Genomic DNA, 144,179 nt, shown 5'->3' on the forward strand with positions numbered 1-144,179 from the left:
TTTAAGTTAATTAGACTTACTGTAGTAAGGAAGAATGCCACATTAATGGAATTTTAATATTGGCATGAAAGGTAGAAATTAGGAGAGAATATTTCTACAATCTTAAGACCTAAGCAGGATGACTTTAAAAGGATCTTGCAAAGTGGAAAACTGGTTAGGTATATGAAGAGTTTATAGATTAGGTTTTGTCTTGGTGGTCAGAGTGAGGCAAAAATTTTAAAATGAGTGTTTAAGATGTTAGTTTTTATTTTTGTTTTTGTTTTGAGACAGAGTTTCCCTCTGTAACTCAGACTAGAATGCAGTGGCATGATCTTGGCTCACTGCAAACTCCACCTCCTAAGTTCAAGGGATTCTCCTGCCTCAGTCCCCCAGTAGCTGGGATTACAGGCACGTACCACTACGCCCAGCTAATTTTTTAAATTTATTTTTAGTAGAGACAGGGTTTCACCACATTGGTCAGGCTGGTCTCCAACTCCTAACCTCACCTGATCTGCCTGCCTTGACTTCCCAAAACGCTGGGATATCGGGAGTGAGCCACCGTGCCCATTCAAGGTGTTAGTTTTTGTAAGTTTCTATTTTAATTTTTTTTTATAGGCTTTTCTTCCAGGAACAAATATTTCCTGAAACAAGTTGCTAAGTGATTTTTACACTGTTTTGATATTGATTAGCTCAGAAACAGGAAAGCATGTTTGTTTCTCTCTTCAGAATTGAATATTTGACAATATATTGAAAAGTTTTTAGTGAAAAATTTGAGATAGGATTATGAAGTAATACAAATATGATTTTTGTTTACTGATTGTATCTTTGACATGTAGAAGATATTTTGTATTCTCACCTAAAAGAAATATTTAATAATAAAAATATTTTGAAAACCTTGGTATAAACACCAAAATAAAGTAATGCTTGAAAACATTATTTTTATTATAATTTGACCAATGTATTTACACTTTGTGCTTTAAGTTTTTTAAGCCAAATTTAAAATAGAATTGGTATATGCTTTTTTTTTAAGGTAGAAGGGAAAATTAATCTTTTAGAACCAAAACAAAAGGTAAAATATTTGTTTGCATATAAATCTATGTATGTATTTATCAATAAATGTAACTTTTTTAGATCTCTACCTTTCCCCAATTCCCAAATCCTTTATTCTAGCACCTAACTAACTTCCTTAGCAGAGAAAAATGGGTAAAAATATGTGGGGTAGGAGTTTGGGTAGCAAATGGAAAAACACAAAACAAGAGGCTAACACAAGGTTTTTTCTTTACCATATTTTACTGATGTTCAATTAGAAAACTAGCATTCACAAACAGAGCGGGTTATGTGGGTAAGATTCTCTTTAGTAGAAATTGCAGAAAAAATGGCAAGAGTTTGATAGTACATTATTAATGCTTTCAGTGTCACCAGAGTATTCCTTTTTTGTTTCTTTCATTATTATTTTTTTTTAACCTGAGACAGGGTCTCGCTTTGTTGCCCAGGCTAGAGTGCAATGGCGCGATCTCAGCTCGCTGCAACCTCTCTCCCCAGGGCTCAAGAAATTCTCCTGCCTCAGCCTCCCGGGTAGCTGGGATTACAGGTGCCTACTGCCATGCTCAGCTAATTTTCTGTATTTTTTAGTAGAGATGGGGTTTCACCATGTTGGCCAGGCTGGTCTCAAACTCCTGACCTCAAATATCCACCCTCTTCGGCCTTCTAAAATGCTGGGATTACAGGCGTGAGACACCACTCCCAGCCCAGAGTATTCTTCAAGTTATGGTGTAGTACTTTCTAATTCAAAAATGAAAAGGAAAAGTTATGCTGTTTATTGTTAACCAAAAATGAAAATAAAATAGTATTCCATTGTTTCCTGAAGTTTTGCTTTTTTGAAAAAATAATGTTAAGTTTGGCTTAAAGAATATTGAAACCCGTTAGAAAAAAGTAACTAAGAAAATAACATTTTAGGTGTTTGCTAACAGTCAGAAGACTGCAATTTGAATTATAAAGTGAGCACGAATTTTAAATAATAAAAATCCATGGACATTATATCTTATTATAACATTTCCTTTTAAAATAGGCGACTTGGAGAAGAGTACTCGGAGGGAATAAACATCTTTCTAGAATCAAAGAAATAATTTGAGTTTAACTCAGAAGAATATAATATAGGGATCCTGGCTCACAGGACAAAAAGTAAATAAGCACTACCACAGAGCAGTACAAATACTACCACCAACAATATATACATCACCATTTAGAAACTCTGGATTGAGCTATGGGAAAATTGTAGATCAACAGGTTATGTAATAAACAGGAAACAAAATAACACACCTGAATGACTCAAAGTAAAGCAAACAAACGTTTTCCCATTTTATTTATGGAAATGCCAGATAAAAATATGTATGTAAAATATGTAATTATTTGGGTCTGCTAATCTAAACATTATGATGCGGAAAGTACTTTATTATTTTTTATTCATCTGAACATTTTTATAGTCTCTAAAACTTCTTCTTTTCTACTCAGATCACCACCAATTTCTTGTCATGTTTCATGTTCTAAATTAAAATTTCCAGTTAATCCCCATTATCCTCTCTCTCTAAGCAAGCTTACAGCCAAGGCTAGTGTGATGATGTGATATTTTTGCAAATTCAATTTCATTTTGTTGGAAATATCTTGGAAAAAGGGTAGTATATTTCACAGTGCAAAATGAGCCAGGTTCTCCTGGTAATTTATATATAGTTCCAAAACTAAAGATATCAAACATGTCTTTTTTGTTTCAAAGACTAATCCAATATCCTCATTTTCCCCTATATTTTCATATTACTCCTAGCTTATATTCTCACAGTTAATTACAGACTGTCTAATATTTTCCCTACTTGTTCAAACTATGTAAATGTCCACCCTCCAACTAGTGTGAATCTTTGAAGCACATACTGTTGAATCCTTAATAATTATTGAGGTCATTGCTGGGAACTACATTGTAATGTAAGTTTTTCTATCCTTTTTTAATCTGAGAACTATGTATTCTTTGTGTACATTATTTAGAACATATGTATAGTTACCTAGTTGGATATTAATAACTTGAACCCTTAAATATTTTCACAATTCTATCTTATTTCATAAATAAGATATAATGTCTTAATCAAGTTTACCTATGAAAAATGTATTGATTCACTATGTACTGATTGACTATGTACACTATTGATTCACTATGTGTTGAGTTGTTTAATGGCATTGATAAGATCAATCAGTATTTTTCTCATCTAAAGTTTAATTACACATATTGTTACTTTGCGGAAATTTAAGACATTTATAGCCTTCATTTACTTCTTTCTTATACCCTCACTCCCACTAAAGGCCTTCATTACTTTAAGTAGGAAAACAATGTATTGCTTTAGCGTTATGATACTATGTGTAAATCATTCCAACTTGCATTCTCCCTCTTGCATTTTACTTTGTATATTAGAGTGAAGGTACCATGGCATATTTCCATTACATGAGAAAGATTTTAGCATAAACTGTGTTCCCAGCTCTGTGTTAGATACCAAATTCCTACACTAGTAAAGTTATGCTGTTGAATTAAACTATCATTAAAGCCTTACCTAATCTAAGTTTTCAATTTTTTCTTAACATCTTTTCTTAATACATGCTCTTGAATAAGCTTTTGTTGTTTGAAATGTTGTTATCCAAAACAAGGCAATCTTTAAATGACACAATATCTTCAAATCTGTGTCCCACATCAGGAGAAACAAGATTCAGAAAACAGTACCATTAAAGCAATATTTCCATGAGAACATTTATCATTCTTCTTTGCTGATTAATAATCATTCCAAATAATATCCTAGTGCCTTGCTTTTTTATGCCTCACATTCTCACTCTCTCAATATTTTTGGATTTATTTCATTGCTGTTACCTGCAATATAATTAAATTTATCTAGATCAAAATACATCTTGCTACATCTGGATGTATCCTTCTACTATCACTACCACCATTTAACTTATAGAGAAATAAAACTAAAAAACAAAATCTCATGCCAAGAGAGAAAATCCTATACAAAGGTTGAATAGAAAGAAAATAGTGTTATGTTGAGTAAACATTAAATTAGAATGTGATAACAATCTAGTACGAGATTTCAAAATAAAAAAAAATCATATTTTTATACAGACAAGTAGATACAACCTATTATATGCATGTTCTGAAGATAAACAAAAACTAGCTCTCAAGTAAGAGTATGATGGTGCCATCTGCCACATACAGTTCATCATAGATTCACATGGTATTTTGGGTGGCCATCTGTGTTAATCAACTTTATCTGAAGAAAAATAAACTTTTCATTTTTTATATTTATGAGGTGGCTTTGCAACTCAGAGAGAAGCACCCACTGAGGCTAAGCTCCTGCCTTTTGATGGAAAGTGAGAGACAGAGGAACTGTCTGTCTTGATGATTAATTTCAAAGAGACAGTTTCAATGTCCTTGAGGAAGATATTTTACAGGCTTAATTCTGGCAAGAGGCATAATGACCTTTTAAAAAATTCACACATTTTTCAAGAAGACAGAGACACAGCTTCCAATGATAAGTTTTCTAAGGCAAATGCTCTAAGAAAAGGAAGGGAGAAGTCTTTTCAATTATTTTCAGTAGGAGTAATCCAACCTCTTATTTTTATATTTACTTGTCTTTTACCATGTTAAAGTTCTCCAGTATAACAAAACCATTCATTAGGTTCTGTTTCTTTTTTTTCCCAAAAATCATAACCCTTATATATGCGGTGTGTGTATATGTAGTGTATATATATGTGTAATAAGGAATTGGCTCACACGATGTAGGCTGAAAATCATCACCAGATCTGTGTTCAAAAATATCCAGAGGAACTGATGGTGTCTTCAACTTACTCTGAAAGCCTTGGAACCAGGAACATACTGTGGCTTTAGTTCCAGAAAAAGTCTGTTTAACCAAGGTGTAAGTTCCAGTCTGAAAGCCAGCAAGTTCCAGACCCAAGAAGAGCTTATGCTTCTACTTGAGTCCAAAGCCAAGAAAAGAGAAATGTTCCACTTCGAAGCAGTCAGGCAGGAAGAGTTTCTTCTTACTAGAGGGAGGGTCAATTTTTTTTTTTTAAACTCAAGCTTTAAACCGATTGGAAGACGGCTCCCCACAATCTGAAAAAGCAATCTGCTTTACTGGGTCTACCAATTTAAAGGTTAATCTCATCAAAAAACACCTTCACAGACACATGCAGAATAACGTTAATCAAATACATGGGTCAGTCAAGTTGACACATAAAATTAACCATCAAAAGTAACAAGTCAAGTACCAAGTAACTTTTTTCTAATAACTTAAGAAATCCTCAGGGATTCTAGTTTTCTTATTAGTGTGGCGTGTAAGGTATCATTTGAAAAGAGTGAGTAATATCTGGAATAACCACTCCAAGAAGCACAATACTCAGCACTAGTAATGTCCTACTGTTATCCAAATGAACCTTTTTGCTTAGTACATCAATTAAAATTAACCTTTTCCCCCAAATCTCACACTCCTAATTTTTACCAGAAAAATTGTAGGATTCTACTACTTATTTTCCCATACAATTCAAACTACATCATTTTGACTTAGCTCCTGATATGGTTTTACTGTCTGTCACATTTTCAAGCTTCCCTCTGAACAACTAAAGGAATGTCTTATTGGTAAATCAGGAAGCAAAAATTTTAATTTCATCCTGATTTTGTTGACTTTTTTTTCTGATTTCATCCCATATTCTCTGCTTCAGTTAACCTGCTGTACCTTTTATTGCCCACATAATGTGCACTTTTCCTGTCTCTTCTATTTTTCTTAAGCCCTTACCACAATAGGAAATGCTCTGACCTCTCTAAGTTTCCTTTATGTCTTATTTATTCTTTAATGGTTATCCCTACAACTGTAATCGCCTAAAATCTTAACATGATCTGTCACCTGGAAGTGTATTTTTAATCTCATGAATATCATAAATACTTCCTTTGTAGTGCTTATATTTCACTGTATCATACTTGTATTCACACTTTCTTTCTCCAAAATACTGTATATTCATAGAGAGCAAATGATTGTTTTCTATTCCTTACAGTCTCTAACAGTGTATTTTATGTGTAAAATAAATGAATTGATATATTGATTGCTACATATAGAATACTTTAATATAACTTCTTTCTAGCCTTGTAAAAGCTGTGTATGCAGGAATTTCTCAGAGAAAATTTACACAATGAAGAAAAATAATTTGTTTTAGTTAAGCTCAGAGATAGCAACTTTGACTTAGGTCTTTTAAAAAATAATTATAGAGGAAAAAATGAGTACAAGTTTTACTATCTTTACTAAAGTGTTTAAAAACAAGTGAATTTTATTAATATGTAAAAATTCATTTTAGTAGTAAAGTCTCAGAGCTTGTGTGTGTGTGTTCAACATGAAGTAATTGTTTCATGGCCAGGGCCTGAAAAATAGTTGAAATATATTTCTATTTAGATACAATTAGAAAATAGATATAATTAAAAATTGTAATATTATCATGATCAATGTCATAAATAAAGCACAAGAACCAGATGAGGATTTAGGCGTATGAACAACAAATATAATTTTTTTTAAAAAGTCCTAATTTTCTATCTGTATTTTTTCTATAATAATTTCCAAAGAAATCTTTAATAGCAGCATTCCAGTATTTCTGTGAAAAAAAGCATTATTTTTGTATGCATAAATGTTTGAAAAAAATGTATTGCATTTTGATGTTGCAATTTTGAATGCAGTTTAATTCAAATTTTGTATTGTAATGGTTATTAAGTTTAAAATTCTACAGTAACAATTTTTTTCCTGAGATTAATAAAAGGATTTAAAAAGCTATATGATGTGGTAAGTCACTGTTCACCACCTTGCCACTATAGGGTTGCTCCTTAAAATATACTCTCCAGTGATTTGTACAGTGTAGTTTGAAATGGCTCATTTGATGGGTTATACATTTTTCTCCAGGGTAACCATTGTGTAATGTGATTCTCCATTGTTCTATTGCCAACAAGATTTTATTGAGTTGTTGCTTCTCATTTTTTGTTGTTGTTATATCACAATTCAATTATTTTTCAATGTGTGTAATTTGTTAAATATATATTTCATATTATTTGTCTCTTATTAATACTATATTAAAATTTTGTATAATGTTTTATATTTTAATATGTATTTTATACATTAACTCCATTAGCTGTAAATAAAGGAGTTAAAATAGAGTCATTGATTGAACACTTACTCTAGGTCAGGCACTATTGAAAGTACTTCACAGGTATTAATTCATTAAGTTTTAAAACTTTGTGGGGCTGGGCATGGTGGCTCACGCCTGTAATCCCAGCACTTTGGGAGGCCTGGGAGGGAGGGTTATGAGGTCAGGAGTTCGAGATCAGCCTGGCCAATATGGTGAAACCCCGTCTCTACTAAAAATACAAAAATTAGCTGGGCATGGTGGTGCGTGTCTCTAGTCCCAGCTACTCAGGAGGGTGAGGCAGAAGAATCACTTGAACCTGGGAGGCAGAGGTTGCAGTGGGGGGAGATCGTGCCACTGACTCCAACCTGGGTGACATAGTGAGACTCCATCTCAAAATAAATAAATACATACATAAATAACAACAAAACAAACAAACAAACAAAAAACTTTGTGTGGTAATTACTACAGTCGCGCAACACTTAATGAGAATATGTTCTGAGAAATGCATCAAAGGCAATTTCGTAATTGTGAAAACTTAACGGAGTATACTTACACTACCTAAATGGCATAGCTTACTAGGCATCTATGCTATATAGTATAGCCTATTGCTTATAGGCTACAAACTTGTACAGCACGTTACTAAACTAGATACTGTAGGCAATTGTAACACAATGGTAAGTGTATGTGTATCTAAACGTACAAAAGGCATAGCAGAAATACAGCATTATAATCTTACGGTACCATTATCTGTGATTTGTCATTGATCAAAATGTCTGTATATGGCACATTTCTACCAGCCTTCTTTGTGATGAGTTGATAATGGTAGCACATTGGCTAATATATTTGAGGAATTATCCACTCAGATTTCTCTTTTTATTTTATAACTCTCAGAAAGGTCTCTTATGAATATTCTTCATCATGTTTTCCTAAATGTAATTGTGTGACAATTGTCCACCAAACTATATGAGTATCTCTTAGCAAATGGAATCATTTATATCAACTCAGTGAACTATTTCCTTTGGAAAATAAACTTTTCTGTGTGTCTGATGTCTAGTGATGAATAGTAAGAATGTGTTATTTAATTGGAAAGACTCAAATTACCAAGTCCGCATAAAGCTTTTGTAATATTTTTGAATGTAAACCATAGCTATGCCTAGTTTTTTGGTTTAGTCTACAAACACACATATCCAGACTCCTCAGTGAATTTCAGCTGCAACTCTGTCATAATAGTTTTACTGCATGAAGGAAGGAAAAAAGATAGGGTAAAACAATATTTGTGGAAAAGAGTTAGCAGCCTTTTTCAGTCTACAAACGCAATGAAAATTTACTGAATGCACACATTTTTTAAAATACAGAAATTTTCATTGTGACAGTCAAAATTGAATGAAAGTAATCATCCAAATTACTCATTAAGAATAACAACTCACTTTCTATTATGAAAAAGAAAAGACTAAAAACACCTTCAATATCTTAATTCAATTTAGATAATATAAGTTCTAAGTTACTTGTAAATTTAATCTGAAGAAACAATTTAAATGCATAGTGGCATTCATAGAATCTTAATGCTGTGCTTACGTTTCTCTGAAATGTTACCAAGTTACTAATTTTAGAGAATAAATTTACCTCTGATCTAGGATAAGATACTAAATTGATCATGGCCTCTCTTCCACTAAGAAGAAAAAAATATAGGAAGTAGGCTGCTAATTGCGCACTATTGTATTCTAGTCATTATTTCCTAACTTCAAAGACAGGACTCTAAGAGTCTTTTCAGTAGTGAACTCACATTCCAATTGATAAGAAATGGCATCATAATTACTTCAAGCTCTAGATCGATCTGTTGATTCTTGATGGAGCATGAACATCTGACATATTGATTTTTCTCATTTAAGTCATTTTCTTAGCTTCTTTGAGTCCCTTCAGTAGATTCAGTCTTGACTAAATATAATAATATGTAGCTGATCTTTCTAATGTTTTCTCATATGTTCTATATTGTCTAGTAGACTTCTCACAGTTGGCAAATAGTATCAGAATGTCCACAAAGAAACAGGATAGTGTGTGATATATATGATTGTGGATACTATGGAATCGGAAGTGTGCTTTCTGAGGAAGTCTTTCAGGAAGTGGGTTATTAGACAGTGATGAGGGTAAGTATTTTAGTAAGGTTGGTAAGAAATATAGAGACAGCTGGTAACTAAGGAAAATAACTGTACTAAGGAAAATCACTATCAATTTAACAAGTTTGCTGAACAATTTTACTTGACTAAGTTTGTTTGGAGATTGTGCTAATTGCATAGACTTCAATTTCAAGCAAAAACAATTGAAAAATTATTTACACTGTTCTCTTTTTGGGGGCATTCTACCATTTTTATATAGATTCTATTTCTGCATTTTATGCTTTAAGAATACTGCATGTCTTCAGGAGTTTGACTCTCCTGAAATATTTTAAAGGATGATGCCATTTGCCTAGCTACCACATAAAATATTGTGGTAGACAGTGAGCCAGTGAGCTCTGGATCCATTTCTATGTACTCAGATACTCATTCCAGAAGTGATCACTGGGGATAACTTGAGGCAATTATGTAACCTCTCTGTGACTCAACACTATATTTGTAAATGGAAATTATAATTATATATATTAAAGATTGCTGTAAAGTTTAAATGTAATAATGATTACAATGTACTTAACTTAGAACTGTGCGTGACACTTAATAAATGATCTAGATAAGTTCACTATCACTATGAGATCCTTGAACTGAAGTGTAAAAAGGTAATCAGTTAGATTTTTACTAAATTTGACAAACTGATTGTTTCTATTTTCTTAGCAGTCAAGTTGTTCATTAGTCTCATAAAATGCCTCGGAAAATATCTGAGCTTCCTTACACTGGATACTTTTGAACAGAGGCTATTTGGTCAATTTTCAGGAATGTTATAGAAGATATTTGGAAATTGAAGTTAATAATACTCCAAGTGCTTTCTAAGTTTATTAGTCAGAGTCCTTTTAAGTGACAGAGTAAAATAGAGAAATCACTCAGATAAAACAAATAAACAAAATAACATTCTTAGAAAGATACATATATCCAAATGAGAGGTAAACAATTCCAGAGAAGGGCATTCAGAGTCAGAAACACAGCTAAGTTTCAGACAAAACATTGTCATAATTCCGTCCCTCAGCATCTTCTCTATTCTTCTCTGTAAATGTAAACATTGTTCCTATCGGATATCTTGGAACATTAAGACTTCCCAAGTTTCATGTTCTTTAATATTTACAAAAATAGAAGGGCTAATTGATATTTTCCTCCAGTTCGTAACCTAGTTTCTAGAAAGAGTGATATGCACTTATTACATCTCTTATCTCCTTTTCTTCCTTTTCCCATTGTTCTTCAGTAACCATTTTCTCCACTTGGAAGAACTTTTCCAAAAATTATCTGACTGCCAAATGCAATTGATCCCTATCCAGTCTGTATCTAATTTAAAACATTTGACTTTTGAAAGACCTATAACATTATTCAATAACTTTTTCTTTATTTAATCAAAAGACTCTTTTTTTCTTATTCTCTATCCGTTAATCGTCAGAAACAGTTTTAATGTTAACTTTCGCTAGTGATCTCACAGAAGCCTCATTACTTCTCACATCACTGTCAGTGATTTTTTAGGCAAATGGTGCCTACCATTTGCCTAAAAAGGAAACTTGAGAAACTTCATATATGCATCTCACCATTTAACCTTTAAGAATTATTCGGAAACATACTATTTTAATTAACTTGTAAATATTTATTTGAAAGCATCAGTTCCCAACTGTCATTCATTCATCCTGTCAGTCAATTTATATTTATTGTTCTCCTATAATGCTATAGACATTGAACAAAGATTTTGGGACTGGAATAAGTATATACATATGGCATAAGAAGGAATTATAATTTAAACATATAATTACAAAATATTTACTTGCTAACTATAATAATGCTATGAAGGGCCTGGGATATATACTCTGATGCTTAAAGGGCATGAAAAGGCAATCACAGCTCATTAGATGCCCAGGAAGAGCATATGTTCACTAGGTAGAAGAATGAGGAGGCATGAATTGGCCTCTGTGAGTATAGTCACAGATCCTCGTCACCGTTCATTTTACTTATGTTTTGAGAGTGTCAGGGGAAACAAGAAGATTTGATCATTGGATCAAATCTTTAATATTTTTTGATAGATTCTAATCTCCTGAATTTTTTATAAAAAACAGTTAATGTTCTTAGCAATATCTTCTTAACCACTCTGCTCACTCATCCTTTCTAATATTATTAAACTTGTCATACTTCTTTGACAATGTCATACTAGTGAAGGCCTTCATAATTTGTTTTGCCTTCATAAAGTGTTTTCCCTCATAATATCTACCTGAAAAATGCTCACTCATTTCTCTAGTATTAAATCGAAAGAAGCCTCAGTTTTGCATTTTTTTTCACTAACCATATAGCAGACTATTATTTTCCACTGTGGTTTTCAAAATTTTATATATTTCTCTATTATGAAAATGATTTTATAAAAACTAATGAACTACTTTTCTGCTGTTTCTTATAAGCTTTACGAGAAACTTGTTGTATTTTTTAAATAGTTATACCTTAGCACATCATATGGTATCTTAGAAACTCATTCAAATATATTCTAAATTAATTAATTGGAACTCATATCAAATATAATTTTATTTAAATATTAAAATAATTATTTTCTTATTTGATTACAATATTTCGACATCCCTAAAACTTGTAAAGGTTGTCATTTAATGTTATAAGTAGAAATATTATTTTTCCACATTTGAATTTTCTTGTAAATTTTATTTATTTCTCTTTTTATTCAGCTTACTTTTTAGACATTCATTTTGTTGTGTTAAACCATTCCATCCAAAATCTAACATAATAAAAATACATGCATGAGTTAAGCAGAACATGTAAGCCAATTTAAAGTGAGTAATTTGTTTATGTATTAATGTTATTTGTAGACATTCTTTATCTTCTCTAGTAAAAGAATCACTCCCTCCTGCCCAAGAGGGGATAGTACATCCTATATTCCTAATGAGTGTCTAACATTTTACAATTTCGAGCCAAATAACTAGGTGATATAATTGTGTCATAGTAAAAATAATGAAGCTGGATTAAATATATCTCCTAGTTGGACTCTTTTATCCTTTTTCTTTGCTTTCAATTCCCAATAGCTAACCTTATTTTAAGGAGTTTTGCTCTTTAATGATATCTGTTCATGAAACTTAACTGTTAGGGCTTAGACTTCTACTGTAAGTTTCAGAGCTATATTGCAGCTTGGGGAATAGTGAGATATAGAAAATAATGAGACAAATTAATTTTCTGTTCCCAGAGGTCCTATATTCCTCATAGCTATCACTCAGTAGACAACCTCTTTTCTGAAAGATTGATATAAAAATAATTTATGTCAGGCTAAGAGGCAGAGCAAATCTATCTGCCTGGAAAAGCACGTAAATGCCTTTAAGAAAATAGTAGCTTGTGGAGACAGTGCTTCTTGGTAATTAGGGGTGTTTATTATCCTTGTCAGGCTTTAACAATCAATTCTGGATTTATATAATGAAAAGGATCTCAACATTTAATGTATAACCACACCATCCAAGTCCCTGTGTAATGTAGCTTCATATAATTCAAGGGTGTTCTGCTAGTAAGCTGTAAGATTTTTTCAGTTTAAAATGCTGCAGCCATAATTAGGAAATATTGAAAATGAACATCTTCCTAAGCCCAATGAAATAATGGAATTCTAGACCTTGAAGAGCTGAAGTGAGGTCATGTAATTCATTCCCTTGGTCTTAAGTAATAATCACACAAGAACAAAATACAATATTATTTTATAAATATTACATACAACATATTTTATATTTTATAGTGTAACTACAAGTGAAGAGATGCATAAAAACCTCGTTCTAGTGTAGTTTATGTCTATGATTTTGAAGAATATCACTAACAGGAATGTCACAAAAAGAAAGGTATCAACATTAAATGATTCCAAATGGAATAAAGATAAATTAACAACAAGGCCTCGTTGTGAGTTACCTGAATTCATTTCTTTTTTTTTTTTCAATTTGAAGTAACTCTTCAACTAAGACTACTGGCATAGTTGCCTATATAAAAATCTTTGTGCCAAAATGTTTGGAGTATTGTATGCTAACATATTGTAAGTAACGGTATTGACTTATTTTCACACATGGAGCCAGAGGGCTGTTCACTCATCCTGTGATATTGGACATATTTTCTGTAAATATCCAGACTGTAGGAGTTAAAGATGAAGATATTTACAGACTACCTCCATATTAAAGCTCTATTTAAAACGTTCTTGAGCAGGCATGGTGGCTCATGCTTGTAATCCCAGCACTTTGGGAGGCTGAGGCAGGTGAATCACCTGAGGTCAGGAGTTTGAAACCAGACTGACCAACATGGTGAAACCCCGTCTTTATTAAAAATACAAAATTAGCTGGGTGTGGTGACACGTGCATGTAATCCCAGCTATTGGGAGGCCAAGGCAGGAGAACTGCTTGAACATGGGAGGCGGAGGTTGCAGTGAGCCGAGTTACTACCGTTGCACTCCAGCCTAGGCAAGAAGAGTGAAACTCCATCTCAAAAGAAAAAAAAAAAGTTATTTTTATGGTCTCATGTTGATAAATTTATGTTTAAGCTAGATCTAATAGTCACAAAATACTATCTTAGGTTCTAATCATAACACTGTATGAATATTAATTTTATTATTTCAGCATATTTGAAAGATGATGTAATGCTGTTGTGATGATTATCTAGTTCTTAATCTATTACCAGATTAACAGCATGTTCTTAACTAGCATAATTGAGTCACGTGAACTCTGTTTCTATATCTAAGTTTTCCAGTTTAGTTGAAGAGAAATACAAAAACAACAACTACTACAACCATCATGTAACAAAGCCTTCATGGTGTTTGGGAAGGAGTTGTGACATGGGACTTAAAAACTAAATTTTTACGTCTACTTCTACCACTGTAATCATCCAAATTATTTGCCCAACTTAACATCCCTGAGACATAATTTAATGCCTAAGATTGTAGGCAATTTTTACTAAATATCTTTAGATTGTTTCAGATTTAAGTTCTAATGAAATAACAAATCAACTGAAAATTTTTGTGTACATGATTAAATGTTAATTTAAATTGGTTAGAATTTAACCAGTGTTGCTTGTAATGGTGACAACATATGAATTTATGTCCAGCTTTTGGTTAACTTCCTGCTATAAATGTTATTTCTACAATAAACAGTTTTACCAATATTCTCTATGAGTTATTTTACACAAATTGGAAAAAGTGAAAGTCTTTCTTACCACTTTTAAATATTGAGAAGTCAGTACATTATTAGTTTCACATATATATTCTTTAATAAAACTATGGTCATCAAAACTTAAAAGTACAGTAACATTTTCCCACATCGTCACATTTCTTAAAACACCAATATATAAGGGAGGGAATAGTTTACATCCATATACACATGCATACTGTATCAGTAAAACCTATTAAGCAAAATCCCATAGTTTAAAAAAAAATTGATTTGGAAATAATTTCTAAAGTTGTTAATTATTGTAGAGTGACTACAAAATAAGACAAGGAATTATCGTAATAGAGAATGATTGCCCTTTAAGTATGACTGAGGGGTTAAATATTTAAAAGCTGACTTAACATATTGCTACTACACTAAAGAGATACATACACAAACAAGATCTTCCAAAAAGGAATTTAGTGAAGTTTAAGCAAAATAAAAAGTTGACATATACTAATGACCCTAAAAGTAGATATAACTTAATTTGTGACCCCTGAGTATCTCAGATGTGTGATCATTCTAGTCAATATTCTTTCACACATAGAACAAGTTGACATGAATATCAGAACTTACATTTTTCTATGTAATACTTTTTAAATTAATACCAGAGATTTTTGACAATAGATAATTTCATATTGAAGCAAGAAAAAAAATCAATATGAATTATAAAAACTCTCCTGCTCCCAAAGAATATGATAATTTCAAAGGTCAGGAGTAAGACTAAGAAGACGATCGAGAAAACTTTTAAGGAATATTTTGGTAAAAAGTGACAATTTGAAAATTAATAATGGAATAATGATTGTATTTAGTTGGATCAATGTCAATCACAAAAATCGTGTATCTATAATATTATGTTAGGTGGGAAAATATAAAATATAAACAAAGTACATTGGCTCAAAAAATAGCATGACTATAACATAATACATAATGAGAATTGTTATATAAATGTATAACTTTTTGGATATAAACAGGCCTTTATGATATAAATTTGTATTGTTTATATATCTATATATCTAGGTCTATATGTATTCTAATATATCAAGTAAATGACAACTGAAATTATTATGAGATAGGACTATTTACCAATAAGGACAGTTTAAATTAGAAGGACAGACTGTACCAAGTGTTGGGAAGAATCTGGAATTATTAACAGCTCTTATACAGTATCAGGAGGAATGTAAACAGTTGCAATCACTTTGAAACACTATTTGATATGATCCACTGAAGGTAAACATAAGTTTAGCCTATAACAGAGCAATTTTATTCCCTACATATATATTTAACAGAAATGTGTATATATGAGTCAATACACAAGAATATGAATAGCGACATTTTAAAAATACTAAACTGGAATCAACACAAATGTCCATCAATCATACAATGAATGCATTAATTGTATTATATTCATACAATTGAGTATTGTACACAATGAAAAAACATATACCATTACTACAATGCAACATGAAAGAATCCCATTAACATCACTTAGGCAAAAGTGGTTATAAAAACTGTTGCAAAGATGTTGGTGTGCAATGGTGTGATCTCTGCTCACAGCAACCTCCGCCTCCTGGGCTCAAGCAATTTTCCTGCCTAAGCTTCCAGAGTTCCTGGGATTACAGGCGCCCACAACCACTCCTGGTTAATTTTGTATTTTTAGTAGAGACGGGGTTTCACCATGTTGGCTATGCTGGGGTTTTGAACTCCTAACCTCATCTTATGTGCCCGCCTTGGCCTCCCAAAGTGTTGGAATTACAAGTCACTGCTCCAGACCTATAACTTTACTTTTTAAAAATTAAAAAATATTTGGTGTGGGATATTAAGACAGTGATTACTTTGGGCTGAAAGAAGTACAGTAACTCAGATGAGAACTAGGGAGCACTTCTGGGGTAAGGGTGTGTTCTGGTTTTTTGTAGGTTGATTTTTTTTTTTAATTTGAGTAAAGGGTTACATTGGTATTCTCATATAAATACTGTGGAAATGTATTGAGCTATTATTTCATGCTTTGTATATGAAATACATATGAAAAGTGTGTGTCATATTTCAATATAACAGTTAAAAAATAGAAGTATTGCAATGATTCATCTTAAAGGCAGTGATATTTCAAAGGGTGATTATGGAATTTTAAAAGTATATCTTTAAAAAATTCAAATTTTTGGTACCTGGATTATGTTTCCTCAGTTACCACTAAATGGTATTATTTTTCTTTTGTATCTAGTAACATAACTATTACCTTGAGTAATTTGTTAAAATAAGTATTATTATTATACAAGGAATATGTTAGAAAAATATAGATAAAATGAGATACTGAATCTATGGTATAGATATTTAAGGATTGATTTATATAGTAATTCATTTTTAATATTTTTTATATGACATTAGTATTTTTTGTTTATGGTTTTTGAAATACTTGGGAATATAATGATTACAAAAATTTGTATTGATATTTATAATATCTAAGCAAATACAGTAAACTTTGCAATCACTGGTTAAAAAGTCTTTTATAGAAAGTCTTAAAGCCTTTTAACATCAGATATATTTAATATGTAAGAAGTCTATATTTTAAAAATATTGTCTGTGCATTTATTTTAAAATACAGGTAATATTCAATAACTTAATATAATGGTATATTATAAAGTATTGTTTTCAACTTTTTCCAAATGATTGTGTTAAAAAAGGGTGCAACATTACAGAGGTGGAAATATCAGAAGGGGAGGCAAGGGAACACAATGTTAGGTATTCTTGGTTTCTTTTTTATATAAAATATGCTTTAGTTAACCCAAGAGCAACATGTTCAAGAATCTCATTGTTCATTATTTTAACTTTCCTCACTGATGCTTTGTAAGGGGCTAAGTGCTAAAACTAGAATAAATTTTAACAGAAAAATAAGGATACCATTAAATGTCACTTCCAATCTCAGATTAAAGTGCTGCAAATGAGAAGCTTAGGAAAAACGAAGGCATTATATAATCGGGGTTAAATAGAGCCAAGGTCATATATAACAAGAATTTCAATTAGTGTCTATTTAAACAATGCCAAAAGGAAGCAGTTTGACAATGACTACAGGTTATTTCCTAACACATGTTAAGAAATGCTATTTTCAGATATAAGTGACATAGAAAAGATGTACCAGGGAAAACTTACATTTTTCCTATTAAGTTTTGACCACAAAGGAAAACACTTAATTTTAAAAAAATGATATACAAAAATTCAAAAATATTGATTTAAATAAGATGCTATTTAGTTTAAAACCATTGTAAAAATAAATCCTCATAGTATTGTTTGGAAGCCGAAGACAAAGTATAAATTTTAAAAATGAGGAATTTTATGCAAATAAAATAATTGTTAGGGACAAAATTAAGTTCTATTGTCTCTGAATCTGAGAGAGTGGGTTGATCAGGAATGACGTGTCAGAGCAAGGGAAGTAGGTAGTTGGCAGTGAGCATGTGCTGAGCTAGCCAAGTGCTGAAAGTGCTGAAAATGAAATTAATGAACTTCTAGTAGATACTGAGTAGTTCTCCTAATGCTAAGCAGTTGTCCTCATCTTAAATTCCTACTCAATAAAGATTTTTATTTCACACTGTTGAAGATTCTTCTCTATACGAATACTATTTAGGCTCAAACTTAAATAAAGTTTGAATTATTTATTTGCAAGATATATTTTATCATAATTATAATGCTATCCAATTTTATATGAAAATTAATGTAATATGTTTTTATAAATTGCATCTTTTTTTGAAGATGGTATTATGTAAGCATAAACTTTAGAAAATAATAAGCGTGGATCCATTTATAATTAGGAGAGATAGAAGATAATGCAAGTTCATCTGGATACATGTGGTAATAAAACACTGCTGATCTGAATGAACGCTTACATCTTCCAGTGAAGGGCACTAGTCTCAATAAGAGTGCTTTAAATTATTCCAGATTGACTTAAAACTGTAGATTAGAAAAGATGAATTGGCATTCAATTTAAAGATTTTACAGCCTGATTACATTTTGAAATCCATAGAAATTAATTTCGTGTGCCAATAGATTTATGTGAAACTTATTTTTGATGTGTAATAGAGACTATAGAAAGATTCTGTTCAGGCTGTTTTTTCCTTTTCCCTCATGACGGGGGAAAAACACCTATATATACTAGGAAAAAAATGCAACTTCTTTGGAGATAGACCTTTAATTTGTATTCTTATATTTTCATTGGCTTCCATAGTTAAAACAATACTTAACATTCAGTAGAATGAGAAATACAAATGCAATACCATTAGAAAACTTTGTTGCTTTTCTGAGCAATGAGTCTGTGTGTTGGTCATCTTCTTCCTCCCACTCTACTGCATCCTCTGGTCCAATTTCGCTACCCCATCTTTCAGATATAGGTTGCCTGGCCTTCTAACTTTCAGATGGATTTGGACAATAGACAGCCCTAAAAATTAAATGAAGTGAGATAAATAAAATTGACATATTTATTTCTGAGGTCTCCATCTGAAAAGCCACTGTAGTATTGTGCTTAATTAGGCTCAGACCAGTGTTTAATTAGACATATTTCTTCTAGGGTGACCTTTGACATTTCTGTCTTCCCTAGTTTCAAATAACTGTTTTCTCTACTTGCTTTTTCAGACACAGATATTGCTACTGCATTCTGCTGGTAGTTACCATAACTGTTATCTCATGTGGCTTCCTAATACTATGTATTTTATTAAATTTCATTTATTGATATTCCTAAAATTATACAATAGGAGTGTGCCATCTGTTTTTTGTTAGGATTCTCATTGATACAGCCAGTTGCCATTATTCTTTGAAGTAACATAAAATTTCTCTGTGAAGGGAAATCCACTTGCTAACAGTGAAGAAAGGTAGTTGTTAATCATTTCTTAAGGTCTGGATAAATTGTATAGATACCATGTCAGTATAATTTGTATTCAATTTGTAAAGGTCTCATTGACCTTATAATTCCAAATGATGCCAAATACAAATAGTTTTCTTTATTCATTTTTCCAAGTCCCATTTACTGTATTTGAATACAGGCAGGACACCTTATAATACCTCACAAGCCCAATATGAACTCACTGTACTGCTAATGGACATAGGTCCATTCAAACCCACAACATTTCCTGGGACACAAGCTATCAAAAGAAATGTACCTTCTACGAAAATTTTTAAAGACTTTATTCACTATACTAACTAATTCTTAATGTATTGACTTGTGAGATTATCACCTAATCACTTAAGAAAATAAGTATGAAGGCCAGGCACGGTGACTCACACAAGTAATCCCAGCACTTTGGGAGGCCAAGGCGGGTGGATTACCTGAGGTCGGGAGTTTGAGACTAGACTGGCTAATATGGTGAAATCTCATCGCTATTAAAAATACGAAAGTTAGCCTGGTGTGGTGGAGGGCACCTGTAATCCCAGCTACTTGGGAGACTGAGGCAGGAGAATCGCTTGAACCTGGGAGGTGGAGGTTGCAGTGAGCCAAGATCCTGCCACTGCAGCACTCCAGTTTGGGTGACAAAGCAAAACTCCCTTTGAAAAACTAACAAAGAAAAAAAAAAAATAAGTATGAGGAGAAATTAATAATGTATATTTTATAAAAGACAAATAGCAGTTTATGGAAGAATTAAATAAAAACATTTGAATCTAAAATGATGCATTTGAGAAGTTTACTATTTTAAGCATACATAATATTTTGGTTTTAAAATGTTAGTTTTCTTGCAAAAAAACCTCCAATATGCTTAGAGAAAAACTCTGGTTTAAATCTTTGAGTTATAGTGAAATAAGGAATATTATTAATCCTTAGTTTAGGCATCTGTATCTACTTATCTGCTTAATGTTCTTTGTTTACATGCTATCTCAAAAGGAATTACCATACACCTGCTCAGTCCTACCATAGACCAGCATTTATTTTTGCTTTTTTCCACATGTAATCAATGTACAAGATAGATACAGCTAGATGCCATGACAGATTAACTTTGAAATAGTGTTGCTTTACACAGTAGAAATTTATTCTCACTCAAATAAATCCAAGCGGCAGCAGTAAGTGGAATGTGGCAGTGGGAGCCTTGCTTTTCATAAAGCTGGAACAGCCATATAGTGATGTTGGTTATATATAGTGGTGGGCATTATTTCTATTCACACTCCACTGGCTTGAACTCATTAACGCAGGCACTCTATAACAACAAGGAAAACTACAAAAATGTACTTGAACTCCCTGCCTAGAAAGCATAGGAAATAGTTTTAAAGAAAAGCTTTCCAATCTCTGACAAAATCAGTCATAGTTCAAACAGACTTTTATTATCTCTAGTTAACATTTAAATCTCCTAAATGTTCTCCCAGGTTTTAGCCTGCAGACAATGCCCTTTGCAATTCATATTTAAAAGTGCCATATTTAAAGAAGATAAATCATAACCCTCTTTCCTAAATCATATAAAGATTTACCTTCCTCCACTGAACATAGTAAAAACTCCTTATGATGATATTTAAATAAGACTTTACACTGAACAAAAATGCCTGTGTATCTACATGTCAGAAACTATTAAACAATAGAGTAGAGATCCACAAAGGAAAACTAAGCTTAAACCTGGGATAAGCAAATGATAGCCTATTGCATGGTTTTAAAATAATGACTAGGATTTCCCAGGAAGAGGAGAAAGGAAAGAATATTCCTAGTAGAGGGAAAACACACACACACACACACACACACACACACACTAAACGTGGATAAAGTAAGGAAAAGCATTGCCCACCAGATGAAATTGTGGTGGTAGTGATAATGTTTTAATATCATTTCCAAGGTTCTATAAATAGTGATTAAGTTATGCCATCAATTTTTAATCTGGCACATTAACTGCACTGAATTTTTTTTTTTTTTTTTTTTTTTTTTTTTTTTTTTGAGACTGTGTCTTGCTCTGTAGCCCAGGCTGGAGTGCAGTGGCGCGATCTCTGCTCACTGCAAGCTCTGCCTCTCCCGGGTTCTCGCCATTCTCCTGCCTCAGCCTCCCGAGTAAGAAGCTGGGACTACAGGCCCCTGCCACCACGCCCGGCTAATTTTTTGTATTCTTAGTAGACATGGGATTTCACCGTGTTAGCCAGGATGATCTCGATCTCCTGATCTCGTGATCCGCCCGCCTCGGCCTTCCAAACTGCTGGCGTTAGCCACCGCGCCAGGTCCTGCATTCATTTTTAAAATATTTTATTACATTGAGATATAAATTCATACCCATTACGATGGCTATTAACAATGAACCGGAAATAGCAAGAGTTGATGAGGATGTGGAAAAATTGAAACACTTGTGTATTGCTGGTGGGAATGGAAAATGTTGCATCTGCTATGGTAAATGGAATGGTGGGTCTTCAACAAAAGTAAACACAAGATGATCATATTATCTAGCAATTCCCCTTCTGGGTATGTGCTTAACAAAATTGAAAGCAGAAACTCTAGCAATTCCACTTCTGGGTATATGCTTAACAAAATTGAAAGCAGAAACTCAAGCAGATATTTGTAACTCATTTTCATAGCAGCATTATTGATAGTAGCCAAAACTGTAGAAGCAACACAAGTGTCCATCAATGGATGAATGTTTCAACAAAATGTGGTATATACACAGCACGAAATATTATTCTGTCTTTGAAAGGAAATAAATTCTGTCACATACTGCAAGGAGAGATGAGTCTTAAGGAAATGCTAGGTGAGACAAGTCAATCACGAAAGGACAAATACTGTATGATTTCAATTGTATATGGTATTTAGTAAAATTAATAGCCAAAAAAGCAGAATGGTAATTGCTAATGCGGGGTAAAAAAGGAAATGGAGAATTACTGTTTAACAGGTATAGAACTGAAGTTGGAGAAGACGAAAAGTTCTGGAGATGGACGGTGGTGATGGTTGCATAGCAATGTGAACGTACTTAATGCCATAGAACTGTGCACTTTAAAATGCTTAAAATAGGAAATTTTGTGATGTATATTTTACTACAATAAAAATATTTTGCTTTCAATGTGTATATTGAGGTTTACTTTACCTTAAATGTGTCAATAATACTGTTCCTGTCACTATAAAAGTAAAATTTTCATTCCTTTAAATTTGGAAAATATATATGTTGGAGAATATTTTAATTAATTCCACTTGAATGATGATTGTGAAAATGTATGACATTGTATATTTGACATTCACAGCAATAGAGAAATAACCTTTCTCAAGTCTGCATTGTGGTGTCCAAAAGGAGAGTGATTTTTGTATCCTCATGAAATAGGAGTTAATAAATTATCACAAATAAAATACAAATAAATATTAATAATATATTTGTAATTTGGGAGATCAATATATTTCAGTATATTCTGTATGCCTTTTGCTTCAAGGAGCTCCTAAAACTGATCTTCAGAAGATGCACTCTACAAATTTTTTTTATTAAAATTGTATTCATCATTTGTGCTCTCAGATCTAGAAATAGAATTCCGAGCATGCTATTCTTGCAGACTTCCACGATGTGCTACCCATTTTATTCTGCACCTACTGAAGGAAAGCCTAAAAAAATGGAAATAAGTTTTTCAGAATCTTATTTCATTTGGTGATTTAAACACATATAAGTTTTGAACCTGTTATTTCTGCTCATTTCTCCCACATAAGAATTTTTAGAGCAGTTAAATTTCCAAAGATCTCTCAGACTTGTTGCAATGATACAGAAACAGTAACAAAAATATGTTTAATTTTAATCTCTATTGTTTTTCAGTAAATAGCTGAGTTGCTCCTTAGTGAAAATTGGCACTTTTCTTGTCCCCAAAGAGAAGGCAAATTATTAAAAGACTATAAACAGAGACCATCTCTTTCTTAATATATAATTCATAACTCCAATATACCATCATCACTTTCAGATATTTCAGTTAGAATCTTCATTGCTTAATGTCTATCAGCATTTTGCCATTTTTATTATTTTTACCATGAAAACATTTTTATGGGTTATAAATAAAAATTGTCTTTTTTCTGATTTAATCTTTTTCATCTGTCTAAATTACTCTTCTCAGAGTGGAATATTTCCATCAATAAGGGAGAAAAACTATGCTTTATAGTAATATATAATTATGCTTTATAGTTATATAATACATAATGTACATATCTATCAACTCTCACATATGGCCATACAGTTGTTGCTTTATATGATCCAAGTATATAGTCAATATATCAATTTTCTCAACTCATTATTCCCATCTTTAGATTACTAGTACTTACAAAATATACCTATCTTGGCAAAAGAAGGTATTTGATTATTTCTAGTATTTACAACCTTTTTTTCATAAATATATTTAATTTAAAAAAAAAGTATAATTGAACAGTCTGGCCATTTTAAAAGAATGATTAAGAAAAGACAAGATCCAAATGGTAGGATAGAAAGTATAATTATAGCAACCCTCAATTATAGCAGAGTTGATTTGCAAAGTAAAGAAAAATGTGTGTGTGTGTGTGTGTGTGTGTGTGTGAGAGAGAGAGAGAGAGAGAGAGAGAGAGAGAGAGAGAGAGAGAGAAACAGAGGGAGACCTGGGGAGACAGAACAGGGCGTGGACAGTGAGGAAAGGTGTGTGGAGAACTGTAGTCTCTCTGTAGATTAATACTGGACAGGATTTGGGAGGTTTAACTTGAAAAGATCTGGTGGAGGTGGAAGTGCTATTGGCTGGAAAGAGCCAAGGGCTAAGGGACATTTGAGGAATCTAGAGGAACCTTCACAAGATATTATAAAAATACAAGTATATCAGATTAACTTCTGTTATTTTTGCTGGGGCTATGTACAAACTCTAAGAGATATATATACATCTAAAATTTGAATTTCAGTTCATGTATTTGATCAATTCAAGGAATGTTACCATGGGGATGGAGAGGCACTTTTAAAGTGAAAGTAAAACAGTATTTTTAACTGCAGTCTGTTTTTTTCCCATGTTCCTCCCACATGTGTACTTATGTTCTGTCATTTGTTCCAGACCAATTTCATGTCACAATCCCACTTGGGTTTAAGGTGTAGCTGAGTCTTAATTACAATTTAGTTCCTATCAAAATAGCATATGATGAAACTTAAATATCGACCATGATATTTGCATTTTTTTATAGGAGACTCAACTCTAGTAAGATGGATGTTTCTCATCAGGTATCTCATTGGTTTAGTGCGCCCATTAAGAAGTCCCTTCACTGTTGTCAATTGCAGATATCTATTCTCTTTTAATTTCATTTATTATTATGTAAATTATAATTGTTCATTTAAAAAATAGAACACAAGTAGAAACAAAATGAATTTAAAATATTAACCACATCTTACTACCAAGAAAAAAAATCTATCAATTTCAAGACTTTTTACATGTCTATGTTTGAGTGTCTTGTGCTATAAATGCATGGACAAAATAAAGCCATAATATGTATACTATTTTATACATAATTTTTTAATTAAATGATAGTATATCATGTCTGCCCTTTAGCCTTTATGTAAACACATTTACCTTTATAATATATTTTGATATTGAGATGGCATATAACATCTTGGGTTCACCAAACTTTTCTAAATCAATGTTATTGTTGAGCATTATTTTGTAAATATTGTATTTTTATAAGAAATAACATGATTATTATTTCCTACAAAAATAAAAGTTTTAACTACTCCAGAGACTTAAGATATATATATATCTTAAGAAATATATGTATATATCTTTATTTCCTAAGAAAAAAATTGTAGATGAATTTCTGAGGCAAAAGTTATGTATCACTTAATGCATTTTATTCATGTTCTCAAAGTTTTCATTAGCAAACATAGACACATTTACAAATCCCACAAGCAGTGTTTGAAGGTAACTGTTCTTTCCACTTGGTTGTCATCTTTGAATAAATACCTTTTTAACTTCTTGAGCTACAACAGATACCATGGAAGGTGTGAATAATTTAGGCAAGTCCTGCTTCACGCTTGTTGGCTTAAATAATTGTGTTAACACTCCAGCTTTGCTTGTATTAGAGAAATAATGCAAGGTTTTTTATTGGTTAATATTTTATAAGGCTGAGTGAGATTATCCCAAAATATGCAAAAGCATTTCTTAAAAAATACAAGGTCTTCGGGATGTTGTATTTAGCTATCTTGGTGGATGGTATTGATATACTCTATGTCAGAGGGCGGTACAGTAGTTACTGTATTATACATCTATGGAACAAAATGTGATATGCTAGAAAAGAACACTCTAATTTCCCAGAGTATTTAATGCAAAATAATTATTTCTATTCATTAATTCAAATTAATTTCTCTATGTTAATGTTTTCTCTAGTAGCTATTTTTAACTTTCAAAGAAATTGTAAATTCATGATGGCACAGCTCATTTTTCTTGCTTGCTTTTGAATAACTTATTGTTTACAATCATCTTATAAAATAGAGCATTTGATTCATTTTAAAATTTGGAAAGCTAGATGGAAAGTTTCTAAATGCTTAAATTATTTCATATGATAAGAACTAGTCTTAGAAAAGAGGTTACTTCCTCAAAACTACAAAATTGATCATATTTCACACACATAAATAATGTATAGATCTTTGAGCTAGTTGTTTGTTATAATTGCTTGGAAAATGCAAAAATGAAATGGTCAATTTAAGGAGATATCATAAAATATATGAGCAAAACCATAGAAGATTAAAAATTCATAATAGGACATATTGTGGTCCACTCATGCTCATGCAGACATTCACCCAACTATTGTTCTCATGTCTGTCACATAGGACTGTGATGCTCATCATGGCACTGTTTTCCATGAATAGGGGCATGATGGGAGGCAAGGATGGTGAACTAATTACAGGCATAGTCTGTCCTTTGAGTAATGACCCTATCTCTAGCCTCTAGGGTCTGTCACTACTTGTGGCACTGTGTCTTAGTCTTGACAGGCCAAACAGCTTTTACTCAAAAAGACCTGCACCATCTCTCATTTTTAGAATGCTGGCACCTAAAATTTATCAATTTCTGTCATCTCTGACGTATCCACAGGAATGGTACCATTTTTAAAATTCTATTTAATGATGTTAATGTTGAATGTGAAATAACAGCAATTAAAGCAAAGGGGGAAGCTATATGATTATTTTTAATTAAAATTAGACTGTTTTGTAACTTTATTTTTACTCATATAATAATTTATTCAACATTTGTTCATTTCAGGGAGATACACAGGAAATAACCTGGCAGTAAAGACGCCTGCATTTCTTATTTATTCATCAGTTCACACTGTTACACATGTCCCTCCAGAGCTCTCAATCATAACTGATCAACACTTGACAATGTAATATTACCTGTCATTTGAAATGAACATTCCTAAGGAGCTTTCCTTTTTCTTTGTTACTATACTGAAATAAAACTTTCACTTGAGAAACAGAACTGCATTCCTGTGTTATGACGTATTGGCAATGAGACTCTGTGGGTCATACAAAGAAGGATTCTATAATGTGAAACAGATCATGTTTCATGTGATCCCCCATATATTAAATGATCAATAATCTATACAATGTCAAATGTCTTGAATACATAACATTCTGTAAAAATTCAAATGAAATGTCTAACTTAGGTTTAGTATGAAATATAAGAAACAAATATATCTTAAACTGTCTGCATTGGCCAGACGCAGTGACTCATGCCTGTTATCCCAGCACTTTGTGAGGCCAAGGCAGGTGGATTATGAGTTCGGGAGTTCGAGACCATCCTGGCCAACATTGTGAAACCCCGTCTCTACTAAAAATACAAAAATTAACTGGATGTGGTAGTGCATGCCTGTAATCCCAGCTACTTAGGAGGCTGAGGCAGGAGAATCACTTGAACCAGGGAGTCGGAGGTTGCAGTGAACTGAGATTGCGCCACAGCACTCCAGCCTGGCGACAGAGCAAGACTCTGTCTCAATAAATAAATAAATAAATAAATAAATAAAACTGTCTGCATTAAACAACTTATTTTTCAACTATATAAATTATTAAACTCTGAGTATTCCTTTAGGACACTATCTTTTGGCCTTTTGTAGTCTCCACAGTACCAAACTGAGACTCTTCTAACATGAACACATTTTTTCACCAACACTACTAGTCCTGTTTCCCTGCAGATCTTCTTCACCCTCATAAGGATTCAAGAGCCAATTTCTGGAGCCAAGTGACAGGACAGCTAAAGAGGACTAAGGAAATATTAAATTGCAAGATTTTTTGTTTCTCATTGGCTAGATTGTATGTATTCTGATCTAGAGATGAATTTACAGATTAGTCACTACATTTGGAGACAAAATCACTGGGCATAAATACTTAATGATTTGCCAAGAAATAACTATAAATTACTTTTGCAATATAAAACATTTAGGTCAAGCTTGGATAATGAAACTTTTATCTCAAATTCTGATCTTTGTCCCATCAACTGATAACTTCCATGTTCCATGTTCTAAGCATAAACGAGAAATACTAAAAAGCATTTTCTTAGTAACTCATCAAAATCTTTTCTATGTGATCAAATTAATTACAATTTCAACATGTGTTCTTGTAATCTTGTAATCTTCAATAATCCTGCAGGGCTATGTCCAATAAAAGGGTTAGAGAGTATAGTCCAATAGATTTTATAAAGCATCTGATAAAATATCTCAAAATATATAGGTAACAATATTACTAAATGGGGCAAATCCAGTATTTTATGCTATCGATGTACTCACATACATATAAGTATTTGTTATTCTTTGCTCTGCATGTTATAAATGCATTAGTATAGAGTTTTAACTGCTCCAGAGACTTGAAAATTGGCAGAGGTTGCTGCAATAAAGTTAGTCTTAAAATAACTGAAACTTCACAGCTGCCAAAAATATACTGTTGTAAAACTATAATCAGGACTTAGAAGAGACTTACTGTCAGATTGAAATTATTTGTAAAAGAGATATTGATGAGTCCATAAATCTAAGTGAGCATTTCCAAAACTTGAATGAATTGTGCATTAAAAAATTATAGTGTGGTGATTTGAAGATCTTATTCTGTTTTAAGAGTTGTTATGTAATTTTAAAGCAAGTAACAATTTGGAAGTATAATATGGATCAAGGTAATGTCAGGACATATTTTTCTGAGAAAGAGAAGTAATTTAATATTTTGGTGTTATTTCCCCAAGTTGTATTTAAACTGTATGTACTAAAAGAGTGCTATCTTAATCCAATAGCACTTGTCTGTTTCTAATACATATTTTTTTCTCTCTGATCAATTTTCCAGTCTGTGCTATTTTCTTCATTTTTCCATTCTCTAGTTCTAACAAGAGACAAATAAAGGAATTACTAATTTTATTTCACAGAGATAATTCAGCTGTTGAAATAATGATAATATTTATGTCACTTGGAAAACAAAACGCAGTATAGAAAAATGGTCTAGTAAAAGGTTTAACAGATAAACTGGCTGATTGTATTATCATGAGCATTTAGGGCTGACAGAAAACAGGAGAGTAGATGAATCTAACATTTGCTGTTTAGTAATTGTATGGATACATAACCCAATACAAACATGAAGGAAAACAATCTAAGAAACTTAACAACAGAGTATACAACTATCACAGTTAAGTCTCTCCTTTCGAAAATAAATGTAACTCATCTAAATGGAAGGTTGGGCACATTAAAAACACATACACCAATTTCAGTAAAACTTTGAGAACAAAAAATAACTAAATTAGGACACTAAATAATATACAAAATATTAATATCTAAATAGAGATGCTTCCCAACTTATGATGGGATCATGACTCAATAAATCCACTGTGAATAGAAAATATAATAAATCAAAAATGCATTTAATGTACCTAACCTGTGGAACATCATAACCTAGTCTGCCTTAAATGTGCACAGAACATTTACATTAGCCTATAGGTGGGCAATATAATCTAACACAAAGTCTATTTTATAATATGGTGTTGAATATCAAGTAATTTATTGAATACTGTCTATTATGTCAAAATTGTGATTATTTTGTACCAGGTAAGGGCAAAAGAATTGTTTGTTGAACCATCTAAGCTGGGCATCTGTATTTCAATCTAACTGAACTGTAACATTTTGCTCTTACTCTTGAGAAATCTTTTCTTCATTCAACAGACATTCTAGACTGGCTATATTGAACAGTAATAGGAAATTTTAGGAATGCAAGCTGAAACCATTTATCTTGATTACTAGAAAGCCTAACAGAAGTAATTGGCCCATACATATTTTGTCATATAATTCCTGATCATTTCCAAATAAGTTATCATACTCTACAAAATGTTAAGAAAGAGGAATAAATCAAAATATTTTATTTTCTAACCATTAATATTTAAAGAAGCACAAAAAAGATAACGGAACACAATGTTGCTTTTTTTAAAATAAATCACAATCAAACAACAAAACCATTGTATTATAAATCTATCTTTAGAAAGGATAATCTGGTTAGGGAGTAAAATTATTAACAAATGTAAATTTGGCAGTTAGTTGTCCATGGAAAGTTTTCATAGAGAATTGTAGAATAATAAATTATGTAAATATTGGGGAGATATATTCTCCTAGTTTATAATTTTTTTGGTTTCCTACATCACAAAAGTATTTTTATCTACTGTATTTTATCAAATTAGAAATAATGCAGGTTAATCACAATAATTACAATAAATCTTAGAGAATTATCTTTAACCCAGAACCAGCTAAGAATTTTTGGTGAATTATGCACCTTAATTGACTTGTGAAATACAAAAATTCTGGGAAAGATCTTTGTCATCTTTATAAAAGAAGAAAAATAGAAAAAGAAAAAATAGATTGACAGGCATTGTCCTTTATTATATTAATAGAATGAAGAATATGGAGAAATGGCAAAGAGAAGGTCTAAAATATGATTCAACAAAATCTCATGTCTGCATGTCTGTTTTGGGAAGAGGAATGTGAATAAAGATAATTTTCAGAATGAGCAGCCAGAAATGTAGTAAAATCCTGTGGAGTCTAGTCTCAGAAAGCAAAGGAAACCCAAGTCTTTCAAGATTGAGACTGTAAACAATGCCAAGTACGGAAGATAACCTCTGTAACATATTGACGATATTGATGAAATCTGTTTTATGAAATGTTGTGAGTGGGAACGAGCTTGCAGTCACATAAAAAAAAGAGTGAGAAATGGGATTCCGTCAGGGAATGATTCAGCGTCATTAGGACACAGTAGTAATGAACGTGGACTACTCGTTCCAAAACTTTTGCTATAAAGAGAAGAGTTAAGATAACAGTAAATTCAGGGGAATACGAAGTTTTAAAAATGTTTTCTTATTTTTGTTTTTGTGGCTGATGTTTGTACAATTAGAGAGATATGAAAAAAAAGGTTGAAGTTCGAATGGAAATTTTCAGAAAGAGGAGAATCAAAAAGCATAGTCCATGGAAATAAGTCTTTGGTAGAATTGCAAAAAGCTGTAGTAGGAAACCAAGGAGATAAATTTATACAAGCGAGTTACAGTAATTTCAGTGTGATTGAAATGAGGAAGAAAATGGTATTTTTGGACGCAGCTAAATTTTTTTTTTTTTTTTTTTTTTTTTTTTTGAGATGGAGTCTCGCTCTGTCGCCCAGGCTGGAGTGCTGTGGCCGGATCTTGGCTCGCTGCAAGATCCGCCTCCCGGGTTGATGCCAATCTCCTGCCTCAGCCTCCGGAGTAGCTGGGACTACAGGTGCCCGCCACCATGCCCGGTTACTTTTTTGTTGCTGTTGTTTGTTTGTTTGTTTTTTGGTATTTTTAGTAGAGACGGGGTTTCACTGTGTTAGCCAGGATGGTCTCGATCGCCTGACCTGGTGATCCGCCTGCCTAGGCCTCCCGAAGTTCTGGGATTACAGGCGTGAGCCACCACCCCCGGCCCAGCAGCTGAATTTGTATGTTTACTCAGAAAAGTAGACAAATTTCATCTGTAAAGAGAGGAGTGGGTTGTCAGGTGAAGAGTTTAGGGCAATAAAATAAAGATGGCATGAAATTGTTAATGTGATGAATGTGGTAGAAACCTAACTAAGGAACCTAAGTCTCATAGGGAGAAATTTGTGAATGAAAGAATAATACTGAAATGAAATTGATTCCTGTAGTCTCTCTCTTCCAACAATTAAATCACAAAATGATGCTGCTTTCTGAATTATTTGTGGTTCTACTACTTTCTGAATTATTTGTGGTTCTACTAAATGTTCAGCCCTTATGAAATCAAAGAATATAATTACATTTTATATTGATGGTGTATCTCAGACCCTCAGCACAATGCTGGCACTTGGTGATTAATATATTCCTTTTAAATTAAAAATAAATGCATTTATGTACACTATAGATCTCAATTAGTTTGACAAACAATTGCAAATGACTGAGACATTTGTCGTAGTAGGAAACAGCGGCCAGAGAATGGAGAGGTTAAATCTGAAATTTCAGATGTAGTTCTTTTCTGGATTGATAACAAAGTCTAAAGAATGGTCTTGTCAGTAAATGGCTTATGTGAAGTAAAAGGGAAAGTTGTTTTAAGTTATGGTGGAAAGGAACTTGCAAGTTTTATAGGCAGCAAGTTTCTACTATGAATATATAATTTTACAAACAAAAAAAAGTAGTTGGGAATACATGTGACTTACATAATATAGAGGGAGTTCCTTGGCTTATGTAATAAAAGAAAACATGGCATTTTTTTTTCATTTGTAATTTTTTTTTTTTTTTACAAAAGTTAAAATCTATACTGATTTGAAAGATAAGAAAAAAACATAAAGGGTGTTATGGAGCCCTGAGGTGATTCTGTTGCCAGAGCAATAGAGAAGGAAAAGAAAGAATAAAAAAGACCAAACAATAAGACATAAAACAGTAAGGGATTGAAAAAAAATTAATCATATATTTGAAAGACTGCAGAGCTCATCAAACTAAAGTAAAATGTCAAATATGAGAAAGGTATTTTGTGGAATAAATCACAAAGAAAGGGACTTTGGGGAATTTTAAAAATAATATTAGCTATTCTTTGTGTACCTGAAACACATCTGATACCATGCTAAGAAATTTACATTTATTAAATAATGCAATGCTTCCACAAATCCTCAGAACTAGATATTACTTCTTAATACTTTACAGATGAGGTGACTCAGGTTTGGAGTAGGTAGATGATTCTGCCAAAATGTTACAATAAACATGTGGAAACACTGGGAATTCAAATTTGCTTGGCTCACTTTAAAATATATATCCTTAGCATTATCCCCTGTAACTTGTCTATGATTACAATGCTATGTATGCTCTTATTACTTAGGCTACAATACAGGACTAAATAGGTAGTCAGATATTTGGCAAAGGAGCCATAAATTGTAACCTCTATAGTAAAATAAAGGAGAAGTTAACAAGGAAATTTGTTATTGAGGATGAAGAGTTGAAGACTAATAGCAAATGAGCAAGAACAAAAGAAATGGTATTTTACATAAAACGAAACTGACAAATATCCAGTGTTCAAATTAAAAATCTAACAGATGTGGTTATATTATTTTCAATTCCCGAGGAAGCAGATTCTGAGACAAAAATATGACTCCAAATAATTTACTTTGGGGATTTTCCCATGAAATACCCACAGAGGAGTGCAGAAGTGAAAACGAAAATAAAGGAATATAATAGAAAATATGTTATCAAGCAACTTATTATGAGCAAGTAGGACTCAATGCTTCTGAAGAATTCTGAAAAAACTTGTACAATCTGCACCTTAAGTTTGTTCTCTAATGGGTTAGGGAGCTGAAACATGTATAACCACTTTCACCAGTCATCGGTTTAAAGCGATTTCAAAGGGGTGTTAATTCCCTGGTACTTCTGGCCTGCCATGCATGCATGCTGAGTGAGCTCTGTCAGCCAGATTAAGTGGATGCTGACCTTGCTATTTGGCTAAGTATGTCTGAAATAATAAACACTAAAGGGATATGACTAGAGCATCAACAGTGTCTGCTACAGTGCTATTGAACTCAGAAGTATTAAAACATCAAAAAATGAACTTCATATATGGTTCAAGAAAATCTAAAGATTAGTTCTCATATTTGAAAATTGTATTATAATATTCCATGCACTCACTGAGTGAGGGAGAATGAAACATAGTGTAACACCACTACACTTAAAAGCAACACTTAGTAGTGAATTTATATAATAAGATGTGTCTATTACAGAACATATTTACTTACCAAAATAAATTACACTGGAAACACTGCCTACTTTTGAAATTTCTTTTTTACAACTAACAGGCACAATTCTTTACCATTTTAAAGTTGTCCTTGCTAGATCTAGATAAGTAAGCCAATACAAAGTACACATATGCAGAATTTGCGGTAACTTGTGATAAAACACATATGCTGTATAGTTTGTTGGGATTTTAAAAAATGTAAACCAATACCAGTGACAGAATGAGGTGACATATGCTAAACATTGAAGAAATATTGAAACAAAAGCATCTTTCTTAGCCGCAGAAATTGACTCACACTTTGCCAAAACTTAATATTAATTTTTGAATCTTTAATTACAGAAAGGGGAATCAATTTCTCAGAACTAATGTTGAGCTTCAGTAATACATCCAAATAATGCTCAATAACATATAGTTTCCTCAATAATAATGTCAAGTACTGAAATTGAGTGGATATACCCATTTATCATAAGAGAGACTTTGATGAAAGTTAAGGGCATAACTAAATTGCAACTCAGTGAAGAAGCTAATTGGTAAAGGCTGTCCCTAAGTATGTCATTGGTTTGTCTGTGTGTGTGGAGGTGAACACTGAAAAACTGGAAGCAATAAATGGTTACATACAATAAATAAATATATGGTAGCACAAATATATAAAAGTTCTTCCTGTCTGTCTTACTGATAATGACATAGGGTACTGAAATGGCATACGTTCTGATAGTCTAACATTATTCTTTGCATCTCTCAACCTGAAATTCATCATTTCAGCTGTACAATTTTCCACAGTTTGAGGAATCTCATGTTTGTTCATACTTTAAAGTCTTCATATTTGCTTTCCTTTTGTCTGGTATACAATTTTATTCTCTTCTATCTACAATGTCAAATGTCTCCTTAAACTTATCTCTTCCAATAAGGAAATAATGTTAGGCATTTTTAGAAGTTGTTTTACTAACTCAGTGCTCACTTTGATAATATTTTGACATGCTGTACACAATAATTTTTTAGCATTTCTCTACAACAGGATGATTTTTAAATAATGCCTGTAAAATGCTGCTTAATTCCAACCAATATGTGAATTCAACACATTGTATCTTGCAATACAAAAGTTAAAATACTAAGCACTATAATATTTTTTGCTTATTGTATTCTGACATACCCTCAGACAAAATTTTAAGTGTATGTTAAAGTATTAACTGTATGTGTGATGTTGTATAGCAGATCTCTAGAACTTATTTATCTTGAATAATTGAAGCTTTGTAACCATCAAATGACAATTCCCCATTTCCCCCTCCCACACCCTGCCCTAGGTTCTATGTTTGACTATTTTTGATACCTCATATAAGTGGTAATACATAATATTTGTCCTTCTCTGATTGGCTTATATCACTTAGCATAATGCATGTTGTTGCATATTACAAGATTTTCTTTTTCTAAAAAAGACTGAATAATATTCCATTGTATGTTTATACTAGTACACTTTATTCATTCAACTGGTGAACATTTACATTGTTTTTACATTTTATCTGGTATGAATAATGCTGCAATGAACAATAAAGTGCAAATACCTCTATGAGATTTTGATTTCAATACTTTTAGATAATATCAAGAAATGTTATAATAGTTCATTTTCTTATTTTTTTAGAACCTTCATACTCTTTTGCATAACGTATGATACACGTTACATTCAAACCAACATGTAAACAGGGGCCATTTTCTCTACATCCTCGCCAATACCTTTTACCTTTTGTTTCGTTGGTAATGCCTATCCTAACAAAAGATAATGTCTCATTGTGATTGTGATTTGTATTTACCCAGTGTTTAGTGATGTCAGGCATTTTTTAATATACCTGTTAGACACTTGTATATTTTCTCTGGAGAAATATCTGCTCAGGTATTTTGCCCAATTTTTAGCTGGATTAATAGATTTTTATAGGTTATCCAATTTGTTAAATTGTTCATTGTAGTTTCTTGCGATCCTTTTTATTTCTGAGGCATCAGTTGTAACATCTCCTTTCATTGCTTAATGTATTTATTTGAATCTTCTCTTTTTCTTAACCCAGGTTTATCAACTTTATTTATCTTTTCAAAACATTAACTTAATTTCATTCATTTTTCTATTTTTTAATTTCACATTTAATTCATTTCAGCTTTAATCTTTATTTCCTTCTTTGATAACTTTTGACTTAGACCTCTCTTCCTTTTCTAGTTCTTCGATGATTAAAGTTAGATTATTTGAGATCGTTATCTTTTTTAAGTAGGGATTTATTGCTGAAACTTTCCTGGTTAGCGCTGCTTTTGCTGCACCCCATTGGTTTTGATATACTGTGCTTACATTTTCACCTGTCTCAAGGTATTTTCTAATTTCCTTTTTTATTTTTTCATTGACCCATTCCATGTGGTCAGAAAATATAACTTGTTACAATTTCAATCATCTTAAATTTGTTAATACTTGTTTTGTGGCCTAACATAGGCTCTATTCTGGATAACGTTCCACGTGCATTTGAGAAAGATATACATTCTGTTGCTGTGAGTTGGAAAATTCTGTATATGGCAGTTAGTTCTATTTGATCTATTGCCTTTTTCAAGTTTGCTGTTTCCTTATTTCTGGCTTAGATTTCCTATAATTATTAAAAATAGGTTATTGAAGTCTTTTACTTATTTTGACATCTAATTCTTCATTCAGTTCTATTAATGTTTGCTTTGTATATTTAGATGTTCTAATGTTGGTTTCCAATATATTTATATCTTCATATATCTTCCTGAGTTAACCTTTTCATCATAAAATATAATAACCTTATTTATTTTTGAGATAATTTTGACTTTCTCTATTTTTTTCTGAAAATAAGCATAGCCACTCCTCCTGTCTTTCATAAAATATCTTTTTCAACCCTATGCTTTCAGACTATGTATGTTCTTAAATCTATAATGTGTCTAATGTGAACAGCATATAGTTTAATCTTTGGTCTTTTGTTGTTTGGTTTTATCCATTCAGTCACTCTGTGTGTATTGATGGGGGAGTTTAACCCATTTACATTCAAAGTAAATATCAATTTAAGAGAACTTACTATTACCACTTTATAATTATTTTCTGTCTTTTGTGTAGTTCTTTTGTCCCGCTTTTACTGTCTTGCTGTCTTCTTTCGTTTTTGCTGATTTTGATTGTATTGATAAGCTTGTATTGTTTTCTCTTTTCTTTTGTATTTTCTATAGTTACTTTCTTTGTGGTTACCATGGGGCTAACAAAATTTTCTTATAGTTACGATTATCTGTTTTAAACCAATAACTATTCAACCTCACTTGCATACAAAAATTATATTTATACATCCCTCAACACTCCACCTGCCTCGGCCTCCCAAAGTGCTGGGGAGGACAGATATGAGCCACTGCACCCAGCCAGATTTGATCATTTCCAATGACTTATCTGTAAGTTTGCTGATCTTTTTTCTGCTAGATCTAGTCTGCTGTTGAATTCCTCCACTGAAAATATGATTTCAGTTATTATTTTCCTTATCTCCAAAATTTTTGTTTGGTACATTTGATTTTTTTTATTTCTGCTAAAATTTTCACTTCCTTCATGTATTGTATTTCTGACACCTTTGAGCATCCTTATGACAGTTATTTTAAATGTCATGTCTTATAAATTACATATCTCCATTTCATTAAGACTGTTTTCTGGAGATTTATTTTGTTCCTTTGTTTGGAATATGTTTCCCTGTTTCTTTATTTTTCTTGATATCTTATGTTGGAAAAAAAATAGCTGAGAAAATAACACTATTTTCTCAGTGTTCATAGAGAAAGCAACCCATTGTAGAGGAAAAATCATTCACAAATTACTTAGCCAGAGATTTTGGTAGTGTCTTAAGCTTTTATGTGAGTGCAACCTGCCTTCTTTTGTTCTAATGGCCCTCCATTTCTAGAATCTGACTGTTCCTGTTAGTGCTCTGAGACAGTGAAACCAAAGCCAATCTTTTGGGAAGCCTCCAGAAAAGCTGAATTGTTAGACTCTGTCCAATACTTTCCCTCCTCAGAGAAAACCTGATATATTTTGTTCTCTCCTGTTCACTCTGTGCTAAACCCATGAGAGGGACTATGGAAACTTGTTGCTTACTAGAAGAAATTACCATCTTTATTTTCACTGATCCTCTGGTGTCTAGAGTATTCCAGGCCCCAGCATTCTGAAGCAGTCAACACAGAAGCCATTCCTTTGGACAGCACCCAAAATACTTGGAACATTAGATGCACAGTCCAACTCTTTCCCTCTTCAGAGAGAAGCTGGGAGGTGATTTTTGTTTTCTACCTACTCTGTGCTAAGTCTAAGGAGAGAAGTACGGTAATTGTTAGCCCAAACCACTGTCTTTGTTATTACAGGCCTGTAGGTGACTAGAGTATGTCAGTATGTCAGTTCCCATCAGTACTACATTACAGAAGTCAGTCTTCTCGGCACCCTTGGAAAAGTTGGGACACTGATCTTTTGGGTGGTCAGCTCTTTCCCTTCCCAGGAAGAAACTGGGAGCTTTATTCTCCTGATTATATGATGCTGTGCTGGCAGTAAGAATTATGCCTAGGTGTCTTTTATTTATCTATTGGCTTAAATGTGGCTTGGTATCTTCACTCAGGATCAAGGAGCCTTCCCAATAGTTTCTGTATTAATTACAAATAGAATTTTTCTGTGTATTATTGTTGAATCAGTGTGTTAATGAATGGAATGAGGGTCCAGGGCTTCCTATTGCCCCATCTTATTGACATCATACCCTATATTATAATTTAAATCCTGTGGAATCTCCAGTCCCTATGTTAGATATTATATGGAAGATTCTAAATAATCCCTTCTAATTAATTTTGTTTTTCTTCAAAATAAATATTAGTGTTTCAGACAACAAAAAAAAAAACATAAATTTTCCCACTGCATAACTTCTTTCTATATTAAAATGCCAGTGAAAGCACTGAAATAATTGATTACCAAGTGATTAGAATAACATAAATTATTGGACTCATGTATTATAAATGACAATTCAATGAGATTAATCTTACTACAAGGTCAAATGTACATATGATTTTTAAAAATGTCACTCTCATTTTCTCCTTTTTTTGCTTTTAAATAATATTTAATTTAGTTTGTGCTATTGGAGAAAAAATTATTTTAACATTTAATTCAACAAATGGCAGGCCAAACTAGTTGGTGTATGAGAGATTTTGACAAAACAATAAATTCTTTAACAGAGTTTGTGTCCTTTGTAGGGACATGGATGCAGCTGGAAACCATCATTCTCAGCAAACTATCGCAAGAACAGAAAATCAAACATCACATGTTCTCACTCATAGGTGGGAACTGAACAATGAGATCACTTGGACTCAGGAAGGGGAACATCACACATCGGGGCCTATTATGGGGAGGGGGGAGGGGGGAAGGATTGCATTGGGAGTTATACCTGATGTAAAGGACGAGTTGATGGATGCTGACGAGTTGATGGGTGCAGCACACCAACATGGCACAAGTATACATATGTAACAAACCCGCACGTTATGCACATGTACCCTAGAACTTAAAGTATAATAATAATAATAAATAAATAAATAAATAAATAAAAGACTAAAAGCAAAAAAAAAAAAAAAAAAAAAAAAAAAGAGAGAGAAAACTATACCTGCACTCTTATCTGTTTGTTTGAGATACAGCAGGGAGGCTGACCAGAAAACTAAGTAAAGTTGCTATATTAACTTTATACTCTTGGTTAATCAATCTATTAAATTTTGTGGCAAGTAATATTTACTATTGCATAACTTGTAAAACTTTGTAGAAGATTGTTGTAGAGTTTACTTTATATTTCTTTAAAAGCTTAAAGAAACTCATATGAAATATTTTTAGATATTTCTTTTAAAAAATTAACTACATCTACCAATAAAGGGAAGTCAGGTGTACTAACCTTTAGTTGCTGAAACCATCTTAAGTGACCCAGAACTTTACAAGACTTCTATAAGTATGGCTGACTTCTTGCCCACTTTTTTACTTAATAGCTTTGCTCTTACGAATCTCATGCAAAATTCATTGGATATTAAGGCAGAATGGATCATGTCAGCCTACTGTGCTGAAGCAGGAAGGATAGTGAGAATGGGCCTTTTGCTTAATGCTTATGACACATTGCAAGTAACACCTAGAAACTTAGAGCTGGGAGAGAGAAAAAGTAAACTTGCTGGGCTTTGCAAATGAGCAATATTTCTCAAGATGTCATAATTCATATACCTAAATACTGATATTATTTAGTCCACTTTGTTGTATAGTACTGAGGCAGAGCCAGTTCACAGGAAAACACTTAGCCTCAGATTGGTACAGGTATAATATAAGATACACACCACTTACCTGGAAAAGTGATATAATTAAATTTAGAGGCTTAAGGGACACTTCTCCCTAAATGCCACCAGACATTCAGTTAAATTTAAATTTTCTCTATTGCAGACTACCAAATATTTGCTGTTAGATACTAAGCAAATAATAAAGTGAGATGCCTACAGAAGAATAATAAAAGTGAGTTTGTTATATACTGGCTTATCCAGAGAATTCCTTTTAAACATTTTCATACAACTATCTACATGATAAAAAATATGCATTCCAGCTGAAATTCTTTTAGCACATGGCAATAGTGGAATGAGAAAAAAATAATAATCTCAACTTTTTGAAATCACACTCCATAAATAAGTCTCAAAATAACATAATAAGTGGTTTTAACACAGATATATTTATTTAAAAGATTGAGATATGCTTTTGAAAAATTTAAAATATAGAAACAGCTGCTTTAAATTTCTCTATTGAAAGTAATTCCATTTATGTAAAAAGAAACATGAAATGTACATGCTGAAGAATTACAATTACTTTTTACTATGTTCTGGGTATTATTGTTAATAAAAGTGACACAGATGTATTATTTTGAGTCTATACATATTGTTGGAGGGGAAAACACAGTGCTATGGTGCTACGAGGAGTTGTACGCTCCTATTTCTAAGTATTTTAAAGGATGTCAGTGCTTTTCTTAGGTTGGGATTACTTTTCTTTAAATTAGACCAACCTGCTATATCATATTGTCACTTAATAACTCTTCTCATTACATGCATCCAGGGTATATTTTTGTAGAATATGTCAATAGAAATTGAATGTATTTAAAGGCATTTAAAAATTATGAAATACTATTCTATTTTACCAACAGATTTCTTTGTTCATCCATATTAAGAAATTAAGCTTCAAATCAGAAAGAAATGGGTTCAAATCCTAGTTCTCTTCTTGCTGTGCAGCACCTCATGACATCTTTTAACCTTCTGTATTTTCTTTACTTTTTCTCTACTCTTTCTTTTTATGCTACAGATATAACTATATAGATAGAGGATAGATACAGAATATACATAGTGCATATACATTATTCTATGGAATTTACGTTAAGATTACATCAGTAAAATGAATAGCCATTAGTAAATATGTCTACTCTCAACAGTTCCAATATTACTTCTATGGAAAATTTATGAAACTGTTCATCTCATCTAACCCTAAAATAAATATTTCCAATTCTTTAATTTGTAGTCCATAATTTAACTTCCCCTGCTGGTCATCCCAGCTAGAATTATTTAAACAGTTATTTTAATAAAACTATCATATTAGCCATTGTCCTTTTCACTGTCTTGTAAATCTGCAATTTTAGCATATTTAGTACCCTACATAGAATATTTATAACTATTTATTTATATTCTATAAACTTAATGCAATTTTTCACTTGCTTGTTATTATTTTATTTTTTGTAATACTTTAAGTTCTGGGATACATGTACAGAACATGCAGGTTTGCTACATAGGCATACATGTGCCATGGTGGTTTGCTGCACCCATCAACTCATCAGCTACATTAGGTATTTCTCCTAATACTATCCTCCCCCTACCCCTCACAACCTGACAGGCCCTAGTGTGTGATGTTCCCCTCCCTGTGCCCATATATTCTTATTGTTCAACTCCCAATTATGAGTGAGAACATGCGGTGTTAGTTTGCTGAGAATGATGGTTTCCAGCTTCATCCATGTACCTGCAAGGGACATGAACTCATTCTTTTTTATGGCTGTATAGTATTCCATGTTTATAGTAGAATGATTTATAATCTTTGGGGGTATATACCCACTAATGGGATTGTTAGGTCAAATGTTATTTCTATTTATAGATCCTGGAGGAATTGCCATACTGTCTTCCAAAATGGTTGATCTAAATTACACTCCCACCAACAGTGTAAAAGTGTTGCTATTTCTCCACATCTTCTCCAGCATCTGTTGTTTCCTGACTTTTTAATGATTGCCATTTTAACTGGCATGAGATGCTATCACACTGTGGTTTTGATTTGCATTTCTCTAGTGACCAGTGATGATGAGCTTTTTTTCATGTTTGTTGGCCACATAAATGTCTTATTTTGAAAAGTGTCTGTTCATATCCTTTGCCCACTTTTTGATGGGGTTGCTTGTTTTTCTTTTCTAAATTTGTTTAAGTTCCTTGTAGATTCTGGATATTAGCCCTTTGTCAGATGGATAGATTGGAAAAATTTTCTCCCCTTCTGTAGGATTCCTGTTCACTCTGCTGATAGTTTCTTTTGCTGTGCAGAAGGCTTTAGTTTAATTAGATCGCATTTGTCAATTTTGGCTTTTGTTCCCATTGCTTTTGGTGTTTTAGTCATGAAGTCTTTACCCATGCCTATGTCCTGAATGGTATTGCCTAGGTTTTCTTCTAGGGGTTTTATGGTTTTAGGTCTTATGTTTAAATCTTTAATCCATCTTGAGTTAAGTTTTGTATGCAGTGTAAGGAAGGGGTCCAGTTTCCGTTTTCTGCATGTGGCTTGCCAGTTTTCCCAATACCATTTATTAAATAGGGAAACCTTTCTCCATTGCTTGTTTGTGTCAGGTTTTTCAAAGATCAGATGGTTGTAGATTTGTGGTGCTATTTCTGAGGCCTCTCTTCTGTTTCATTGGTCTAGCTATCTGTTTTGGTACCAGTACCATGCTGTTTTGGTTATCGTAGCCTTGTTCTTCTCTAAACTGGTTATTTTAACCAGCACTTTGGGAGGCAGAGGTAGGTGGACCACGAGGTCAGGAGTTCAAGACCAGCCTAGCCAACATGGTGGAACCCCATCTCTACTAAAAATACAAAAATTAGCTGGGTGTGGTGACACGTGCCTGTAATCCCAGCTACTCCGGAGGCTGAGACAGTAGAATCGCTTGAACCTGGGAGGTGGACGTAGCAGTGAGTTGAGATCACTCCACTGCACTCCAGCCTGGGTGACACAGCAAGATTCTATCTCAAAAAAAGAAAAAAAAAAAAAAAAAAAAGAAAAGAAAAAAGAAAAAGGAAAAAAAGGTTCTTATCTTCCTTGTATTGGGTTAGAACATGCTCCTTTAGCTCGGAGGAGTTTATTACCCACCTTCCTGAAGCCTACTTCTATAAATTTGTGAAACTCATTCTCTGTCCAATTTTGTTCCCTTGCTGGCAAGGAGTTGTGATCCTTTGGAGGAGAAGAAGCATTCTGGTTTTTGGAATTTTCAGCCTTTTTGCGCTGGTTTTTCCTCATCTTCTTGGATTTACCTAACTTTGGTCTTTGCTGTTGGTGACATTTGGATGGAGTTTTTGCATTGTTGTCCTTTTTGTTGATGTTGATGCTTTAACTTTCTGTTTGTTAGTTTTCCTTCTAACAGGCCCCTTTTCTGCCGGTCTGCTGGAGTTTGCTGGGAGTCCACTCCAGACCCTGTTTGCCCGGGTATCACCAGCGGAGGCTGCAGAACAACAAAGATTGCTGCCTGCTCCTTCTTCCAGAAACTTTGTCCCAGAGGGGCACCCATCAGATGCCAGCTGGAGCTCTCCTGTATGAGGTGTCCGTTGACCCCTGCTGGGAGGTGTCTCCCCATCAAGAAGCACAGGGGTCAGGGACCCACTTGAGGGGGCAGTCTGTCCCTTAGCAGAGCTCGAGTGCTATGCTGGGAGAGCTGCTGCTCTCTTCAGAGCTTGCAGGCAGGAACATTTAAATCTGCTGAAGCTGCACCCATAACCACCCCTTCCTCCAGGTGCTCCATCCCAGGGAGATGGGAGTTTTATCTATAAGCCCCTGACTCAGGCTGCTGCCTTTCTTTTAGAGATGGCCTGCCCAGAGACGAGAAATCTAGAGAGGCAATCTGGCTACAGTGGCTTTGTGGTGCTGTGGTGGGTTCCACCCAGTCCGAACTTCCCAGTGGCTTTGTTTACACCGGAAGGGGAAAACTGCCTACTCAAGCCTCAGTAATGGGTGGATGCCTCTCCCCCCACCAGGCTCGAGCATCCCAGATAGACTTCAGACTGCTGCACTGGCTGGCAGTGAGAATGTCAAGCCAGTGGATCTTAGCTTGCAGGGTTGCGTGTTAGTGGGATCTGCTCAGCAAGACTACTTGGCTCCCTGGCTTCAGCCCCCTTTCCAGCAGAGTGAATAGTTCTGTCTTGCTGATGTTCCAGGCACCACTGGGGCATTAAAAAACTCCTGCAGCTAGTTCGGTGTCTTCCCAAATGGCTGCCCAGTTTTGTGCTTGAAACCCAGGGCCCTAGTGGTATAGGCACCAGAGGGAATCTCCTATTCTGTGGGTTGCAAAGACCATGGGAAAAGCATAGTGTCTGGGCCAGTTAGCACAATCCCTCAGGGTAGAGTCCCTCATGACTTCCCTTGGGTCGGGGAGGGAGTTCCCTGACCCCTTGTGCTTTCTGGGTGAGGCAACACCCCACCCTGCTTCTGCTTACCCTCAGTGGGCTGCACACACTGTCTCACCAGTCCCAATTAGATGAACTGTGTACCTCAATTGGAAATGCAGAAATCATCTGACTTCTGCATTGGTCTCGCTGGGAGCTACAGACTGGAGCTGTTCCTATTCAGCCATCTTGCCTGGGGTTGAGCACTTCTTATTATTTTTAAACTTCTGTGGGTTAAATATCAGCTACACCATTTCTTAGTATCATTGTCAAGAATAAAATTGTTCTGAACTTTAATCTACCCACTTATGAAACAATAATATAGCTACTTAAAAAATTGTTTGGATTTAGTAAAATTATACATTAAATCCGTAGGAGGAGAATACCTGGTACTTAGTAAGCCCTCAAAAATCAATATTATTTTTATTATTTTAAACCTGATTGAAAAGTTTATAAAATATAGTTTTACAAAATTCATGGTATAATGTTTAAGTTATTATCGTTATTATATTCATTTAAAAAGTAAGCTATTTAACTTACTTCTGAGGAAATAAATTAGTCATTTTATAAGTGTGTGGTTTCTAATTTTTGTCCAAGAATTAACTTTGAAAACAAGAAATAAATAATTTATAATTATTATTTCTCACAGAAAAGCTGATATTTTTATCAATGGCATGGATTAAAATTGAGATGATGACTTAATAATTAAATCTTGAATCTTTGCTCACTAATCCATATTTAAGCTCTTAATATAAGACTCTTTTTACCCTCATATGAACACAAATTTATGATATTTATCAAGAATTCATCCTTATTTTGCAATTTTTATTGCTGGATGTTTCAAGCATTATCACTGTTTTTATACCAATTCTCAGATTTTTGAATTCCCAACGTCAGAGGAAGGCTTTTTTCCCTATAAGATATAATGGTTTCCTTAAATCCATACTTTATCTCTCACAATGACATTCATTTTGAAATGTGTATTCTCAATCTTCAAACTACTTTCTCTATACCCACAATTTTTCAGCTTTCCAAAATATTTCTCTCAAGATTATGTTACCCTCCAGAATATAATGCTAGATATTTTCTCTGAACAATGAAAAATTTCTGAAAAAATAGTTTTCACTCACCCTCTAAACCTTCTTTTATTCATACAATTTTTAATTATTTTTAATCATTATTTTCTTTTTTCCATTAAAATAAGTCTCAATTTATCAGTGACTCTCTAATCAATAAATCTTACAATATTATTATCATTATTCTTTAATTTTCCCAATTATTTTACTCTATATGTTCTTTTCCTATGTATTTTTGTTTTGCTTTTACTTTTGGTTACACTTTAGTCTTTGTGGTTCATCTTTCATCTCTGATTACACCTTCTATAATTATTTTACTGCATGCACTTCTATATGTCTATATACGTTTGTATATGTCAGTTTAAAAAGATAGCAGCTATTAAATCCTTCCTCTCCCCAAACTTCAAGTGTTGCCTCTCCAAAGAAAATTCAAAACCTTTTTTTCACACGTGCATTATTCATAATTCCTTGATGGAAATAGCAACCAGTGGTTAAGTTACCCTCCTTTCATCTACCTACCCAAAAAAACTCTGTTACATACCTTTAAAGGTATTTGTTTTTATTTGGTTTAATTTTTTATCTATGTATATATGTTTTAAATTTTTAAGGATTATTCAGGTCTCATTTTGAATAGCAAAAATAGTGAAAAGAGATTGCACAAAGGCAGTGAAAATGAAAGTGAAAGAAGGAATCACTTTCAAGACAGCTTTATAAAGAAGTGCTTAAAACATCTAAATGATGATTTTTTCACCTTTTCTCTCTCACATTTTCTCTCCATAATTTTCTCTCCTTTCTCCTGTCACTCTTATTTTCAGTGGTACCTAGATTATCCTATTTTGGAGTTTAAACCTATGGAGTGAATAGTAGTAAAGACTTTGTTTTGTTGTCATTTTCAATAAAATAGGATGAGCTTCATTGGCATGCAAATTATGCAGTAACACGACATGTTGTCCTCTGAAGTGCTTCATGGTTTTCTGCACTTGACCTTGTAAATTATGTATCCCGTCTTGCCTGTAATAGTGTGCTGGAATGTATAGTGCCTATGACAGACTGCCTTTCCAAACAGCCACCACTCTAGATAATGTTTTCAATCACTTCCACCTCAATTATATTAGAAGGCTTTTTGGTAGTTTTTCTACTTGCACTTTTACCATTCTTTATAATGCTGTTAATCTACAGTTAAATCCAACTTCAATATAACATTAACTGTGAATTCATTATCCTGGCATTTCAAACATTAAATAGTATTACCCAATCCAGTTGTCTTCCACTGCTAATACACAGTAGGTATACACCTCAGAAAAGCATAACTACGTTTTCCTTGAACATGTTTCCATGCTGCATTACTTCAGGTCTTCCTAGAAGCAGACACCAAGACTGGATGAGACATACAAAATATTTAATGGGAGAATTGCTTTTGAGAGAAAAGTCAGGAGCAACTGGAAAAGGTGAGGAAAAATCATCATATCTTTTTGCACATATGAATATTTAATCATACTTCTCTATTAGGTTCTATCATTGTTATTACTTTCTCTGGTCTTCCTCAAATATCAATTGGCTATGAATTATTTCCCTTTGAAAGGCCATAATAACTCTCCTTTTCTAACTATACACACATACAAACACACACATACACTCCTCACATAGAATATGACACATTATATTTCAGAATGTAGGAAACGGATTAATTTTTATTGACTCTCAAGAGATGTAAGAAAGAGGAAAGTAGCCCTGGTGTCTGGCCTGGTAAGAATAAACTAGGCCACTGAGTAGCCATGATTGTTCAAGACAGAAACAAAGCCACTTTATTATCATGTAACCTAGCTAGCCTTTTACAAACTTTTTTTTCTAAACGGTAGTTGATTATGTTAACTATGTGTACAGTTGACTCGATTTGTAATGTGAGGATAATGAAAGTATCACCATATAGGTTTCTGTAGGGACTAAATGAGTTACCTACATATTAATTACCCAAAACATTGCCTGGCAGATGGCAAATGCTCAATAATGGTAAAGTAATGCTGTTGTTGTTATTGTTTTCCCAGTTTTCAAACAGGAGGTTTAGTTTCCACTGTTTTGAAATGCTTAGAAATACTCATTTGATATAATATCAAGGCAAGCACAAAACTTAGTTTGTACATGACATGACTAGAGACAGCTCATGTAGCACATTCTTTATAATTATATTAATGAGTAATATTTATTTATTTACTTATTTATTTATTGAGATGGAGTTTCATTCTTGAGACAGAGTTTTGTTCTTGTCACCCAGGCTGGAGCGCAATGGCACAGTCTCAGCTCACTGCAGCCTCTGCCTCCCAGGTTCAAGTGATTTTCCTGCTTCAGCCTCCCCAGTAGCTGGGATTACAGGTGCCTGCCACTGCGTCCATCTAATTTTTTGTATTTTTAGTAGAGACAGGTTTTCACCATGTTGACCAAGGTAGTCTTGAACTCCTGGCCTCAGGTGATCCACCTGCCTTAACCTCCCAAAGTGCTAGGATTATAGGTGTGAGTCACCGCACCTGACCAAGAGTAATATTTATAATAATAGTTCACAACCCTATCAGACTAAAAGCCTCCTTTAAAAAAAATTTTCTAATGTCATTTTTGCTATTGTGAAATGAATTTCAAACATAAAATAGCATACTTGTATATGTAACAAAACATTAATGCATCACGATAGTTATACAAAAAGTGAAAGGTAGTTTTATTTCATTAATATAATAACAATATGTAACTTATTATAAATGCAATGCAAAATAATGTGCAAATGGTCAGGTTTAACCTTACAGGAAAACACTGAATTATTCAGGCACTTGTACCTCTGCATAAAAGCAGCATAAATGCAACAGCTACCAATGTGTTGTATGGGGATATTACATACCGCAAATGTCAGTGCCTTTGGTGAAATAGTTTTTAAAATACTGAACAATGCTTTAAAATTTTCAAAAAATGTAGAGTATATTCTTTATTTGGTAAACATGGTAATTTAACTATGAAAAAAATAAAGACAATTTTGAAACTGAAAAAACTTGCTTTGGTGTTAGCAGTATTAGACACTATGCTCAGAAAATTATTGTCATGTTGTCATGTTCATTAATGTATGGTGAGACACTTCGAAGTAGTGTGAAATGTCAGAAAATTCTTCACAGAGAACAACCATCCTCAGCATGGTAGAATGCTTAGTATCTGAATACACCCATTACATCAGTATCATGCCCATCATTTCCAAAATGCCCCATATGTAGGGACTGTCCCATGCAAACTTATTTAGAGGTTGGATAAAAGGATAAAGAAAGTCAAATCCAAAATAAATCATGCCTACCAGGAAAGTTGGATTGCTATAAACTGAGGAATTAGTCGTTCACAAATTAAAATTCAAATATTAAACAATCGAGTTTGTACAGATGTCAAATAGAAACTAGAAAGTACTTATTTTGGAAAAATGTTATATGCTAAAAAGTTAATAATCAGATATGGAAAATGTTGGCCCTCATAATGCTGAATAATTGATATAGTGGTGGACTGGTTCCAGAAATAGTGGAACAAAGGGCCAAAGTTATTTAAGGCAATTAACAATGTCTGAATTGCATGTGTCCATGGCATATATTTTTAATCTTTTGTTGAGAAAAACAGTTTGATAAAAATACCACCAGTTTAATGCAACAATATATTTTTTCATAAAGAGTAAATTTGATTATAATTTATACTACTGTCTTACAGATTTATTTATCTAATTATAAAAAATGTATTGAGTTTTCACAAGCACAAAATTAAATAGATTTTAGAAATAGAAATTAACATTTATTTAATATTTATTTGTATAATTATTCATATATATTTTACAAAATAAAATAAGAGGGAAAGTTTAGGTTTCATATTTACAGATGTGTCTTAGATCACATTTTTTTCAAGCTTAATTTAAATTTGAATTTAAGCTTAATTTTAAATTTGCATCAATGTTTTATTTTGCTTCAACTTTAAAATTTTGGAAACTAGATTACAATACTCCCAAGACTCTTTGCTAAAGAGTTCCCAATGAAATATATTTAAATTTTAATTAAAATGAATTATTACATTTTCACGCTTTATTTTGAGGAAACAGGGTAGAAATTGTTTTGTTGTTAACTACTATAGAGTCTTATCTATAGAAATTGTTTACTAAAATGATGAGTGGCATCCATTTCACAAATGGTTTTTAAACTATATAATATACAAAACATATCTAAAGTATTTTTGTAGATAAAACTTTGGTGTGTTTAAAGTTTCTAGAAAACAACTTCTAATATCAAATACACATAGATTATTAACATGTTTGAAGGTAATTTAAATGTCCAAAATTTAGAAGGCGGCCTTGGTCAGGCACTCTGACTCATGCCTATAATCCCAGCACTTTGGGAGGCCAAGGAGGGTGAATCACCTGAGGTCAGGAGTTCAAGACCAGCTTGGCCAAAATGGTGAAACTCCATCTCTACTAAAAATACAAAAATTAGCCATGTGTGGTGGCACACACCTGTAATCCTAGCTACTCAGTAGGTTGAGGCAAGAGAATTACTTGAACTCAGGAGGCAGAGGTTGTGGTGAGTCAAGATCGTGCCATTGCACTCCAGCCTGGGTGACAGAGTGAGACTCCATCTCAAAAAAATAAAAAAGAAAGCGGTCTAACTTAAACTATTATTGTATAGTACAGAAAATTATTAGTAACTAAGATTTTATTGAGGATAAAAACACAAATCAACTATTACCTCAAAGCCTATTACCCACTTTGTGGGTCAACTACAGTAGAAATTTAATTTAGTGCTGTTTTTTCTCTTCTAAAACAAGTTTTGATCAATCATGGTTTTAGAAAATAAATATTATTATATTTTAAAAAATAACACATATTTAGGAAAGTAACTGCAGCTAAAATATTTACGTAACTCAGTATTATTAACATATCTTAATAAAGAGTTTCCCAAAGGGAATTCAGGCAGTAATAGAATCAGTTTTTATATGAGATTTAAGTGAGTCATAAAATCTAATAAATCTGAATTATGAAAAACTGTTCAGAGTGTCTAGTCAGTTTTATACTATTATGCACTGCCACTCAGAGATAGTATATTAAGTAATGTCATAATTTACTGAAACCAGTGGAATACATTTAGAATTGATTCCATGGTTGTATAATAATTTATGGTACCTGAATGTGTGATTTAACTTTTTATTGCATGGATATTGGTTTTTCCAAATAATCAGGAACATTCTGATTGACACTTTGAAGATACATTTTTCTCTTAAAGATTTTTGGTACCAAATAATTGCTCTTAGGTTTCAGTTGTTGTTGATTTTGTTTTAAACCCAAGGTGTTGTTTTTAGAGAATTAGATAAGGTTGTTTTTAGAGAATTAGATAAGAATGGATGGAGGCTTCCTAGTGAGTGATAAAACAACTGGGGGTTTGATCATTTTCCTAGGGATACTGGAAATAAAAACTGATTAAAATATAGACCAGCTGCCATTTACAAAAGCAATGAGTTCTTGGGGTTAGGTGCCATTTACAAAACCAATGAGTTATTGGGGTTAGGTGGAACATCATTCACCCTTTCATTGTAAATTAACACAAGAGAAAATGAATAGTAGTAGAATTTCTGAATGTTAATGTAGAAATACGTTTAATTGCAGCCTCACTAGGTTTTAAGAGCAAAGAATGTCTAAATGGCAAGAATGGCTCATGTTGAAATTTTTGGAGAGTTCACATATAAAAGAAGATTATAAATTATAATCATCTTAAAATTCCAAGAAAATTCTGGAAGAATATAGACTGTGAAAAAGCACCTCTTCACCCAGCCTGTCACAACTACCTCCAACACCAACATGAACCACTTGGGACACAGAGGTTTGTTCCACCAATACTAATGCTATCACCTATGACACAACTACTTTGCAAAGACTGGAGAATTCACCTGCTTTCCCAGATCACTTCTGCCATTCCCAGCACCTGAGTAAGTCATCTGGAGGCCCAAGAATTGGCCTGCCTGAACTTCCTGACATCAGTGCAAGTGTATGCTGCCCTGGCACACTTGACCCACTACTGCTACCTTTGGGACTAGAAGACTGGCACACATGACATCCCAGTCTTCAGTAAAATTTCACCACAACCTCTACTAACAACCATACACTTACCCACTGAGGAAATTATAAATGTCACTGACACTATTTATAGCAGAAGAAATCATCTAGAGACTACAATACTGCATGTACCCAGAATCAAGCCAAAGTGTCCCACCCAACCAATACCGTAGACACATTGTCACAAAAAAGTCATCTCCCATAAAAGGAAATTCAAAAACCTTATTGGAATTAGTGGATGAGGCCACTGTTACAACTATGTGTAGATATCAGAGTAAGAAGACTAGAAACATAAAAAAAGCAAGAAAATATAACACCTCCAAGGAATACAATAATTCTCCAGCAACAGTTTTGAATAGAAAAGAAATTTCCCTAAACCCCCAAAAAGAATGCAAAATTTGACACTGAAGCTCAATGAGATATGAGAACACTAAAAAACAGTACAAAGAAATCAGAACAGCAATTCAGGATATAAATGAGAAATTCACCAGAGATAGATATCATAAAAAGAACCTAATCGAAATTTTGAAACTGAATAATTCATTGAAGTAAATAAAAAATAAATTAGAAAGCTTTAAAAACAGACTAAATCAAGAAGAAAAATGAATCTCAGAATTGTAAAATAGCTGTTTTGAAATAATCCTATCACATAAAAATGATAATTAAAAAAAAGAATGAGCAAAGCTTTCATGATATATTGAATACCATAAAGGAAACAAATATCCAAAGTTTTGGTGTCTCAAAAGGTAAACAGAAACAAAAAAAAAATTAGAACACTTATTTAATCAAATAATATATAAAAACTCCCCAAGTCTAGCAAAATATTTAGATATCCAAATACAGGAATCTCAGAGATACCCAAATAGATACAATTCAAAAAGGTCTTCTAAGTAGCATATTATAGTCAAACTGTCAAAAGTTAAAAACAAAACAAAAATAAAAACAGCACGAAAAAAAGCATCTAGTCACTTACAAAGGAATCTTCACCAGAATAACAGCACATTTCTCAGGAAAAAAATCTTACAGGCAAGGAGATAATTGGATAATATATCTAAAGTGCCAAAAATTAAGAACTGTCAGCCAAGGATACTATACCTGCCAAAGTTAGCCTTCATAAACGAAGGAGAAATAAAATCCTAGACTAGCAAAAGCTGACAGAATTTATCATTACTAGACTGTTCCTACAGGAAATGTTTAAAAGACTTCTATACCCAGAAGTGTAAGAATGACCTCCACCACCATGAAAACACATGAAAACATAAAACCCATTGGTAGACCAAACGCAGAAACAAAAAAGAGAAAAGATTCAAATATTACCGTGAGAGAAAACCACCAAACCACAATAATACATAATAAAAGAGGGAAAAACATAAAGAATATTAAAAAAAAAAAAACAGAAAACAATACAATAAGGGAAATGAGCTCTCACAATGAATAATAAATGGCTCTCACAATGAATAATAATCTTTATTTAAATGGATTAAGTTTTCCACCAAAAGACATAGATTTGCTGAAGATAAACAAATAACAACAAATGATCCAAGTCTATACTGCCTACAAAAATTAGTCTAACCTGTAAAGACACGTATAGGCTGAAAGGAAAGGGATTCAAACAGAAATCAAAGGTGAGCAGGTGTAGCAATACTTAGATAAAACATACTTTAAATCAAAAATAGTAAAAAGACACAAAGAAGATTATTGTATAATGATAAAGGGATCAATTCAGTAAGAGAATATAATAACTTGAAATATGCATGCATCCAACACTGGAGTATCAATATATAAAACACAAATGTTATTATATCTAATGGGAGAGATAGACTCTAATACAATAATCACTGGAGACTTCAACACCCAACTCTCAGCATTAGACAGATCATCTAGAAAGAAAACGAATAAAGAAACATTGAATTTAAATTGCACATTAGATTAAATGGACCTAAAAAACATTTACAGATCATTTTATCCAACAGCTATAGAATGCATATTCTTCTCATCAGCACATGAAACATTCACCAGGATAGACCATGCATTAGGACACAAAACAACAAATCCAACAAATTTGAAAAAAATAGATATCATTAACTTCTCAGACCACAGGGAATAAAATGCAAAATCAATAACAAAAGAAACTTTGAAAAATGTGCAAATACATGGAAATTAAACAACATAGCTTTAAATGACCATTGTGTCAAAGACGAAATTAAGGACAAAATCAAAAGTTTCTGGAAAGGACTAAATATAGAAATGACACACCAAAATGCATGGTATATGGTAAAAAGCAATGCTAAAAGGCAAGAATATTACAATAAACTCTTACATCAAAAAGGTAGAAGATAGACTTTAAATAACCAACCTAACTAAGCACTTGTAGGAACTAGAAAAAGTAAGAACAAATCAAACCCAAAATTAGGACAGAAATAATAAAGATTACAACAGAACTAAATGAAATCAAGACCAATAAAACAATTCAAAGGATCAACAAAATAAAAAGGTGATTTTTTTATAAAGATAAACAAAATTGATAAAGTGACACTACAAACAATTGAAAAGACATCCTATGTTCATGGATCAAAAGAATTAAAATTATTATATTGCCAAATCAATTTATAGATTCAATGCAGTCCCCACCAAAATACCAATGAGATTTTCACAGAATTTTTTTTTTTAAATCCTAAAATGTGTACGAAACTAAAAAACAGCCTAAAGGACCAAAGCAATTCAGAACAAAAAGAATAGAGCTGGAGGCATCACATTACCTACCTTCAAAATGCATTATAAAGCTGTCGTAACTAAAATAGAATAGTATTTGTGTAAAAACAGACATATAGACCAAAGGAACAGAATAGAGAGCCCACTTATGTAATAAATCCACACACTTAACAGCCAACTGATTTTTGACAAAGTCTTCAAGAACATACCTCAGGGAAAGAACATCTTGTTCAATAAATGGTGCTGAGAAAATTGAATATCCATATGCAGAAGAAAGAAATTGGGCTCCTATCTCTCTGAATACAAAAATCAACTCAAGATCAATTAAAAACTTAAATATAACACCTAAAACTATAAAACTACTAGAAGAAAACATAGTAAAACACTTTAGGACATTGGTTTATACATTGACTAAAACATAAAAAGCACAGGTAACAAAAATAAAAATAGACAAATGGGACTATATTAAAAGTTTTCTGCATAACAAAGAAAAAAATTGACAGAGTGAGGAGATAACCTTTCAAATGGGAGAAAAATATCTGTAAAGCATTCATCTGACAAAAGGCTAATATCCGGGATATACAAGAAACACAAACACCTCAAGAGTTAAACAAACATTCAAAAAAAAAAAAAAAAAACAAAAACAAAACAAAACAAAACAGATTATCCCCTTAAAAACTGGGAGAAGGATATGAATAGATAATTCTTAATCATAAGGGAGATGCAAATTAGAACCACAATAGAATATAATCTCCTCCTACTTAGAATAGCCATTATTAAAAAGACAAAAGATAACAGATGCTGGCAAGGATGCAAAGAACAAAAGAACTTTTACAGACTGTTGGTGGAAATGTAAATTACTACAGCCTTTAAAAAACAGTACAGAGATTTTCAAAAACTAAAATTAGAACTACCAAATTATCCAGCAGTCCTTCTTTCAGCTATTTATCCAAAAGAAAATAAACTAGCATGTCAAAGGGATACCTGTTCTCATGTGTTTATTGTAGCACTATTCACATGAGCAACGATATGAAATCAACCTAAGTGTCCATCCATGGAAAAAGGAATAAAGAAAATATGGTACATATGCACAATGAAATGGGATACTATTCTGCCATAAAAAAGAATGAAATCCTACCACTTACAACAACATGGATGAAGCTCAAAGTCATTATATTAAATGAAATAAGACAGGCACAGACAGGCAAATATTAAATATTCTCACTCATATGTGGAAAGTAAACAACTTGATCTCATGGAGGTAGAGTGGAGAAAGGTAGACACCAGAAGCTGGGAAACTATGTTTGAGCAGGAGAAGGGGATTGAAGAAAGGTTGGTTAATGGGTAGAAGCATAAAGTTAGATAGAACGTGTAAGTTCTAATATTCGACAGCAAAGTAGGGTGACTATAGTTAACAATAGTGTATTAAATACTTCAAAGTAGGTAACAGCTAGGACTTGAAATTTTCACAACACACAGAAATTATAAATACTCAAGGTGATGGATACCCTCAATACCCTGAGTTGGTCATAACACATTCTGTGCATGTAACAAAATAGCACAAGTATCTCATAAATACGTAAAATATTTTGGATCAATAAAAAAGGTCCTCTTTATCTTGAACTGTTTTCATTAATCCTTTACATAATGCATAATCACTTACCATCTCCAACAGACATGGAAACCCATTTTTAATTCCTGTGTCTCACCCAGCCTTTACAGTAACATTTATTCTTCTTTCAGCCTGAGGCTGTTTCAGTGTGTGACGAGGAATTTGGCTGGTTTTAGCCCTGGTTCCTGAGAGATAATGTTAAATATTTGGAATTTGTCCAGTAATAGGCGTGTATTTGTTATTCATGGTGAGTCTCTCATACCACACCTGACAGTTTATGCTAAGAGGTGACTCAAGTTGGGCCCCTAGTTTATGCTAATGATATAACTAAACATGGGGATGGCCACAACAGAAAGACTAACCATATGATTAGAGAATTTGGGCTTCAAGCCTTGTGATATTAACCTGACCTCTATGGAGAAAAGGGAGGATTGAGATTCAGTTTGACCACATCTATTAATTTAGTCAATTATACTTATCTGATGAAGCTGCATGAAAAAACATAGACAGTGAAACTTGGGTAATCTCCCTGGTTGGCTATACTCTGGTTATTGTTACACATTGATGTGCTGGGAGGGTAACAGATCTCCGAAGATGACAGAAACTTCATGTTTTGGGTACTCTCAAACCTTGCTTTATGTGTCTCTCTTTGAATGGTTCTGATTTGTATCTCTTTTCCTATAACAAACCTGTAATAATAAAGTGTTCTGAGTTTTGTAAGTCATTCTAGCAAATTTTCTAACCTGAAAGGATAGGAACCTCCAAAATTTTAGCGCTCTGTTCAGAAGTAAAAGTGGCCTAGGAACTCCAAAATTGTGGCGTGTGTCTGCAGTAGGTGACTGACTGTGGAAATTGTGGAGAAATATTCTTTCAGACTGCGACGTTTGGTCTAATACTAGCTGGAGTCAGAAGTATTTGCACCTGGGATGTTACATAGCTGTGTCTGTCTTAGTCAGTTCAGGCCACTAAAACAAAATGACATAGACTAAGAAACAAACATTTATTTTTCACAGTTTTAGAAGCTGGAAGATTCAAAATCAAGGTGCTGGCAGATTCAGTGTCTCATGAGGACCCTCTTCTTGGTCTGCAGATGGCTATCTTTCTTCCTCACCTGGAGGAAAGAGATCCTGTATCTGTTTTATAAAACCATTAATTCCATCGTAAGAACCCCACCCTCAGGAACTACTCTAGCCATAATTACCTCTCAAAGACTCCACCTACAAATACCATCATATTGGAGGCTAGAACTCCAACATGTGAATTTGGGGGGACAAAAACATTCAGTCCTTAAGATTGTCCAAAGAGTAAACCATATTGAAACAGGATGTTTCGCCTGCCTCTTCGTGGGCAGGAACTGGAGTGGCTCATTTCACTTAGCCATCACTGGCACTCCTTGCAACAGGGAGCCTGCCAGCAAGCGAATGCAGGAACCAGAGGGAACGAATTCTGAAACCAGCCGGCCACTCCTCTCTGGCCGGAGCAGGCTCTGTGTGCGTCCTGCATCAGCGTCCAAGCCCCGGTCCTCCTGGCACTTGGGTTCTTGTTCCGCATCCAGGAAGAATCAGATCACATGAAGGGATTAAAAGGTAGTGTATGCGGAGGATTTTAATGGGTGATGGCTCTCAGCGGGACGGGAGTTGGTTAGGCGGTGGTGTGGGAAGAAAGCGACTTTTCCTGAAGCTGCACAATCTGAAGTTAGTTGCGTCTAGGCATATTCTCTGACGCTCAGCTGCTTGCACCTCCAACTGCTTGCATCAGCCGCTTGGGTCAAGTTGCCAGCTGAGGTCTTTTTATGGACACAGAGTAGGGGCATGGCAGACCAAAAAAGCAACATTTGGGTAGAAAAACAGGGACGGCTGTTTTCACTTAAGGCTTAAGGGTGGGGTTTAGCTGCGAGCCCATCCATTCTGTGTAATTCCCCCCCCCCCCCCCCCAAAAGAGGCACATGTAACTGCCATCAGAATATGGACAATGATGGCTCTTAGCTACTTTCTGCTGAAAAGGGGCACTGTTTGGGGAAGTCGGCAGTCAAATTCCTCCCAGAGGTCTACCCAAGGGTCACTGGCTAAAAGGAGCCATCATCCAAGGCTCCAGCTGCCTGCCTGTTTGGAACCTCGATGGCCTCTAGGCAAAAGAGAAAACAAACTTCGCAAGGTTAAGTATCCATGGATCGAACATGTATATCATACAAGGAAATAATCTAGTGACAAAAATCACAGAAATAAGAAGTGAAATATACTAACAACATTGCACCCCGAGCTGTCTCACCTTGGTGAAAGAAATTAAACCTTGTATGGGAGTGATCAAACTTTAAGAGAGAGGTAACTATTCTTGCCACATCTCTAGCAGTTAACAGGCGAATGTTAGGAATTCTAGGGTTTGTAGCCTTGCGTGGTGGCCATTAAAGCTTTTGCCTCTTTCTTGTGTCTAAAAGACTGAGGGGGCCACTTTCAGTAGGTCCTCTAAAGTACTATCTTGTCCCAGGGTCCTTTTCTGAATATAAACTGGAGGTAATCAAGTTTTTTGGTTGCACATTCTGAAAGACAGGGAATTTGGCATCCCTCATTCCCTTCCTTCCTTCAGTGAAAACTCGGGTGTGACGGAGAAAATATCTCAAACCAAATATTCAGTCCAACAAGCTTTATTTCTATGAATATTTTTTTGACTTTATGAAAGTTCCTCTGAAAATTTTATTCATGGAACATAGAAACCACCACAACTGCCAATTAATGATAATCATTTCTCATGGAAAAGAGATGGGACTATTACTATTTTCTATTGTCTTTAAAGCAAGGTACTTTAAGAATATATTCCTCATTCTGGAAGACACTACAAAATTTGTTACATAATTATTTTTCAAATTTCTTCAAATTTTGTGCAATACTTTTTGTTTAGAAATAACACTAATATATCCTAGTATAACGTATTGGTTAAATGTGTAATATCTAGTGTCAGGTTGCTGTTGAATAGCAGGGAAATATTTTCATTTTTTTCATGATCAAAGCTTTCTGGACAGAGAAAATTAATATAAAGCTAAAGAACATCTCTTTTTCCTTATAGATATTTGTTCTTTGCATTCTAAGGTGATAGATAACTCAGAGTCATGTGCTTACTTGTTAAAAGGGGATTAAACCCATAGCCATTGGTTTACTATCCCAAGGGTTGTGAACACCAAAGGAACTTACTTTCTCCAAAATATGAATTATTTACATTAGAAAATTACAGTCCTTTTTTCTTTTTTTCTCTCTCAGGAGAGGCTATTGTGGAACATTCCTATATAATTCTAAAATTCATGTATGGGGCGGTTCTATTTTTGCCTTGTAAGAACTTGCTTTTGCACATGTAAGATCTGTTTCTCTTCATCTACTCATTTACACCATGAGAGGAGAGAATTGGACATAAGAAACTTCAACAGGTTTTGGGCTTAGTAATAAAACCTATGATCTCTGATATAGGAAACTCATGTTTGATATCAAGAAAAATAAATCAATATAGATATTAAAAACCTGTTAACTGCATGGCTTAAATGTTCAGCTGTTAATGTTTTCTCTTCTATAGATGTATGCAAGTTTGTTAATCTTTCTGTGCCTCAGTTTCCAGTACAGAATAGAAGCCCCAATTCTACTTACTAAGAGGGTTTTGTTAGCTTTAAACAAATTATATTATGTATTTAGAGAAGTGACTGTAACATTGTGATATTAAATCATCACTTATGCTACATTTATTATACAACAGGCACAATTTTAATTGCCTTAACAAATAGTAAATCCTATGACAATCTTATAAGGTAGATGATATTGTTAGTTACATATTAAAAATTGGAAAACTGGAGCATAGAGATATTTTACAACTTTCCTAAGGTTATGTTTCTCAGTGGGCAAGTCTATGTAAACCTATCTAAAAGTCCAAGGAAGCTGAGATGCTGAAGAAAGAGGCTGACAAATCCAGTTTCTTAGGAACAAACATTTAATGGGGACTTATGAACAGAAACCAAGTCTCTGTTTCTGGCAGTGGAGAGATGACATGGTTGATTCCTAAAAAATTACCCTCCAGACTCAGGGCTTATATACCATAGGGAAGGGGTAATTTGGAAGGGATATCTAGGACAACTGAAGTACAAGAACATCAAGATTGTTAGGTCTAAAGGCAGGATTTACAGTAAGTACCTGTTCTTACACAAGGAGCAATAGGTAAACTGGAAATCTTGGCAGCATTTCCACAACTGGGGTTAATCAGAAACCAACATATCAGATTAGCATCCAAGATGAAATTGCCTTAACCTCCACAGGTTACACAGCAGAGAGGAGAAAAAGCTAAAATCTGAATACAGGTAGCCTGGTTTCAAGGTCAAACTAAGTAAATACTTTTAACATTAGCTCAATAAATAGTAGTTGTTGTCATTATTATGACCAAGGTTTAAAAAAATAAAAGAAGACCATCAATTTTCTTCAAATGCCTGAAGACAGGTAATAAAAGGGTTCAGAGTATTTTCCATGACATATTTAGGTTGCCTTAGTCATCCTCCCAAGTAATTCATGTATACTTCTTTAATGAAATGACTGAAAACTCTGATGAAGCCTGTCTTATTTTGGATCCAAGAATCACTAAACCAATTTCCAGCAGAAATCAGAACTTTGTCCAAACCTAAGAAGCCCCTTAGATTCTGTTCTATTTTATGCCCCATATTTCTCTGAGGAAATGAGGGGACAGCTGAAGATTTGAAAGTCAGTGTGTGAGGGAAGGAAAAAAATGGAGACAACAACTGGCTTATATATAACACTATAAAACACTATCTCTTTTCATCTTGGTGTTTTGTTTAAAATAAATTTCCTTTTCTCTTTACTATTGATGATAAATAAACAATTAATTTTGTTCTTGCTAAGTCTGGGGTTAACTGCATATACTTGGTTATATTGAACAAACACACCTATATAATATTAAATCTGAAATACTTATTTATTTCTGACCTAGTACTAGAATTGTTGGCACAGGTCCCAATGCTTTAAAAATGACTTTTCATTCAACCCTTTTTCTATCACTTATGCCATTTTCTTATGTTGGTATATGGTAAAGGACTGACTGTTACAGTGTATATGATTCTCAGCCATACTTTGCCTCTAGCTTTTACTGTCCCTGTGGGCTTGGTATTGGAAAGAGGAACTTGATCATTCTTTTTGTACTGACTGCAGCACTAAACTTTCTAGGGAGATCAATCTACTTGCAATTTGCAGTTGTGGCTGGCATTTTATTTAATGCCTCTTGGTGACAGAAAATGGAGTAACACTTATTCTAAAATGTTTTGTGCTTTTGTAGTGCTCCCTTGTTGTTAGTAAAAAGCATAGTTATTCTTCCATTTCAGAAGCGTGTTAGCAAGTGCATAAGAATAACTAATTATAGCTACAACAATTATAACTCTAAATTATAAATTCATTAACATCACCATTTATATTTCATATTTTATTAAAAAGAAACTTGAAATTCAATTTACTTTCTACTGCTTTCAGCCATGTAACCATGAGCATTGTTTTAAAGAATTTGGAGAGTTGTTTAGATGACCTGGAACAATGCAATTAAGATTTTGATTTCTGAACCCAATACAGATAAAAAGAAAACAACAAAACACACAAAACGGCATATTTATTGAGTAAAGTAATAAGAAGGCAGAGCATGACTAAAACACGGTCATCTACTTCTGCCACTTACCTATTACCTGTCCCTTACCATTGTTACCCTGTCACTCAGCTTAAATGGCTATTAGTCACTCACCCACAGGACCACCAGCACAAACAATTTCTTAACAGTGTGAACTCAGGAGGGTAGTTGAGGCTTTAAATATATCTTTTTATCTTAAATTTTTTTGAATGGAATATCTGTGTAAAATAATCAAGAATGATAATTAAACTATAGAAAATTCTCTACAATTAATTCACAATAAAGACTTCCAAAAATAAAAATGAATGAGAAAAAAGCATAGTTTTATAATAATGATTATATAAATATTCCTTATAAAATTTATGACTATGGTACAGGATAACTTTTGCTTATGCATAATTTATCGAGAGATTATACCTTACAGAAGAGTTTTTACGGTTTTTAAAATTAGAATTGTTAGTAGTATTCCTATTGAAACAAAAAGACTGCATTTCTGGTTTGACCAGTTTTTTTATTTTTTATTTTCTACATGTCTTTGAAGGCCAAATATTATCTTAAAGTATACTTAACAGCTAAGGAATTTCATATAACTGATTGAGGTTCCAGTGGAGTTATAAAACCTGAAATTCCACTTATTTTCTATTTCTTCAGGAATAGATAACAGTAGAAAAGTAAAATTTATTATTAATGTAGGTTGGTCAGAATTTTGGCCTGAAAAATTTTGATACAGACTGTAAGCCGAATACTCAGAAATGCAGAAAAATACATGTTTATGAAGTAAATAAATATACATGTTTTATCTGAGAAATAATACACACTGCTTTAGATATTTTTAGGATGCCCTGAAAGAAAATGTGGCAATACACAAGATTGATTAACAAATGAACTCCAATTTTAAGAGAATGTTTTCTTCAATTTTATGGTTCATATTAATTGAGACATCTAAATTCCAGTTGAGCATTAAAAGTGGTTCAAACATGCATAATGCTCAATTTTATTGTTTACACATAAAGATTTTTCTAAACTGTGATTACTAAAACATGACGCTCGTTTATATCACTTAAAACTTAAGGTAAAAGCTGCCACTTTGTTTAAGTGTTCTCATTATTTTTTCTTAAGCATATATTGTGTTATTATAAATAGAAAAATGCTGGTTCAGCAATTCAAACAATACACTTTTTCTTAGTCCATCCATCCAACTCACCTGAGATTGCTTAGGGCAATCATTTATCCTATGTGACCTCATTCATTTTTTAAATAGTATACTAATAATTGTTCACATTATTTAGAAACTTTATCAAAGGGTGTGCATAAAATCATATACAAAAGCCAATCACTTTCCTATATACAGGCATACCTTGAATGTATTGTGGGTTTAGTTCCAGACCACTTCAATAAAACAGATGTTACAATAAAACAAGACACACCATTTCTCTTTCCCAATGCATATAAATGTTTACACTACATGGTAGTTTAGTATGTGTGCAATAGCATTTGTCTAAAAAATAATGCATATGCCTTAATTTAAAAATGCTTTGTCACTAAAATTTGCTAATGATCATCCAAGCCTTCAAGTTATATCTTTTTGATGGTGGAGGGTCTTGCATGGATATTGATGGCTGCTGACCAGTGTGGTGGTTGCTGAAAACTGAGGTGTCTGGGGCCATTGCTTAAAATAAGAAATTAATAAAATTTATTGCATTAATGGACTTTTTCTTTCATAAAATATTTCTGTACCATGTGATACTCTTTGCTAACATTTTAACCACAATAGAAAATCTTTCAAAATTGGAGTCAGTCCTATCAAAACCTACCACTTCTTTCTCATCTAAGTTTATGTAATATTCTAAATATGTTGCCTTTTCAACAATGTTCACAGTATCTTCACTTTGAGTAAATTCTATCTCCAGAAATCACTTCCTTTGCTCATTCATAGGAATCAATTTCTCATTCATTGAAGTTTTATCATGAGACTGCAGAAACTCAGTAACCTCTTCAGGCTCCACTTCTAATTCTATTTCTCTTGCTATTTCCATCACATCTGAAGTACTTCTGCCACTGAAATCATAAAACCCTTAATGTAATCAATGAGGGCTGGAATAAACTTATTCCAAACTCCTGTTAATGATGATATTTTGGCCTCCTTCCATGAAGTAGAACATTTATCAATTACATTTGCTGTCATATGAGCAGTTTGTTGCACCCCAAAACAATTACAATAATGTCAAACACCTATGAAAGTGATCAGAGATCACTGTAACATACATAATAGTTAAAATTTTAAATATTGTGAGAATTATTAAAATGTGACACAGCACACAAAGTGAGCACTTTGCTGTTGAAAATGTGGCATTGATATACCTGTTAGATGCAGGGATGCCACAAACCTTCAGTGTGTAAAAAGTGCAATATCTGCAAAATGCAATAAAGTGAATGCAATAAAACGAGGTATGCCTGTATCAGCAATGAACAAGTAAAATTTGAAATTAAAAGAACAATACCATTTACATTGGTATTCGCCAAAACTGAAATACTTAGGTATAGATGTAGCAAAATATGCACAGGATCTATATTAGGGAAACTACAAAAGTTTGACCAAGAAATCAAACAACTAAATAAATGTGGAGGTAGACCATGTTCATGGATAGGAAGATTCAATACTGTCAAGATGTCTGCTGTATTCTGAATATTTGTGTGCCTTCAATTTTATATGTTGAAATATAATCTCCAATGTGATAATACTAGGAAATATGGCCTTTTCAGAAGTGATTAAGTCATAAGGGTAAGACCTTCATAAATGAAATAGGTGCCTAAGAAAAGAGACTTGAAGCAGTTTGCCTCATCCAACATATACACACAACTAGAAGGCGCCATCTGTGAAGCAGATACCAAAGATACTGGTGCTCTGATCTTGTGCTTCCCAGCCTCCAGAATTGTGAGCAATTAATTTTTGTTGTTTATACATTACCCAGTCTAAGATATTTTGCTATTGCACTCTGAAAGGACTAAGACAATGACTGTTCTTCATAATTTCATCTGTAGATTAAATGCAGCCTCAAACAAAATCCTAGCAAGTTATTTTGTGGATATCAACAAATTTATGTTAAAGTTTTTAGGAATCAGCAAAAGACTCAGAATCACCAAAACAATATTGAATGTGAAAAAAAGTTGGGTAATTAATACCACTCAACCTTGACTTAATGCAAAGTAACAGTAATCACGACAGTGTGATATTAGTAAAAGGATAGGCAAATAAATCGGTGAAACAGAATGAAACATTGAGAAACAGAGTCAGGTAAATATACCCAAATGACCTTTGTCGAAGACGACAGTTAATCTAATGAAACAGATATATCTTTCAACAAAGTGTACTAGAACAAGTGGATATCCTGCTGCAAAAACAAATAAATAAATCTAGACACATATGTTATTTATTTATTTATTTATTTATTATTATACTTTAAGTTCTAGGGTACATGTGCACAATGTGCAGGTTTGTTACATATGTATACTTGTGCCATGTTGGTGTGCTGCACCCATCAACTCGTCAGCACCCATCAACTCATCATTTACATCAGGTATAACTCCCAGTGCAACCCCTCCCCCCTCCCCCTTCCCTATAATAGGCCCTGGTGTGTGGTTTCCCTTCCAGAGTCTAAGTGATCGCATTGTTCAATTCCCCTCTGAGTGAGAACATGCGGTGTTTGGTTTTCTGTTCTTACGATAGTTTGCTGAGAATGATGGTTTCCAGCTGCATCCATGTCCCTACAAAGGACACTAACTCATCCTTTTTTTATGGCTGCATACTATTCCATGGTGTATATATGCCACATTTTCTTAATCCAGTCTGTCACTGATGGACATTTGGGTTGATTCCAAGTCTTTGCTATTGTGAATAGTGCTGCAATAAACATACGTGTGCATGTGTCTTTATAGCAGCATGATTTATAATCCTTTGGGTATATACTCAGTAATGGGATGGCTGGGTAATACGGTATTTCTAGTTTTAGATCCTTGAGGAATCGCCACACTGTGTTTCACAATGGTTGAACCAGTTTACAATCCCACCAACAGTGTAAAAGGGTTCCTATTTCTCCACATCCTCTCCAGCACCTGTTGTTTCCTGACTTTTTAATGATTGCCATTCTAACTGGTGTGAGATGGTGTCTCATTGTGGTTTTGATTTGCATTTCTCTGATGGCCAGTGATGACGAGCATTTTTTCATGTGCCTTTGGCTGTATGCATTTCTTCTTTTGAGTACTGTCTATTCATATCCTTTGCCCAGTTTTTGATGGGGTTGTTTGTTTTTTTCTCGTAAATTTGTTTGAGTTCTTTGTAGGTTCTTTGTAGGTTCTGTAGGCCCTTTGTCAGATGAGTAGATTGCAAAAATTTTCTCCTATTCTGTAGGTTGCCTGTTCACATATGTTATTTTACAAAAATTAACTGAAAATACATGATAGAGCTAAATATAAAAGGCAAATTTATAAAACTCTCAGAAGATAACACAGGAGAAAATCTAGATGACTTTGGGTATGGTAATAATTTTCAAATTATTTTTAAAATTTAAAATTAATTTTTTGGTTTTAAATTTTAAACCCAAAGGAATGATTCATAAAAAAAAAGTTGATAAGGTATACTTCATTAAAATTAACAACTTTTTCTCTGCAAAAGAAAATACTATGAGAATGATAAGCAATTAATGGAGAGAACACATTTACAAAAGATATCTGATAAAGAACCTATCCAAAACATACAAAGGACCCTTAAAACTCAATAAAGGAAAATAAATACCTTAATTTAAAAAACAGACAAAAGATCTTCACAGATACATTGCCAAAAAAAAAAATAAAGATGGCAAAGAAATGTAAGAAAAGATGCTCTGCAGAATATTTTATCAAAGAAATGCAAATTAAAACATCAATGACATATTAATACACACCTATAAAAATTACTGAAATCCCAAACACTGACAACATCAAATGTTGGTAACAATGTGGAGAAACATAAACACTCATTTATTGCTAGTGTAAATGCAACATGATACAGCCACTTTGGAAGATGGTCTGCAGATTTTTTATGAAATAAAACATACGCTTACCACACTATCCAACAGTCACATTCCTTGGTATTTACCCAAAGGTGTTGAAACTTGTATCCACACAAAAATCTGAATACAGATGTTTATGAAAACCTTATCTATGCTTGCCAAAATGTGGAGGCAACCAAGATATTCTTCAATAGATAAATGAGAAATAAATAGTGGTACATCCAAACCATGAAATATAGTTCAGCACTAAAATGAAATTTGCTTTAAACCATGAAAAGACATGGAGTAATCTTAAATGCATATTATTAAATGAAAGAAGCCAATCTGAAAAGGCTACATAATGTATAATTCAAACTACATGACATTTTAGAAAAGGTGAAACTATGAAGATGGTAAAAAGATCAGAGGTTGCCAGGGTTGATATAAAAGTGAGCTCTCTCTTTCATGGGCTCTTTCACCTTCTACCATGGAATAATGCAGCAATGGGGCCATTGCAAGGAGCTGACAACATCCCCTTGAGGTTCCCAGACACTAGAACTGTGAGCCAGTTAAGTATCATTTTTTGAAAGTGAATTACCGAGATGTAGATAATCTGTTATCGCAGCAGGAAGCAGATGAAGACCAACAGAAAGAAAACAATCAATAGTTATTGAGTTCTTAGAATGTGCTAATTACCTTTCAGAGGCCTTTATTTGTATAAACTTATTTAATACTCATACCAACCTTATGAGTGAGTGATATTATAATCCCCATTCTACCTACGAGGAATTTGGGGCACAGAGAGACTTTGTAAACTTCAAACAGTATTTCAACAAAATGGTAGATCCAGGTTTTAAACCTGGAAACTCTAGTTTTAGTGCCTGTGCTCCCTAACAACTATTGTTAACATTATTTAAAGAAAGAGATAGAAACTTATTGACTCACTCAAGGATTCATTCTGCTAAAAATCGACCAGATGTAATCAAGACCTTTTTTTCTAAGATAAACTTTATATTTGCTTCAGATTGACTAATCATATGCAAATTCTTACCAAAGTCAGTAATAGTATTATTTTGTATATGAAGACTAATTTTCTTAAGGATTTTTGTGGTTGATAATTAAAATAGCTACCTTTACTGATGTTATTACCTGTTATAAATACATTTTTTATTTAGTATAGGATTTTCTTTTTTTGTTTGAATATGACTTTTAAAAAATTGGTCTCCTTCTTAATAGGTCTGAAATAATTATAAATGTTGATTTTTGTTTTGGCAGTCTTTCATTACAGGCCTGAGTAAAGCGATAAATAACTCATCATCAATCAGCCAATGTTAAAATTATTTTTAATTTAAAAAATACAGGCCTCCAGAAAGTCTCTTCAATTCTCCACTGGAATTTGTTTGCTGACCAAAGCATATATTAATGCTTGAGGCTGAATAAGATGAACATATGTGCACCTATTTTCATACTGTTTCACTTGACTACCTTCCATTGATATTGTTAAGCTTAGTATCACATAACACTCTCCTATCAACAGTAAAATAAACCCCATATTGCAAATGTTCAGTGATGTACATAGGTGTGTATTGGCCTCTGTCTAATATAGTCTGGCTTCTTTAAGAGTAATAAAGATTATTTCCTTTGCTCATATATTATAGGTGGTTGCATTAGTCTGTCTTTTCTTTGCCATAGGGAACGACCTGAGACTGGGTAACTTCTAAAGAAAAAGAGGTTAATTGACTCACAGTTCCACAGGCTGTACAGGAATCATGTCTGGGAACACCTCAGGAAACTTACAATTATGGTGAAAAGCAAAGGGGAAGCAAATATATTTAACATGGCCAGAGAGGGTGGAAGAGAGAACAGCGGGAGGTGCTACAGACTTTTAAACAACCAGGTTTCCTGAGAACTCTCTCATTATCACAACAGCAAGGGGGAAATCTGCCCTCATGATCTAGTCACCTCCCACCAGATGTCTCCTCCAACATTTGGGATTACAATTTGACATGAGATTTGGGCAGGGACAAAAATCCAAACCATACCAGTCATGTTTAAGGCAGGTGTTTATTTCTTAGCTTTTTAAAAAGTTTACTTGAAGTCAATAATTAGGTTTTTTTTTAAAATTTTTTACCTGTCATTTAATATTGTATTTGGTATTTTAATAGGAAATATAATTTAAACAAGAGTAGTACTCACATATAAATAAATGTATCACAATATAAATTGTTTCATTAAATAAACTTAATAGCCAAAAAGAATTATTTACAAATACATGTCTTTTTCATGGTGACAATGATAATAACATACTAACATAAATCACTACAATCCCAAATTCTTTGGGAAATAATAATTTGTATTTTGTATTAAATTATGCATAGTTTCCCTATGCATAATTTGTATTTTGCATTAAATTATGCATAGGAAAAACATATGTATAATTTAATAGAAAATGTCAGTTATTATTACCCAAAGAAATTCTATTAGGAATGCAAACAGTATCCTGTTTAACATAATATAATTCTATATAGACTAATCCATACATTTTGTTTTAAAATAAATTCTAATGTAAACTATTTATTTGTATTTTAATTTTTCTAATATTTCATTTGTAAAAGGAACAGTAAATGATTAACTCTACACCACCTCCTTCATCATTCTGCTCTCAAAAGTATTATATTTTTCACCCTTATATACTTAGATTTCTTAATATCTGTATAGATGTTCTCTGTGATTTACATATGTGAAATAATATAATCTATTTGGACTATACAGCTTTTTAATATAGACACTTTAAATGACCTTTTTTTTTTTCTTTTTTACCTGATTACCTTAACTGTTTACAAATTCTACTTTATAATTTATAAGGCACTATGTTGTTTCAGAGAAAAGCTCCTATCAGCTGTGCTTTTCCTCTGTTTTCACACTGCCACGTCAATCACCAGTACAGAAGCAGACTTCTGTGACCAAATGTGTCGAATATTTTCCCCACACACCAAGCTGAAGACACCAGCGCAGTGTCCTCCAATTCAATTTTCACACTATCAACCTAGAGATAGTGTCAGATCCCACATGTCGGGGGCTGAGTCCCCAAGATTGCCCCACCCCCCTCAGACGCTCGCCACAGGCCTAAGCCTCCGGAAATTCTGACCCACTGGCTTCAAGCTGGGGTTCCTATGAGCCCCTGTTTGGGTCTGATTAATTTGCTAGAGCAATGCACAGAACTCAAGGAATCACTTACACTTAGTTTATTATAAAGGATATGACAAAGGATACAGATGAAGAGACACACAGGGCAAGGCATGCTGGAAGGGGTATGAAGCTTCCATGCCCTCCCTGGGTACAGCATCCTCCAAACCACCACGTGTTCTGGTATGTAGAAGCTTCTCAAACCTAGGCCTCGGGCTCTTATGGAAGCTTCATGATGTCAGTATGACAGAGTATAGGGTGGACTCCTTTCTGGAGAGGGTCTTAAGACCCACAATCAGAAAAGCATGGGAAGATTAGAACCCTGCCTTGGGGCAAGTAAAAGGAAGGTAAGAGCAAGATTCTGTTTCCTGAGTTCTAAAACAGCTAACATGATAACAAAAAACTGTAACAAGGGCTATGGGAATTATAAACAAAAAATAATGAATGAAAACCAACATACATCATAACACCATATATATAGAGAAATTAAGAACAAACATAACTATATATAACTGTTTGCACACATTAACCTTGCTAATTTTCCAAATATTTAATAGTGTATATATTGTTAAATCTAATATAAATGTTATTGTCTCAAAAACAGAGGTGTGAACCCAGAAGCCAAAGCAAAACTTTTCAAAACATTTTTCTCAGATTTTGTCACACAATCACTTTTTATTTATGTTCTTGATACCAAAAATAATATATATTTACTTTATAATACTAAATATTTCTGTCATATGTTATGACTATAGCAATGCACAACTACTTTTGGAATCTTAGTGTGATATCTACCTAGGTTAACCATAGACAATAATATTTTCAACATATACTTTAGTCATCTTGAAATACAGAAACCTTTTTAAATGAATATTATATCTAATTTGTAGACTAATGTATTAACTAGATATAATTCAGGTATCTTTCACATACCAATTATACTTCACAATTATAGATCAAATCTAAGTTGTCTATTTATTTATAATATTTGTAGTAAGTAAATAATTTAATATATATTTAAACAGTTATGTTTCTTCCTCCATAGTGAAACAGTGATTTCTAGTTATAACAATAAATAGAGGCACTAATCACATTTTATGATGATTATAATTTGCTGTTATAAATACAGGCAGTTATTATGTTTCTTTTTTCAAGGCCACAGAAGAACTCAAAAATTTACACAAACATATAAATATTAGCACATTTATTTTAAATTACTCAGATTCATAACTTACCAGATTTTTATTAAATTGTTGCAAAAGTAATTGCTGTTTCTGTCAATAAAATTAATGCCCAAAACAATTACTTTTGCACCAATCTAATATTATACAGAAAGAAAGCAATGATACATTGGCATTCCACCAGGCCTGGTGTTCAACACCAAGATTAACGTGAATTACAGCATTCTTCATAGAAACAGGTGCTTTTAGTCACCTCAGGCTAAGATTGCATGTGTCCAGTGGGAAGTAAAATCAAAGTTTTCTTGATAAAATATTGGACTGAAACACATATTTGTTAGAAGAAGTTATTTTATTAAACGTGTCTATGGGAATTTAGGGTGTTTTATGAAAGTTTTATACCAATATATACTACTAAATTGGCAATAGTTCCATTTTCCCTTAGAAATGATTGATCTAGCTATAAAAATCCCTCAAGTCAATTTCTGGTCTTATATTATTTCCTAAAATTTCTGGAAATTAAGTTGTCTTTCATCAGACTGACAGAAAACTAGACCTCTGGAAAGGGTATGGATGTTCTTTTTTAAAAAATAAGATTATCCTGATGAGTATGCTCTAGATGTTCTGCTTTTCTCAAGTGTTACAGTGAAACCTCAAAGACTTCTATTCTGAGTTACTTCTTAAATCGTACATAAGATATGCAAGATAGAAAATGTATATACATTTAGAGAATATACCAATATTCTTTATTATATTGAAAATATTTTATATAGAGTCACTGAAATCTAATAAAATGCAAACATTCATTTATTCAGCAATTTATATTGAGTACTTATTAAGTGCCAGAAATATTTTAAGGATAGAAAATAGATTAGTTTATATAACACAAAATAAATAAATTTGTCCGCATGGGCAAATATGTCTTGTCTCATATGTTCTGTGTCAGGAATCCAGTAGCAGTGGGTGATTTTGGCTCTAGCTTTCAATGTTACTGCAGTCAAAACTTGTCAGGCAGGAATGTAGTCTTACGTGAAGGCTCATGTGAGAATGAACCTTTTTTCAAGCTTATTAACATGGCTTTGGAAGGCCTCAGTTTCATACCTGCTGTTAGTTCCTCACTGCATGTCTCTCTCTAGGCTAATGGAGTATCCTAGTAACACAGATGGTCACTTCTGTCGAATACTGTTGGTCACATAAAAAGACTCTTGGAAAATGTGTGGAGAGACCACAAAAGAGTGTGAATAAAACTGGTTTGGAGATCATTGTGACCACTTTGGAGGTTGAATATCACAAGGGGTAAAGAATAGTATTGGGGAATCCCATAGAAGGTTTTAAGTGGAGAAATAAATGTAATATATCTAGTTATTGTTTAGAAGGAACAATCTGACTGTGGTGTTAAAAACTGATTTAGTTAATAAAGCTCTTTAACATGAAATGTGCAAGCTCTGCTGGTCTACTACAGAGTAAAAGTAGCAAAATGTTATGTATACATATACACATACACATATATACATGTACACATACTTGTACATATATACAAACAGGCAGGCATATACATACATACAGGCATATACATACAAACATAGATAAATTTAAGCTTCTGGAAATGGTCCTAAGGATAAACAGCAACTCAAGAAACATTTCTTTGAGAAAATCTAGAAATATTCAATGAGAAATATGACAATATCTGGCATTTGAACAAGACCACTTCTTTCTTCCCCACTCCCAGGTCAGTGAGATGAAGAATACATTCTAGATTGCTTCAAAGAAGAACATAGGGCTCCTTCTATTCCCATTTTTCAGTTGGAGTGCTTTCTGTTTTAAATAGTCAGAACTTAGCATTTCAAATTCTGCCTTAGATATCTGAAGATAAGCCTAAGTCCAAGGTTGGTGCAATTGAGAGGTAAGAATTTCCACCTGCGTTCCACCTTCCACCTATGTACCTAGGTTCTGCCTAGGGCATGGTGTGCATAGAATACTGGGGTCCTCCTTGCCCTTGCCCCTGATAAAGCAGTGGCTATTCCATGCCATTAGAAATAAGCCAAGAGGACCTTAGGATGCTAACTTCACACATCCACGTTACTGACTACTCAGTTTCTAGAACAGGGTGTCACTCTGGGAAGTGTTGGCCATTTTCAACCCAGTTCCAGGGCCCTGTCTCAGAGATTTTTTTCTCACTTAGGGGATAAGCAGGGCTTTAAAAGGGTAATTTTTTCTCCATTTCCAAGTGTACTGACTTCATTTGAAAGAGTTTGGGAAAATAGATTTGACCTGATAGTAGAAACAATTAGCAAACTTGAAGATAAATCCACTGAGATTATGCAAGCTGACAAATATCACAAATAATCTAAAAAATAAACAGAGCCTCAGAAAAGCATGGTAAATCATCAAGCACACCAACATACATGTAATAAAAGTACCAGAAGGAGAGGAGAGAAAATAGAAACAACAACAAAAAAAATCTTTTAAAAACAATGGCAAAAATATTCCCAAATTTATTGAAAGACACTAATTCACATATCCTGGAGGCTCAATAAACTCCAAGTAGGATAAACACAAAGAGATCCACAAACAGGCACATCAAAGTAAAAATACTAAAAGTCAAATACAAGGAGAAAAATCTTGAAAACAGCAATAGAAAAATAACCCATAACAACAACAACAACAAAAATCCTAATAAAATTAGCAGCTAGTTTCTCAGCAGAAACAATGGAAGCCAGAAGGCAGAGGGATAATATTGTAGCAGGACAAGCAGCAGACAAAACTCCTCAGACACCAAGCTACAGAAGGAAGGGGTTTATTCAGCCGGGGGCATAGGCAAGACTTCAGTCTCAAGAGCCGAACTCTCCGAGTGAGCAATTCCTGTCCCTTTTAAGGGCTCACAACTCTAAGGGGGTGCACGTGAGAGGGTCGTGATTGATTGAGCAAGCAGTGGGTACGTGACTGGGGGCTACATGCACTGGTAATTGGATCGGAACAAAACAAGATAGGGATTTTCACAGTGTATTCCTATACAATATCTGTAATCTATAGATAACAGAACCAATTAGGTCAGGGGTCGATCTTTAACTACCAGGACCAGGATGCGGCGCCAGGCTGTCTGCCTGTGGATTTCATTTCTGCCTTTTAGTTTTGACTTCTTTCTTTGGAGGCAGAAATTGAGCATACGACAATATGAGGGGTGGTCTCCTCCCTTAATATATTCAAAATACTTACAGACAATGACTATCAACCAAGAATCATGTATCCATGAAAACTGTTTTTCAAAAATTAGTAAGACTTTGCAGATAAACAAAAACTGAGATAACTTGTTTCTAGCAGACCAACATGAAAGATATGAAAGAAATATCTTTAGGCTGAAAGCAAATGACCTGAGATAGTACGTCATATACACACACACAAATAAACAGCATCAATAAGATTATTGTGATGGTTAAATTTATGTGTCAATTTAACTGGATCACAGGGTGAACAGATTAAACATTATTTTTTCATATGTTTCTGAAGGTGTTTTCTTATCACATTAGAATCTGAATATGCAAACTAAAAACAGTAGATTGTTCTCTCCAATGTGGATTGGCTTCATATGTTGAGGGTTTCATCTGTTGAGGGCTTGAATAGAAAAAAGGCAGAGGAAAGGAGAACACATCTGTTATGCCTGATTGCTGAGCTAGGAAAACAGTCTTCTGACTGATTGTTAAATATGAATTCTAAATGTTTCTGCAAAGAATTAATATGTCACTATGTTCAATTCTATGCCTTCTATTTTTAAACTTAACTTTCTTGTAAAGCAACCTTTTCCAATTACCTACTCCACCCTGACTCATTCTCCACCCTGACTCATTCTCTGCCTTGATTCATTCCCATTACCTGCTCCACGCTGACTCATTCTCCACCCAGACTCATTCTCCACCCTGACTCATCCTCCACCCTGACTCATTATCTGCCTTGATTCATTCCCATTACCTACCCCACCCTGACTCATTCTCCACCCTGACTCATTACAATTACCTACTTCACCCTGACTCATTACAATTACCTACTTCACCCTGACTCATTACAATTACCTACTTCACCCTGACTCATTACAATTACCTACTCCACCCTGACTTATTACAATTACGTACGCCACCCTGACTTGTTCTCCACCCTGACTTGACTCATTACAATTACCTACTCCACCCTGACTCATTCTCCACCCTGACTCATTATCTGCCTTGATTCATTCCCATTACCTACCCCACCCTGACTCATTCTCCACCCTGACTCATTACAATTACCTACTCCACCCTGACTCACACTCCACCTTGACTCATTCCGATTAACTAGTCCACCCTGTCTCACTCTCCACATTGACTCATTCTCCACCCTGATTCATTCTCCACCCTGACTCATACTCCACCCTGACTCATTCCGATTACCTGCTCCACCCTGACTCATTCTCCACCCAGACTCATTCTCCACCCTGACGCATTCTGATTACCTGCTCCACCCTGACTCACTACAATTACCTACTCCACCCTGACTCATTCTCCACCTTGACTCATTACAATTACCTACTACACCATGACTCATTCACCACCTTGACTCATTCTCCACCCGGACTCATTACAATTACCTACTCCACCCTGACTCATTCTCCACCTTGACTCATTCCAATTACCTACTCCACCCTGACTCATTCTCCACCTTGACTCATTCCAATTACCTACTCCACCCTGACTCATTCTCCACCTTGACTCATTCCAATTACCTACTCCACCCTGACTCATTCTCCACCTTGACTCATTCCAATTACCTACTCCACCCTGACTCATTCTCCACCTTGACTCATTCCAATTACCTACTCCACCCTGACTCATTCTCCACCTTGACTCATTCCAATTACCTACTCCACCCTGACTCATTCTCCACCTTGACTCATTCTGCTTACCTACTCCACCCTGACTCATTCTCCACCCTGACTCATTCTCCATGCTGACTCATTACAATTACCTACTCCACCCTGACTCATTCTCCACCTTGATTCACTCTCCACCCTGACTTATTCTCCACCTTGACTCATTCTGCTTACCTACTCCACCCTGACTCATTCTCCACCTTGACTCATTCCAATTACCTACTCCACCCTAACTCATTCTCCACCTTGACTCATTCTGCTTACCTACTCCACCCTGACTCATTCTCCACCCTGACTCATTCTCCACCCTGACTCATTCTCCACCCTGACTCATTCTCCATGCTGACTCATTACAATTACCTACTCCACCCTGACTCATTCTCCACCTTGATTCACTCTCCACCCTGACTTATTCTCCACCTTGACTCATTCTGATTACCCACTCCACCCTGACTCATTCTCCACCTTGACTCATTGTCCACCCTGACTCATTCTCTACCTTGACTCATTCCAATTACCTACTCCACCCTGATTCATTCTCCACCTCAACTCAATTACCTGCTCCACCCTGACTCATTCTCCCCTGACTCATTATCCACCTTGACTCATTCCAATATCCTACTCCACCCTGACTTATTCCAATTCATTTTCCACCCTGACTTATTTCATAACCATTTTTCCCACCAAACTGCTCACCCCATCACCCACTCTTTTAATTAGTTCATTGGAATTAGTATAGCCTGTGCAGTCTAACTCTAGTCAATAAGGGAATGACTCAGCAGTAGGGACCACATATGTCAGGAATAAGAACCCCTCGTCCCTTGTCTAGGTGTATGCTCACCATTACTCCATCTGTAATGGTGCAAACTTCTTTAGAAGTGCCTTGCCTTGCTGAGAATTAAAAAGAAAATTTTATATCTGAGTGCTGTTTCTTTTGCAGCATCAAAACTTTATGTATATAACTGATGACTTACTTAGAACATTGTCTACCCTGGTTCTTAGTACATCAGACTCGGACTGAACTATACCACCAGATTTCCTGGGTCTCCAGCTGGTAGACAACAGATAATTTTAATTTTCAGCTTCCATAATTATATAACTCAATTTCTCTTGTTGCTTTATTTTCTATTTATCTGCAGAACCTCAAATTTCAATTCAAATTTTAGTACCACCCCAACACCTCTCTTTCTTTCTAGTCCTAAAACTATACTCAAGTCTCAGCAGGCTCCTAAGGGTGAGATACAAAATATGTGAGGAACATGTGTGGAAATGAATACTGAGAGTGTGGGATAATCATAAAAGAAAACATAAAGTTGGTTCAGACCAAATTTACTGATATGGGCTCACTAAGCAAACATTCTGCATTTAATTTCGTAGCTCAGGGAGGAAGAAAGTGCACTCATAGTTTGTGTGAGTGGTTGACTGAAACTGTGATAGAAAGGTAGCCCACGGTGAACAAACCAGAAATGCTGGATCTGCCTTTATTTAATGGAGGAAGAGATTCAAAGGCTTAAAGAAATGAAATGTTAGAGTAGATTTGTCATTTATGACCCACTCACCTACATGGGAGAGTCCAGAAGACATTCCTGTCACCAATAATTTGTGAGAATTAAATTTGTGACAGGAGCCCCAGCATTTTTGAAGAGCTCTGTGATCGCTCTGCTCTATAGGCCAGGTCTTTCAGTGGGAACTGCAGCCACTCAATTGGAAAATCTAAATGCGAAGTAAGTAATTGTGTCCTGGGGCAGCAGGGGCCAGGTGGCGGAACTGGCCAAATGGTTACACTTAACTGCCAAAAGCAGGGTAGGTGCAGTTACCATAATTGACAGCAGAGCTAAAGCAGCAACTGATTGACACAGACACATGGCATTGGCTAGTTAATCATGCTATTCCTAGAAGTTAAATAGATAGGAAGCCTACTAAATTCTCAGTTGATCTGTGTAAGTAGAAAAGCCTAAGCAAGTAAACAAAAGTCTAGCCTGAATCATAAAAACAGAGAGTCATGTTCTCTCCATTAATTTCCAGACATAAGTCAGTTTATAGATCCAGAAACCCTTGAATTAAAAGAAAGCTGGGTCCTTTGAGGAAGGACCATGGAACACTACTGAAAATTTAAACTGTTAATCTCTCTCCCAGTCATCTCCAGAAGGACCTATAGTCTCATAAGAGTAACTGTGAACTGGAAAAATTGAAATAATTAAACATTTCTGGAACCACTGGATGCAGACTCTGAATTGACACTAATTCCAGGAAACGAAAATCATCATTGTGACCCACTAGTCATAGAATGGGCTTAATGAAAGTCAGATGATTGATGGAGGTTTAACTAGAGTCTATCTCACAGTGGTCCTAGTCAGTCCAGAACCCATTCTGTGGTTATTTCCCCCGTTCTAGAATGAATACTTGGCATAGATGTACTCAGCAGTAGACAGAATCTCTACAGTGAATCTCTTACCTGTAGAATGAGGGCTATTATAGTGGGAAAAGCAACTGGAGGCCATTAAAATGGTTTCTACCCAGAGAAATAGTAAACCAAAAGCAATACTGCATTCCTGGAGGACTTGCAGAGATTAGCGCCACCATCAAGGATTTGAAGGAGGCAGGGGTGATGATTTCCACCATAACATCATTCAAATCACTTATTTAGCCTGTTTGGAAAACAGATGGATCTTGGAGAATAACAGTGGATTATTGTAAGCTTAACCAGGTATTGACTCCAATTACACTGCACTATCAGATGTGGTTTCATTGCCTGGGCAAATTAATATATCTGTTGTTACCTGTATTAATCTAGAAAATGTCCTTTTCTCCATGCCTATTGATAAGGATAAGGCCTACCAAAATGAGTTTTGTTTCAGCTAGCAAGGCCAATAATACATCTTCACTGTTCTACCTTATGGGGATATCAACTCTCCAGCCCTAAGTCATAATTTAGTTCACAGGATTCTTGATTGCCTTTCCTTTCCACAAGGTATCACACTAGTCTATTACATTAATGACATCATGATGATTAGACCTAGACGGCAAAATGTAGCAACTACTCTAGATATATTGGTAATTCATTTACATGCCAGAATAAAAGAAATAAATCCAGCAAAAGCTCAGGGGACTTCCATCTTAGTGAAATTTCTAGGGATCTAAGTGGTGTGGGGCATGTCGAGATATTTCTTTGAAGGTGAATAATTAGTTGTTACACCTGGCTCCTTCTAAAGCCAAGATAAAGGCACAACATGTAGTGGGTCTCTTTGGATTTTGGAGGCAACATATTCCTCACCTGGGTATGTTACTCCAGCCCATTTACTAAGTAACTTAAAAAGATGTTAGTTTTGAATAGAGTCCGTACAGGAGAAGGCTCTGCAACAGATTCAGGCTGCTGTGCAAGTGGCTCTGCCTTTTGGGCCATATGGCCCACCTTATTGTGTAGTGCATTAAGTGTCAGTGGCAGGAAAAAAAAAAAAAAAATGCTGTTTGGAGACTTTGGCTGGCTCCTGCTGATGAATCACATTACAAATGCTTCAGATTTGGAGCAAAGCTCTGCCATCTTTTAAGACACAGCCCTTGACCTGCTACCACGCTTTAGTAGAGACTGAATTCTTAATATGGTCCACTAAGTTACCATGAGACCTGAGATGCCTATCATGACCTGGGAGATATCTGACCCACTAAACCATAAAGTTGAGCTTACACAACAGTATTCTATCATCAAATGAAGGTGGTATGTATATGCTCAAGCCTGATCAGATCCTGAAAGTATAAGTAAGTTGCACGAAGTGACCCAAATTCCCATGGTCCACACTCTTGCTACAGTACGTTTTCTCTCCCAGTCTGCAATTATGGGCTCATGGAGAGTTTTCCTCATTGAGTTAATAATGGAAGAAGAAGAGTTGGGTATGGTTTATAGACGATTCTGCATAATATACAGCTACCATCTGAAAGTGCACAGCTGCAGCATTATGGCCCCTTTCTGGGACATCCTTGAAGAGTAGTAGTGAAGAAAAAATCCTGTCAGTGGATAAAACTTTAAGCAGAGCACCATGATATGCACTTCACTTGGAAGGAAAAATGAGCAGACACGTGATTATAGACCAATTCATTGCCTCTGTCCAATATTTTGCCTCAATATGCAGGAATTTGGAAGGAAGATAATTGGAAGAGTGTTGGTAAGAAATTTTGAAGAAGAGGTATGTGAATATATCTCTCTAAATGGGCAAAGACTTTGAAGATATTTGTCCCATGTAAATACTTACCAAAGGGTGACTTCAGTAGAGGAAGATTTAAGTAATGAAGTGGATAGGTTAACTTACTCTGTTGATACCAGTTGACCTTTTCCCCCAGATATCCTTGTCATCATTCAACAGACTCTTTAACAAAGCAGCCTTGGTGGTAAGGGTGGTGATTATGCATGAGCTTTGCAGAATGACTTTCTACTCACTAGGGCCAACATGGCTAAAATCAATGCTGATTGATGCTCATTTTAAGGGCCAATTGGACTACTGCACCACAATGAAGAAAACGAATGGTATGTATGGTATATAAAAAATATTTTAGAATGTCTTTTAGTATTTCCATGCCCTGTGATTAAGGTCAATGGAAAATTACAGTGACCCAGTCCAGGCAGGACTATTAATGGTCCAGACCCTTCAGGAATAAGGTTTTAGGTTATTCCACTAGGTAAAAACCATGAGAAGCTGAGGTGCTGCCTGAAGGCAGGGGCAAAACAGGGTGCTTAGAGGTAAAAGGTAATAATAAATACTAGCTATGATCATGTGACCAATTACAAAATTGAGAATTGTAATTGTCATATTTTGTTATGAATACATTTGTGTGTGTATATTTGATTTGTTTCCTTTCTTATGTCCCTATCATGTAACATAAGAATATTAACTTTATATCATGATAAATAAATACTGATAATTTTATATCACAGTATTTAAATTACAGAAAATGGACAAAGAGAAAACATCACTCAAGGACTTTCCCTCTTTTGAGGAAGGGTTAGTGTATTTTTGATTGTACACAGTACAGTTCTGTAAAGTCAGACAAATTTATAATCTTATTGTCTTTATTTAGAAAGTAAGTATAGTGTAAGAAAATGCATATGGGTGCCAAGCTGTTAAAGATTTTACTAGTGATAGTTATATACATTAACTTGACTGGATCCCAGGATATGCAGATATTTGGCTAAATATTATTTATAGATGTGTCTGTGAAGATGTTTTTAGATTAGATTAGCATTTGGAGTGGTAATAGTATACTCAGTAGAGCAGAGTCTCCTCCTCAATTTGCATGGGCTTAGATAGTAAACTCAGTGTGTGAAGACAATGTATGGAGAGGGTAAGATAAGTTAGGCTTTGGACATGTTAATTTTGAAATATTATTATTATTAATTTATAAATATTATAATTATTAATATTAATTTAGGTATCCTGTGAAAATAATCATGTCAATAAGTGTCACAGAGGAGATTACCAAATTAATAAGTGCAGCTTGAAAATACATATGTCCCAAACAACAAGGCCCGGTGTACTCCAGAGCTTAGAAATCCGGGTAATTAAAAGAAAACAACACAGAAGGATGAGAAGTCATGTCAGTGAGAGAAAGACAAAAAGGGTGCTTATACTGTGGAATACTGGAATTTAATAAACGGCATGTTTAAAGATGCAAGAATTATTAACAGTGTTAAATAGTAATGAGATATTTAGTAAAAACAAGGGTTGAGATTTGGCAATTGTATTTACCAACACTTGAGACAAATTACAACCTTGATAACAGCAGGGTCAATGGAGTGGCAAGAAAGAAAATGTATTTGAAGTGATAGGAGAGATATTTGACATAGTGAAAATAGATAACTGTTCTCAGGTGTTAACTATGTAATTAAAATAGAGTTCATCATTATACACAATATTTGAATTATTCTAAATGTTGGCCAAAAGTACAGTGGCTCACACCTGTTATCCCAGCATTTGGGAGGCCAGGTCAGGAAGATCACTTGAGGCTAGGCATCCAAGACCAGCCTGGGTAAAATAGTGAGACCCTATCTCAAGAAACAAACAAACAAAAACTAAATAAAAACAAAACAAAATGAATATATTTAGTATAGCAATAATTTTAAATATGAAACTTAAAAAAGTACTACTTCTACTTCCATAGAAATAGAATATAACATGTCCATAAGTACAAGTGAAACACTATAACATAGTAATTAAAGTAGTAGCAAATAAAATTTTCAATATATTGGTATATTACATAGATTATTTAGTCAACCTTAACAGTTCAACAAGTAGGTATTGCCTGAGTATTAAACAATCTTATTATTATAGGGTATAAGACATATTTAATATAAATTCAAATGTACTTCTAATTTTTTAGAAGCTATCTCCCTTAGAGGAAAGAAGAATTCACTTCTTCTGTCTAACTGCTTGACTAAGACTTAGGTCTTCTACCCTTGGTCTGAGACTAACACCATTCCTTCCTATAGTTCTCCAGTCTTTTGACTGCCTGAACTTCACCATTGACTTTTCTAGGTCTCCAGTTTGCAGAGGACAGATTGTTAGACTTCTCAGCCTCATAATCAGATGAGCTTTTTAGGAGTTTTCCTCAAGCACACAAGCAATCTAAGATATTAATGAAAACAACAACAGAAATTTATTTCAAGGTAATACAATTACACTTTCTGATCAGATTTCAGTGTTTTAATTTCCCATTTAAAAAAACAAACAATTCCAAAGTACAGATCACAAATAACTTTTACAGATGTTCTAACCCTTACTCCTCAGCCTTCCTTTTTGCGGGGAAGAGTATGTAATGATTTAATAAGTAAAAGTTTTTTTTCATGTGGCTAAGGAAGTTTACACTAGCACTTGAAATAAAAGATCTGTGTAACAAGTAGTATGAATTTTATGGAAGATACACAGAAGAGTCCCAGTTAAATCAAAATAAATAATAAGACACAGATGAAAGAGAAAGTATGGATGGAAGTTTTTATCTACAAACATCATCACTGAATGATAGCAAAATCCACGTGAGAGGGCTTAACTAATCATTCCTTGGTGGAATGGCAGACTAGTCACTTGCAAACCAGTAACAGCAATGATTTACAAGGCATCTCTAAATATTAGGACTTCTTTAGTCTACCAAACAAGCTTTAATTTAAGATTGCATTCTTATCTAGTATCATTTCAGACCACAATATTATGAAACTAGAAATCAGTGACAGAATTAATCTTGGAAAATTTACAAATATATAGATATTAACCACATACTCCTAAACAACCAATGGGTTGAAGAAGAAATCAAAATGGAAACTAAAAATATATTGAGACAAACAATAATTGCAGGGGCCCTTGAAAACAGTATGCTGAGAATAGATAGGGCTCAAGGACAGTATCTCCAATTGAACTTTTAATGAACTCCCATAGGCGCCAAGAAGGCGGACAAATAAGGAAGCTCATAGAGACAAGGAACTAAGCAGAAGGTTACATCTGGGTAAAGAAAGTTTGTTTTGCATTGTGTTCTTTCTGCTGACGTGGGGTTTATGGAGTATAAATAAAGTGAGGCAGAGACTTTGGGGGCGGCCGCCATGTTCTCTGTTTGTCTTTGTCTTTTGTGTCTGTTCATTCTCCACCATCCCCGGCACGGTCCCCAATAAATAATAGAAACACACCACACCAAAAACTGGAATGCAGTAAAAGCAGTTCTAAAAGGGAAATCTATAACAATAATGCCTAGATTAAAAAAGAAAAAAATGCCAAATAAGTAGTCTAACCATATGCTTCAGAGAACTACAAAAAAAGGAACAAACCAAGCCCCAAATTAGCAGAAAGAAAGAAATAATAAAAATTAGAACAAAAATAAATTCAAAAGAGAACAAAAGCAACACAGAAAAATATCACTAAAACTGAGTTGTTTTTTATTAATTAAACAAAATTGACTATTCTTAGCCAGTTTATCTAAAAAAGAGAGAAGATCCAAGTAAACAAAATCAAAAAGGAAAGTAAAAAAATACAAGAAATGCCTCAGAAATAAAAAGAATCATAAGGGACTATTTTGAAAAAGTATATGCCAACAAATTTAATAACTGAGAGGAAATGGATAAATTTCTACAAAAAAAAGAAAAAAAAATCAGGATTGAGCCAGAAAGAAGTAGAAAGTCTGAAAAGACAAGTAAAAAGTAATGAGATTGAAAAAGTAACCAAAACCTCTCAACAGATAAAAGCCCAGAATCAGATGGCTTCATAGCTGAATTCTACCAAACATTCAAAGAAGATTTAATACTAATACATTTTAAACTCTTTCAAAAATTAGAAGTGGGAGGAATACTTTCAAACACATTTTATAAGGCCAGCTCACTTGGTACCTAAGTGATGCAGCCAAAGACAATACAAGAAAAAAAAAAATACTACCGACCAATTTCACTGATAACCATTGATGCAGAAATCCTTAATAAAATATTAACTAGATGAGTCAAACCACATATAAAAATATTATACATCATGAGTAAGTGGAATTTATCTTGGGAATGCAAGGCTAGTTCAATAAATTGAAATTAATCAATGTGATGCATCACATTGACAGAATGAAAGATAAAAATCAAATGATCGTCTCAATTGGTGCAGAAGAAAGAATTTGACAAATTCTAACATCCTCTCTTAATAAAAACTCTGAAGAGTTTAAATATAGAAGAAAAGTTTCTCAACATAACATTTATATCCAATTGGGAAAAACTCACAGCTAGCATTATATCCAATTGGGAAAAATCGAAAGCTTTTCCAAGAAAATTTTGTAGAAGCAATCACACCCATTCTTGCCACTTCTATTCATCATAATAGTAGCAAGAGCAATCAGAAAAGAAAGCAAAATAAAAGGCATCGAAGAATGGAAGAAGTAAAATTATCTATATTTGTAGATGACATAATCCTATATGTAAAAAAAAAACTGTCAAAGATTTCACACAAAATAACTTTAGAGCTAATAAATGAATTCAGTAAAGTTGCAGGAGAAAAAAATCAACATTCAAAATTGGTAGCATTTTTCTACCATAAATAATGACCTGCCAAAAAACAAGGAACAATTTCTTTCACAAAATCATACTCACCAAGATAAAATACTTAGGAATAAATTTAACCAAGGAGTTGAAAGATCTATACACTGAAAACTATAAAACATTGATGAAATACATTTAAAACTATAAAAATAAATGGAAAGATGACCCATGTTTATGAGTTGGAAAAATAATATTGTAAAGGTAATATACTACTTAAAGCAATATATGGATTTAAAGCAATCCTTTTCAAAATACCAATGACATTCTTCCCCAAAATAGAAAAAATTCCTAATATTTTTATGAAAACATGAAAGACCCTAAACAGTCAAAACGATCATGTGAAAGAAAAGCAAAGTTGGAGGCATAACACTTCTTAATTTAAAATTAAATTACAAAGTTATAGTAATAAAAATAGTCTAGTACTGGCATAAAAACAGATGCATAGACGAGTGGAACAAAATAGAGAGACCAGAATTAAATCTAAACATATATAATCAACTTATAATCAATACAATTTTTGGCAAGGGCGCCAAGAGGACCCAATGGAAAAAGGTCAATCTCTTCAAGAAATGATGTTGAGAAGACTTGATTTCTACATGCAAAATAATAAAACTAGACCCTTATCTTACACCATACACAAAAATTAACTCAAAATTGATAAAAGACCTGAATGTAAGACCAGAAGCCATAAAACTCTTAAAGGAAAACACAAGAGGAAAGCTCCTCAACATTTGGCCTTGGCAATGATTTTTTGGATATAAACCCAAAAGCTTAGACCACAATAGCAGAAATAAATAAATGACACCACATCAAACTAAAACCTTCTGCAGAACAAAGGAAACAATCAACAAAATGAAATGGCAGCCTACCAATTGGAAAAAAAAAATTATAAGTCTTTTATCAGAAAAGGGATTAATATCTAAAATTTATAAAGAAGTGATACAGCTTAATAGTAGAAAAACAAATAATTCATTAAAAAATGGGCAAAAGACCTGAATAGAAATGTCTCCAATGAAGGCATAAAAGACACCCACAGATACATGCCAAAGGTGCTCAAAATCATTAATCACCAGGGAAGTGCAAATCAAACAATTTTGAGATATATTTCTTCACACCCATTAGGAAGGTTATTTTCAAAAAAACATTAAAAATAGCAAATGTTGGAGAGAGTTTGGAAAGAGAGGAATTTCTGTACATTGTTGGTGGGAGTGTAGTTAGTATAGCCTTTATGAAAAACATTATGAGGGTTTCTAAAGAAATGGAAAGGATAACTGCCATAAGACCCAGCAATCCCCTTCTTGAACATATACCCAAAAGAAATGAGACTACCACCTGAGAAAGTTATTAGTGTTCTAGTGTTTATTTTAGCATTACTCACAATAGACATGATATGAAAACAACCCTAAGTGTTGATGGACAAACAGAAAAAAAAAAAAAACAAAAAACCTGAGACAGTGAGAGATACACACAAACACACACAGGCGCACACACACACACACACACACGCATAATGTGAAATATTATTTATTTCTAAAAAGGAATGAGATCTTACCATTTGCTACAAAATGGATGAGCCTGGAGAACATTATGCTAAGTGAAATATGCTAGACACACAGAAATATATTGCATAATCTCATATATATGTGGAATTCTAAGCAAAAATTAAATATACATAGATAGAGTACAAAGCAGTCATTCCCAAGGATGGCAAGAGGGGAGGTGTTTGTGGTAAGGAAATAGGGAGATTAGGTTAGAGGATACCAAGTAGCAGAGGATACTAAGTAGCACATATGTTGTATGAACAAATACAGAGATCTGATGTCCAACATAAGGACTATAGAAAATAAAATTGTACTATCATAGGTATTCATGCTAAATAGGTAGATTTCAGCTGCTCTTGCTACAAAGACCAAGAAAAATGAGTAACTATTTGAGATATTGGATATGTCAACTTGTTCCGTGATAGTAACTTGCTTTTAGTATCTCTATATATCCCATTACTTTGTGTTGTATACCTGAACTATACAAAATAAATGTTATGTGTGTTCTGACTGTTCTCTTGGCCAGACATTCTTCCATCTTTCTTGCTCTCCTCGGACTTCCCTATTCCCTGAAACACAATATTGAAACTAGGCTAATTAATAACCCTAAAATGGTCTGTAAATGTCCAAGTGACAGGAAGAATCACAAGTCTTTCACTGTAACTCAAAAGCTAGAAAGTATTAAGCTTTGTGGAAAAGCCTTGTTGAAATCTGAGATAGACCAAAAGTTAGGATCTTGTACCAAACAGTTTGTCAAGTTGTGAATGCAAAGGAAATGTTTTTGTGAAACTTAAGTGAGCTACTCCAGTGAATACACAAATAATAAGAAAGCAAAACAACCTTACTGCAGACATAACAAACATTTTAGTGGTCTGGATAGAAGATCAAGTCAGCCACCGCATTACCTTAAGCCAAAGCGTAATCCAGAGCAGAGTCCTAACTCTTTAATTCCATAAAGACTGAAGAATGTGAAGAAGCTTCAGGATTTAATAAAAAAAAAAAAAAAATCAAACTAGAAGAAGTTGTTTCATGAGGCTCAAGAAAAGAAGCCATCTCCATAATGAAAGTACAAGGTGAAGCAGCAAGTGCTGATATAGACACTGTAACAAGTTATCCACAAGATAGAGCTAAGAAAATTTATGAGAGTGCATGTTCTTAAAAAAAATTAATGTAGACAAAACAGCCTTATATTGGGAGATGATACCATCTAGAACTTTTATAGCCAGAGAGGAGAAATCAATGGTTGGCTTCAAAGCTTCAAAAGACAGGCTGGCTCTCTTGTTAGGGGCAATTGCAGCTCCAAAACTTTGGGCAATTCCAAAACTCCTAGGTCCCTGAAGAATTATGCCAAATCTACTCTGCCTGTGCTCTATAAAAGAAATACCAAAGCCTGGAGACAGCACAACTCTTCACAGCATGGTTTGCTGAGTACTTTAAGTTCACTGTTGAGACCTACTGCTCAGAAAAATATATACATATACATATATTTTTCCAAAATATTACTGCTCATTCACAATGCATCTGGTTACCCATGAGTTCTGATGGATATGTACACGGAGCTTCACGTTGTTTTCATGCTTGCTAACAGAACTTTCATTCTGCTGTCCATGGACCAAGGAGTAATTTAGACTTTTAAGTCCTATCATTGAAGAAATGCATTTTGTAACATTGTAACTGCCATAGATAGTGATTCTTTTGAAGAACCTGTACAAAGTAAATTGAAAACTTTCTGGAAAGGATTCATTATTTTAGATGCCATTAAGAACATTCATGATTCATGGAAGGAGATCAAAATAGCATTATTAATAGGAGTTTGGAAGAAGTTGATTCCAACTCTCCAGGATTACTTTGAGGTGTTCAAGACCAGTTGAGGAAGTAATTGCAGATGTGCTGGAACCAGCAAGAGAACTAGAATTAGAAGTTGAGCCTGAGATGTGGTTGAATTGCTTCAATCTCATGATAAGATTTGAATTAATGAGAAGTTGCTTCTTATGGATGAGTCAAGAAAGTGGCTCCTTAAGATAGAATCTACTCCTGGTGAAGATACTGTGAACATTGTTGAAATGACAACAAAGGATTTAGAATATCACATAAACTTAGGTCAGTGGCAGGGTTTGATAGCACTGACTGTAATTTCGAAAGATGTGCCTAAAATGCTATAACAGCATCTTGTGCTACAGGTGAATATTTTATGAAAGAAAGAGTCCATCAATGTGGCAAACTTCTTTTTTTATTGTCTTATTTTAAGCAATTGTTGTAGATAACTCAGCCTTCAGCAACCACCATCCTGATCAGTCAGCAACCATGAACATCCAGACAAGATCCTCTGCCCTCAATAGATTACAACTCCCCGAAGCCTCAGATGATCATTGGCATTTTTAGACATAATGCAATTGTGCTATTGTGCACTTAATAAAGTACAGTGTAAACATAAGGTATTTATTTATTTATTTATTTATTTATTTATTTATTTATCTTTTACTTTTTTTTTGAGATGGAGTCTTGCTCTGTCGCCCAGGCTGGAGTGCAGTGGCACAATCTCGGCTCACTGCAAGCTCCACCTCCCAGGTTCATGCCATTCTCCTGCATCACCCTCCCGAATATCTGGGACTACAGGCGCCCGCCACCATGCCTGGCTAATTTTTTGTATTTTTAGTGGAGATGGGGTTTCACCATGTTAGCCAAGATGATCTTATCTCCTGATCTCATGATCTGCCTGCCTCAGCCTCCCAAAGTGCTGGAATTACAGGAGTCATGCACCGTGCCCGGCCAACGTAAGTCTTTTATATGCACTGGAAAACCAAAATTTCATGTGGCTTGCTTTCTTGTGATGGCCTGGAATGGAATCCACAATATCTTGAAGATAAGCTTGTATTCTAAAAAGAAACAAGGCAAAAGTGTCATCAAGGATGCCCTGCCCTGTACACATTTCTGATAATGGCCATAGTCTTAATGTCCCTTTTGCCTAGATATATGTATGGTTAACCATTGTTAACCAAACTGCTACTTGACTTCATCAACAGAAAATAAATAAAGAAATGGAAAAAAAAGAAACAAAGCAAGTAGAGTGATTATTTCAGTATCCCCACTGGAAAATTGTGAGTCCGCAACCATATCAATGGCCCAGTGATGAAAGGGAGGCTAAGTCCATTGAGAAAGAACTCTGAATTCCACTGGAAATACATACAATTGATATTCCTCTATGTTTCCCCCAAAGGCAACTGCAGTAATTTAGCTTAGTAATGAAACACTGAGTAAAAAAAAAAAAAAAAAACAAAAACAATATTTTTCTGTAAAACTGTAGGGAGAGAATGTCAGGGAAGAAACTTAAAGATCTAGAGCATAATATGTACCTGCAAGCATAAACCAACTCTGCTTGAAAAATAATTCCTAACTTCCTGTGGAGTACTCAGGTATAGATATCACACATTGAGAAATTAAAGTGGTATACCAAAATAAAGATTTTTTGGTAGCTATTTAATAAGGGGCTAATTTGACACCAATCAGGGGATCACAAAACCTAATGGCCCCAAATTAGAGTGGAAGATTATTTTGTTTGTTTCTGAGCAAAATTGTGGGTGATGTGTCTTCTCATCTAACAGAATCCCCACATTGATTATAGAAAAATAGATTATGAGCCATGATATTAGGAATGTCCAAGTAGAAGCACCACTCTCCAGGATAATAAACTGGAAACAAAATATTACTGGGAGGAATTGGGGCGATTAACTTTATGATTAAAGATTTATAAGATGTGGTGATGTAAGTTGCAATCACAATCATTTAACTCACTTGCTAGTCCTTGCAAATTCAGAGATTCTGGCAGGTGGTGCTGAAGATCTGTAATGGTAAGTAGTATCACAAAAAGTAGCTGTAGTACCAGATGCAATATCTTTACTGGAACATATCAATACAGTCTAGTATAAAACTCTTCGTCTGGCAAAAACAAATTTTCAACCCACATTAAGATGAATTTCCGAAAGTAGTTTCCTTTCTATGTGTGGGAAAAACAACACAGTTATACTCTGATGCTTTAGGGCTGTGTTTTGAACTTCTGACCTCTAGAACTGTAAGATTTTACCTTTGTGTTGTTGTAAGCCACTAAATGTATGATAATCTGTTACAGCAGCTGTAGAAAGCTAACACAGTGTCACAGCATACAGTACATGTGGAAATTGTTCATGTTAACATTTCATAGAACACTATATTGGGTCATTATTCTGGCTGAATCCAGTAAGCAGAAACAGCAATTATATAAATGTCTAATAATATACAAGCCTGTTGGAAGACGGGAGATAAACTCAGTGCATACATAGCAGCCTGTCGAATCAGTGGAGTGTTTAAGTTTCCAATGGCATGGGGAATCGCCTTACATCATTTGGAATGAAAAATAAAACATTTTGTTGCACTTTGTTCCCTCTACCACCAACAATGAGGTGCAAAGAAAGTAGGCACATGATTTTGGAGGCAGCATGTACCCTACTTGAGACTATTTTTCTGTAAAGCTCTATGGAGAGAAAATCATGAAACATAACTAAGGTTCTGGAGCATACCATGTACCTGCAAGCAAAAACCGACTCTGCTTGAAAAGTAATTCCTAACTTCCTATGGAGAATGGAGGTATAGATATTACACATTGCAGAAATTACAGTGGTATAGAAACTAATGGTTTTTTAGTTTTTGGTTTTTTTTTTTTTTTTTTTTGGTGGTGTTGTTTACACGAGGATCTGTAAAGATGTTTCTAATAATTCCCTCTACATTTAAACATGCTGGAGTTTCTGGTGCCATCTAAAACTAAAACGGACTGTGGTAGATAAATAATACACCTACTTGTCAAAAATATTCACATCCTAATCCACAGAACTTATGAATATGTTATCTTATGTCAAAAAAGACTTTGTAAATTAAATTAAAGGGCTTGAAATGGGGAGATTATGCAAAGTTAGCTGGATGTATCCAATGTAATCACAGTGACAGTAAAAAATTAAAAGAAAGTAGCAGGAGAGGCAGAGAAAGAGACATAATGGTAGAATTAAAGATCAGAGGCAAAGTGAGATTTAAAGGTGCTATTCTGTCTTTGAAGAGGGAAGAAAGAGCTATGAGACTAAAAATGTAAGTAATCTTTGGAAACTAGAAAAGGCAAGGTGATGAATTCTCCCATAGAGTCACCAGAAGAAATGCAGACAGGGTGAAACATTGATTTTATCTCCGTGAAACCGATTTTCAGCTTCTGACCCTGAAAATACAAGCTTTTACACTTGTTTTGCTTTAAGCTACTAAATGTATGATAATATGTTAGAGTAGTCATAGAAAACTAATACACTTCTAACAGAGATTGCTTCTGCATGATGATGCCCTCCAATGATCATCTATGCTAGACCTCAAATTTTGTATATATACCTTTTATTTAGTTCATTTTATTTATTTGGAGGAGTTCATCATCCAGTTGATTTCTGAGAGTATTTACTTTTAAAATATTTTATTTCTGAATAGTAGATACTAAAAAGTATTTGTGAGAAAAATAAATCATTCTACCATAAAGACACTTTCACGTGAATCTTCATTGCAGCCCTGTTCACAATAGCAAAGACATGAAATCAACCTAAATGCCCATCAATGACAGATTGGATAAAGAAAACATGTTACATACACATCATGGAATAATATGCAGCCATAAAAAAGAACAAGACCATGTCTTTGGTGGCAACATGGATGGAGCTGTAGGCTAATATGCTTAGCAAACTAATGCAGGAACAGAAAACGAAATACCTCATGTTCTCATAAGTGGGAGCTAAATGCTAAGAACTTAGGAACACAAAGTAGGAGGCAACAGACACTGGGATCTACATGAGGTGGGAGGGTGACAGGAGGGAGAGGAGCAGAAAAGATAACTATTGGGTAATAGGCTTAATACCTGGGTAATGAAATAATCTGTACAACAAACCCACGTGACATGTGTTTACCTATGTAACAAACCCTTACATGTAACCCCAAACCTAAAATAATAGTTAAAAAAATAAAAAATTATTTGCAATACATCAGTTGATATATAGCATAGATATTTAATAATCATATAAAGCACAAATTGGGAGTAAATTATAATTGTAGTCCAAGTGAAACAATTCTTATACTTTGTGTGCTTTTTGTCTCTCTTTACCATACCAAGTAGCAAATGATATAGTGACAAAAATCCTACAAAGCATATTTTTAATCATTGCAATATTTCTCCCTATTGGTCACATTTTGTTCTTACAAGAGAAATCACCATAAGATTTTTAGTGCAATATTCTGATGTATAAATCCGTGTCTCTTCAAAGCATGCTAACATTGCAATTTCCTGATCTATTCTTGTTAGGCATTATTTGGAAGGTTTACGATTAAGAAAAGGAAAATCTCTGGCTTTGTTTCACCCATGACTTACTTTTTACATGCCCCCTGTTCTTTGTCTTCCAAACATAGGTTTATCATAGCCTTGGCTCAAACAATTATGGGTATTACATAAGGATTTCTTTATTCTTTCTCTGTACATTCATATTTCTTTTGTTGCTTTCTCTAGAGAAAGTAATTATCTTGTTTTCTTATAATTTTATTTATTTATTTTTTAAATAAGTATACTGTGACTAACTCAAAACTTCATTCCTCTGTGCATGCTAAAATCTGACAATCTTATGTAGGAAGTATTCTAAGATATCCATATATTAAAGCATCTTGATGTCTTCAATCTTGTTCCAATGTAGAAACATTTCTGTTTGGGTCTAGTACTTATCTGATCTCTTGAGGTGTCCATTTCCTTCTATATGATGATGCCCTCCAATGATCAACTATGCTAGACCTTAAATTTCATATATATGCCTTTTTCTTACTTAGTACATTTTCTTTATGTGGAGGAGTTCATCATCCAGTTGATTTCTGAGAGTATTTACTAGAAAGTAAACTTTAACAAAATATTTTATTTCTGAATTTATATTTATTCTATATACTTAATGGACAGTTTCGTTTTGAATATAATTCTAGAATGGAAAATATTTTTCTTAAGTTTTTAAATTGTCAAATGAAAATTGTATATATTTTATGACATACAACATGTTATTTTAAAATTTGTGTAGATTGTTAAGTGGCTAAATCAAACTAATTAACATTTGCCTTACATCACATGCTTCTTGTTTTGTAGTGACACACACATTCTAGTCCTTTAGTAATTTTTATCAGTCCAATAGAGTGTTATTAACTATAGTAACCATGTTATGCAATAGACTTCTAGAACATATCCCTTTTGTCTAACCGAAATTAGCTATCCTTGATCAAACATCTCCCCAGTCAAACACACACACACACACACACACACACACACACACACAGAGGGAGAGAGAGAGACACCTGGCACCCTCTATTCTACTCTTTGCTTCTATGAGTTTAACTCATAGTGCATTATGCTGTAATGATGATAGGAGTGCAGATAACTCTGACCTTTTGATTGTATTTCCTTAGGATATACAGAGAAAAATAATTTCTAGATCAAATGGAGGTCTATTTTAAATTGTGGAGTAATTTTTATACTATTTTCATTTATACTGTTCTAATTTATATTTCCACAAATAGTGTTTCAGGGTTCCCTTTCTACACATCCTCACCAACACTGTTCTTTTATCTCTGATAATAGCCATTTTAACAAGTATGAGGTGATATATCATTATAGTTTCAATTTGTATCTCCCTGATAATTAGTGATTTTGAGCATTTTTTACATATATGTGGAACATATGTGTGTCTTCTTTTGAGGAATGTGTCTATTCATATCTTTTGCTTAGTTTTTTATTGGGTTGTTTTCTTGCTATTCATTTGTTTGAGTTTCTTACATATTTTGAATATTAACATCTTAAAAGATACATAGTTTGCAAATATTTCCTCACATTCCATAGTCTTTTTTGTTTCTGTTTGTTTGTTTGAGAAGGAGTCTTACTCTGTTGCCCAGGCTGGAGTACAGTGACACAATTTCGGCTCATTGAAACCTCTGCCTCCTGGGTTCGACTAATTCTCCTGCCTCAGCCTCCAGATAGCTGGGATTACAGGCTTGCACCACCACGCCCAGCTATTTTTTTCTATTTTTAGTAGAGACCTGGTTTCATAGTGTTGGCTAGGCTGGCCCAAAACTCCTGGTCTCAAGTGATCCACCCACCTCAGCCCCACAAAGTGCTGGGATTACAGGTGTGAGCCACCGTGTCTGGCCATAGATTGTCTTTTCATGTTGCTAATTGTTTCTTTGGCTGTGCAGAGCTTTTTAGTTTGTTGCAGTAACATTTGTCTATTTTCTTTTGTTGCCTGTGCTTTTGGGTTCTTATCCAAAAAATTATTGCCTAAATCAATGTCATGGAGTTTCTCCTCTATGTTTTTTCATCCAGTAGTTTTACAGTTTCAAATCCTACATTTAAGTCCTTAATTCATTTTGAGTCGATTTTTACATGTGGTGTGAAATAAGGATCTAATTTCATTCTTCTGCATGTAGAATCGATTCCCAGTATCATTCATTGAAGAGACTGTTTCTTACCCCATAGTGTATTGTTGGCATCTTTGCAGAGAATCAATTGACCATAAAGGTGTGTTTTTATTTCTAGGCTCTCTATTCTGTTACATTGGTCTGTTTTTATGCCGGTAACATGATGTTGGATTACTATAGCCTTGTAGTAGATTCTGAAATCAGGTTTCTTGTGCTTCTGCTTTTGTTATTGTTGCTCAAGATTTCTTTTCTATTCAGGGTGTTTTTTGATTTTATACCAATTTTAGAATTGCTTTTTCTATTTCTGTGTAAAATATTATTAAATTTTTGACGAAGATTGCGTCGAATCTGTAGTTTCCTTTGGGTAATATGGACACTTTAACAATATTAATTCTAATTCATGAGCAAAGGTTATCTTTCCATTTATTTGATATCTTCAATTTCTGTTAATGTTTTACAGTTTTCAGTATACAGATCTTTCACCTCATCTGTTAAACTCATATGTATGTATGTATATATGTATTTTTGCTACTATTGTAATTTGGATTTTTTTTTTGAATTTTTTTCATATATTTCATTGCTATTGTATAAAAATACTACTGATTTTTATATGTTGATATTATACCTTGCAACTTTACTGAATTTGTTATTAGGTCTAACAGTTTTTTAAATTGAGTTTATGGGGTTCTCTATATATGAGATATGTTGTCTGCAAACAACAACAATTTAACTTATTCCTTTTTATTTTTAAAACATTTTTCTTTCTCTTGCTTAATTGCTCTGGCTAGGACTTCCTGTACTATGTTGAATAACAGTGAAAATGGACATTATTGTCTTTTTCCTGATCTTTCAAAAAATGATTTTCACTATTTACCAATGAACATGATGTGGTTTATGGCCTTTATTGTGTTGAGGTGTATTTCTTCTATAGCTAATTTGTTGAGTGTTTATATCAGAAGGTGATGTTAAATTTGTCTTTTTTATTTCCATCTTTTGAGATAATAGTATGTTTTTTTGTCTTTCACTGGGCTGATGTGGTTGTTTAGTCCCTGTGTATTGTTACAACAAAATGCCAAAGACTGGGTAAATTAAAAGGACATAGATTAATTTTCTCACATTTCTGGAGGTTGGGAATTCCAAGATCAAAATAATAGCAGATTTATTGACTGGTGAGTGCCTACTTGCTGCTTCTAAGATGGTGCCTGTTGCTTCATCCTCTGAAAAAGAATAAAGTTATATGCCCCCCTCCATGGGGAATAAACAGCAGGGCCAGGGGATCAAACTCCTTCCTTCAAGCCCTTATCTAAGGTTACCTACCCCTATCTGAAGGTGTAGTTCTCATGACTCAGTCATCTTCTAAAGGCCACACCTCTTAATATTGTTGCATTGGGGATTAAATTTCAAAATGAATTTTAGAGGGATCACATTTTTTTTTATTATTATTATTATACTTTAAGTTGTAGGGTACATGTGCATAACGTGCAGGTTTGTTACATATGTATACTTGTGCCATGTTGCTGTGCTGCACCCATCAACTCGTCATTTACATCAGGTATAACTCCCAATGCAATCCCTCCCCCCTACCCCCTCCCCATGATAGGCCCCGGTGTGTGATGTTCCCCTTCCCGAGTCCCAGTGATCTCATTGTTCAGTTCCCACATATGAGTGAGAACATGCGGTGTTTGGTTTTCTGTTCTTGTGATAGTTTGCTAAGAATGATGGTTTCCAGCTGCATCCATGTCCCTACAAAGGACACAAACTCATCCTTTTTTATGGCTGCATAGTATTCCATGGTGTATATGTGCCACATTTTCTTAATCCAATCTGTCACTGATGGACATTTGGGTTGATTCCAAGTCTTTGCTATTGTGAATAGTGCTGCAATAAACATACATGTGCATGTGTCTTTATAGCAGCATAATTATAATCCTTTGGGTATATACCCAGTAATGGGATGGCTGGGTCATATGGTACATCTAGTTCTAGATCCTTGAGGAATCGCCATACTGTTTTCCATAATGGTTGAACTAGTTTACAATCCCACCAACAGTGTAAAAGTGTTCCTATTTCTCCACATCCTCTCCAGCACCTGTTGTTTCCTGACTTTTTAATGATCGCCATTCTAACTGGTGTGAGATGGTATCTCATTGTGGTTTTGATTTGCATTTCTCTGATGGCCAGTGATGATGAGCATTTTTTCATGTGTCTGTTGGCTGTATGAATGTCTTCTTTTGAGAACTGTCTGTTCATATCCTTTGCCCACTTTTTGATGGGGTTGTTTTTTTCTTGTAAATTTGTTTGAGTTCTTTGTAGGTTCTGGATATTAGCCCTTTGTCAGATGAGTAGATTGCAAAACTTTTCTCCCATTCTGTAGGTTGCCTGTTCACTCTGATGGTAGTTTCTTTTGCTGTGCAGAAGCTCTTTAGTTTAATTAGATCCCATTTGTCAATTTTGGTTTTTGCTGCTGTTGCTTTTGGTGTTTTAGACATGAAGTCTTTGCCCATGCCTGTGTCCTGAATGGTACTACCTAGGTTTTCCTCTAGGATTTTTATGGTATTAGGTCTAACATTTAAGTCTCTAATCCATCTTGAATTAATTTTCATATAAGGAGTAAGGAAAGGATCCAGTTTCAGCTTTCTACTTATGGCTAGCCAATTTTCCCAGCACCATTTATTAAATAGGGAATCCTTTCCCCATTTCTTGTTTCTCTCAGGTTTGTCAAAGATCAGATGGCTGTAGATGTGTGGTATTATTTCTGAGGACTCTGTTCTATTCCATTGGTCTATATCTCTGTTTTGGTACCAGTACCATGCTGTTTTGGTTACTGTAGCCTTGTAGTATAGTTTGAAGTCAGGTAGCGTGATGCCTCCAGCTTTGTTCTTTTGACTTAGGATTGTCTTGGAGATGCGGGCTCTTTTTTGGTTCCATATGAACTTTAAAGCAGTTTTTTCCAATTCTGTGAAGAAACTCATTGGTACCTTGATGGGGATGGCATTGAATCTATAAATTACCTTGGGCAGTATGGCCATTTTCACGATATTGATTCTTCCACTCCATGAGCATGGTATGTTCTTCCATTTGTTTGTGTCCTCTTTTATTTCACTGAGCAGTGGTTTGTAGTTCTCCTTGAAGAGGTCCTTTACATCCCTTGTAAGTTGGATTCCTAGGTATTTCATTCTCTTTGAAGCAATTGTGAATGGAAGTTCATTCCTGATTTGGCTCTCTGTTTGTCTGTTACTGGTGTATAAGAATGCTTGTGATTTTTGCACATTAAATTTGTATCCTGAGACTTTGCTGAAGTTGCTTATCAGCTTAAGGAGATTTTGGACTGAGACAATGGGGTTTTCTAATATACAAAGATGGCCGAATAGGAACAGCTCCAGTCTCCAACTCCCAGTGCAAGCGACACAGAAGACCGGTGATTTCTGCATTTTCAACTGAGGTACTGGGTTCATCTCACTGGGGAGTGCCGGATGATTGGTGCTGGTCAGCTGCTGAAGCCCGAACAGCCAGAGCTGAATCAGGGCGAGGCATTGCCTCACCTGGGAAGCGCAAGGGGGAAGGGAATCCCTTTTCCTAGCCAGGGGAACTGAGACACACAACACCTGGAAAATCGGGTAACTCCCACCCCAATACTGCGCTTTAAGCAAACAGGCACACCAGGAGATCATATCCCACACCTGGCCGGGAGGGTCCCATACCCACAGAGCCTCCCTCATTGCTAGCACAGCAGTCTGTGATCTACCGGCAAGGCAGCAGCGAGGCTGGGGGAAGGGCGCCCGCCATTGCTGAGGCTTAAGTAGGTAAATAAAGCTGCTGGGAAGCTCGAACTGGGTGGAGCTCACAGCAGCTCAAGGAAACCTGCCTGTCTCTGTAGACTCCACCTCTGGGGACAGGGCACAGTAAACAATAACAAACGAAGTAGAAACCTCTGCAGACGCAAACGACTCTGTCTGACAGCTTTGAAGAGAGCAGTGGATCTCCCAACACGGAGGTTGAGATCTGAGAAGGGACAGACTCCCTGCTCAAGTGGGTCCCTGACCCCTGAGTAGCCTAACAGGGAGACATCCCCCACTAGGGGCAGTCTGACACCCCACACCTCACAGGGTGGAGTACACCCCTGAGAGGAAGCTTCCAAAGCAAGAATCAGACAGGTACACTCACTGTTCAGAAATATTCTATCTTCTGCAGCCTCTGCTGCTGATACGCAGGCAAACAGGGTCTGGAGTGGACCTCAAGCAATCTCCAACAGACCTACAGCTGAGGGTCCTGACTGTTAGAAGGAAAACTATCAAACAGGGATCACATATTTAAGTGGTGTATCACACTTATTGATTTTTATGTTAGGCTTTTAGGAAAATAAAAATTTAAAGTCCCTAAAATTGTAGACTGAAGGAAAAAATATATATGTGCAAAAATCAATTAAGTAATAGAGAAGAATAAGAGATGATCAACAAAGCAAGAAAATAAGTCTTTAAAAAATATGTAAAGCATGTGTTAAGAAAAATAAAAAAAAATCCCAAATAATATGATGAGAAGATAATGCTAGTAGAAATTAAATACATTAAAAGAATAAACTTTCTACCATTAAAAATTTCTTTAAAACTTAAAAACTTTATGCCACTAAAATTAAACAGATTAAATTTTGGGATAATTATACATACTAAAATTGAATCAAAAAAATAAATAAAAACTTTATTAATTTTGTAGCAATAAAAGAAATTGAGTTAATGATAAAAATATTCAAACTAAGGAAAATAAAATCATAGAGGTTTGTGATGGTTGAATTCTATCAAATTTTCAAGAAACAAGTCATTGTAATTTTAAAACAATTTTTCTAGATAATAGAAAATTTTGAAGTGTATATTCTGATATTTACCAAACAAGAATATTACTAGAAAAAACTATATGTGTGTATATATGTGTTTGTATCTATGTGTATATATACATATTATGTATGCATATATACATATATACACATACATATATATATACTTATGTACATTATGCATTGTATGTTTATAGATGGATATATACATATATGTATATGTGTATGTCTATACCTATATGCATACGTATATATACATATATAATATATATAAACATATATATAACACCCTTTCCCATTTAATGAACTTTTAGACAACTTCATGGTAAAACTCACATAATAGAGGAAAACGTTCTTAATCTGTTAATGACTATAGTAGTTGCTGTCCTGTGCAATCTAGAGTCTTCTCTCAGGACAAAGTTTCTCAGTTTCTCAACTCACAGGAGTACTAGCTGCTGATGACTCACAGCTAATTTCTTCTACAGACACTGCCTGTAGGAGAACAGTAGTGCCTTGTTCACTGCTTCTTTCCCTTCATAGGATAAGTCCACATCAATAACTCATCAATATGAACGTATAATGGACCAGCGTCCCACCTCAATTTAAAACAATTCAAAAGACCTCTCACTTTTTAGCTCCCTGTGAAATCAGCTGAGGCCTATGTTGCAAGAGCAGTAACTTTTTTCCAATGTAGTTTCTCAATAAACCTTATGTACACAAACCTCTTTCCATTAGAATTAGCTAGAAGAGAAGATTTGGAATGTTCCCAACACAATAAAATGATAAATGTTTGAGGTAATGGATATCTCAGTTACTCTGATTTGATCATTACACATTGTATGCTTGTATCAAAATATCATATGAACCCCATGTACAATTATTAACAATAATAAATAAATAAATCATTAAAACAGTAACAAAAATGAATCATTGAAATTTTGCCTGATTTTTGGTTGAATCAAAGACTGTAAGACTAGTGCTCCCTGAAGACATATAAGGAAGAAGACTTTGAGTGTTTACTTTTGGAACTAAATTGCCTATCTTCCCCCAGTTCACTGGTAATGAGGATCACATTAATGCTGGCAGGTAAATTACTTAGAACCACTAGCAGTTGATAGCAATAGTAGTTAAAAGATTCAAAGTAGTGAACTGGAATGGAATATTAGTGTAAGGGAACTCACTGAGGCATTTTAATGGTTTCAGGGAGGTAGCAATTATCAGAACAGTGAAATCAAATGACTATTGCTGAGTGTTATTGATGAATCGGTGAGAAACTGAGTTGTAGCTGTTCTCTCTAGGTTGGGATTAATTGATGGTAGACAAATATTTTATTAGAACTAAAATTACTTATAGCAATTGGGATAATTGAATCCCGAAAATACTAGAGGTCATGTGGTAGTGCTTAAGTGTCAGAAGCAAGATGGGTAAAATTATTATCATGAGCAACAACATTGTGTAGCAACCAGGGAGGCCACAGTTGTAGTATACTGCTACGTTGTTAATATATCATGGTGTCCCAGAAATAAGATAAGTGTACAATCTACAATAATATTGCTCAATCAAGACAAGAAAAAAAAAAAAAAAGCCTCAGGGGACAGCTGCCTCAAAGAGCTAGCTACAAATCGTCATCCAGTTTCTGCTTGTTTCTGCATCAGGGGTATGTTAAATCTCCAGCTCTTTGCCATAACATAATCAAAAGGATTTAAATGTAACCTTTTAAAGAACATTGTATTGATTTATTTGGATAAGTAGGAATAAATAAGTAGAAAACATTTTAGGGCTTGGCAAGACATGAGCAGTCTAAAGGGTAGGAGATAAACCTTATGAGGATTCTAGGACTATAACATCCCAAAGTCTTAGCATCTAGTTATCTGGAATATGTTGGGATATTTACCCAAAGAAAGTGCATCTCATACCAGCCACCACTAAATAGGTATTCTTGGTGTGTCTTTTGGGTTTGTGGAGGCAGCATATACCACTCTTGGGAATATTATTCCAAGCCATTTATCATCAAGGGACTTAGAAAGCTGACAGCTTTGGAGCCCAGTGCAGGAAAAAAAAAAAAAAAAAAAAAGGGTTTGTAGCAGGTTCAGGTCTAAGTATAAGTAGTCCTACAATTTGGGCTATACAACGCAACATATCATTCTACTAAAAGTATTTTTGTTCTGAAAATTCCCAGTGAAATTACGATGAGTTCTGATGGGAAGATAACAACCTAGATGCCTAAGGTTCTGTAGCAAGGCCAATCTGCCTGAAGTATGTAGATTATCTATTGGGAAAGCAGTTCTGGATGTGCTACTGAACCTTGATACATACAGAGTATTTGACTATGTTGCTTCAAGTGAACACGTGAATTATCTTAATTGGGATACTGTGAGAGTTACTAAATCATAAAAGTGGGTGGCTCAACAACAACCCATCATCAGGTGGAAACAGTATATTCATAGTTGGGCACCAGTAGTAAGGCCCATGAGTAAGCTGCACAAACTGGTGTCCCCAGTTTGCATGCCATCCACCCTTGCAACACTGTGCCTATCGAGGGATCCTTCAATCCACATAACAAAGGAATCTAAAAGCTGAGTCTCTTTCACCGAGGGGTCAGCTCAGTTTCTAGGTGAAAGCCAAAAGCAGCCTACTGATATATTAAACATATTGCAGCAGACTATTAGTGCATGAAGAGGTGATCCTGAAAGACAGTAATAAAGATTAATCCCACCAAAAGGCAAAGCTTGATTTAATAATATGTTTGAGTGGAAAAAAAAGTGACATTTCAAGTCATGCACAATGACAAATGATCAGTATGCAAGAAGGAGCAAGATTAAAAGACCTAGTACAAGTAGACATGGTAAAGAGGTATGTGGATAGACCCAAAGGAGTGAGTACCAAGATGTTGTATTGCGTTAATACCCATCAGATAGTATGCATATCAGAAGACGCATCCACATAGGCCAGTTAGTCTCCATAATCAGCCACTCTATGGGCTGGCACCTGTGCCCAAAAGAAGCAACCATGGAGGCAGAGATGAAAATACAAAATCTGTGCCCAGAAATATAGGTTTTCCCTCCTTGAAAGTGGTTTAGCTACCTTCATGAACAAAAGTACAGCCTCCTAACAACAGAGATAAAGGCTGAGTCCCTGATGAGACATCATTGTTTTAGGAGTTCAATCTGTAATTAATCTTAAGTAGAAACAACACGTATTCCACATATAGGTTTGTTGTTTCAGCCCACAAGGATGAATCCAGTACTGTTATCCATGGGCTTGGAATGTTTGATCCACCAATATGGGATTCTGCATAAAATCACATTGAACCAAGGAAGCCTTTGAAAAAAGAAAAATGGGGAGACAGTGGGGCTATGGGATACACCAACTCTTCACCACTCAGAACTGCCAATCTTTAATAATGGTTAAAAGAAAACCTGAGATACCACATAGGAGGTAATGCCATTTAGAATGGTGTGCTATCTTTCAAGTTGCAGTACACAACCTAAATCAATGACAATTAAGTGGTGCTGTGTTCCAAATGGACAGAAAACATAGGTATGGAAGACAAGAGATGAAAGAGGCGTTCTCTACTCACCATCATTTCTGATGTATTATCTCTCGGGAATTTGTATTTTCTGGTCCTACAATTCTGGGCTGTGAACTTACAGACATTTGTCCTCAAAGGGATAATTTTTCCACCAACAGAGACAACAAAGTTTTCTTTTTCTTTAATTTAAAATTGTTGCCCATTCTCTTTGAATTCTTCTTACCACAATGGTAGCAGGAAAAAAACAAAAAAACAAAAAAACAAAACACACCTGTTTTCATTTTGACTTAGATTACTAAATTTGATCATTAGAGTGAGATAGGAAAGCTCATATCAAATGGGTGTAGGGGAAAACTAATTTTGCATCTTGGTGCTTCCTTGCTTGCACAACTGTGATGCCACATAGACAAGTAGAGCAACCACAGTCCAATTAAAGCATGGTGATCATGGACACAATTATCAGAAAATTATCACCCCAACCATCCCAGGTAAGCCACCTAGACCAACAGAGATGTTAGCTAAAGATATAGTCTATATTAAATGGTACCAGAGGTGAGAATGATTATCAGTTGCAGCTGTCTGAAGCATAAGACCTATAGTTCATCTCACTAATTCCTTAGCGGTGTTGTTTCAGAGAACACCCGCCCCACAAGAAATCTCTATGCAAGTATTTGTCTCAAAGCTGTTACCTAGAGAAGACAAACTAACACGAAGATGTATATTAAATCGAACATGAAACCTTATTCTTAATGGAGAATGATTATATTCATTTTTATTAATGGAAATCACATAAAATTTATAAATAAAGTTCTGTTTAACATTGGATTGAAGGTGTTATCTAATCTGTATGTTAAGAAAAAAGCATAGAAAAATATAATTTAAAAAAGATTTGTTTTCCCAAGAACAAGAAGAGGATTAATTATCCCTTATTAGAAGTTTTCAAGAAGCTTAAGAAACTACTACACATAATTCTATGATGATTACACTTGTGTTACTGATTTAATCGTAGCATGTATGTAATCTTCTGTCTCTCTTCTAAAGTTTGAAAATTCATATTTTTAAGATGGGTACAATTCTGTAAAACATTTGGGAACATCATTTGAGATTTCACTATTTTGATAACCACATCTTCCTTGTCAATCACTAAAGATGTGTAATAATTTCTTTTATCTTAGATAGAAGTATAACATACCACCCAATTTTATACTATATGTAAAAACATACATGTACTGTATATTTATATACTATATGTATATAAACATTTACATATGTTACAGGAAGTACATAACTATTAACATGGAATAATTTCTTGAGAAATTAATACTTTTTTTTGCTTAGGTCTCAGTTTGTTTTTTTAACTTTTAATTTCAGAGGTACATGTGTAGGTCTGTTATATAGGTAAACTCATATCATGACGGTTTGTTTTACAGATTATTTAATCATCCATGTGTTAAGCCTAGTACCCAATAATTATTTTTTCCTAATTCTCTCCCTCCTTCCACCCTCCACCCTCCACCCTCCAGCAGGCTCCAGTGTCTGTTGTTCCCCTCTATGTGTCTATGTATTGTCATTATTTAGCTCCCACATACAAGTGAGAACATGTGTTATTTGGTTTTCTTTTCCTGTGTTAGTTTGCTAAGGATAATGGCCTCCAGTTGCATCCATATTCCTGCAAAGAATATAATCTCATTATTTTTATGGCTAGATAATATTCCATGGTATATATGTATTACATTTTCTTTATTCAGTCTACCACTGATGGGCATTTAGGTTGATTCCATGTCTTTGTTATTGTGAATAGTGCTGCAATGAACATACATATGCACATGTCTTTATGATAGTACTATTACTATTTCTTTGGGTATATATCCAGTAATGGAGTTACTGGGTTAAATGGCAGCTCTGTTTTTAGCTCTTTGGGGAATTGCTATAATGCTTTCCATAATGGTTAAACAAATTTATACACCCGCAAACAGTGTGTAAGTGTTCCTTTTTCTCCTCAACCTCACCAGCACCTGTTATTTTTCTGACTTTTTATAATAGACATTCTGACTGGTGTGAGATTGCATCTCATTGTGGTTTGGATTTGCATTTCTCTAATGATCAGTGGTGTTGAGTTTCTGTCATATGTGTGCTGACCGTATGTAAGTCTTCTTTGGAAGTGTCTGTTCATGTTCTTTGCCCAGTTTTTAATGGGGTTGCTCGTTTTATTTTTTAATTTTTTTTCTCATAAATTTGTTTACGTTTCTTACAGTTGCTGGCCATTAGACCTTTGTCAGATGCATAGTTTGCAAAAATTTTCTCCCATTCTCTAGGTTGTCTGTTTACTCTGTTGACAGATTCTTTTGGTGTGCAGAAGCTCTTTAGTTTAATTTGATCTCATTTGTCAGTTTTTGCTTTTGTTGCAATTGCTTTCAGCGTCATTGTCAAAAAATTTTTGTCCATTCCTGTGTCCAGAATGGTATTTCCTAGGTCGTCTGCCAGGGTTTTTATTTTTTGAGGGAGGGTTACATTTAAGTCTTTAATCCATCTTGAGTTGATTTTTGTATATAGTGCAAGGAAGTGCTACAGTTTCAATCTTCTGCCTATGGCTGCCCAATTATCCCAGCACCATTTATTGAATAGTGAATCCTTTCCCCATTGCTTGTCTTTGTCAGGTTTGTCAAAGATCAGATAGCTTAGGTGTGTAGCCTTACTTCTGGTCTCTCCACTCTGTTCCATTGACCTATGTGTCTGTTTTTGTCCCAGTATCATGCTGTTTTGGTTACTGTAGCCCTATAGTATAGTTTGAATTTGGGTAGCATTATGCCTCCAGCTTTGTTCCTTTTTTCTAGAGTTGCCTTGGCTAATGAGATCTTTTTTGGATCTATATGAATTTTTAAATAGTTTTACCTAGTTCTGTGAAAAATTTCATTCATATAGGGATAGCATTAATCTATCAACTTTGGACAGAATGGCCATTTTAATGGTATTGATTCTTTCTACCCATAACCATGGGATGTTTTTCCATTTGTTTGTGTCATCTCCAATTTCTTTCAGCAGTGTTTTGTAGTTCTCCCTGTTGAGGCCTTTTACCTCCCTGGTTGGCTACATTCCTAGATATTTTACTTTTTCTGTGGCAATTGTGAATGGGATTGTGTTCCTGAGTTGGCTCTTAGCTTGACTGTTGTTGATGTAATAGGAGTGCTAGTGATTTTTGTACATTGATTTCAAATACGGAGAGTTGGCTGAAGTTTTTTATCAGCCTAAGGAACTTTTGGGCCACGACTATGGGGTTTTCTAAATAAAGGATCATGCCATCTGCCAACAGGGATAGTTTGACTTCCTCTCTTTCAATGTGTATGCCCTTTATTTCTTTCTCTTGCCTGATTGCCCTGGATAGGACTTCCAATACAATATTGAATAGTAATGGTTTACAGAGGGCATCCTTGTCTTATGCCAGTTATCAAGAGGAATGCTTCCAGGTTTTGCCCATTAAATACAATGTTGGCTGTGGGTTTGTCATGTATGGCTCTTATTATTTAGAGATATGTTCCTTCAATACCTGGTTTATTCAGAACTTTTAACATAAATGGATATTGAATGTTATCAAAAGCCTTTTCTGCATCTATTGAAATAATCATGTGATTTTTATCTTCAGTTCTGTTTATGTGATGAATCACATTTATTGATTTGTGTATGTTGAACCAACCTTGCATCCCAGGGATAAAGCCTACTTAATCACAGTGGATAAGGTTTTTGATGTGCTGTTTGATTTGGTTTGCCAGTATTTTGTTGAGGATTCTTGCATCAATGTTCACCAATATATTGGCTTGAAGTTTTCTTTTTTTGTTGTATCTCTGCTAAGTTTTGGTAACAGGATGATACTGGCTTCATAGAATGATTTAGGGAGGAGTTCCTCCCTAAATAGTAGCAGTATGAATAGTACTAGTTCTTTTTTGTACATCTGGTAGAGTTTGGCTGTGAATAAACTCAATTTCCAATGAAGGAAAAGCAATACTTTTGTTACAAGTAACTAATAAAAGGCATTAAACAACATCATCTATTTGATGAGGTTTATAAAAATAAAAGTCACTATTTGTTAGAGGTTATAGAGGTATTAACTTTTATTTAATTTATTTATAATTGAGGTAAAGTAATAACCTCAGGCACTTATTTCTATCCTAGTATTCCTTAAAAGAAGAAAGTTTGATTGAGGTGATATCACTGGCACAGAATAAACCCAACTGTTAAAACTTTGATATTTGAACTTTAAGTGATGTATTTTTATTATCCCGACCTTTTAAAACTTTCTATGAAGCCTTTCAAAAAACATGAGACTAAAAAGACTTCAAATGAACTATGTACAAGAAAATAACATGTTAGTTCAAATGGTGCCAAGATGTTAACTTTTTCCTTGAATGTGAATGCCAATCATTTCTTAATTTTGTATGTCTACACATATAAAATTATAAAAGTATGAAAAGAAGGGCAGTAACTGTTAGGAGACTAACAGTTTTATCCCCCTAATAGCTACTGCCCTTCTTTAGATTACCTCCTCCTATATTTCTTGGAAAGACTAATCTGTTCTCTAACACAATGCTTATGTTTGACTTCCCCTCCAGCCAATGCATAGATGCACAATGCAGGCAAGTGCCAAAGATCTCTGAATCTTTGCTCTTGTATGCAATTATGAGTAAACTGTAAAAGTCTGAAGCTGACTTTTTTCAGCAGTAATGCCTCCAAAATATAAGTAACTTGTACTACCTAAATTATTGGAGCTGTTCATTCCTATTCTATCTGAAATTGATTCTTCAGTTATTTTTTTTATGTAAATTCCCAATTTTTATCTAATTAACTGACATTTTATTGAGATATACAGCATTATTTCCTGGTGTTTGCAATCAAACAATCCAGGTATAATAAACACAAAATAGATACAGTAACATGCTTATGTAGATAATGTTATTTTATTGGTTAATGAAGTTATTTTATAGATAATAGAAAAAAGCAGGAATTCATTTGTGTTAAGATATATCTGACTTTAAAAAATACAACATAACTCTGAACATTGCTCTTAGGCAATCTTACCATGAAAGCTATCAGTATAGGAACAGAATCAAACCTAGTGCAATGAGAAAATTAGTAACATGTGCTTTGTTATAATCTGATTGTCCTAAATTCACTCTGACTCCTCAAATCTGACCTCACCAAGACAACTACTTCTAAGATTTGTATTATATATACTACTATAAAGGTCTACCTATGTTCACAGGGAATATAAAAAATCATTAAAATTTTAAGATTGTTTTCACTCCCAAGAGAATACAATTTTTAATAAACTGAAATACTGATAATTTTTCAGAATTTGAAAACAGAAAGCAATGGCAAAATAAGTATTATTAATACTGCTATATAGTGACAGAAAATTGTCCTGGGCAGTTACACAAATAGAAACTTGCCTGTTTTACTTATTTTAAGGGCTTCTAGGGAAAATGCTTTTAGAGAAAAGAATTTCTAACTTCATATTGAATATTAAAATTATTTTATTTTTCTTAATGTATTATTCTACACAGAACAATGCTAACTATAACAAACCCAGACATAAAGAAGTTCACAATATAAACGTTTTGAAAGAAGTAAGAAAATCCATATAACATGACTGAAACACTGCTTTCTCTTCTTTCTGCAGTGAAAATTAGAGAAAAACCTAGTGTAAGGAATTCAGTGCTTAAACCAAATGACTATATTGGAAATAAATTTAAAAAGCACAGTTTAATAAACATAAAAATCCAATATCTAGGATAATAATTTTCAAACAAGATTTGTTTTAAATGCATTTTGTTTTACTATGAAAATGAAAATGAAAAAAGACAATGAAAAAAAGATTCCTCTAAGTTCTCAAAAAAACTGAGAAAATACAATTTCTTTAATGGAGGATTGTAGAAGAAAAAAAAGCATAAAATCTTTCTCAAAATATTTAACTTGAATATACTAGATTTTGCTAAACTTCTTACAATACATCCAAGAACCTGTGAGAAAAATCCCAGTTTTTCTTTAATGAAAAGATTTAACTTTGGATCCTTTTATTTTCTTGTCAAAAGGGCAGCTAGACAAGTTTTTATTGGAGCTAATTTCCATAATATTTACATGTTAGAGGTATCAAAGTATTTCATGACTTGAAACTCTAGATTTTTAATTTCAGATTCTAGATAACTCACGGAATTGAAGTCTCTAATTCTTATGTTAATGAAGTGACGATATAAGATAAAACCATCCTGCCTGGCGCGGTGGCTCAGGCCTGTAATCCCAGCACTTTGGGAGGCTGAGGTGGGCGGATCACGAGGTCAGGAGATGGAAACCATCCTGGCGAACACGGTAAAACCCCGTCTCTACTAAAAATACAAAAACATTAGCCGGGCGTGGTGGCGGGCGCCTGTAGTCTCAGCTTCTCGGCAGGCTGAGGCAGGAGAATGGCATGAACCTGGTAGGCAACAGAGCTTGCAGTGAGCGGAGATCACGCCACTGCACTCCAGCCTGGGAGACAGAGCGGAAAACAAAACAGAACAAAACAAAACAAAAGATCCTTTTCGATCTGAACTGTAAGTGATTTATTCATATTTAGAGAAAAGTGTTCACAAAAAGTGAATATCTGAAAACATATGAGATAAACCCTCATAGATAAACACTTTCAAGAATATATTCAAGAAATAATTTTTGTTGACCAATTATGTAAAAAAATTAAAGGAAGATGTGTAAGAAATTTCTTGTAAGCTTTAGAGGTCTCATTGATTGTATGAATATGGCTAAAAATTAATGAGTTCAATTTTCAAGTCAACAAATGATCATAACTTATGTCTAGAATCTGCAGGTAGATAACTAGGGGAAAGATGTGATAATAGTGGAAGGGTAAGAGAGAAAAACAACAACAACAACAACAACCACCTCAGAAATGGTAAGCTAAGTTGTTTAATTGTGGAGTAAGAGTAATTACATTTAAAATTAAAAACCAAAGATGTTTGGTGATATTTTTATGAAAAATATATATATAGCATTAACTATAAACTCATAGACGACAAGCAGGAGTTGGAAAAAAAATGGCTTAGCTCAATGATAAACCTGTTGTGTTGTGGTGGTGTGCCCATGAATGACAAGGCAAATATTTTTAAGCTTTAAAAATTTCATTTCCTTTTCTTCAAAACCCTGGCAGAAAGCATTAATTCAATAGTTGTAAAGATATGATTATAGTAAATAGTAGAATGTTTAACTACTAAGGAAAAATATAATTATGTTCAAAATAGCCTGATGCTAAAGAAGCAGATGAACTCTGGATGTATCTGGATATTAACATTCCACTTTCAGGAGAAAGTGCTGTCTGCTTTGATATCCATCACTTTTCCCTTCCTTGTTTTCACTTATTTTCTCATACTCTAGCATAATTACATATGTGAAAGACAATCTTATCTACTTAATTATTATTGAATTAAAGAAAATGAACCAGGTCTTTTATATTTTTGTATACTAAACCTTGCCAATCTAAAGCACTCATTATATATTTAATACATTAAAAGCTTAAATATGGCAGAGTAGGCAGCCTGAAATGTCCATTACTCCATAGAAACATTAAAAAGCAAGGAGAAATTCTTAGAACCAATTTTCTTGGCTTCCAGAAAAAAAAATCAAAAATTATATTTACAGCAGATAAGTGAATGCTAAATCAGGTAAAAAAGGCAACTTTTACATGTCAAAACACTTGCTGAACTCAGGATAAAGGAAGAAAGAATTCAGTGACCACACATGACAAAGAACACAACTTTTCCAAAAAAATGTAGAAAAATTTACTGACAAATAGGTGACTGGAGTCTTCAACAATCCAAAGGAGAAAGGCCTGGGGAGAGGGAAGAGTCTGATTTATAAAATTCCCACATTACAATATCCAAATGTCTATTTTTCAACAAAATATTCATAAGATATATAAGAACCCAGAAACATTTGGTCCATTTATAGAAAATAAATAGTCAGGACTGTCCTGCAAGAAGCCCAAAGAGACTGAATCAACCGTGCTAAATATGTTCAAAGAGCTTAGGAAAATTGTGAACAAAGAACAACAACAACAAACAACAACAACAACAAAAAACAGAAAATTATGTATGAACAAAATGAGAATACCAATAAAAGAATAGAAATTGTAAAGAGTAAACAAAAATTGTGAAGCTGAAAAGTAACAAAATTAAAAATTCATTAGAATAATTTAACAACATATTTCAAACAGGTAGAAATTAAAATACCAGTAAACTTAAAGATAGCATGATTGAAATTATCCCTTCTCAGGAGCAGAAAGTAAAAAGTATTAAGTAAAGTTAACAGCATAAGGAACCTGTGATACACTGTCAAGTAGACTAGCAAACACTGTATAGTTTCAGTCACTGAAATAGATAAGAGAAAGTATCTGAAAGCATATTTGAAAACATAATGGCCAATTTAAAAATAACTTCATGAAAGACATGAATCTACACATCCGAGATTCTCAAGGAACTTTGTGCCAAAAGAGATCCATGCTAAAACACATTATAATGAAGTTGCTGAAAACTCATATGGAAAGAATCATGAAAGCAGCAAAAAAGAAGATGCTTATCAAAAGGCAGAAATAATTTAAAAATTAATTCATTTATAGATTGCCTGTGAGAGATTCATGTTAGATCCAAAGATAAAAATAGATTGAAAGTGAAAGGATGCAAAAAATATATTCTATGCAAATAGTAACCTAACGAGTGCTGGAGTGGTTATATTAATCTCAGGAAAAAAAAAAAAAAACTGTTACATAAAAGCAATAGAGGATAGTGGACATGACATATTAATGAAAAGATCAATTCACTAAGAAGATATAATAATTATAAACATATACGCAGCAAACAAAACAGTTGTAAAGTGTAAAAAGAAACATCGATAATTGAATGGGAAAACAGGCAATTCTGTAAAAATAGATGGAGATTTCAATACCTTATTTTTCATAATGAAAAGAATGTCTGGACAGAAGGTGAATATAAAGGAAGGACTTGAAGTATAAACCAACTATACCTCACAGACATACACAGAACACACTACAACAGGAAAATACACATTCCTCTCAAGTACACATGGGGTATTTGCTAGGCTAGATCATGTATCAGGCCACAAAACAAATATTAAGAAATTTTAAAAGACTAAAATCAGGTGAAATACCTTTGCCAACCAAAATGAAATGAAGCTAGAAATCAATTATAGAAGGAAAGCTAGAAAATTCACAAGTATATAGGTAACAACTAATGCTTAAAAAATCAATAAGTCAAAGAAGAAATAACAAGGATAATTAGAAAATACTTAGATATGAATAAAAGACACACAACAAATTAAAGCTTGTGGGATACACTGAAGACACTGCTCAGAGGAAAATTTATGTCAGTAAAAGAAGATTTCAAAGAAATAACCCAAATTTACACCTTAAGAAACTAAAATCAAGAGAATAAACTAACTTGAGCCTAAAGTTAGAAGATGGAAATAAACAGTGAAAATTACAGTGGATAAAAACTAAATACATAATAGAAAAACAATAAAGATAATTTATACTAATTGGTTATTTGAAACTGTCAACAAAATTGACAAATCTGCTAAAATGACAAAAAAGGAAGGAGATGCAAATACATAAAATCAGCACTGACCTTAGAGACTAGGTGTACTGTTGTTAATTCCAAAGGATACTGTGTCATTAATTCCAAAGTATTCCAAAAGATATTATCCAGAGGTGTTTATTATCCTGCATAGTATTGTTATAGAATCTTTGGGGTGTTAATTTTCTTCTTGGAAACCTCTGTGGCTGGTGGCGCCTTTGCCTGAGTTCTTGCCCTGCATCTCACCTTTGCCTGAGTTCTTGCCATGTGTCTAGAAAGAATGAGGTATTCCGACAACTGAAGGGTGAAGAAGACAAAGAAGAGCTTTATTTAGTGTTAGAACAGCTTAGAGGAAACCTGCAGTGGGTAGGTAGTTCTGAAGCAGTTTCTCCCAACCAGTGTTCAGCTCTTGGCAGAGAGGAGACCCTGGAGAGCACAGCTCCTCTCTGACCACTGATCATCCTGACATCTGCTGCTCTCAGCAGAGAGGAGGCCCCAGAGAGGGTGGCACCTCTCAGCAGGCAGATGGTTCTGACATCTCTGCAGGTCTCTGAAGCTCTCAGCAGAGAGGGTAGCTCCTCTCTGCAGCTGGTTGTCCCATCATCTCTGTATCTTCTTTCTGCTTCCTCTCCCCTACTTTGGCTGGGCCCAGGGCTTTTATGGACCTCAGAGGGGAGTGCATGCTGATTGGTCCATGGGCAGCCATGGGCAGGCCTGGAAGAGGCACCAGGAGTCTCCACTTTAGTCTGTGAGACTGGCAGCCCAGCCCCCAGCATTCAGCCCTCCCTGGCATGAAGTTGGGACCTTACTGGAGACCTGCCCGCTTCCACTCAGGAATCTGCCTCCTACTGCCATTCATGGTCACGTGGATTAACCCCAACCCCACTCCAAGATCAGAGCCAGCACATGGAGCGGAGTGAAGCCAGGCAGGGAGAGCAGTCACCCCTAAGCCTGTAGGGATGGAGTAGGGGTCCTTCTCAGCCCTGAGGGTGCAGGCTGCAGAGATGCTCAGCTCCTGTGCCTGGGAGGGCTGCCACAGTTACATCCAGGGAGCTCCTGCCAGGCAACTCAGAAGGGGTGGGGCTCCCATTTGTCCCCAGCTCTTGCCTGCTCTGTGGAGCAGGAGCAGGTCTGCAGCTGTGAGTCAGGCAGCTACAGCTGCACCCAGGAAGGTCCTGTCTGTTTCCAAGGCCCCACCAAGAGCACAAAGAGGAGTGGATCCAAAGCGCTGTGGGTGGTTGTAGCCCTGCCCTCCTGTCTATTCCATAGAGCAGGAGGCCTGGGCCGGCAGTCGTGATTTGGGTGGCTGCAGTGGCACAGCACCCAGCAGCCGGGGAGCTCTCATCCCAACTCAGAAGGGGTGGGACTCCCACCAGCTCCATGGAGTGTGCAGACCCTGCTGCAGTCTGTGTGATGGCAGCAGTCACTGACATCAGTATCCTTTGGAAGAGACTCAGGACAGGTCTTTATCATGTCATGTTCGCTATTCTTCTCTGATTCATAACCTCAGAAAACTTAAACATCTTTTCATCTTGCAAAGCAAGGAGATATTTTAGTTCACGATAAAGTTCTAACACTTTGTGCAACTTTTTAACATGTTAAGAAAATCCAGTTCTCTTCTCCTACTGGCTAATCTAGGCTTTTGTTTTTTTTTTTCCAATTGCATTTACACACCTAGGATTTTCAACCAAGCCACCACTTGACATCTCTAAATGTTATACTTCTTTGGAAAAAATAAAATGCTTTAGAGTGTTCCCCTCCCATCCTCATTTTGTTTTCAAAGCCTAACAGTATTTTGTAGTAATTATTCAATGTTATTTATATTTTCTGAAATATTTTTTGAAACACACAGAAGCAAGTAACTTGTGTAGAGGCTTTCACAAATCAGCACAGTTTAGAAAACATACTCTCATTGTGAATTCCAGTTACAATGCAAAGTTACATAATATGGACATAGATTTATTTTATTATAAACAGGAATATATTAGGAACTGTGTATTTGCTATAAAATGAACTAAATATAATCGTAGTCTCCAATAGCCATTATGTTATACAAAGTTTAAAAGTTCACTATACTTAATATCATCACTAAAAATAAATTTGTGATGAACACTTATCTTAATATTTCATATTTAATTATAGAATCATATCATTTTAACTGCTACTACTGATAACTTCTTGTCCAGTTTCCTTATTTTATAAAAGGAACTTTCTGATGCATTTTTTTTTCATTCTGATGGTGATATTAATAAAGAATGAAGAAGTATTATTAGAGAGACTTACAGTCTTTTAGTGTAGAGAGGGATCATTAAACTAATTTTAGACAAGATTGACTATAAAATCTAAGAAGCCTTTTTACTTGCTTAAATAGTTATAAATTAGTATTAAATATAAAAAGAAGCATTATTTAAATTATAATATAGTACAAGTTCTGGTAAACATTTTATTTAAAGAGCCAGATAGTAAATATTTTTATGCTTTATGGGCCAGTCTTTAATGCAGCACAGCAACCTTACAGCATGAAAACAATCATAGACATACACAAAGGGATGAGTGTGACTGTGTTCCAATATAAATGTAAATAATAGAAAGTGAATTGGGCTTTGTCAATGGACCATAGTTTGCTAACTCTTAATCTAGTGTTCTATAAGATAATTGTGATTTATGTGTCTATAAAACTCTTGACCTTCCTAAGTCCATAGAATTCACATAATTTGTGTTGTTGGCCTGACATTAGATAAATTCACATTAAAACTGTTTTGGTACAAATTTAATAAAGACTTTTAAATACATTATCTTGATTGAGTCCAAGGCAAAGTCTATCATCCAAAATTACTAAATGATTATTATTTACCCAATTAAATATTTATTTTGCTAATTTTAATTTCAACTATGCTCAAGTTTCTCTTTTATGCAAACTTATTAAAACATTTTGGTTCTAAGGTAAATAGGAGCCATTGGCTTTCTTTTTATTGTTTTGTAATTTAGACTTACCTCTCTTTGAAAACTGACGATTGAGACTGATTTATTGGAATGGATAATGCAAAGCAAACTACTTGATTCCTCCACGTCTTAGGGGATCATCTTTGGATTAGAGGGACCAGAAGGTCAGTACACAATTTCTGTAAGGTTATTATTCTAAACATATTTGTGGATGATTATGTGTTAGGAGCTGAGGCAGATATAAGCATAAATGAAGAATTATTTTTCCCTTGTACAGTACAGTAATTTTTGAATTCCAGCTATTAGTACTTGTGCATGGCTCTTACAGATGTAACCTCTGGTTCTGTACGTATTACTGAAGCTCATTCACTACTGATATATTAACATTAAGCCCTTGATATTGCTTGTGCCCTGGAAGTTTTCCATGGTAGCCAGTATACTACTAATAATAATTTTCCCTTCTCTATTTCTCAACCATAATGAAAGAATGATGAGTGTTTTCCATGATTTACACTTACTACCCGATATATATTCTGGTTAAAGCCACTTTTAATTCATTTTCTTTGTCTATTTATTTTTCTTCTCCTCCTGCTTTTCTCCCTCTTTCTTTTTATTCTTTTTGTGAAAACGTTCAATTTATTATAGCTATTAAAATAATACAAATATTTCTTCCTAGGGATATCAGCAAAAGAGAAACAGTAATAAATGGTTAGGGAAAATAACTATACGTGTTATATAAAATTAAATTTTTTTGTAAATGACTACTTTACATATTATTTACTGTTATATGAAATGAAACAACAATTTTAATTACCACACCTGTTAGGCTATGGATAACATGTTGGTATTTGCTGAAAAAGAACGATCTAAACTAAAAAATTAGCTATCTTCTGTATTGTCATTTTCAAACTAAAACTAATCTTTATTTTTAGCTTCGAATTTTGCATTAAACTTTAAAAATGTGATATTTATCATCTGTCACAGAATATTTTAAATTAATATGTTTCTTAATATAAACCAGTGAAGTGATGGAATATTTCAAGTTATTTGTGCTTTTTTGCTTTCACCAGGAACCAAATTGTGAGGCTCCTTGATATTGAACTCCCTAGACTCTGGAACTGTGAGAAATAATATCTCTTGTTTAAGCCATCAGTCTATGATAGTTTGTCTATCATATTTTGTCATAGTAGCCTTAGGAGACAAATACAGTTGGAATATAAGCAATGGAGACCAGAGGAGAACATTCTATTTAATGCGAATGAATTTTTCAGTAATAAACCCTCAAACTCATACATACTTAAAATGGGCTAGATTCTGTTCTGATTACTTAGTTATTAGGTAATTTAATAATTATAACCACCCTATTTTAGTTTTCTAGGATTGCTATAACAAATCGCCACAAACTGTGTGGCTTATATCAACAGAAATTTATTTTCTCACTGTTTGGGAAACTGGATATTTGAAATCAAGGTACAAGCAGAGATGTCTTCTCTCAAAGATTCTAGGGGTGAATGTATCTCATACCTTTCTCTTAGTTACAGTATCACTATCAGTCTCTAGCAGTCCTTGACTTGCAACTGCATGATTCCAGTCCCTGCCTCCACTGTCGCATGATATTCTCTCTGTGCATCTCAGTCTTCACATGATGTTTTCTGTTTTTATAGGGACAGAAGTCATGATGAGTTGTGACCTGCATTAATGACCACATCTTCATTGATTATATCTGCAAAGCCTATTTTTAAGTAAAGTCATATTCACAGATACTGAAAATGGAGACTCCAACATAATTTGTTGTAGGACACAATTCAACCCATAACACAGACTATGAGAGAAAAATATTTTTTGAAACAATTGTTATTATCCAACATTTTATAGATGAGGAAATCTGGGTCTCGAGCACTTAAATGATTTACCAGGGTCATATAATTAGTAAATGGCAAAGCTATACTTTGAAGCCAGAAAACTGGGCTCACAATTTATTGTCTTAATCTTGAGCCATATTGCCCAATCCCAGGAAGTATAAAACATATTTTCATGCGATAATACTAAATTTTCATCCTTTGCCTCTCCTTTTAATCTAGGCAAAATAAGTTCCATAAATTGCAAGGAAAATGAACCGGAATAAACATCCTTAAACACAAATATGCACTTAAACACAAATATGTGTGGTGTAAGTATATTTAAAAAAACATACTTTCCCTCCAAACTAAAAACAACCTTTGCAAGTATAGTAAAGAGCCTGGTGACTTTGAACAGTACTGTTGTCTCTTATTTCACACTTTGACAATGGGTCATTGAACACTGCCCATCATTAACCAATGTTGGTGTGACATATTTCAGCAGTTGGAAATAATTTGTATCCACTTCAGGAAATCAAATAGAAATGTTGTATATTATTCCCCATTAAATATACTTCCATGTATGGGATTTTATTTTAATCATGCTGGAGGAAGATGTTTTTGTCAGCATTTTTTTCTTTGAAATAGGTAAATAACGATAAAAATATATTTTTGAAAATGTATACTGCATTCAAATTCAAGAGATACACAGTGAACACTAAGAAGGGGTATTTATACACAATGCACTAGCTTCATGAAGGCAGCTTTATGTTGATTGGTATATAGCTATACCTCCAATGCCTAGCATATTGCCTGAGGAAAAACCTATTATTTGCATGAGTGAAAGAGTAGATACTGTTTCTTCTCTTCAGGAGCTCTGATTTTAAAAATCGAGGTAGATTATTTATAAATAGGGGTAGACTAAATAACGAATAAATATAATATAATTCAGAATATTATTATGAGATGGTGGAGAAATAGCAACATTTTTTAAAAACTCAGAAAAAGAATAGTTCACATCCATATGAGAAAAAGTTAAAGTTTAGAAAGTTTAGGTATAATTCGAAAATAAGGGAGTAATATTTAGACTGAGGAAAAATAAGTTATTTGAATCTCTTAGGCACAAATATTTGTACAATTTTTAAATCACGCTACCTGCCCCCATATCTCCACATCCCATCCATCAGCAAAGTCTTCTGTTCTACTTGAAATGTATATTCAAAATTTGATCATATCCCACCTCTTTCTCTGCAACTACCCGAGTCCAAGACACCAGCATCTCTCACCTATATTACTGAAACAGCTCTGTAACTCATTCTTCTGTTTTCATTCTTGCCTTCATTCATCTATTCTGAATATAGAAGCTAAAATGATTCTCTTCTAAGATTTCAGATAGATTGTATCATTTCTCTACTCAGCTCTCCAGTAGCTTTTCGTCACATTCAGGTTCAAAGCCAGTTCTTATAATAGCCTACAAAGCCTCCTGACCTTTCCTTCTTTGTGCTTGGCTGTTCCATTCCAGTCATACTGACCTCAGTACTTCTCAAGGATATAGGAATGGTCCTACTTCAAAATTTTTGCACTTGTTCTCTCTGCCTATTTTATTTTTTTTCTGAAAACATCTGCTCCATTTGCCTACTTAGTTCTTCCAAGAGTCCAGTAAATGTCTCCTTCTATTTGTGCCTTTTCTGGCTATATATTTCACACTTTGACAATGGGTCATTGAACACTGCCCATCATTTACCAGTGTTGGTAAATATAGCCAGAAAAATATATATATTTTTCAAACACAGTCTTGCTCTGTTACCCAAGCTGGAATGCAGTGGCACCATCTTAGCTCACTGCAATCCCACCTCCTGCGCTCAAGAGTTCCTCCCACATCAGTCTCCTGAGTAGCTGGGACTACAGGAGCATGCCACCACATCTGGCTAATTTTTATATTTTACTTTTTGGTGGAGATGAGGTCTTGCTAAGTTGCCCAGGCTAGTATTGAATCACTAGGCTCAAGTAATCCTCCTGCTTTGACTTCTCAAAGTGCTGGGATTACAGGTGTGAGCCACTGCACCCAGTCTTCTAATTATATAACACTGTTACAATTTTTCTTTTTCTTTTTTATTCTGTTTTTACTGATTGCTAACCTCCATGATCCCAGGAATTTATCTCTTTGTTCACTACCCTATTTCTATTTTTAAGAACTATAGCTGGAACAAATTATATACCCAGGGATATTTGTTTGTTTGTTTAATTAATGAGTGACTGACACTTGACATTTTGAACCTAAAAATACATTGTATTATGTATTGTATCATAATTCAGTAAAGGAGTTTGGAAGACATCATTGTTCTTTCTATTCAATTGTCATTTTTTCTTGGTATTAGAACCCTAATTAAAAAAAAAATGTGTTACACAATGTTGTGCTTTGTAGGTACCTTCCCCAGCAATCCTGCTGGTCAGTAAATGAGAGTTGCTTTGCCAGTAGTCTGCTTAGGCATGAGAATCTGACTCCTTTAAATAATGATTCATAGAGGGAAATCTTTTTTATGGGCTCATGAGAAAGTTTAAGTTCCTAGTATTAAAAAGAGAAATGTCCTTCCTATCTTTTTATGTTATTGTGTGAGTATACAATCATTGATGTGTAGCCATCATGAATAAAAAAGGAGAAAGTCAAGGGAATTGCTGAAATGCTGCACTGAAACCCTGATGATGTAGAAACAGCAAAAGAACAACACAAATAAACACAAGAAAACAAACAAACAAACAAAAACTATATATTTCACTGACCCTGAGCTACTTTTAACGTGAGATAATAAGACTCTTATTCCTTCAGGCCATTTTGTTTGGATTTTTTACTGCTTACTTACTGAAACGATCTCATGTAAATTATGCCCATGGTTTATAAAAAAGGTAATTCAGGAGAAGATCCTAATTCAATTGGTCTTGGATTTTAAATTTATGTATGTATTTTTTAGTTTATCTTTCACTTCTACCAAAACAGAATTTAAAACAACCTACCAAGACATATATTTAATGCCACAGAAGGGATATATTTGTTATATAATGTGTATATACAAAAAAACAAGAAAGCAAAAAATAAAGGTAATTGTAAATTACATCCTAAGATACACAACTGAATAATTAAAGCTAAGTTATTATTTATTTCTGAATTCTTAAACAGCCAAATCAGAAACAAATACAATAAATTATGAGAAGTTCAGCATCCATATTGTGAAATTTTTCTTACGGTTATTTGGGAGAAGCACAGATGTTCCTGGTATTAAGACCCATGGAAAAAATTTTTATGATTCCTTGTGGGCAACATCCTCAACAACACACCTGGACAATTAAAAAGTTTCTAATTACCACTTTTGCCCATCCCCATGACACTACCTCATACACCACCAACATTTTATCTTGTCATTCTGATGAGATCACTGTTCTATTTTATTTCCTTGAGTCTAGTTTTACCCCCAACACATATAATTAAATCCTATTATAGAGTGCCAAGAGAGTTCAGATAAAAAAGTAAAAATGTAAAAATGTAGACGTTGTCTTAACTCTAAAGTAATTTACAGTCTAAACAGTAAATGTATGTAAGTAACATGACAGGAGACTTCTGGCTTTATCTATGGAAGGGTAGCTTATGGAAGATGAAAACTCTAAACCAGAACAACAGCAGTAAAAAAGCAAATCTGCTAAAATGCATAATAGTATTAAAAATATAAAGAAAATCTTCCAAAGAAATCATAACTTGAAGGTAGGATCCCAGAAAAATATAAACTACAGAGTTGAACCAACAATCACTGGGGCCTTTTTTTCCCTTGGAACATTTGCCAATTAATGACATGGATCAAAGGCCAATAAACCAAAAATTTGCCAAGAATGAAATAGGATGGTAGATTTTATTCTTACAATCATACAGTGCTTGGGAGACTGAGGCTGAAGTGATAAGAAAGTGAAAAAAATTAGTAGCTAAGATATCAGTGAGGAGAGAGGCTCAACGATGTTAACTTTTCATTTAATTGTTTGCCCCTGAGTCAAGGACAGTGTAAGAGGCACTCTCAACATATGGAGAAGATAAAAATTTAAGTCTGTGACACATAGAATTGGAGTCATTCACATTTTCAGTCGTGATCCTTGGAGGGCTTTATCCTAGAAATGAAAATAAATCCTATGTACATAAACTTTAGAAAACGAAACAAAGCAAAAGCCTGCAGCATTACAGCACAGCCTTGAACAAGTTCATGTAATAGGCCCTAACTGTATCTGTCTACAAGAGAACACGATGATTAAAGAAGAAAAAAATCATTTAAAGCCTCTTAAATGTTTCATAGTCTATGTCCAATGTTAAAATATCAAGGATTAAGAAGGAAAAGAAAAGTGATGAAAATAGACCAAAAGATAACTAAGTTATTGAAATTATCAGCAATTGGCTTTAAATACAAAATGACTCACATATGAAAGAAAAATAGATGTAGAGAGTCATGCTAGAAAACTAATCTAAACAGGAAAAATCAAAATCAAACAAGAAATTTGGGATTCAGGAAAACAAATTGAAATTAGGAACTCTATCAATACATTTTATAGCAAATTGGAAAACGGAACACATTAGAGAACTGGAGAAAGCTGATGTAAAATATTCTAACCAAAGCACAAAGAGTAAAATGGTTAGAAAATGTATGAAATAAGTAGGAGAGAAGAAAGTTCTAACATTAGTGTAATTGGAGTTTCAGATGAGGATGAAAGAGAACAATTTAGAAGCAAAGTTTGAAAAATAATTGGACATGACATTAAATCTCTAATGTTTAGTAAACACAACCATATCAATTAATCCAGCCCTATCTACTATTACAAACTTTCCTCTTTGGTCCAACATGCTTAATTTTCATCATATTCTGTTTTCTGCCAAAATATATTAGGGAATTCTTATAATTATCTTGATATTAAATTATTTTCTCCTAGGTTATAATGTATAGCAACTTCCCCAGATCATGTTCATATTTGACAAATAGCTATGGATCTAATAGCAACAGGGTAGTTGCAGTGAGTTTTGAGTAAAATGGGAATCAACTTACAAGGTGTCTTCCACAAATGAAGCTATCATTGTGTTTTCAAGAACAAAAGGCATATCTTCCTAGAAAACAGAGAATAAGCTACTTTCATTCAAAATAATGCTTTGTTTGTTTGTTTTCTTGAGACAGAGTCTCGGTCTGTTGCCCACGCTGGAGTGCAGTGGCGGAATCTCAGCTCACTGCAAGCTCCTCCTCCCGGGTTCACGTCATTCTCCTGCCTCAGACTCCCCAGTAGCTGGGACTATAGGTGCCCGCCACCACGCCCAGCTAATTTTTTTTGGTATTTTTAGTGGAGACGGGGTTTCACCATGTTAGACAGGATGGTCTCAATATCTTGACCTCGTCATCCGCCTGCCTCGGCCTCCCAAAGTGCTGGGATTACAGGCGTGAGCCACCGCTCCCTGCCCCAAAATAATCCATCTTATATCATGGTCTTTACATAATCATCATTACCAAAACAGTCATGTGCAACAGCCACATGAGCTTCCAAGATACATGGGTCAGTTGATACTTCATCATAATCAGTTACAGTGATAACTTGATTGAGATTCCACTGCATGTCAGAGATTACTAGTATTTTATTTCCCATTGGCAAGGAGCTCAGCACTGTGCTTAAACTCAAGCGAAAAACCAGCACCAAATCCCATTTTTAGGGACTAGTGTTTTAAGCCCACTCCTGATACCAATTTTGTATTAGTCTGAACACAATCAGGCGACAAGCCATGCAGTGATATAAACAGGGCAATTTTAATATAAAAAATATACCATGTAAGTAATTAATAATTATTAATTATTTTAATTAAAAGTAATTATAAGGTATAAGAAATATTTACATGGTATCTTAGAGCTGAGGGAGACTGCACAGGGAGAGTCATACTTAGAAGGGGGGGTCCACTACCAAATACTTAGAAGGGAGGGTCCACCACCAAAACGGGCTTAGATCTCCACAGAGGTGCAGTGAGAGGCCTCTGTGTAAGAGAAAACTTTACTGGTTTGCCTGGCCTAGAGTTCATCCACAGCTGTGGGGCAAGCAGGAACAATAAAGTACCTAGAAAACAGGAGGGTTACCACTGTACCTAGAAAACAGGAGGTGAGCCATAGCCAGAGGCTAGGCAGATGAACTCAGAGAGGAAGTAGGGGCACCAGTGAAGACAGAAAGCCTCGAATGCATGGTGTTTATGTTGGGAGATACATGGTGTTGCTAGGGATGCAGCATCAAGAAAATTGGGAAATAAAGTTCTGGGGCCTTGGGGCAGGTAAGCATCAGAAACGTCAAATCTGCAGAAGCCATGCAGCATATAGGGTCTGTGGTGAGATAGCTGCAGCAAGATGATTACCAGCCTGAGTCAGGGCTGAAAGGATGCCAAGAGATCCTACTTCCAGCTGTGTACTTGGTGCCGTTCTGATGCCCATATCACAGACCAAAATGTGCAACTCTTGAAATGCAAGAGTGCTCCTTTCTCCTGCAATGTCCCTCCAGTGACCTTTGCTGAGGAAGCTTAAATTGTAGTCTATGTAAAGAAGAAATATTTGAAGGAAATATGTCTATTATCACAGAACATATATTGAAGAGTGAATTTGGAGCTGAGAGCTAATAAATTGATAACTATCACAGAAATCAATGATATATATATTTAAATACTTGTAATTAATACCATGAATATTCCTTGATATCAGTTGATTCCCTTTTAAGACAACCTTTGAATCCTGGATCTTATTTAACTCATATTAAGTCAATAATCACAGCTAATGCTATGTTTCTCCATTACATTTTTATTTATATTGACATCTCATACATTCACACACTTTAAAAAACCTTACTGGCCATGAAATAGAAATATATAATGCAATATGCTTATAATGAAAAATAATTCATCCTTCAAACACAACATACAAAATAGAAAATGTTAATTATAAATACACTAAACTTATTATATGATTAATTGTATAACAGACACAATCATCTTTCTATTTTCATTAAACATTAAACATGCTAAAAGTTTGCAGTTCTAGATGTTTTCACGATTTGATATTAATTCATTTTGTACAGCTGCTCAGTCAGCATGTGGCCGCTAACACATCATATGCTTTGTCACATAATATGGTGCGATTTAGTGAAAAGAAGACATTATTCCTCTTGGGGAATGAGGGGACTCTGGACACCAGTTGTCAGTTATTAAAAATTTTGATTTTAAAACTTCTTTAAGAAATGGATGTATTTGACTTGCTCCAAACTGGTTATTTTGAAGGAAACATATTGTCAACTTATTCCACACGAGTTTATTTTTATTTATTTATTTTTTTTTTGTATAGGCTCTAACTCATTTTGAACATCACAAAACTTTGAAAAAATGCATATTAATTACTGAGTTCACATTGTTCCTCTTAAAATACTATGGATTTCTGGTTACTTGACTTTTCACTCTGTTTATTTTGGTTAGAGGTCAAACTATTTTAGCCACTGTTTATACAATTTCAACTTATTGACAAAATCTTTAAAAATCATACCAACACCCCATGCATTCAAGTATCTAGAATTTTGGTATAAAATAAATTGTTTTTTTAAATTTTTCAGATTTACATTTTTGTTATAAAAACTTGAAAATTTGCTAGATAAAATTTGCAATTGCCAGGTAGATATAGAATCACATACATATGTGTAAAATTTAAAAATCACATCTGCATATTTATAATCAACATGTTTTGCAACTCATTCACTTTGATATTTTGTAAATTGTACACATACTGCATTATACAGTACTCTATCAAAATTTTAGTAATAGAATTAATAAAGGGCATGAACTGTTTCAGACTGCCCATTTTTTAGATGTAAAAACTGGGATTTGAATAAATATTAACATATACTCACATTCTTTTAGGTATTTTTATCAGGTGTTAGGCACCTATTTCATAAAATATTTATTGACAAGCAGCTACATATAAGATCAGACTTGAAAAGCCAGCTGACTCAGGAGGGAAATACATGGTCTGTCTTCATTAAAAGACACGAAAGCTTGTAATGTATATTACTTCATTTTTCCTTATTAACTTCCTAACTTTTGCTACTTTCTCCTTAGCCCCAGGTAAAAATCTTATCCTGATTCCAGTTATTAGAGGCCTCTTTAAAATTATGATAATGGTGAGAATTGTTGAGAAAACAATAAATTACTTTCTACTAATCCAACTTGGAATTAGTAATCTACAATATTCATGTATAAAAAGTCAAGAAGGATGGTTTTACTTTTACTTATTGTTTCTAGAATCAGTCTCATTTAAACTTGTGATCAAAATAGGATTAATTATAATCCCAGCAGTTCCTGTTGAATTCCTTTTGATCATATACTCTTGCACTCTCCAGTTACAGAACAATAAGTTGGATTCATATTACAACAAATATACCAGGTGAATCTGCTTCATTTTTACACAATATTGAGTCCTGTGTAACAATAAATGCTCCGAATGGTTTTCCTAAGGAAGAAATAATAGTTATTTCCAGAGAAGTCACTGGAGATTTGGTCACAGAGGAGCAGGTAAAACTCACAACCTTGCCTTAAGTCTTCTAATCTATAATGAAGTAGAATGATTACTGTTCCTCCCATATGTATTCCTCAATGCCTGGTGTTTTGAGTGTAAATGTTTCTTTGCAAGGATAATTTGACTGCTGTGGTTGGCAGTCAGTGAATTTATTCTTAAAAGAGTATTTCTAAAAAATGAAATGCACACATACAATTCAGTCTTTCCTTCAGAAAGGGTGTACTTTATCATATTTTACTGATGTTTCTTTTGGCTTCTGAACTCATTGGCAATATCAGACATATTTTAGAATTGTTGAAAAATTTAGTAAATCTCTGATCATGATTATCTAATATGTCAGCTACAAAAATTCAAGTGATTTTAGATTTCATGTGTAATTTTAAAAGATCTTTAATTATCGGTACTCGATAACCAGACCCTGGAAAATAGCCTCCTTAAATAAAAGACATGCAGACTTAGGATTTATTTTCTTCATGGTAAATCCAACTCTGAAAGAAAGCAAATAATTTCAATGAGCAGTTACAATAAAGTGAGAAATATTTTGAGAGAAATACAGGATACTCTGGATGCATTTAGCAAGAAGCTTCTAACTTAATGTGGAGGCATTCTGGGCAGAAAGAAGAAAGTAAAAAGAAAAATGACTTTACCTAAATGGAGATGTCATGTACAAAATATCAGGGAAAAAAATCAAATAAAGTTCTCGTTGGAATAAAAATTGAAATTAAGCCTTATCCTGAGGGCACTGGGATACCACTGTAATGATTTTAGAAGTTGTCAAAATCAGATCTATACTTTTAATGCAAATTTAGTTATATTTAAATAGAAAGATTTTTTAAAAATATACTTTAAATTCTAGGGTACATGTGTACAACGTGCAGGTTTGTTACATATGTATACATGAACCATGTTGGTGTGCTGCACTCATTAACTTGTCATTTACATTAGGTATATCTCCTAATGCTATCCCTCCCCCCTCCCCGCTCCCCATAATAGGACCCGGTGTGTGATGTCCCCCTTCCTGTGTCCAAGTGATCTCATTGTTCAATTCCCACCTATGAGTGAGAACATGCGGTATTTGATTTTTTGTTCTTGCGATAGTTTACTGAGAATGATGGTTTCCAGCTGCATCCATGTCCCTACAAAGGACACGAACTCATCCTTTTTATGGCTGCATAGTATTCCATGGTGTATATGTGCGACATTTTCTTAATTCAGTCTGTCACTGATGGACATTTGGGCTCATTCCAAGTCTTTGCTATTGCGAATAGTGCCGTAATAAACATACGTGTGCATGTGTCTTTATAGCAGCATGACTTATAATCCTTTGGGTATATCCCCAGTAATGGGATGGCTGGGTCGAATGGTATTTCTAGTTCTAGATCCTTGAGGAATCGCCACACTGTTTTCCACAATGGTTGAACTAGTTTACAGTCCCACCAACAGTGTAAAAGTTTTCCTATTTCTCCACATCCTCTCCAGCACCTGTTGTTTCCTGATTTTTTAATGATTGCCATTCTAACTGGTGTGAGATGTTGCTTTATTTCACTGACTATACAGACACCTGCAAATACAGTGTGTGTCAGTGGGTAAAGGAGACTTTGGGTATAAAATTAAGAGCTTTCTGCATTTAAGAACATACAGAATGTCTTTTTCTTTTAGGACATCTTGAAATTATGTGTTAAGATAATGAAAGCAATGGATCTTATTCTCCAGATAAATGACTTCTCCTTAAACGCAAACATAGTATTGAAAAATAAATATATGAAAATAATATTAAAATATTAACATTAATATTATATGGAAAATACTAATACCTGCTGTATATACATAGGCTGTAGAGATCAAAAGATAAATGGGCTGTTGTCAATGTGCTTCATTTTCTTTCCTTTCTATGGCTCCTAAGCACAGCAAAGAGAACATTAGGAAGTAAAATTCCCTGTATTCTCTTCCCCCATTGTTTTCAGGTTAGAATTTGCTATGAAAGGTACTTGCTTGAGACTTTTTAAGGTGAGGTAAAAGGAGAAATTGTTCTCTAGAGAGTTATATATATGTCAGATGTCTTTTTCTCTGGCTGATTTTACACATTTTTCTTTATTGTTGTTTTTAGCAATTTGACTATGAAGCCCCATGAAGAAATTGTCTGTGTTCATTTGGTCAAGATTCTTAGATTTGGCTGTACCCAGTGGCTCCCACCTGTAATCCCAGCAGTCTGGGAGGCCGAGGCAGGAGGATTGTTTGAGTCTAGGAGTTCGAGACCATCCTGGGCAATATAGCAAAACCCTATCTCTACTAAAAATACAAAAAATTATCTGGGCATGGCCGTGCATACCACTAGTCCTGGCTATTTGGGAGGCTGAGGTGGGAAAAATCACCTGAACTCAGTCGGTCGAGGATGCAATGAGCTGAGATTGCACCACTGCACTTCAGCCTGGGCAACCAGTGTACGACCATCTCAAAAAAAAAATCTTAAATTTGTGGATGGGTATTTTACCATACATGGAAAGCTTTGATGTCATTATTATAATATTTCAAGTATTTTGTGTTCTTCCAAGTCTTTTGAGGAGTTCGATATTTCTATGCTTTTAGTCAGAGCCCCCATGTTCATTAATCTTTTTTTTAATTTAACATGTAAACTACTGTTAGTTATATCCAGTAGGTATCTTTAAGATTTCATAGAGCATATGTTTTTATTCTAGAAGTTCCATTTAGTTCTCTTTTATACTTTTCAGTTTCTTCTTCATTGTGTCCATTTTTGTGCCTATGCTTATGTATTTTAATGTATCCGTAATAACCAGTTCAAAGTCTTCTCTGCTCATTCCATCACCTTAGTCACGTATAACTATCTTTTTTTATCATGATTTATCTACTGCTTTCAGATTACATTTTCCTGATCTTTATGTCTGACCACTTTTGATTGAGTAGTGAACATTTTGATTGTCAGGTTTTTGAAAGTCTAGACTTTGTTGGAGTTTATTTAAACAAGCCATTAAATTACTTACCGATATTATTGATCTTTGAATCTTGTTTTTATTCTTTGTTAGGAAAGATACAGTATAACTTATAATCTATAACTAGTTTAGCCTTTTACCTTACACACTAAAGTGTCATCATTCCTCAATGTATATTGTTGGATGTTCAGTGAATTCCATCCACTCTTGCTGTTTGGTATTCAAATATTAATCAGTCTTATGTGAGTTGCAACAGTGTTTCAGTTTATGGTTTTCCAATATTGTTTCTTTTCTTGAGTGAATTTTCTCTTTTTTCTTCCTTTTTCTTTTTTTTTTCTTTTTTTTTTTCGAGATAGTCTCACTTTGTCACCCAGGCTGGAGTGCAGTGGCGTGATATCAGCTCATTGAAACATGTACCTCCCAGGTTCAAGGGATTCTCAGTCTTCAGCTTCCCAAGTATCTGTGATTACAAGCATGCACCACAATACCTGGCTATTTTTTTGTATTTTCAGTAGAGACAGGGTCACCTTGTTGTCCAGACAGGTCTCAAACATCTGGCCTCAAGGGATCTGCCTGCCTCCGCCTCCCAAAGTGCTGAAATTACAGAAGTGAGCCACCGTGCCTGGCCTCTTGAGTGAATTTTCTTTGCCAATCCTCCTAGAATTTCACCCTACACGATGGTAAGTGACATTCATTAAGATAGGAAAACAAAACACAGAAGAAAATAATTATTAAAACAAGGAGAGTAGTTAGGATGAAAATAGGAAAGATAAATAACTTGTTCCCTTTTGATATATTTATGTTGAGGTAATTAAAAGAGAATCAAGTGGATATGAACTTTAAGAAGTTAAGGCTTAGATAAGAGGTGTGGGTTGGAGATACTGATATAAGTGAATAATCAAATATTATATTTGTCAACAGAGAACAAAAAAACCTGAATGCCAAGAATCTTATCTCTGCTATTTCTTCTGCCTTCTTTATGCTAGCACCTTACAATGTATTTCAGAAATGAAATACTATAGATCATGTGGATTAGTTTTTCATTGAACCTGTATGTTATCTATTGTTCTTAATCAAATGTCACAGCACGTTGAATTGCCCAGGGAGGGGCCAAGTCAGAATTTTTTTCAGTATAAAAAAAAAATGTGATTCTTCCAAAGTGACACAATTTCAAGAAAATTGGTGTGTTTCTGTTAGTCTTTCATGTGTAGCATTTAAAAGAAAATGCCTTTTGAATATGCATATAATTTACTTATTCAGTATATTTACTGAGGGTCTATTATGTGGCAGGCACTATTCCTAAGAGCCAAAAATACAATGATAACCCAGAGAACAAAAGTTTATGCTCTCATTACATTGAAATCAGCAAATAAACTTGATGTTTAATATATAAAGCAGTTACAAATGCATGAAACATAAAAAAGAAAGATTAGGCAATAGGAAGTATTGTGAAGTGGTATTTTAAATCTGGTATCAAGGAAGGCTTTAATACAGAAGTGGTGCTATACCTGAATATAATGAAGAAATAAGCCATCCAAAGGAGAATGAATATAAGGCGCCAGGTTTTTAATGCTCAAAGCATGCAAGAATGTCAGAATGGCTGGAAAGGAGTGAGCAAGAAGACAGAATAGTGTGTGATGAATAATTCATAGATATGGGAAGGGTTCTTATCATGTATGACCTCTTTTTCCACACAAGATATTGTGGTTTTTATTCTTGGCATAATCAGGAGCAACCATTAGAGTGTGTGACTACAACGTGATGTGATCTTCTTATCATTTTTATATTATTATCTCAGGTTGAAATTGCTCTACAAAAAACAATGGAGTATCATGTGTTAAAAGGTGGCTTGTGAAAAAGAAAGAATCATTTAAGAAAGAGAGATTCTAGAAGAATCTAAAATAATGATATTTGACCAGAGTCCTAAATGAGGTAAGGAAGTGAATCACGTGGAGAGCTCTAAGGGAAATTCTAGGCCATTGCTTTGGAGGAATAGCAGTAAGTACAGTTTGGTTTGAGTTGGCCTGGTAGAGAGAATGAAAGGCGATAATTTTGGAGAAGCAGATTTGTGACAGATCACGTAGTGCCTTTTAGAATATGGTCGCTTGCTTGAGATTTTCGGGAAGGGATTTGAAGGTTCTGGGCAGGAGAGTGACAGACTTTCTCTCTTACTGAAAACGCAGTATTGTTTCACCAAGGTGACTTTTACTGCCAGGTAACAAATAATTTTTAGAAGAACAAAAAAGAAGAGGCAGGAATGGCACCTCTGAAATTATTGCAGGCGTCCAATTGAGGGAGGGTAGTGGCAGGGTATAGGGTCATAATAGTGGTGCATGGTGGGCAATTTGTGATATATTTTAGGTAGATTCAGAGAATATGAAAACAGATTGCATGTTGAGTATTAAAGGACTCAAGGAACTCTTTTTAATGAGATCTTAATATTCTCTTTCAACCTTTAATTTTCAAATGTTTGATGATAGTGTTATTTTGTTTCCATTTAATCCTTCTCTTTTTTCAAAGCTCAAAGTGAAAGAGAAACAGCGAATAACCCCTCTCTAGCTCTTGCCCTTATTTCCTACTGTGTTAGCTCTTTCTACTCAGATGTACATGTATGCTGCTGCACATAATTATATATTTATATATGAAAAAAATAGAACATTCAACGACTGATGAGCATCACAATAAACTTTTCTCATAAGTAAACTTCCTTGCAGTACCAGACACAAAATGTCAAGGAGTTGTTTAGCACTTTTTCACAGACATCAAGGTTTCTATTCCCTGCTCAGCAGAGTTCTGTATTCCGTGACATTACAAAGTCATTTGAAGGGAAGTTGCCTGGTGAGAGGGAAGATGATAGTCTTCTTCGTCTTTTAAGTAACTAAAAATGTTTCAGCAAGACAAATTTCACAGTGTTCTAACTCAGTTTTTCTTCCCCTTTCTAAGTGAACATGTGAAGACTGGAAACTGAAGAAATGCCCTTCTAACTGCTGGGCAAAAATAGGACAGCTTTCTTCACTCTTTCAATCACTCATTAAAATATTGAGTATTATAAAAGAGAATGATTAATTCATGTAGGGTAAGATTATTTATCTTATTTTATATTTTTGGAAACTAAGCATTTGAAAACAAAACATAGTGAGTCTCCCCCTCCAACTCCCAAGGAAATTTCAATTTAGATGGTTATACTCACAGGAAATGCATTTGATATAGGTCTTAAAGAATAATTCAAATCTCAAAAAAGAGACAGGATGGACACATGAAGAGGAATGAGAAATGGAAGATGCAGTGCTGTCAAAGAAAATAATGCACTCGGAGTTAAACAGTCAAGGAACTTTATTAAAGATTTTTGTTAAAGACTTTATTAAAGACTATTATCATGAAGATCAAGACTATTGCAATAGAGGAGAAAAATGGAATTTGACTCCCTGAAAAAAAAGACAGGAGAATTTTAATTTTTAATTTTTTTTTTTTTTTTTTTTTAAGAGTTGGGTTGTTCTACGGCATAAGAGAACGTCAGAAGGGATATTGGTCCATGTGATTAGGCCCTCTGTCTTTGCTACTTAGTGCTTAGTGAAGTCAGGCTCTTACCCTCCCATAGAGACCAGGAGACAGAGACTGTCTTTGATAATTACATTTCAAAGGGATGACTCCTATGTCCTTGAGAAAGGGTAATAAAACAAAGTTTTAAAACAGGGGTTATAAAAACAAGCATTAGGTTGGAAGAAAATTTATATCTCAATGGAGAGAGAAAAAATTAAAATGTCAAGTTTTCTAAAGTAAATGCTCTAAGAAAAGGGAGGGCAGGGGCCTAGAGACAGGCAGAAGCCTGTCTAAAGTCTAGTCAATCAAAGGGGAACATTAAGGCCATCGTGGTTAGTACAAACTTAGGAACATGGATAGACAGGTTGAGTTGCACCATGAGGTCTGAAGACATTCCTTTTTCTTAGTGCTATTATTGGAGTATTTTTGTGGTTTTGATATGAAGGGTAAAAGGACAGAGAGACATACTCAAGTAAACTCTGTAGGAAGCTACTATATTAGTCATAAACACCAGTTAATAAAGTCCTATTGTGGTATTAAAGACCATGTAAATGAAAGGATAGATAATCAAAGAATTACTGAATAAAGTAAAATATTTATTATATATGTCCATTCATCTATCTATATTTACATATTTTCTGTCTTTATTTCTGATAAACCAAACTTTTCTGCAACTAACATTTTGCTTATTTTGATTCTCCTGTGACTGTTACTGTTAACAATTTAAATAGTCACACACGGCCCACAGATTTAACAGGCAGATGTCCATCAGTTAAAACAACAGATGAGCAAAACTCTTGAGCCACTGAAGTTTCTAAAGATTATAATTACTGTGGCATTAGAGTTCCTGGATGCCTGTATAATCCCTGTCCAGTCTCTGGATGATGGTTTAATGGTTTTGTTTCTGACATTAAGAATGCTATTTCCAACATTCATGGCAAATTAATTCACTAGGGAAAGGTGAGTGACAGTGTACTGCCAGCGGTCATGACTTACTCGTCGGCTGTCATTTAGTCTGTTGTTTTGAGTTTTTAGCACCAAGAAAACTTTTACTTGCTCGTGCCAAGAATGCTCTCCCAAAGAGCTTAATTGTGTCTGTCTGCATAACGAACTGTACAAATGAGCCAGTGCAAACATTAGATACGTAGTGTGTCACATGATTACTTAACTCTGATGCATATTTGGGAAAGGTCATTTAGGGTTCCTAAATGAAAAGTGCTGTCAATTTTAATTTACTCTAGGAGAATTAAATGAATAGTTTTCATGGCACTGAAAAAAATTAAAAATTAAGTAGCTGCAATATCTACTCTGATTTTTAAAAGTGCACTCATTCAAATTATCATCTTTACCCAAAATTTATTTCACTCTTTTATCAAAGTCATCTCATTTTTTTTTTTTTTTTGGAATTCTTCATTGTCTTTGTATTTATTGTGAATAATCAAAGTAATTCATGATAGACCAAATGATGTTTTCTGGTTAACTTTAGAAAAAAAAAAATTAGATAAATTAAAGTCCAGATGTGAGTGGAATATATTTACCTCTAGATTTTATAAAATTTAGCATCAGTCTTATGCTATTCCTGTGTTGTTTTTTGTATTGAAATGCACCATCCTGACCACATTCAGACACTATGATATGAAAGATATGTGTATGTGTCTGTGTGTGTATTTGAATGTGATACATTGAAATTTTTTTTTCTACTTTATCTGTGAAAGTTACAAACTAAAATCCAACTATGATTATGCCAAACTAAAACTAAGAATAAATGTGAAACATCAAGATGTAGAATCCTCGAACTTTAGTTTCTAGACCTGTTATTGATCGCTGAGCTGCTTGTCATGGAGAGACTGCACAGGTCTCAGGTCAGTCAGGGTAGGTCATACTTTGATCACCCAAACACAAATTTGTGTTTACAGAATATTGTTCAGAAAAAAAAAAATTGTTTTATAACTTCTTAAACTGTGTATGAAACTATTTTGACTGGTAACAACTAAATCACGGATTTGGGTTCATTTGATTCATATGTGGTTCTATGGTAAATAAATTATAAGAAACGAAACATTATTATGCCAACATTTGTTATTTTAGGAAATAATAAAGGTGAAATAACTTGATCATGGTATCCAGATTTATGTAATAGTGTACATAGGAATATAAATTCCATCCAACTAAGCCACATTGTTCTAGTGGTCAGTAAGGACACTTCTGTGAGAGAGAACACACAGTGGTTCTTTTGCTCCTCATGATTGATTGGAAAATATTCATGCATTTCAGAAATATGCAAAGAGCCTCTACTGTGCACCCCATATGAAGGAACAGTCAAGGTTATATAATCCTTGCTCTCATGTAGCTTGCACTTTAGTACTCTGCCTTGCATTAGTACAAACAAGAAAGGTCAGTACCATTTTATAGTAATGTTATGTTAAAGCTATTGTATATAACAAACAATTTCAGTAAATTGACGGAATACATTCTTCCAAGTGCTAAGCCTTTGTTCATTTTTCTGCCTCTGATCAAAGTAATCAAAATTATGATAGTGGAAAAACTCTAACATGAATGGTTAGTTACAAAAAGGGATTAAGAAAGAATTGCATGTATTTCACACTTGATTTGTGTTCCTAACAATATTTTCATTAATGAAAGTTAACATATAAGGCTTAGATAAATGACCAGTGCAGAAATACATGGTATCCATTTTTAAGATAAATTTTTTAATATAAAGTATATTAATGTGTGTATTATGTAAGGGAAGTGTCCAAGTTCAAGAATTTGTGTGTATATTTAATAACGTCAAATTACTCTGTGTAGGGGAAAAAAATGCCTATAAAGTAGATAATCTAGCTCCTGGGCATAACTGAGGTGATGCATTTGTGTTATAGTTTCTTTTTGTAATCAATCAAATGTTGCTATTAGAATGTACATTAATAGTACAAAAAATATATATACCTCAGATGTATATTTGTTTCAAGATGGTAAAAGTTTCATATTTATTTTTAAAAACACAATGACTCATAAAGTTTCTATTCTATCTTTCAGAGAAAGCCTTAAATTATCATTAAATAATTTCAGGAAAACTAAGCATATACATAAAATCAATTTCAACATTTTAATTGATTTCTTTCATGTTTGAGTTGATATATGATTGCTTGGAAATTTTACATTTTGACATTCTTAACACCATTTTAAATTTTGTTTTAAATTTAAATATCAATTTTCAAATTCAAATGCACTTTTACACCTATAATGACTAAGCATTACGTATGGACAATCTTTTTAAGTAATTCATTTTTTAAAAGTAAATTTAGAGGAGAGAAAATTAAACTAAAAAAAGATGACGGAAAGAAGAGAGGTCCCCTAAATGTCGTATGTTTTAAATTATTAGTTTGTATAACTTGGGGGAGTATATTTTTCTTTTCTGTTTTCTTTCTCTTTTTTTTTTTTCAATTTTTTCTACCATATTAACCAATAGACACCTGACATAGTTTTAAAAAGTCTTTTGTTTTTAATTTTCCCAGAATTTATATTCTCAGCAACTGTGCTATAAAATACAAATAACTTTTCATTGTTATGTAAGCATTTAGAGATTTCATATACTTTTCCATCTGTGAGATAATTATCATTTACCATTTTCACATTATTTTATCATTACCAATAATAAATTGACTATAAAGATTCAAACGTACTAGCTGACTTAACTTTCTTTACTGAATTACCATTCATATCTTGATAAGTCTTTATAAATGAATGTACCACATACAGATAACATCCGATTATTGGTAGAACTAAAGTGTTTCAGTCTGTGCTTTAGGATGAAAGTTGTTTGTGGTAATATAATTTTCATGCTTCAGAGTTTATTACAGAATAATGTTTGAATGGTTTGGAAAATTATAAAATTTTATTTGCTTAAGTAGGTCTTGTTTGATGTCCCTTATCTAATTCTTTTTTTTTTTTTTTTTTTTTTTTTTTAGAATATTTCACGGCATCTGTCTTTGGTAGTTTAGATATACTTTGTCCTAAGATATGTTTAGTTCTGCCTCTACCATATTGTGGCAGCAACTTGTTTCTTTTAAAAGAAGAAAGCAGAGATTTTCACTCTAACAAAATAGTCAAGACATCTTTGTCCACATGTTAATCAACCGTTAGGTAGATTTCTGTAAGATCTGTTTATAAATCAAAAACAAAATTCAATATATTATTCTTTACCATTAATCAGAAAATCACATCAAATAAGCAATGAATATTGCCACATTTATTAGAGTATCCATTGCATAGTATTGCAATCTTATATTTTCATGAAATCTTCAATAGCATTAATATTTGGGGAATGCATGGGACTAACCCTAATTACAGAAATTCCAGATGGTCCAGTATTTCCTATCCCCATTCTCTGGTAGCTAAAGTGCAGGTTATAATCAAGGCTCCGCCTGTTAGACACCCACTCAGTGCTTTCAGATGGGATGAATCTTTGTGAATCCAGAGCTGAGATTAGAACTCATTCTTAACAGGAGGTGTCAGCAGAACAGAGGAACAGTGTCTGGTGGTAGACATGCCTATCACGGCAGTGCACTTCAGTGGAAGGAGTAGCAGCACGCTCTACGTAGATTATTCATTAGATGTCAACTTGGGAGTGGCTTCTTCTGCCTGACTTCCTTTCCTTCCTTTTCTAAAACCTATTCTAACTTCCTTTATGTCAATAATGTGAATTTTCTGACACTCCCCATGAAGTCATATTTGCTTAATTAGCTTTTGGTTGCTTTTAACAAAGAACCCTGAAAAGTATAATTTCTCTATGAAATCCTATATAAGCACCCATGATACAAAATAGACTTAATGTTTTTATTCTTATATATACAAGTATAATTGTACAGTTATTGACTAATATAAAGTACAGCCTAGCATCCTTCTGTATGCAGATGCTGTGTAGTTTAAAAGTCAGAGATTATTTATTTTTTGAATGCTTTAAACATTTTTACTAATTTCAGTTAGTGTTAGTCATGAACTTTAAATGTATTTTTCTGATTGTGGAAGTTACATTGCATGTAACATAGCTAATTATGCAACGTAAATTACATAGTCATCCTCAATATTCATGAGATATCTGTTCCAGGATCTCCTGAAGTCCCCACTATAAAAGAGTATAGTATTTGCATATAGCCAATGCATATCTTCTCATATACTTTCAATGATCTCTGGAATGCTTGTAATACTAGTACAATGTAAATACTACATAAATTGTTGTTATACTGTACTGCTTAGGGAATAATGACAAGGAAAAGTCTGTACATATTCAGTACAGACACAACCACCCTCTTTTTCCCAAATATTTTCTATCCGTGATTGATAAACTTAATAGATGCAGAACCCATGAATACTAAGGGTTGACTGTATTTATACATGTAAGCTTGCTTTCCTGCGAGCCTGCTTTTCTTCTTTCTCTCTTTGTTTTAAAAATACAGAACCAGAGCTTTCTTTAGTGTTGTGATGAACATAAGTTACCCCTACTCTCTGGAAACTTGAAGTCTATACTGTTAAATAATATGAGTTCACTTGCTAAAAATCTAATGAGAGATAGAAAAACTGAGGCTGTCACATGCTGCTTTGCATGGAGTCTAAAACCCTGAGGGATTAGATGGTTTGCTTAGAATTTCACTATGGAAGGATAGGTTAATGAAAGGGTTGGAGTGCTATGAAAATATAGAAGGTAGGCTTCACCCTAAGCCTACAGAAGAATGTTATAGGATGTCCTAGATGTTTATGAAAGGTTATATTGTCTATTTTCCAGAGAGGGTTGAAATTCACTGTTGCATAGTTCATTATGAGAGAAGATCCATAAACAAACAAGCAAGCAAACTTTTACCTCTCTAACTGGGATTTTAATGTAACTTACTTTAAAAAAATAAGCATTTCATTTAAAAGAGAGAGAGAGAGAGAGAGAGAGAGAGAGAGAGAGAGAGACAGAAATGATTTCTAACCAAGGCATTTCAACTAGAAGAATCATACCTATTTGCCTTTCTCAAAGTGTAGATTATTGATGACGGACTCTTAGAAAGTGGCTGTGCTGTTTGAAAGGATATTATGGGAACATAATAGAATATATTTATGTATTTATCTCTTTATTTGCCCTTCCTAATTTTTTTCACGTGTGTGTGAAAAGTCTAGTCAGAGTTGAACTAAGTATAGCAGCAAATTCAATCTCCACTCATTTCTCAAGATTGTTAGATGCTCTTGAATTTCCTCATAAATTATAGAAATACTATTTGGATGTTTTATTTTTGCCAACTCAATAATGCACATGTTTATTACCTATTGGCTCTTACGAAAGCATGTTCAAACATATCAAAAAGTGTTATTGTTCATATTTGATATCTATAGAAGCATTATTTAAATTTTATATTTATTTCCAACATGATTGCAATAATAGAGGTGAAGCTTAAATTTTAGTGCCAAGATTATAAAAATAAAAATGTGTTTACTATGAAACAAATGTATCTATGCTCCTCTGATGATAGCAAAAAGAATATACTGTATCATTGATTTTACAGGTAAACTATGGAGCAAAATCAATTGTTAATGAACTATCTCTCATATAATCGCCTATAAATATTTGTTTAGTATAAGGGAATCTGAAATACATTTCCATGTTTCTTAATCAAATCCTTAGAATTTTTGCCACTGAGATCACACTCTGATAATATCTTTAATGTCAACAAATATCAAAGTGAGTAATAGAAATAATACGTAGGCATAAGCTCATCCAATTTGATATATTAGTAACTGACAATATATCAGTTGAAGGGTTTTGGACAGTTTTCCAAGCCTGGAATGAAAATTTATTAGAATTTGTGACCAGATTGTAATGCTCTTACATAATTTGTTAAATGGCTTATGTCAACAGGACAATAAACATGGATACAACTAGAAATGTTTGACCTCTTTTAGTGTTTGAGTAACTATTGTATGTTGCTAGCATAGCTCAAAGGAAAACAAGACCCACAGAATCCTCTCATTTGAGCCTCTTGAATGCATGTGGCAGTGATCTTTAGTAATCATTCAATAAAAGCAGGATGACATACTGAAAGGCTAGGAAAATTACAAAGTCTTAACAAACCAAAATATATCATAATGGAGTTGTCTCAGTTCATCAGATAAGTAGTCACTCCCATGCCTTTCAGATATTCCAGTATAAAATTAATGTGTAATTGAAAGCTACAATTTTCATTGTGATTACTCTTTATTGATTGTCCGCTACAAATAATAGTTTCACCTCATGTGGTTATAGTTATAGTTCATATAAAATTGCACACAATTTTATTATTGTTATTTTGTCTAGTTTTCAGGTAAGGTAGACTCATTGAAAAATAATTAAGTGTAAAATTTGAACCTAAACATCACCTAGGTAGAATTCTTATTAACAATTTATGTTTTTATCTTTTCTTTTTGCTTTTTTGCCATTTTCAAAATTTTCTGAAAATGTTGCTGTTTTTGAAATCAGATTGTGTATTTTGAATTTGTTATTTCAAAATCTTCCTTCTAGGTTACTGAAAAAATTTTAAAAAACGAAAAAACAAGATATTTTAAAAAACATTTTCAATTAAGAAAAGAAGCAGGTTATCCAATATAAAATTGAAAGATAAAAAATATAATTACTAAAACTCTTTCATAATAAAAAAGACTTATAGAATAAAATAAAATCCAACCTCTGAATTAACAAAGAATTGTGTATAGTAAAGTCTTTTTAACCAGTGCATAAATAACTGTGTAAATAATCTAAATTATTTATTACAGATGTTTGAAAACTATTTTGTAAGTTTTAACCAATTGAATTGTACCATTCAAATTTAGAGTATAGACAAGGATTGAGACATATACTATTACTGCAGGTGGAAGGCAGGAGCAAATGGTGAAACTAAACATGACCAAGTTTGTCTTCCATTTTAAGAATTCACTTTGGTAACATATGTTTACACTCTTTATTCCTATCTGAAACTGAATGAAGACAGGCTCACAAATTAATTTTGTAAATATTCCTTCTAGAATTATGTTTAATTCCTTTACCTCTTAAGGTTCTATTGTATGTAATTTCTTGAGAATTTTATATTTGTGGTTGGTATATGTGTATATCCCTGAATAGAAAGGAACACCATTTATGTCTGTCACATATAAATGAGATGCTTGCCTGAATACAAAACTGTCAGATCAAAAAATTTTGCCCTAAATTCTGTAGTGATTGATAAATTGCAAAAATTTTCTCCCATTCTGTAGGTTGTCTGATCACTCTGATGATAGTTTTGTTTGCTGTGCAGAAGCTCTTTAGTTTAATTCGGTCCCATTTGTTAACTTTTGTTTTTCTTGCAATTGCTTTTGGCAATTTCATCATGAAGTCTTTGCCCATGCCTATGTCCTTAATGGTATTGCCTAAATTTTCTTCTAGGGTTTTTATAGTTTTGGGTTTTACATTTAAGTCTTTAATGCATCTTAAGTTAATTTTTGTATAAGCTGTAAGTAGGGGATCCAGTTTCAATTTTCTGCATATGGCTAGCCAGTTCTCCCAGCACCATTGATTAAATAGGAAATCCTTTCCCCGTTGCTTGTCTTTGTTGGGTTTGTCGAAGATCAGATGGTTGTAGCTGTGCAGTTTTATTTCTGAGTTCTCTATTCTGTTCCATTGGTCTATGGGCCTGTTCTTGTACCAGAACCATGCTGTTTTGGTTACTGTACCATTGTAGTACAGTTTGAAGTCAGGTAGCATGATGCCTCCAGCTTTGATCTTTTTGCTTAGATCTTGGCTATGCAAGCTTTTTTTTTTGGTCCCATATGAATTTTAAAATAGGCTTTCTAATTCTGGGAAGAATGTAAATGGTAATTTAATAGGAAGAGTATTGAATCTATAAATTGCCTTGGGCAGTATGGCCATTTTCACAATATTGGTTCTTCCTATCCACGAGTATGGAATGTTTTTCCATCTGCTTGCGTCCTCCTGGATATCCTTGAACAGTGCTTTGTAGTTCTTCTTGAAGAAATCCTTTACTTCCTTTGTTAGCTGTATTCCTAGGTACTTTATTCTCTTTGTGTCAATTGTAAATGGGAGTTCATTCATTATTTGGCTTTCTGCTTGTCTGTCATTGATGTATAGGAATGTTTGTGATTTCTGCACATTTATTTTGTGTCCTGAGACTTTGCTGAAGTAGCTTATTAGCTTAAGAGGCTCTTGGGCTGAGTCGATGGGGTTTTCTAGATATAGGATCATGTCATCTGCAAACAATTTGACTTCCTTTCTTCTTATTTGAATACACTTTATTTCTTTCTCTTGCCTGATTGCCATCTCATGCCAGTCTAAATTACGATGATTAAAAACCCAAGAAACAACAGATGCTGGTGAGGTTGCAGAGAAATAGGAACTCTTTTACACTGTGGGTTGGAATGTAAATTAGTTCAATCATTGTTGAAGACAATGTGACAATTCCTCAAATATTTAGAACTGGAAATACCATTTGACCTAGCCATCCCATTACTAGGTATATATCCAAAGGAATATAAATCATTCTATTATAAAGATAAACGTGCATGTGTATGTTCACTGCAGTACTATTCACAACAGCAAAGGCATAATGTGAACCCAAATGCCCATCTGCCAAGACCAGCTCGGTCGGGGAGACCCTAACCCAGCGGCACTAGAGGAATTAAAGACACACACACACAGAAATATAGAGCTGTGGAGTGGGAAATCAGGGTTCTTACAGCCTTCAGAGCTGAGAGCCCTGAACAGAGATTTACCCAAGTGTTTATTAGCAGCAAGCCAGTAGTTAGCATTGTTTCTATAGATATTATATTAACTAAAAGTATCCCTTATGGGAAACGAAGGGATGGGCCAAAATAAAGGGATGGGTTGGGCTGGTTTCCTGCAGCAGGGGCATGTCCTTAAGGCACAGATCGCTCATGCTATTGTTTGTGGTTTAAGAATGCCTTTAAACGGTTTTCCGCCCTGGGAGAGCCAGGTGTTCCTTGTACTCATTCCGGTAAACACACAACGTTCCAGTGTGGGCATTATGGCCATCATGAACATGTCACAGTGCTGCAGAGATTTTGTTTATGGTCAGTTTTAGGGCCATTTTATGGTCAGATTTTGGGGAACCTGTTCCCAAGACCCAGCAATGATAGACTGGATGAAGAAAATGTGGTACATATATACCATGGAATACTATGCAGCCATAAAAAAGAATGATGTCATGTCTTTTCCAGGGATATAGATGAAGTTGGAAGCCATTATCCTCAGTAAACTAATGCAGGAACAGAAAATCATATACTGCATGTTCTAATTTATAACTAGAAGCTGAACAATGAGAACACATGGATATGGGGAGGGGAACAACACTAACTGGGGCTTGTCAGGGAGGGTGAGCAGGGGAGAGCATTAGGGAAAGAGCTAATGCATACTGGACTTAATACCTACCTGGTATTGATCTGGTTTGATCTGTGCAGCAAACCACCATGGCACAGGTTTACCTACGTAACAAACCTGCACATTAAAAAATTCTGTAGTGATTGCTTCATTTTCTTCTGAAGTTTTGTGATATAGAAAAGAAATTGCCAGTTTAAAGAAAATGAGATTTTTTTTGTCCAAATTTTTGTTATTATTGAAACACAAAACATGGCAGAATTTTTTTCTAAAAAAATACTTGTTGGCTGTGTTTTTTGTTTGTTTGTTTGTTTGTTTTTAAATCAGAATCAGAATTTTAATGTACATATTCAGTATGTTTTTAACTCAGTAAGTGTTTGGCCATGATGGATATTATGACAGTTATTTTCAAGATTTTATGTTCTTCTTCAACTGCTCTATCTCGTTTTCTTCTATTGTCATTTTACAAACTTTCTTTCTTCTTATGGCTTTTTTTTTCCAGATTCAAGGAGATTGTGCATTCTTTCAACATAGTAACTACAAAAATTTATAAAGTTGTTTTATTTCAGTTTTCATTAACAAAATATTTTTTTAATATTTGTTTGCCCTTACATTTTTTAAAAATATATTATCTAGCTGTAGTTTCCAAAGGCAATAAAAGTTCTGAAAACAACAATCAAGGACTACCAATAGTATAGGGGGTGCAAGCTGCTGTATCCCAAACCCAGTGCCAGTATCAGCAAGCAAGCTACCGAGTCTGGTGCCCAGAAGTGGCAGTAGGGTCTTCTGTCATGTGAATTTGTTGTCATTCAGATGAAACAGCTCCAAATCTAATTATCTACCAATGATCCTATAAGTTATGTATAATTTTACTAACAAACATATTTTGTCCTAGAATAGTTCAGTTTCTGTTTCTGTTATTTGCATCTGAGATCTATCAAATAGAAAATCAGAAGTATTTGCTCCTTGGCCTTTTTTGTTTATTTTCTCATGTATTCTGTGTTGTATATCTTTGACTTATATTCTCATA

The sequence above is a fragment of the Chlorocebus sabaeus genome, chromosome 3 (genome assembly GCF_047675955.1).
Source record: "Chlorocebus sabaeus isolate Y175 chromosome 3, mChlSab1.0.hap1, whole genome shotgun sequence".
Classification (NCBI taxonomy): Eukaryota; Metazoa; Chordata; class Mammalia; order Primates; family Cercopithecidae; genus Chlorocebus; species Chlorocebus sabaeus.